The 127,309-nt window shown below is 42.5% G+C and overlaps 2 protein-coding genes across 3 annotated transcripts; one reads left to right on the forward strand and one right to left on the reverse strand.

Annotated features, from left to right (window-relative positions):
* Positions 1-5,195: 5,195 nt before the first annotated feature.
* ZBTB42 (zinc finger and BTB domain containing 42) lies at positions 5,196-6,629 on the reverse strand. The gene has a single exon (XM_053980805.1). It carries the CDS (start codon positions 6,621-6,623, stop codon positions 5,196-5,198), a length of 1,428 nt encoding a protein of 475 aa, XP_053836780.1. The 5' UTR covers positions 6,624-6,629.
* A 32,583-nt stretch (positions 6,630-39,212) lies between these two features.
* On the forward strand, positions 39,213-117,257 carry AKT1 (AKT serine/threonine kinase 1). 2 transcript variants are annotated; one of them, XM_053980477.1, is made up of 14 exons: positions 39,213-39,608; positions 46,118-46,293; positions 78,169-78,297; positions 84,953-85,064; positions 87,837-87,984; positions 94,423-94,554; positions 94,721-94,786; positions 96,624-96,692; positions 97,406-97,531; positions 98,819-98,947; positions 103,184-103,398; positions 110,731-110,818; positions 115,352-115,454; positions 115,909-117,257. In XM_053980477.1, the coding sequence occupies exons 2-14, from the start codon at positions 46,248-46,250 to the stop codon at positions 115,986-115,988; spliced, it is 1,443 nt and encodes a 480-aa protein (XP_053836452.1). In that variant the 5' UTR covers positions 39,213-39,608; positions 46,118-46,247; the 3' UTR covers positions 115,989-117,257. The 2 variants fall into 2 exon arrangements, with proteins under 2 accessions (XP_053836452.1, XP_053836453.1); XM_053980478.1 differs by lacking the exon at positions 39,213-39,608 and adding an exon at positions 39,888-39,906.
* Positions 117,258-127,309: the final 10,052 nt, after the last annotated feature.

The raw sequence follows: 127,309 nt of genomic DNA on the forward strand, positions 1-127,309 counted from the left end.
TTTAGCTGCACAGCAGCATTTGGTGACACGTGGCCAGATGCACCCGGATAGCCACAGCCACCTCTGTGCCTACCAGGCCACTTCCAAAAGGCACTTAAACTTCAAAACAAAAGCTAAAAATAAACAAGATCATTTCCCAACACTCATCCCAAGGAGAACCAGGCTTTGTAAGGGCGGCACGAACCCAAGTTGCTGGCATGGGCACAGCTGACCCCTGCCAATGTAAGGAGCTCATGACATGCTGTAATGACAGCCCTTGCAGCATGGGATTAGGAGAGCAGATGCTCCTGGGGCTCACCCCCTTTCCTGTAGGTCGCAGGTCCCAACGTGGCCAAGAGCTGGCAGGCAGGGAATCCTGTCCAGAGCAACCCCATTGCTTATTTGGTACGTACACAGCCTGCACACCCCCCCCCTTCCCAGTATCCGCTTAGTGGCCTGGTTTCTTCTCAAAGCTTTTTATATTTCACATTCCTAAGATTTAATTATGTTATCAGAACAACAGGCATCAGGATTTGGAGTGCCAGAATTCACATTAGCAATTGCTATCAACAAAGAAAATGGGCACAGCATGCCCATGCCAGAGGAGATGTGGGCTGCTCTCCTCAATCTACTCATGGTTATTTATAGCCTGTTTGCAAGCCATCCACCTCCCAGGTTTAGCTTCAAGCTTGCTTCTTTCTGAGCGCCCTCTCTCCCAAAGAAAAGCCTTTTGCCTCCTCCTTCCCCAGCACCACACTCAGATTTGGGCAAATTATTTAATTTTTGGGGGGGCAAGGGCAATATAAAACACCTTTGAAACCACAACAGCAGAAAAGACTGGAAACAGAGTGCCACAAATAAGCAGCTGCAGGGACACCTAACTCTCAGCAGCAGAAATTAAAAAATAAAACCTAAAAAAATATATGTATTTATAGTTTTTAACACTTCACCACATTGCAGCAGATCACCACGTATCTTCAGCAGCTTTCAGCCCTCCCCACAGATGGGGATGCAGGCACAGGATCTCTAAGGAAGGGACACATGCTTGAAGGCAAGAAATACCCACCTATTTTGAGATGATTGCGAAGAAACCGCTACATGGTAGCAGGAGGGGAGCGATAGCTGTGCCTCCCCACCAGCATTAACTATAACATGCCCTTCCTTCAACCAGCACCACTTTGAGGCAGTCCCACTCTGCCAGGATCTTTTGCTTCCAAATAATTAACACAAGACACAGTGCTCATGGTACATGTGCAAACCTCCCCACCAGCTTAGTGCCCTCCCCTGAGCAGCAGCCAGCACGGACAGCTCGTGCCTTCTTCCTCCCAGTCCCAGCTCCTGCTAAACTCAGCCCAAGGGCTGAGGCAGGGGTTGAGAGGAGTGGGTCAGAGCTCAGCTCCCCAAGGCTGGGAGAGATTCTGCACTTTAAGAGAACGCCCTCATGCCAGTTAGCCAGCACTGGATCAGCCCGAGGGTGCCAGGCTGTGCTAGCACACCACGTCACCCCCGTCCTCACAGCTTTCTCACCTGGCCACCACCAGCATCACCCAGGACAGGGCAGACCCACAGCTCCCCAGGGCATCCAGGGAGCGCTGAGCCCCTTCAAACAGCCCCAAAACCCCTGGTCAAAATGCAGAAGTGGTGCTGGGTTAGGTCCAGCCCAGTCATAAGGAAATGTTCTGTCAGACTCTGACTGAGACACGGCAGCTCCTTACATGCCTAAAATTCCAGATGGCCCTGAAAAACAAAGAAATTATTAGAGTACATAGTAATAAATTTTTTTAAAGTGGCAAATTATAAAATACTTGCAATTAAAGTAATCATTATTAATCCATCATAAAAAATGGTAAACACCACACCCCTTCTGCTAAAGGGGGGAGGAAGCTCAAGCTTACAATTCTAGCACGTTTTATTTCATGTAAATTTATAAAGACAACAATCCTAGTCACGATTGTCACATTGTACAGCACATACCAATACAGTTGCAAACAGAACTCCACACAAAACTAAGCGCTAACAGTAGCCTGAATCACTCTTCCTGCGATTGTCGTATCTAGACTAACAGTATTACACTAACACTGAAGGAAAAATAGTTCACTATAAAACAGTGATAGAACATTTTTATAAAATATATTCCATTCCAATAGCTTTTCTACATACTGTATACTATAAAACTCTCCCACAAAAATTAGTGTCTTTAAATATACATATTTAATCTGAACTGCACCAAGATTAAAAACAATTAAAAATATCAATGATTTTTTTTTACATTAACTTCACAGTATTTGTTTGTAGTAGAAGACAAATCCAGTGTTTAAAATGCAGAGCAGACTGTTCCCTATGGAGACAGCAACTGCCCCACAGAGAAATAGTTTATGAAGAGACAAGCGTTAAGTGTGCCATGTTTTAGTACTTCTCCATAGAGCCATGAACAATTTTGAAAACATGCTCCGAGCTATTGCAACTTAAAAATAAGAGACACACAGAGAAATAGCCAAAAAAAAAGTCACCTTAAGAACAAAAATAAGTGCAAACATTTCTTTACTTTAGAAGTTCAAGCTAAGAGGAGTGGGAACACAAATACCAGACTATGAGAACAGTGTGTTCATGATGTAGTCAAAGATGAGAAAGTCTTTTCTTATTTAAAAAAACCAAAACAAAAACAACTTTTGCCCCATATTCACTGCAGCACAGAGCATGCTCATAGCATCAGTTTAATGAATTATTTCTATACTAAGATCAGACATAAACTCGTTTCAACTTTTCCCTGCTCCATACGCTAATGATGTTCTTATGGCACATCCTATTTTATGATCTTCTAAAAAAAATAAAAACAAACAGTAATTGAAGACTGAAATGCAAACAAAAGTGTCACAAGAATGCAAAATTAAGATTACCAGCTTCAGTAATGCTGACTCTACATTAAACTCTTTACATGTTGCTCAACATGCAAAACCCATTGTTATAAAATTTAAAGTGTAAATTAACTAGTTTTGAAATAGATTAACAGTAATAATTCCACTTCAAAAACAAAACAAAAAAATCTAATAAATACTATATCAAGTATCTTCAGGAGAAAAAAATAACTTAATTTTAGTAGAAAGAAAAATAACTTAATTTTACTAGATTTTGTTCAGTGCTATTTCCAATCACAGCAAAAATAAAAAAAGGAAAAAAAAGAAAAAACTGATTAAGTAGAATAAGACCACAGTACCAAAGCCACTTATGTTCAAGATACAGTACTCTCCCACAACTTTCATATGTAACAGGTTCAGCAAAAATATTTTACAGTTGAGAAATTAAACTGAAAACAAACCCCAAAACTATAAATAAAAGCAAAATTTCACATTACATGTACATTCATAGTTTAAGAGATGAATAGTAAGAGGCTGTAACAAGTATATCCTGATTTTCCTTAAAGAAGAAGTACTTATTAAAAAAAAAAAAAAGTCAATCCCATATTATTTATGTAGGTAGTGCTCAGTTTTTGGACCAGAGGGGGAAAGGCATTGGGAAGTTTTTTCTTCATAAGATGCAATACAGTATTTTAAGCACAACTTTAAAAAATAATCTAAATCAGTGCTTCAAATTCATTTTAAAACACACACTTAAGTTTCGCCAAACAACTCCAGGAGTGTCAAGAAAGCTGGTGAAGCAATGCTACTGCAGCAGAAGGACATTCACACCCCTCAGATATTATTATTATATTTCAGTCCCCTATACATGTACCTTGAATGGGTCATTTGACTGGAAGGGAACAAAGAGATATCCACTGACATGCACAGACCAAATGATGATCTAATAGGCAATAAACTGAATCATCTGGAGTAAAACTGGCTATAGTTACAGGCAGCCTCAGTTTACAAACAAACTAAAAAAAAAAAAAAAAAACCCAAAAAAAAAACCCAAAACAAAACCCCCAACAACTTCTCCTGAAAAGGTGGGACTTGGGGAAAAAGTTAGGCCACGCTTTCCCTTCAGCAGTTCATCTTCATGCTGCCTCTTGGGAACACCAGCAATTGCACACGATTTGGCTCAGAGGGAATTGCCAACTTCATAAAAATAAAATAAAATATAATTTCATGCTGCCGGTTTTAGCATGGCAGCAAACTTTTCAGACAAGACAGCAGGGCATCTCCTAATGCACAAGGCATGAGTTACCTAGAACTATGAAACCCCAGAAACCTGGTAACAGGAGGGATATTTGGCCACTTTATAGCTGCTGTCCCCTCCAAGGGAGATGGGATCAGCCTCTGGATGTCGATATGGGAATGAAAATATTCACATATTATACAATTTTTTTCTGTGTCCTAGTGTGCATCCTTCAACATTTTGGGAGTGCATACACTGCAGACAGAAAGTGTTTTTCCATCCACATTTTATGCTCAAAAGCAGCTTTTCAGCAGGTCAGCCCAATGAGGAGGATGGGTGGGAAGGGAAAATTTAAGTCAACTCCCAAGGCAAAAACTTCTCATTTAGATTTTAGGACCAACTGCAGAGCAGTATTAATGGAATAAAGAGAATAAAAAATGACCAGTACCAAAGACACAGCCAGGAATCCTCAACCCCTTTAAAATTTGGGCCAATTCAATGTCTCATCTAACTCTATAAAATAAAAGTACATCTGCCCACTCTGCAATGTGTGGACAGGTTTCCCTACACCAAAATGTATTTAAATCATAGTTTATCTCTTCAGATGTTTCTCTGCAACACACAGAAGGCATTTGGGGAGCTTAATGGAAGCCAAATTTTTCTCCAGAATGTGCTGATAATCTTTTTTCAAAAAAAAAGGTTAAAAAAAAAGGAAAAGAAAACCCAAACCAACAAAACCCTGACCACAAAGCAAGTACTTCCAGTGTGAAAAGTGATGCTAAATCATTGCAGAATTACTTAAGATCATTTCACATTAATAATGTAACATGGGTGCACAAGAGAAGACCTAAAGGACTGTGCTAGGAAGGGAGGGTGGCAGGGGAAGGGGAGAGATGGAGAGGTGGAAGGATTGCATTAAAAGGCCTCTGGAGTGTATACCGCTGCATCTTTTAAAGATCATATACCTGAAGTGAATATCACCAAAACAAAATAAAGGGAGGAGAAAAACAAAATTAAAATTCAGATGCTGCCTTTTTTTTCCCCGTTTTTGTTTTAAAAAGGGATGAGGGGGGGTTGTAGATATTAAAAAAAACCAAAACAAAACAAAACAAAAGTCACACATCTCAAACAACCAAGGACTTTACAAGGCCACAATGAAATTTGCGGATGTGTCTGTACAGATCCCCGGACTGCGTGAAGCGTCTCTCGCACCACTTGCACCCGTGGGGTTTCTCCCTGGTGTGCACGACTGCGTGGCGGCTGAGGTTGTGGGAATACTGGAAGCTCTTCCCGCACTGGCCGCAGGTGTAGGGCTTCTCCCCCGAGTGAGTCCTCTCGTGCCTCTTTAGCGTGTACATGCAGGAAAAAGTCTTTCCGCAGAGGGTGCAAGTGGGGACCGACCCGTCGGGGGACAGGCGGGTCCGGGAGCCGTCCTTGTCACGGAAGTGAGAGCTCAGGTGCAGCTGAAGGATGTGTGGGCTCGGGAACACCTTGCTACAGAGGGGACAAATGCAGATATGCCCAGGAGGCACGAGGACGCCCGAGGAGATGTCCGATGAATCCATGTCGTCCTCGCTCTCGTCTCGCTCTTGATCTATATCCTCCTCTCGGGCATGAGAGCTGCCATTCCCCGCGAACATGTGTCCTAACCCTGTCACTAGGCTTTTGGCTGAATTCCCAAAATGCTGACTCTCTGGACTCCTGGCTTCGCTGTCCTCCTGATCTGACAGCAAGTCTTGTTCATCTTTAACAAGTGGCTCGGTACCCTGCTGCTGGCTGTCGGAAGCCAGCTGTCCAAAGACATAGGAGGGGTGTAAGGAATCTCTCCCCGACACGGGCTTGAAAGACAAATCCAGCGCGCAGTCCACATCACTCGAAGCCAGGGGATGGTTAACAGACCTTTGGGACAAAGGTCCTGTGGAACTATTGACATTAGCCTTTGTTTTTCCAGCTGCTGCGGCGCACGGTTCTGCCTCTGTCGGCACAGAGCTGACACTTATATGATCAGAGGACCAGGCGGGGTGACTGCTGACCTTTTCTTTGCCTGCTGCTCTCTCGTATTCTGCAACGCTGAATTTTTGTTTGTTTCCTGGGTCAAACTCGTGGACCAGGGGCACTCCGGCGTCTAGAAAATGCTCCGCTTTCTCCAAACTAGCCGCCTCATCATTAATCTTCTCTTCCGAACATAATTCTTTATCTTTCAACTTGCCCTTGCAGACTTTCACAATGTCATACATGTGAAGGTAGCTCGCCGCAGCCAGCACATCTTCCACTGGGAGACTGTTGAATTCCAGCTTTCCCTCGTACATGAATTCGAGCAGCAGGCTGAAGGCAGGGGCTGTGACAATGTCACTGTTCAGATGCACAATATCCCTTTTGTCTAACTGGTCCCTGTAGAAAAGATGGAAGTACATACTGCAAGAGGCAAGAACGGCTCTGTGAGCTCTGAATTGAGCTTCTCCAACTAAAACAGTACAGTCACACAGGAAGCCCTGGTGACGCTGCTGACTCAGACACTGCAGCAACTGGCGGCTATGGTCTGGAAACTCCATTCTTCCTTCATAACCTGTTCAAAACAGGAAAAACTTGAATGCTACTGTAAACTAAAGCCTCCTAGCAGCTGTAACAAACAGATCGGCTTTTTGGTAACCCAAGCCAAAGAAACAGCCTTGGAGATAACATTTACTGTTAATTGTCTGTAATAGTTTTATTAAGGGGGGGGGGAAGGAAAAAAAAAAAACCACCAACACAACATGTTTCTCATCCTTTCACACCTGCTCCGAACAGGAAAAACTTGATTGTAAGTAAACAAAAGCTAGTAAAGCAGCAGCCCCTCCAACCTTTGTTTCTCCCACTAAGTACTTTAATAAAATTATGCAGAGGAAAGCGCATACACACCCCCGAAAAGAAAAAAACGCATCAACTCCCAGGCTGTCTTCCCAGCAACGCTAACTTGGGGCATCTTTTAATAAAGCATATTCCCCGCGTCACGCACGCACACACACACACGCACATTTAAACTTTATCCTCAGTCGTTATGCACCGAATCACAACAAAACAGCAGCGGCTGGCGCTGGGGGAGCGGCGGCTCTGCGGGGAGGGGGGCGAGAGGCCCCGGACTCCGCACGCGAAAAGGGCGGGGGGGATAAAGAGGAGAGGAAAAAAAAAAAAAAAGTTTCCCTTGAAGTTATTAAAAGGCAAGGAGGAAAATAAGCGGCGGAAGGCCGGCGGGAGGGCAGGACTGAGGCTGCAGCCGGCTGCGTGCCGCGGCCAGGCGCTTACCTTCCGCGGGGTGCGGCGGGGCCGGCCGCGGGCGCGGAGCCGGGCGGGCAGGAGGGAGCGCGGTGCGAGTGCGACCGAGGCGCGGCGGGAGGGAGGGAGGGAGGGGGAGAGAGAGAGGCAGGCGGGAGGGAGGAGGAGGGAGGGAAGGAGGAGTGCTCGGTTTGCTAATTACACCGCAAGCTGGAGAGTCAGCTGCTCTGACTTCACTGCGATGGAAATGCTACCTCCAGCTGTGCGCCTTTTAATGCCATATGTTACTCCAAATCTCGCTACCAGCCAACCACAGCTTGCTGCCTTTTAAAGTTCCAGCAGCCCCATTTATAGCCCGCGATTAAATCCCACAAACTTGCCCCGAGCCCGCCCCCCACCTCCGACACTCTCGCCACCACCAGCCCCCAGCCCGGACCCCACCTCCCGCCGCAAAGTTGCTCCCCGCAGCCCGCCGCTGTGACCTTCGCCGGTGCCCGGCTCCGCGCAGCGCTGGGGGGGCCGGCAAGGGGAAGCACCGCGGAGCCGCTCCTGGGATCTCCCCTTTTCACAGCCGAGCTCCCCAACTTTGCGGGGAGGACTTTCCCCCGCCGGGGTGTGGCGTGGCGGCGAGTTCCCCCCGCGTTTCCCCGCTCCGCGGGTCTCCCCGCGTTACTCACCGGCGGGCGGCGGCGGCGCTCGGCGTCCGCATGTGCGCGGCGGCGGCGCGGGCGCTCCGCGGGCGCGGCGCGGGGCTGTGGCGGAGCAGGTTGTTCGCCGGCCGCTCTCGCGATACTTTCGCTGCTGCGAGCCGCGGGTGCGGGCGAGGGTGCGGTAGCGAGCGGCCGTGTCCCCGTCTGGAGCACACAATGGCCCCGCCGCCCCGGCCAGCCCCGCCGCCGCCGCCGGCCGGTGCGCGCTGCCGGCTGCGCCCTCCCCCTCGCCGCCTCCTCCTCCTCCTCCTCCTCCTGCTGCTGCTGCTGCTGCCGCCGCCGCTGCTGCTGCTGCCGCCCTCCCCTCCCGGCCGCTGCATTGGCAGCGCCGCCGTCCCGCTCCCAACTCCGCTGCGCCGCCGCGGACAGGGCGCGCCCGCCCGCCCGCTGCAGCCCGACGTGCCGCGGAGCGCGGGGCCGGGGCAGCGCGGCCGCGGGAGCTGCGCGGCGCCGGCCCCGCCGCGGGGCTGAGGCGAGGGGCGCGGCGCTGCTCCCCCCGACACACACACACGCACGCACACACACACACACACACCGGGTTTATCTGTAGTTGCGCGCCAGCTGATAAGCACCAAATGCCGACGGATTTTTCAAGATGACCTTTTCGATAGTTGATTTGAATTTTAAATTTTAATTAGCTGCAATCGCATCAAAAGTGAGCGCCCTGCGAGGAGCGGGGCGCGGGGTTCCCGCCGGGGTGCCCACCGCGGTCGGACCCGGCAGACGCGGCCGAAAGCCGCTGGGAAGCTGCGGCTGCCGGAGCCCCGGTGCCGCTCCCACCCCGCAGGGAGCTGCCCGGGATGTCGCGGCTCTGGCTTGTCCCACAGCCTCGGGGCTGCAGCAGCGCCGGGAGGGGAGGCAGGGGGCTGTGGATTGAGGCTCTGGGTCGAGGTGGATGTTGACGTTTTTGAGGGATGAATGTGAGAGTGCTGGTGGGTAAGGGAGAGTGGAGGGGTAGCGGAGCACCGGGGGCACTTCAGAGCTCCCTTGTGAACACTGTGCGTGGTGCCAGCTGAAGTCTCCAGACTGTGCTTTAGTCTCCAACAAGTACAGCAGGGAAACTCCTTTCCCTTTCCTTCCTCTAGGTTGCCTTGCCTAGATTGCGATATCTGCAAAAGAGCAACTTTTTTTTTTTTAATTAATCCATTTTGTTCCCACATTTTTTTTTACATTGGCACCTTAAAACATTAGGTTTAATTTGAGTTTAATCTAATTTAATTTGGATCTCTGATATATTAAGGCTCTTTGTCACAGGAGCTGGGGTCTGCATCACCAACACCACTTTTCTTCCACAAACCTCAACTGTTTAACTCCATTGGCAGTGAATGCCAGGATATTTGGAGGTCTTTGAGCATTAATGATTGTGTTGTCACAAAGCCCTTCTCAGAGTAACAGTATTTAGTAATATTGTCAGCTGTAGGGTTCAAATTGGAAAATTCCAGCTCAGAATGTGGAGGTGCCCAGCAAAAGAGTTAAAGGTCCTGAGGTTAAATCTGTCACCATTCAGTAAAGCTGAGAGCTTTATCTATTTGTCCACCACAGCAGACAGGACTGGGGAGTACTGTCCTTTTAAAGACGGTGTCATCCTGCAGTCACAGCCTGCACAGGCTCTACCAAAACTGGAGCAATTTCTTCCCCAAAATGCAAGTGCAATCTCCATGAAGTTACTCTGTGGATTTGCTAACTTGTGGAGTCTTGTCGTCTTTGTACATTGGAAATCTTAAGCAGAATTTTGTACTCGTATGAATCAGGCTTCTTGGCAGTTTTGTGTAACTAATAATTCATGTTACCCTCTCCCCTTTAATAAATAACTTGAGAAAAAACAAGATTACAAAAAGAACCAAGGTCTTAATTCCTCTTTGGGCGCTGTAAGCTAGGTATAATTGTCTACAATCTAGCAGTGTCTTATTTTTAGGAAGCCAATTACAATTTCACAGTAAGTCTGCGGTCATTATCAAGTTTGAAGTGTCAGAAAATACAACAGCATTCCCATTTCCTCTAAGTATCCATTTGGCATGTTGCTGGCTTGCTTTTTCAGGACTCAGAAATACTATACTCACCTTCACACCAAGGCAACTCTGGGTACAATACAGGTGTTGTACTGATTTAGCTACGGTTGTATAAAATACTGGTCGTACAACTCGCTAATGTAAACAAGCACAAAGTCATTACTGGAAGCAAGGCAACAGGAAGAACTGCCCCAGAAACTTTATTCTGAGAGCTCCTGCATTTCTGACAGCCCTCGTGAGAGCACGACAGGGTGAGCAAACTATCTGCTTTCCTCTCCCTGGCCCCTGAGCCCTTCTCAGGCTGAGGGCTCCCCTCCCACTGAGCCCAGAGAAGGCTCTGTTTTCAGTCCTTCCTCAATGGAGCAGAGCCAGGCAGAGCTGCTTGGCCAATACAGAGCTTTGTGACTGGTGCCTGTGCTCGGAGGAGATCACAGCCACCGTGCCACCAAACAGCAGGATGGCTGAATGTGGATGGGGACTGATGGAAGCTGTTGGGAGTGACTATGTTGGGCATCTTTGTGCAGCTGTGTGCACTCCTGGGTCTGGCTAAAACTCTCCTGGGCTCCAACAAGCCTTTTGCTGCCTATGGAGCTTTCCAGAGTTGAGCAAAATGCCCAGCTTTAGGGCAGAGAGAGTAAAAATCAGTGGTGCTGGCAGGGCTTCCACTTGCCAGGCAAGGCTAGCCCTGCTCCTGGTTGTTTTTGCTGCCTGGACATCAGCCAAAGCCCACAGAAATTAGTAGAAAAACCAACTGGATCAGGTCCATAAAGCCTGAGGACTCGCTTCCATTCTTACCCCTTTGATCCAACAAGAGTAGGTATTTACTGAGTGGGGCCTCTCTAGCCCTCTTTGTTGGCCAGATGCAGAAGTGGTAGCAACAGGTTTTTCATGTGATTTAATCGTTTTCTCTCTCACCACATTGGGCAGAAGTCTCTTTGTGTTTGTTTCTACATTATTTCAGTGCTTTTATGTTTTGGTTTTTGTTGTTTTTTTTTTTTTTTTAAATAGGACATCTTCTTTGTGATAGTCCAGTTGTATTTCAGAGGGAGAGTCAGGGCCTAAGAGTGTCTAATACTTGCAGGATTGAAGCTATTTTAAGTGCATTGGTCATAGTGAGGTTTATTTGCAGAAGTTCTTCCAAACTTTTTCAAAGGCTGTTTTATCCCTTGCAGACAGCAGCGAGCATTAGAAGGACTGAATGCTTCATTCCCTCCTGTGAAACAGGGAGGAATTTAACTCCAAAAGATGCAGAGATGCTGGTGGTAAGACAAGGAGCTGCCCTTGGCATCCACAGGACTTCCCCAGTTAGCAATCTCCTCCAGCACTTACCCTGCCGTCAAATCCAAGGTCAGCATTTGGGGGGTTGCTCAGTTTGCAGTCAAGTCATAAAAGTGGGCACGACTTTCCCAAAGATCTTTTCAAGCATGTCATCCAAGACTCCAGAAAGCATTAACTTGCACTGCTGCCATTCCAGACATTAATCAGAGCATATATTGCAGACAGTCTCCTCAGCAGTGCGCTTATGTGAGTCGTATTTGTTTTATGGCTGTCCTGCTGATTTCTCCCCGATAACGAGACCCTGCGTGTGCTGCAGTATTTGTGAATATATATTGGAGCAGCCAGGGCCATTGTCAAATCATCCTACCAAATGGAGAGGCTGGTGGCACTAAGCTGCATGTATAAATTACATATTGTTCTATTTGCCGTAACGTGGCTGTCAATAAGGCTGCATCAATCTAGGAACACACATTAAAATCAAAAAGGACTCTGCAGAGGTACCACTGGCACAGGTCACATTCTACTCTGCAGTGAGAGCTTGCAACATCCCTGTCCAAGCCAGCCAAGCATTTAATATCACACCTGTACCTTGTCTCCCCTGCCAGCATCTGGAGAAAGCTTTCACTCAGTTATTCATCTTCCATAGTTTCACTCACCCTTAGTTTCTGGTTGTGTAATGATTTTTTTTTACAGTTTGCTGTGTCCTGTTTTTCTAGAAATGGTAAATGAAGGTACCTTTTCAGCCTTTATAAAGCCATTGCTTTTTCAGTAAAGAGAGCATGCTTCTTGCTTTGCAATGGTGAAGGAAATTTGCATGGCATTGACAAGGCACACTCTTCTTTTAGAGTTTTTTTTTTTTCCTCTTTCACTCTGGCAACTGTATTTTCATCACCCTGGCAACCGTATTTTAACATTGCTTGGGTTTTCTTTGCCAAAATTAATTTAAAAATTCAAATAAAATTAAGCATGTTCCTTCCTTTTTAATATTTGTTTTATTTATTTATCAATGCCCAGGAAGGAACCTGAGAACCCACATTATAAAATAACAGGTGTATAGAAGTTTGCAGCAGGATATATAGAGAAGGATGGTGAAAGACCATAAACACCAGTGGACAGTAAGAGACAAAATTGGTGTCTGCTTTGGGACCAGACATAAAATTTATCAGACTCAGACAAAAGTCTTTTAATCAGAATCTGCTGTATCCTCAATAAGGGTCCAGTGTAGAGTTACTAATTTCTTATTAAAGGAGAGAATTTAATTGGCGTTGCTCTATTTGTAAGCTAATAATGCACTGTATTAACAATGCACTTTATTTTGGTAACTCCCAGAAGAGACCTTAATACTGCAGAAGTGTTTTGCTAGACTAGGACTGGGAAATCTCAGGATGAAAATACTTGCTAAGCAAAAAATATAACCTAGAATAAAGGGCTTTCGTTCTAAAGATGTTCTCATACCACTTTTGCAGCAGTTCCTCAGAAAACACTTCATCCCAGGACAAATCAATGTTAGCCACAACTACTGCCCTGAACTTTGTAAGGCAGAGATCTGGCATATTTATCCCACTATCTGCAAAAGGTCTCTTAAGCAGGATCCATTCCTCTCCTGGGACTTGTGGGGTTGGCAAAATGTGTTCTTAGAACAAGTGTTGGGTTCCTTATTAGATAAATCAGCAATCTCAGGGCATAAAAGACTCTGTCTTTCCACACATGTGGAGTATATAATATCAGTCTTCTCTTTTGCTTTTCCATGGGGTTTCCAAATCAACCTAGCCTGAGTACAAACAAACAAGTATCCCAGATGTCTGTTAAATAAGAAAATCCCAAACATCTTGCTTTTCTCCATTGCCCATACTAAAACCTCCCTGTGTTACACAGTTCAGACTGTCCTTGCTACAATCTCTTACTGTGATACCCACTCCTGCCCTCCCAAACACATCCCCATAGCTGCAGCAATCACGTCTACTATTCCTTTATCCTTTTATCAGGTACTGAATCAAAGCCAAGCTGCCTGTTCCCACTCCAAGACCCTCTGTAACTTGGAGTGCTCACACTGGTATCATCTTCTAACCTTATTCCTTACCCTCCTAGGATGTTTTCCTCTTCCCTCACCCTCATAACCTTTTTGTGCTGACCCTTTCAACAAAGGCAAGTCCTGCTCTTTGCTGTGCCTCAACCTTGCCTTGATGTTGCTCACAACGTAGTCAGAGGAGCTGGGATGAAGATTTTGGTGACACTGGATAGGAAGGATTTTGGGGTGACTCAGGAGCTGTGTGCAGAGAGAAGCTGGGCTCAGTGGGCTGTCTCTGCTTGACTCCTTTGGGAGCTTGAATTCCAAACCTGTGCCTCTGAGAGCAGCCCAGCTCCAGGTATGGAGAGAGAAATGGGAGGCTGGGCATGAGGAGAGCAAGACAGACCATTTTTCTAGTCAAAATGAGCCGCTTTTGTCTCAGAGCTGTACAGTAGCCATCACACTGGTTGCTCCACTTCCCTCTGATGTATTCCAGGTGGAGGGGAAGTCCAGAGAATGTCATGTAAGAAATGCAAATAAAAATGTCTTTCTAGACTTCCTTCTCTTACGTACTGTCTGCCAGAACCTTCGCTCCCCTCTTTTACTGTTTTGCCTATGGATGTATTTTATGTTTTTATGTTGCTCTTCTGGTAAAAGAAGAATTACTTGCTGTGAGTTTACATAACTTGCCTTTTACTGCTCTGGAAATGAATATGGGACTTCAGTCTTAATTAGGCTTTCAGTGTAAGTCCTGCTTTAATGAATCACTGAAAGATGTGAATAACATTAAGCTTCAGAATGTGGCTGCAGAGTTGGATACCTGAAGCTGATCACCCAGCTGGCTCTGTGGGAGGATGAGCACTTAGTACCAAGGTGAAGGTGCAGTGAGGGGGAATGACCTCCCTGAAACCTGAGTAAGTTTGAATTTACATGCAGGTAGACCCTTGCCTGTGGAAGAGTTTTGATTTCAGAGCGTGTACTTGTGTATTCAACACTTTGCTCCTGCATCGTGGCTTCACAACAAAGCAACAGACTTCACTGCATCAGGAAGTTCAGGCTGCAGTCTGAGATCCAGGCTATCACGTTACCGAGTTCCTCTTGCAACACAGCGACCAGCCTGAGCTCCACCTGCACCCAGGGAGAAGGATTTCAGTAGTTTGCTCCTGGAAATAAAGTGGGTTGGTAGAGATGTCAGAAAATGTACAAAGCCTTGGGAAAAAAATACCAGCTCATTAAGATATACTCCTGATGCTTTTGCAAAGTGTCTGTCTCATCTGGTGAACCTGGTGACACTTGCTAAAGAGCAAAAGACACTCAGCACCACACTTAACCTGGAGGCCAGCCCATAACAGTTAATAAGTGAAAGGAACAACCTGGAATGGTGATCACCTGCCAGGGACCTGCGGGTGTCGCTGGTAGGATGTCACCTGGTCACAGCAGAGTGGGATGAATGGGGCACTGCCGTGGAAATGGTGCTGGTGACCGTTTGTAGACAAAAAGGGGTTTTGTAGAAGCTGGCACGACAATGAAAGGCTCCTTTGCAGAAGACAAAGAAGGGGACAAACTAAAAGTAAAACTAAACAGACTGGGAGTGTTGCAGAAGTAGCAGTGGGCCAAAACCCACTGTGGTTTTTACATCTCCCTTTTTTGTCTGACCTTCATGACCCAGACTTGATGATGTGCCTAGGGGGTCCATTGGGCTGGGGTGAGTGTAGGACCCAAGGTTTTTGTAGCCAGCAGTGTACATGGTGTGATGTGCTGCTGCTCATGCCTGCCTTTAATTCCATAGTCCAAAAGGCTAAGTATTTATTTTCAGCTGAGTGAAGTAGAGATAGCCTCCAGCTCTAGTCCAGAGCAATGTTCAAACTACACCTTTGTAATCAGGATACTCTCAGGCTCTCTGCTGCATCTTAGTGATGAATATAGGAGAGAATTTGTGACTACATGCATTTAGACCTCAGACTACATGCATTTAGATTCCTAAGAAGGCAGGGACAGAAAAGGAAAGCAAAGGTCCTTTTAAGATCAGTTCTAACAAAAAATATAGTTAAAGAGGATTTTTTTTTTAATTTGGTTATTGAGAGTTACCCGAATCCCCCCAGCTCTTCCAGTACTGCATTTGATGTGGAGTCAATACTGAGAAGATCAGCTCTGATGCAGAAGCTGAAATCCAAACAATTTCTCTCTCCTAATTTGGAGATCAGATTGCCCATTTGATTCATGTATACAGGTAAGGTGGGCAAAAGTAGCAAAATTTATATAGAGCAGAGATGAGAAAGAAAGGAATTACAAGGTAAATAATGTTTGGAATCACAGGGAACTCTAGGGAAATAAGCAAACACCAAGGAACAGTGAAAGGATAAAAATGGCAAAAAAATACATTTTATTTACTGGAAAAATAAGATGGGTAAAGGCTAAATCCCACAATCCTTTACTCATGCAAGGATTCCTGTTGACTTCAATACTTGTGTAAAAGTATTTCTCTGGGTAAAGGATTTGTTGGACTGTGTCCAAAAGCGGGTTAAGGTTGATGTTTTCACAGAGGCGGCAGTCTTTCCTATGCCACCCTGGGTAGTAAATGACAATCATGGGACACCTCTTACAGGACACACCAAACAAATGAACAAACAACAACAAAAAAGCAACCTCTGCCGAAGTGCCTGGGGGGTTGAGGGTGGCGGGGGGCTGGCAGGAAGGTGACTCAGTGGCCTGGGAGGAAGGGTCGGTGGTGTCGGCTCGGTGCGGCGGCCGAGCGCGGACCCTCGGCCGGAGCGCACGGCTGCCAGCACAAACTCACACAAGTTGTTCTGGCGCCTGGCCTAGAACAACACGGGGCTGTTTTTTCCCTTCTGTGCTCAACTCTGTTGTGCTGGGACAATGTGAGATTTTTAATTTTATATGCAGAAGGAAGAAAGAATTCGACCTTTTCCTTTTTTTTTCTACTTTTCTGTTTCTCCACTGTACTTATCTTTATGTGTGGTGGTGTTACAAGGCCAGGTCAGCAAATACTTTATTCCAGTGACAAGTTTTTTGTGCAAAGGTCACAAGGGGTGGCCATGAGTGATCAGGGCACTTCTAATAGTCACAGACAGATGTGCTGCTCCCACCTTTAATTTTCTGCTTCTTCTGTGGGCTGCCAGGTCCAGCTGTTGCTTAAAGAGGGAGAGAACAATGAGTAGAGCACTAGAAGGGAGGCATTTGGTGCTTAAAGCCCGACAGACAAATGAGATAAAAAGTCCTGTCTCCCCTGTGCCCTGCTCTTGGCACCAGTGACTCAGGGAGCCACATTGCAAACCTTGCACTTGTCCAGGTGTGCCTCAATGGAGAGGCAAGAACTCTGGCCAGCCACAGCTCTTCCCACATCTTCAGCAGAGCCATCAGAGTGAGCCAGCATGTACCTGCCCAGCAGCACCAGGAAGGGCTCGACTCTGCCAACATGAGCCCAGCCTAAGGAAGAACTGCTCATCAGCCTTATCCTCCTCCAGGACTTTTGCAATAGGTGCCATGAACATGCACAGCCTGATGTCACTGAGGCTTAACTCTAGGCAGGTGCTCCCTGGATCAGGACCTAAATGGTTAATTTTCAAGTGGCTTCTTAGAGCAGATGTTCCCATGTGTATCCCCTCCTTCCTTCTTCTGACACATTTCCTACACAAACAGCAGATTGCATTGCTGCTGTCCTTTTGATCTGAAGGAGGGGGAGGAAAATCCCACACAAATTATATTAGTTCTCTTTTCAGGCAGGCTGGTGACGGTGGGTACGGGCATGTGCCTCCCTCCCACCTCTCCCTGCCCAGATGCTTTTTCTGGGACTTTCTTCTTTAGTCCCTGCCCGCTTCTGAAGCTGCTTTTAAGGTTGCTTACCTTAAAGTCTGGAAAGAAAGAGAAGGTAAGTGTGGGCAAATTGTGGAAAAATTGTTGTTGCAAAACACTGCTGTCTGTCTAAACATATCCAGAGGCTGGGGTACTGCCTGCTCTATCTGCTGCCATGCTGCTGGCTCTCATGCATGGCACTTGGGTACCTGCACTCTTTGTGGGCACTGATGAATTAAGCCACACTGCCTGGGTGAAGCTTAACTGCTTACCAGTCAGGAGAGTCTCTTTGAGCTTGTGTCTAGATCATTCCCAATCCCAAACTTACTGTCCAGACTAGTGGACATGGCCACGTAGTCTCAGGCTGGTTGCAGAGGGACAGCTCTTGCAGCCTCTGTGAGAGGTGACTCAGGGTGGGGTGGCAGGACACTGCAGGATCAGATCATTATGGGGGGTCAGACCTTCCCTCTTTCTTCCAGGATAAGAACCAAGAACAGCAGAAAACTCAGCAAGATTGTGGGTTCAGGATGAATTAAAGGTGATTCTTATGGGACTGTAGTTAAGGTGTGCATTTCCTTGATACAGCACCTCTAGGGCGTCAAGACTGCACAGGTTTGGAGGACCATGAGAAAATTTCATGGTTAATAAATTCATCAAAAGGTGTTAAATGCAATGCACAGATTTGGGCTTATAAAGCCACACAGTGCTGACAGCATGAAGAATACTCTGGGGTAGAATCACTGATTGCTTACCCTCTTCTTGCATTCATCTGACCACATCACTGCTGTTCTATTTTGGAGAGAAGACACTAGACTTGATGTACCTCTGGTCTGTCCCAGGATGGCCTTTTTACATTATTATCCTGAGACAGAGAAGAAAGCTTCCTGTCACTCTGCTACGAGTGGCAGTTGCAGAAGCCCTCTAGATGTGTGATGGAGATGATGGAGGTAAGGTGTGGTGGCCACTAATTTTTCTAGCATCACCCACCTGTAACTTGACTGGGGTGAAAAAAACAAATAGTTCTGCCTGAGCTCCTTCCTAAAAAGACCAGGCATCGCTGCCCAGGAAGAGTCTTTGGGATGTCTGGGAGGCTTAACACTGCCAGTGTCCCTGGCCTTGCCACAGCAGCAATGTGGGTGCACTGATCCAGGGCAGGATGCACATGTGAAGTAGCCTAGCACTGAGCTCGCTGCTGCTGAGACATCTAAACGTAGCCAGTGGAGTTTTGGAAATCAGATATTTTTCTTTATTTAATTTTGTCTTTTTTCCCTGCTTTAGCATCTTCCTCATTTCTAACCCTCAGCAGTGGGCTAATAGCATCAGTGCTCTCTCCTGTTGCCTTTGAAGGCTTCCATAACAAACACCTGATTATTATGAGGATGATATTTCTTGAGGCAGGGGATGAGAAGGCTCAAACGTGACACTGTGACCAGCCAAAGCAGCAAGGCAGGGAGTGACTGATTGAAATGCTCTAAATAACAAATTCTTTTAAACCAAAACCAATTCCAAAGAGACTCAGCATATTTGCAGATGTTATTCATATAGAAGGAGAATCAAATATCATCAAATAACCCACTAAGCCTGACTTGCTCACTGGCTTAGATGGGATAAGCTAAGCTTTGCGTGTTATTTCGCTCGATTTCTTGAGCTTGTAACCAGAACCAGGCAGTTTGCAGCAGTCAGCCGGCACGTTCAATTCAGCTCCTTCTTCTGCTGCTAAATTTATTAAAATTGCCCAAGAGTGTGCACTGGAGCCATCTCCATGTGGCTGTTAACCAGCATTTCTGCAGAGACATCAAGTTCACAAGGATCCTGGGCGGGTTGTGTGTGGGGGGGAGGGTGTGTGCAGCCGTGCGGGCTGGCCCGGGCACTGCCAGCACCTCTGCTTTCCCAGAACATCTGGGAAAGCGCCAGAACATCTGCCCCTGGCACAGGCCACCGGCGTCAAGCAGTGCTGCTCTTGCAATTGCTCTCACAGCAACAGGCAGCAGTGGGGAAAGGGAAGAACACTCCTGCAAGGAAAAGTGCAGGCTGATTTTCTTTCATGGTGTTTCACATGCAGTGGTTTTTACAGTTGTGTTTGGGATGTTTCCTAGATGGTGATTTATAGATATCTTTGGATTTCACAAAGATCTGATGTTTAGTGTTTCACCCTGTCTGCAGGGAAAAAAAAATAACCTGCCCAGTTCTTTGTTTTCCTCATTTACATTTTTTCATTACTCTTCCATTGCAACCCATCAAGTGAGCTCTCATTTCAAAAAGTATGGGGATAGAAAAGCTAGTTTGCTGTATTTTCATTTCCCTGAAACTTTTTTGAAGTTTATGAAGTGATGAGAACTTAGAGACTGCAAAGAAAAAGCAGCCAGAAAAAAATGGGGACAAGTGAATCCCTCCCACTCGTCACCCTGGCATCACCCCAACATCTTTCATTTAATTTTGTTCAGCAATAACAATAATAGGAAACAGACTTTTTTATCAAGTTATCAAGTGTCCTTTGTGAATACTCAAAAAGGTGATTTTTTTTTTTTTTTTAGTTTATTACCATAAGCATTGGGCTTCATTGCTCAACACTTGGAAATGGAAAAGTTAAAAAGAAAAGCAGGTTGTGGTAGGCACAGTCCCAGTCACTGGGAGCTTAGACTGAATCCTTGGGACACAAGGATTCCCCCACAAGCATCAGAACCCTGAGGTCTCCACAGACCATAAGGGTACACTTGCTCTTAGACACTCTGTCCATCAGACCATATTGGCTCTGCAATATCAGGAAAAGTTGAAAGCAATTTCTTCGTGCCTTTCCCAAAGTTGCCAGCATCCCTTGGTCCCACCCAGCATCTGTCACCAGGTACAAGCTCTCCTTCCCTGATGCTTTCACAAGTCATCCCAGCAGTGTTATCAGAGCTCTGGGCTTAGGTGGTTGCCCTTCACATCAGGAGACTGTATGATGCATTTCAGAACTTAAAAAGATAATCTTATCAGTTTCATTGCCTTGTGTGTAATACATGTTATGAAGAGTGTGTCCATACAATTTATACCACTAAATTTTCAACCCTCTGGCAGCCCTTAGTAACCTTAGATGCAGCAAGAATCAAATTCTTTCCCTTTAACATCAAATTGTTCGTTATTGTGTGATTTATTCAAAGGCTGCAGCGTGGAAAGTAAGAAATGCCAGTTGTTGCCAATAATATAATCACATGTGGGGCTTAATCCTGTAAACATGCACAAGGAAAGTTACTTACATTTCTAAGTCTTTGGTGCAAACAGCCATTTGAATAAACTCCTCAGCCTGAACATGCATCTGTACAGTATTTAACATGTAGGGTTTGAGCCAGCCTGGGGTCTTTGTGCTAAATATATAATAATTATTATAATGAGGGTATTAATGATTTGTTTGTGTGCTGTTCTTACATCTAGTGCCAAATATTATACAGAATGTGAATCTGGGAAGAATTTAGCCCTTCACATTTTATATCTGTAATAATCCATGACTGAATTGCTGGATTCCATCTCATTTGTATATGCCATATTTTTTTCCAGAACATCTGTTTAAACCCACACTGGACAGCTGCCAGATTAGTGGAAAGGATATGGTATAAAGAAGACTTTTGTTTCCTCCAAGCAAGGAGAAAAAATAAGTTACAAGTTGGTGCAGATTGCCGAAAAGAAGCAACTTTTTCTCTCCAGAAGCAGATGTCCTGTAGTGTTTGAAAATGAAATGTTTTTGTGTCTTGCAGGCAAAGGTTCTGTGCTTCAACAATATTGATTGTCAGTTAGTGCAGGCTGTCAGCCTGCCGTGGTTAACCTACCAGTTGTTGGAGAGACAATCACGAGCAATTAAGAATCACATTTCGCAGTTTCAAATGCATCCATATTGCCACTTCATTCAAAATCCTTTTTTTTCCATGTTGGAAAGTACATTGGTGAGAGAGAAGGAGTTTTCTTTTTTCCTCCTGCCAACCATATTTTCATTGCTGGCCAAATTAAGAAAGATATATAATGCTCATAAAGTTGCTGCAGTTTCTTGATTAAAATCTTACATCCAACATTCCTTTCAACATCAATCTATATTAATAAGGAGGGAGCACATTGCATTGCATGTCTCTGTGTTGTGCTTTAGACACAAAGCACCAGGGAAGCATCAAGGAAAGATTCAGCTGCAGAACAAGCAGTAGCACAAAGAGGAAAGGACTGTTCTTCATGAGGATGGACCTTTGTGATTTGAAACAGAAAAATGGATAGGAAGATTAAAACCAAGAAGAGCCAAGGGCTTAGCAGCAGTGCTGACTATGCAGCAGTTATGGGAATGGCTGATAGAGGCAAGGTAGCAAAGTGCTGATATCAACCTGATACACTGAGAAAAACAGCCCACGTGAGATGAAAATGGAGTACTACACATTCCCAAATTCAGCAGTGCCTGGAAAGCCTGTGGCTCTTGCCACCCCTCTGCCAACCATCCTTCAAGGCTTCGGTAGCTGGTGGCCCTTTAAAGAGAAATATCAGAGTCATTGGGTCTGGGCATTCTCCTACCATAACTCAATTTGTCACGAAGCCTGTGCCAGGCACTATGCACGTTGTGTTGTGGCAAACTGTGCATACTGTCACCTTAGTTGGTGGTTTCAGTCCAAACACCTGGGAACCATCTCAACATCATAAACCAGCGTGACTTAGAAGGACTTTAGGCAAAGACAAATCCTGCCTCCTTTTCCAGAACTTTTCCATACAAAATCATTCCCTAAAAGCAGCAAAACATCCATTAGTTCCTCCATGACAGCACACCACTCACAGCCTCAAAAGAGGTTTCCGACCACCAGATGACTCCCACCATGGGATTTTTCCACACCCCAAACCTCAGAAGCCCTTCCCGTGCCTCTGTAACCCACCTCCCATAAAATCCGTTTGTTGTCTGGGTCTATAATGCTTGGGGGAATGGGACTGGGAGCAGCACTTGCAGGTTTTGTTGGTGAGAATATGCCCCTTGCAGACACATGGGGTTCTGCCTTATACACAGACAGAGCAAGAAAATGTCAAGTCCTAAGCAAACCCATATACATTGTTCAGAGATTGTCAAGAGCAACCAGTAGAAAATGTCAGCATATGCTTCACAGCTCAGAGGATCAGAAAAACAAGTTGGCTGTGACCCTGTCCTTGGGAAGGGCTTTTTCCCCATCCTGCACTCCCTTCCAACAGCATTATAAGCCCCCCCAAACAGCATTCAAACACACTAAGCCAGCAATGGACTTGAGCTGAGTCCCACAGAGCTGCTGTGGCATTGCAGCATTGATGGATTAATACAGTGAAATCTTCATGATTTAGAATTTCAGCAGAAGTATTTCAGAAAGGATGGGCAGTTTGGGTCAGCAGTACTGGAAATGAAAGATGCTCAAACCGGGGAATCCAAAGAAAAAAGGGAAATTATGCAGCTGAATAATATTGAAAAACCATTTCCTACATTCAAATGTACACAGGTTCTGATACCAAGGTTGATATGAGTATAGAAATGAAGAGTTTCATCTTTAGTAAGACTTTGTCAATTCAAAACATAGATTAAAATTACTGCACAGTAATCTGTGCAGTAGCTCTCTGACCATCTTCACCTCTTCTCTGTACAAAACACAAGTTTGTGGTTTTACAATCACATTTTCCTATTTTTAAAGCATGTTTTCTCTGCTGTCTTGCTCTGTGAGAAAGACATTGAAACTGCAAGAGAAACTGTCTCAACAGAGGAAACTGAAATGGTTTTGTGCATGACATGTGAACAAGGGAACAAAGTAAACACCGACAAAAATAGAAAGCAGTGCTTTATTTTCTCTCTGATCTTTCATTTTTAGGGGATATTTGTGATTACAGAGAACTTCCAACATTTCAGGCAAATGGGAAATTTTTAAACAACTGATGTAATAGAGAGTTTAGGTGTTAGCATGCGATGAAACAATATCTTATTCTTACTGACAGCAGGATACAAAGATTGTTTGTGTTTAGGACTCTTCCTGAACGGAGCAAGAGCAATGGATAAATGGCTTCAAAAGGACTGCAGATCTTCGCAGCACACTCCGTAACTCTGATAGCTCTGTATCTTTGATTCATCTAGGGTTAAGCATTCAAGAAAACTAAACATGATTTTTCCCCCTTCTCCTACGTCTGTCTTTGAGCTGAAGAAGAGGTTTCTGTCAAGCGATTCAAGCTGTGGAGAAGTACCCTGAGCACATCACTGTTATTTATGATCCCCAAAATCTTGCTTCTGGTACCAGAGATGAGAAACTTGAGAAAATCACTTGGTCTTATGCTAATCTCGATCAAACTGTTGACACTGACATTAAGCAAACATACTGGGGTGTAATTACATTTCACACTGATCTATGAAATATTCATGTAATAATAACGAATACATACATGCAATCGTACAATATCATCCTCATAAACTGTGGTCAAATACGTATGGTATTTGCAATTCTTATACCTTGTTCATATAAATAAATATTAATTAGAACTGAAACTAATTACTGCATGGTTGATGACAGCTGAGAATATTAAGCACCACTACTGAATTATGCCTTCAAAGGCAATGAAATGACATTCATTTTTAAGTTGGGTCAGTTTATTTGTCCAGCTATGATAATATTTTTTTTCCAGTGGAAAGAATAATGTTTATACTAATTGTCATGAGAATGTCTAAGCATTTTCTGTGACTAGTAATCAAATGAGGGAGCTGCAAGTGTCTGTAACTACACCAATGTTAGTCTATTTTCATATTTAAAATTGGCCTTTCCCACAGCTCATTCAAGTTTATGTTCTAGCCACATGTCCCACAGATAAATAAACAGATGCTCTATATAAAGAGTTAGATCATATTCTGAATGAGTGAGGAACATATGTCATCATTAAGGGAAGCTTCAGTGCCAACACTGGCATTAAGGTAGAGGAAAGAAAACAAGGAGGAACTTGAAATAGAGCAACATAATCCCAAGGAAGTTGTCAAAACCAGAAGAGAGGTTATTTGTGCTAGAGTTGGCAAGAAAATGTTGTTCGGCAGTTTTTACTGAAAAACAAAAGAATAGCTAGAGGAAATTTTGATTTTTAATTAAAAAACATCCTCTGTTGTTGGTAGTTCTGGCCTGAAACCAAAGAGTATGTTTTTTACCTTAACATGCCAAATCCCCATGTTTTGTTTGCACTGAACTTTTTGTGCCGTGTTTGAGGTGCCCAGTGAAAACAAGAAAACAAAAAAAACTGAAATTTCCCAAGAATATTTCTCTTTGTTGGAAATCTAATTTTTTTTTCAAGTGAGAAATTTTCATGTAAGTTTTTTTTTACATGCTGCTGATGAAAGGAGGATATCCAGATATAGCTGATGATAGATCTTTGCTGTCTGAATGCAACCAGATGACATTGCTTTTATTGTTACTGTAGTGTTGTGTGCTTCATAAATAGAGACTGGAAAGACAGTTCATGCCCAAGAGATCATTGTAATCTAAATATAAGTCTAGAGGCTTTATTTATAAAATGTACAGAATCAGGGGTTTTTAATTGCATGCAGAAATATTGTTCAGAGAAAAGTACTATGCACACATAAAAAGAATTTTAGCTCTGAAGTTTTGAGAAAATCATAAATGAAAACTCATGCTATAAGTGACAATAAAAAAAAAGAAGAAGAAGAGAAAAGGTATTTGCAAATACCTTAAGGATTTAACTGCAATTCAATCATAGCAAATGAGCAGAGGACTGACACAGAAAACCTGGAAAAGACCAAAGATCTCCCTGAAAAACCAAAGGAGGGAGGTGAAGTCTGTGATGGGCAGAGATCACTGATGCAATCAGAGGGTTTATGCAGCCTATTGATCCAGGTGATGGTTGATTTCCCTAAATAACAATCTTTCTAAGATACATCCAAAAGTGTGGTGAATAACAATGCACAAGGTATTGGAAGGAGCAGCAGAGCTGCTGCTACTCCAATTTTTATTGCTAAATTCCCTAAAAAAGGGTTAATGTTTTTGGTTTCAGGGTATCCAAGGGTAGAAAGGGAAAGACTGTCTAGAGGAAAAGGAAAGACCCAGTTCACTGCTATCAGCATAGGGGGATGAGGATCAGGAAATTGGGGGCCAGGCTGGGGAGCCTCTGGCTGATGGTACATGGAGAGGAGGGAGGTTCTGCATCTGCACATCGTGCACCACCTCCGGAGGAGGCTGCTGGATTTAGCAGCCACTTTTGGCTGCCAGTTGCATCGGTCAGTGGCAGCGTGTAAAGGTTTGGCAGTACACAGCCGGATCTGTGTGAGACTTGGCTGCCTGCACCATCTTTTTATGTACTTGATTTGAGAAATGAGTACACGACAGAAATTTCTCATGGCCTGACGCGACAGAAAACATCCAGTGCTTTGTAAGCTGAAAACCTCCCTTAAAGCCCCAGATCCAGGAAACACCCGACTGGCACTCTGGATTTGGAAAAGAAACTTCACAGGAAAGTTGTTGAAAGGCTATTTGGAGCAGGATCATTTATACCAAGAAGCTTTATGCTATTTCTTGTCCATGGCTGTGCAACTGCCCTTCTGTCCAGGTGTCCAGCATTGCCATTAAATGAGTCTACACCAACCAGTCCCTGCCAACAGGTCCTGACCTCCTGAAAAGGGAGTGAGGGAAAGGGCAGCCTAGACCGGGGTAGCCACTGTAATTGTCTGCTCACAGTTGTTGTGGCCGCGACCATCTGCTCTGGGTCCCTTGGATGGGCCAGTCTTCTGAGGCTGACTGGAAGAAGAGCAGAGCCATAGGTTGCCAAACCCAGTCAGCAGGCACTGGCAGGCAGTTGGCAATCAGGTATGTTCCTACCTTGCTCTAATTATTTCATTTATGTGACCATTTGGGGGAAACATCTGGCACAACATCTGACTGACACATATCCAGCTACAGAAAACTGATAAAAACCAAAGCAGCCATCAGGGATAACAAAATGCATTTTTGTACATCTTAAGCCTCATTCTCTTCTCTCAGCCACCAGGAGTGAGCCAGGAGTAACTCAGTTGAGGTCAGTGAAGGACAGGCTAAAGATGGTATGAGTTTTGGTTAAAATGTTCCTGCCTGATGAGACATTCTCTTAACCAAGCCATCCAAATTTCCCCACTTGCACCATCACTGATTTTGTGTAGGACCTGGGATAGTAATTTTTCTTTCCCTCACCTCAGTTTCTCTCTCAAAATGAGGGAAACAAAAGGTTGCTTTGGTCACACAAGTTGATATCTGCCAGTGCATTCTAGAAGAGCTAAACATAATTACAGCCATTCTGCTCCATCGATGTAACTTTTGGTGAACATTTAACAACTAAAGATAAAACAAGATCAGGAGATGGAAAGTGAAGTACTTGCAGTTTAGCCTGACTGTAAAAAGCATGTTTTCAGGGCAAATGATGAACCACGGCAACCACAGCTTTCCAGCAACCATGGTGGATTCTCCGTGCAGATCATTTATAGGCTGCCTAGCTTTTTTCCTGACATTAGAGACAGAGGATCTAGAGGACTAGAAATGTGTTTTAACATTTAGCTTTCCTGTATGAAACAGCTGCTGTCCTCACTACTTTAATTTAAAAATAACAGTATGATGTGAGGGAAGCCTAGGTCCCCGTGGGGCTCAGATGCACAATCCAGCTACCGCGAGCGAACAAGCTACCTCATGTCAGGTGAGCTGTGGTAGCTCTGTGGGTGCTTGCTCCTACAAGCAAAACAATAGCTCCCTACAGCAGCTGTAGTGTGCTATCTCAGCCCTGCTTTCACCACAAGCAAGTGCCATTCTGCTGCCTTTACAGGAGGCAAAGCCCATGGTTACAGCAGTCACCCCGCTCAGCTGGGCTGACAGGCAGGAACTCGACTGAGACCTCTCCAGAGATGTGGTCATTCTTCAGACATCTTAGAAGTGGACTGTGGCTGTGCAGTGGCAAAGTTCAAATGGGAAGCCCACAATCTTCTCCCCAGGTCTACATGAAGTTCTACGGCGTCACAAGCAGTCACTGCTGCTGCTATCCAAAGTGAATGCTTAAAATACTTTCTGCTGTTGGAATACGCCAGAACAACCCTCCTCCCACATCCAGCCCCCATATGGAACGATCTAAATGCAAAAGAAATGACTAAAAGGGTGTTTTTGGAAATAATTAGGTCAATTAGAATGTAACAAGGAGAGTGGTCTAGACATAGAGAACATTTAAATTAGAAACAAACTACTCCATTTGGGTTCTTCAGTTCAATCAGCTATTTAATCATCAATTCATCTATGTGAATTCCTAGCAAATTAGGGAATTTGCTAATTTAATGTACCCTCAAGGTGGTGACTAAATTATGTATCAATGTCACTGATGCCTGCTCTGTCTAAAGCATGGAAACACAGTCAAGCTCTTCAGAGCGGGGCTTTGGTGTCACACACTCTCCAGGGATCCCACAAACAGATGTGTTTTAGAAAGGTCTGTAAGGTTAAAAATGAGACTTTGGTTCTGCATTAGCCAATCTGAATTTCGTTTCATGTTTCCTTGCCCAAACCTGAAGCCCAAGCACAAAACTGCTAATAAATGAGAGGGAACTGAAATGAATTTGTTTCTCAGCATGTCCTGTACTCTAAATTGGCAGGTGGCCATTTTTGAAGCCAAAGGTAATAAACAATAATCACTTTTATAACTGATACAGTATAAGCAGATGTAAAAGTGGAAGGTGATGTAGGAAACCATAGCATCCTCTTACACGATATGTTAAGAAACTAGTCCTGTGGCATGTACAGCATGTCTCCCAGGCAATATAAAATGCCATCAGTCTCTCCTAGTGGAGCTAACCCTCACCTGGATGAGCCTGGCCCCTGTGCAAAGCCGCACAAGAGTTATCCATCACTCAGGTCACTCCTCTAATTGTAACTGGCACATTAAAAAAATCTGTTCTGACTCTATAATTGATGCCCTGCCAGAAGCCAAAGTGTCTCTCCTCTGGGGCTCAGATGTGATCATCTCACATCCTTTAGGACTGACACAGACTTTGGTGAGACTGAAGTCAAGCTCTGAAGAAAACAAGTGTTTGGTGTGTCTCTGAAAGAGACCTTTGCAGAAAACATGGGTGGGGAGGAAATGGAAGATGAGAAAGTTGGGTAGAAAGGAAAACAAAACTGGAATTTTGGAAAAAATTTATTTTGTGCTGCACAACCTGCATGTTTTACCCTCTTTGCCATTTCATTCAGCCTCAGCAATTTGAGGAAGCCCCCACTGTGTAGTCAATAACAGGATTCAATCTTGGGTCCTGCCTAGAGCAAAATGAATGCTATTATTTGTCACACAGTAGCTCTGCTTAAACACCCCATAGAAAAGGGTGTGCTCCTGTGCGGTGAGAGCAGGCTGATAGCCCCAGAGATCCTTTCTGGATGAAGTGGTACCTCTACAGGTAAGAGGCAGCATCATTCCAGCAAGAGGTGCTCTTTGTCAGACACTGTCATCTGCAGGGGTTCCTGAGAGGTTACACAGTGACAGGAAAACAGGCTGAACGTCACAGAGTTCAGATGTTCCTTGAGTGGTATTCAAATGCCTGGAGATAGAGGGATGGGTGCAGCCTTGGCAAGATCTTAAAAGCAAGATAAGGAGCAAGGAATAATTAGGCATCTGACTGGAGCTGAAAATTCACATCTCTCGTCAGGATTGGTGAACAGCTTTGGCTAAAATAAGATGCAATTTGAATCTCTGCCAGTTGCCTGTATTAAACTGAACCCTGCTTTTCTTTTCTTTTTTATTTTTTTCTCCTTAAGATCAGAGATTGCTTTGTTCAATGTTGGAGCATGTCAGAAATTCTTCTGTGATCCTTGGAAGTCTAAGTGGGGGGGAGTGGAGAAGAAGGAGTTGCCATATTGCTGCATTTCACACCTGGTGCAACCAAGTGAATGCTGCCTCCAGGACTGGGTCTGGGATTCAGCAGGGATTTTTGAAATTACAGAAGCTGCATAGATACAGTTACCCACTTTGCTACCTCTCTGTGCCTGTTTTTAGGACATTTGTCTTGGTTAAATATAAACTCCTAAGAGAGGGACCCTCTGCTTATGCTGGGGCTGGCTGTTTTTAGAGAAATTTGCCCTTCAGCCCAGGACCTTGCACAGAGATCAGCTTCCTCCCATAGCAATTTGCTGGATTTAAAATGACTTGCACCCTTCCCACATGGGCCTGAGATGGCATAGAGCTGGCCTCCCCAGATCCTCAGGATTCTGAAAGCTTGCAGGCACCATTACTGAAGCCCAGAGCAGACCCAGGAGACGGGTTTCAAGAAAAATATCCTGTGACTTCACCAGAAAGTGAATGAATAAATGAATACACCAAGTACAGACTAATATGGTCAGATTTGAAATGAAAATAAAGACAATTTTAGCATTCCTTTACAGTGCCTGATTGAAGAATTTGGTCACATGGCAGGAAAGAAGGTCACTGAAGAGAGCTCTTTTAACAGAAGCTCGTTCGTATTTTAAACTGGTCACATGCCTTTTCATTTGTGTTTTCTCTGATGTGAGTCCCCTCTTCCTTCATCTTTATTTACACTAATCTGTTTTCATAATTTGCTTTGAATTGCAAGCAGACTTTTTTCTGTCAGCAAGTTTGAAGGGGCAGCAGAGGTATCCTCCTCAACTCCTACTTGCCTTGTGCCCAAGAGAAATCGTTTCTCCAAAGGAAAGATCATCATTGCAACTGCTTTGACATGATGCATTTCATGCTGACTGGTCAAGATCAATTTTAGAAATAAACTAGCACGCAAGTGTTGCTACACTTCCATTTGCCTCTGCAGTCAGGCTCACGTCAAACACATTCCACGTCACGTCACGGACCAGAAGAAAAGGTTTGCAGCTAGAACAGTTGGACTCACTGCCAACACTATCAGAAGTGTTCCATAGTGATGGCATTGTGGCAAAACACCAATTTCTATTGGAGAAACATAGATCATGCTCAGGAGGACAGCAGTGTTTGTAAAAGCGTGCAGTACATAATGAGGAGAATTTCACCACACACAGCAAGGAGATGTGTCGGCGGCTACAAAGCAATAGATTTAATTCATACCTGCAAATAATTTGATCTTCAATTTTCCTCCACGTTACTTTCTACACCCAAACAGCTTGTACAAGCTATCAACGGGCAGAAATTGTCAAGGAGTTATGGCTTTTTAAGATCTGACTTTCTCAGCAATTGCAAACACAAGAGCAGAATGCTGATTAGCCCTAAGATGACATATGCATAAAAAAAAGGACCCCAGGAATATAATAATTCAAGGCTACTTAAAATGAATTGTGTTTTTGTAAACACTACACAAATAGTGATTTGGGGAATTTGAGCCCCAAGCTGAAAGCCAGGCTGAATGCATTTCCAGGGAATATGCAGTTAGTACCTTGACTATGCTAAGATTACAATGAGCATTTTTGACTAACTATACATTTGAGCTGTGTGGGTCAGCGTGGTGACTCAGCAATCAAAGTTACTTCATCCTGCTGCAGAGGACTGCAGCTTGGTTTCCAGCACCACATTTAGGATTTCCAGGGGGAGCAGGAGATGAGTCAGGGAATTAGAGCAACCTTGCATTACTTAACTAGTGCTTGTGGCTTGATCAATGGCACTGGGAAGGCTCTGCTGTAGGGAACCCCTGCAACAGTGTCGCAGTGTGCTCACTGCTACAGAGCGCTGTGGAGGCTGCCACTGCCCTCAGAAACAGGGGGAAATAGAGAAGACAAAAAAGATACATACTGTGAGCAAATAATGTGAAAAATTACAGTAGCATCACATGGCAGGTACTATTTACCTTACTGTGTGTGAATTGATGCATACTGTATCCCATCTGTGATGCAGGCACACAAAAAACTTCATATTGCATGGCAAAAAAATACTGCTATTTTGTAGGTATAGCCAATCCCTGGTAAACTGGAATGTACACAAACCTCACAACATTCCTTCGAGCAGGAGTGTGTCCTCGCTGGTCAGCTGCAACATCGGGCAGGTAACTAACAAATGCCTGGATAAAACGAGCAAGGTCTTGTTTATCAATCAACATCCTATTAATTAGCTCACATGCCAATTTTAATTGAAGTGATTTGTATTAATAATGGTTGTCTGTGCAAGTTGTGTGGCTTACCTGCAAGAATCTGTCCTTGCTCCTGGGCTTAAATTTTGGCAAATATTCCAGCCTAGGAAATACCTTCACAATTTCAGAACACTGATTTTTTGAGAGCTAAATAGCTGTGTAACTGATAACTATTTAGTAATAGAACCTTTACATGGGAAACCGTCACCTGATAACTACATCTGAAATGAAAACAAAATAACAGTGTTATGTAAGGAACTCTCTAGCTGAGTCCATGTCATAAAAAGCTCCAATGACACACATAAGGGGGTAACATTATTTGCAAATTATAATAATGGCTTTCCACATCTGTTCTCATGAAGAGGGAAAGCTGTGTGGCTGCTGGTATTTTATTTAAGGTTTGAATCCATCCTATATCGCTTTACATTTTGCAAAAAAACCCCACGAAACTATTACTCTTCATTTTACCTTTTCTTATTTTGTTAAAGGCAGCGCTGTAGCTCAGGATACTCGGAGGTTGTCATAATCCCAAGATCAGGCCAAGCCTCTTCTGGAACTGAATTATCCCAGGTGTGCTTTCAATTAAAAATGACTCTGTGAGGACAAATATTAGGACAATCACAGCTGCTTCTGTGCTCTGCACGTGATTGTTATTTTATCATTTATAGACTTGCCAAAGCTCCCTGGTGCTGTGTGCTGTCCTCACACTTCACAAGAGGCAATGCCTGCCCCAAGGAACTTATAATCAAAAGCCGCAGAATGGGCTGGGAGAAGGGAATTAATCAATGATTGACTTTCTCAGCATTAAATACAGGAGTATCTGAGGCATGGAGATTTAATGACTTGGCTAGGTTATGCAAAGAGTCTATAGAAGAATTGGGAATTGAAAGTAGCCCTCTTCCATCTAAATCCAGACATGTTGAGTCATCAGTCAATAACAAGACTGATTTCCATGGCAGTGGTGTTTGGAGGCTTTAATCAGGTTTCATGTCCTATTATGCTGGGTACTGTGTAAATATAGAATAACAGATACTCTCTGCCAGCATGTCCTTAAACAGATCCCTGCTGATTTCAGTGGAACTCTACACATCCAGAAGGATACCCTGGGGTAGATCTGATTTTCTAAATAGGGATGAGGCACAGTAGGTGGGAGTAAAATCTTCAGGATTGATGGGTAACATACCATTATAGGTAATGGGTAGCAACTTTGATCCCTTGTTTTATTTTGAAAGAGGGTAAATGAATGAGGGAGAATCATAAACTTTTTCAGTGATAGTCTGGTACCTATATACTTCGAAGTATCTCAGTAGTGGTGTTTTACTGTATGTAAATGTAAATTTTTCTGCCCAAGAATAAATCAAAAACACTTAAAACAACTTTGGCAAAGCTCTTCACCAGTGTTGGACACAGTCTTTAGCAAAGAGTAACTTCTTTTCTAGCTGAAAAGGTGGGACTGTGAAAGGTAGATGTAAAATAAAGATGCTATAATGGGAGAACTGTGAGCACGTTTGGAGGACATCTGCTAAGATGTTATCGGTGGCAAAGAAGCCCTGCCTATTCGGTGACATCATTCCCTACAACTGCCAGCCTGTCCTGGCAGGCTCCGGGGCTGCAGCGGGAGCGCTGTGTGAGCGCCAGGCTGGATGCGGCAGAGGAGCACAGTGGGCTTGATTCCCTCTGGGCTGCCAGGCAATAAATGGCTGAGGAGCAGTCGCTCCTCCAGCTGAATGCAGATGACAAGGCTGAGGGCAGTGAAGACGGCAAGGCCAGTCAACAGATTGATTTCTTTCGTGGTTGCCTTTGTTATCTTAAAAGTCAGTATGTTAGATGAGCACCAAGAAGCTCCTGCAGAGATGGTGCTCAGCACTGAACGTGGACATGTGGAGAGGTGGGTTCTGTCCCACACAGCCCTGGGGGGATAGTCCTGTCCTGGCTTACACAGGCTCCTCTTGGACCCAGCTAATGCATGAACCCTTCTGTTCAAGGCTGGGGATGGGAAGCTCAGCAGACAGGAAATGTCCAAGAAAACCGATGCTACGTCCCAAGTATGCTGAGGGGTGGGGTGGGCAACCAAATAGTTACTTGTTACATCAGCATGTGTGCAGGGGTTTTGACTCTGAATTTTGCAGTGCATGTGTCTGATTCTTGCTCCTAATATCTTCTTAGACTTCTCCCTAATATCTACTTAACTTCTGGTTTCAATGCCTTACTCTCTACTAGCGTGCTTGAATCAGGACTGTGTTGTTGAGGCAGACCTCCAGATCACATTGATTTGTTGCAGTTAGGTTTGTATCACAGACCATTCTGGGAGTGCATGAACTGAATGCCCTTCCAGTGAACCTAAAGCAGTGTGATCCTCCAGAGCAGTTCACACGAACTCTGGCCATCACTGGGTATATAGTCCATGGGACCCCATTAAAGCTAGCCTGAAGCACCCCCACTTCCCTGAAACACCTTTGGTTTGGAGATGGGGTCCTCAACATCCACAGAATCACTCCAGAAAACCACTCCTCCAGGGTCACTGCTGCTCACTCACACCAAGTGCATTGCAGCTTGTTGCTCTCAGGGAACTTCAGGCTGAGGACAGAGAAAGAGGGTTTGGGCTTGGAGAGGAGCCCAGCCCCCTCAGAGCAGGATGGACATAACTCACTCTGGCCACAGAGTGCAGCAGCCACAAGCCTATCTGTAGGCACAGCTAACAAGACCAGTATGGAAGTAGCCAAAGGCTAGAAAAGCACTCAAAAGTTTTTTGACAATAAGACATCTTGCAGAAAAGGAGTACTCAGTGATTTCACTGAAGGCAAGTGGTAGCATAAGCTTAGACATCAAAGAAACACAGAAGAGAGATTCTCAAACAAACAAAAAAAATTTATAATTTCTAAATTATTTCTGCACATTTCCTTTCACAGGACTGCTTCTTGTATTACAAATAAAGTAGAATCTGTATATAAAGACATCAGTAAGCACAATTTTGTGGTTACAGTAGCCAGAGTGTCAGACCAGAATGATGATGAAACAGTCATTTCTCCCCTTAATTTTCCAAACTATATAATTTTGAGCAGGTGATTCAAAGCATAGCAGATTGTTGTGCGCATGAAGATGCCATTAAAAACACACTGAAGAAATTACAAGCAATCTCCTCTCTTCTAGCATAATTATGAAAATGATAAAAACACTTGCCAGTCCACTGGGTGAATGTCATGGTATATACAATTTAAAGGATATGGGAAGCCCCTGTCACCATAATGCTTAAAACCTTAAAAACTTGATTGCAACTCTTGCTCTTTAGGAAACTGCAAATGTCATGAGGAAGACTGAGCTGCTCTGTGCTGGCTGTCACCTGGAGAGCCATGTGGCCAGAACCAGTGCTCCAAGAACCCACTGCTGTGCCTGTGCCCTCATCCAGCAGAGTGGCTGCTGCTCCTTTCATAGAGATCTGTATGTGGGAATCTGCAGGGGTAATCAACCACTGAAGTAGCCCCCAGGTTAAGATGCCCACATTGTGCTTAGCTCTGTAATTTTAGGTGAAGAACATAATCAGCACTGAGTGCATGAGTGTTGGGAATGCAACAGGAACCTGAAAGTTTTTTTGCTTTTCTTTTAGTATGTGTCTATAATGTCAGTATTTCAGTCTCAGAGGATTTGCCTATCTGATTATAGTTAAGATCGTGATGTTCCCTCACACTGATCATTGGAGTTTAGTTTTTTTTTGGGTATCTTTCCTGATCTAAGAATTCAAAACAAGTCACTTTACAAGGAAGGGGGAAAAGCAGAGGTTTGAAGCAGACTTCAGTCCCTTCAGATCAAAGCCCAAGTCTTCTGATGTGCCTACAGCGCCTAACAGTGCCTAGTCCAGACTGAAGTGTGTGGTTATTGCAGCAGGGTATGGCACAGAACTGAATATTTGCTATTTTTGTATGTTTTATTTAGTGCATTTTCTATGCAAACCAATTGGGTTCCTATTTATGTATCAAACTCCCCACAGCATGTTTGCCCCTTGTCATGCCTATCATTACTCCTGGTGAACAGGACTGTACTGCTCTCACTTTAGAGTTAACAGCATTGACACCCCCCCATCCTAGGGCTGTCTAGCTTTAGCATCCCAGGAACAGAAGCAGGAAACCAAAGAAAGGTCTCCTGTCCAGCCTATTCCAGGACTTCCAGCAAGCCATGAGGAAGAGCAGCAAGGCCTCATTCAGTGCTGCTCTCCAGCAATGTTACCAGTTCAGATGATAGCAGTTTTGTAGGAAATTCATTGGAGAATTACAGACGAACTCATACATCTATTTAGTCTCAAGATGAATTTCTAAAAAGTAAATGCACAATGTTTCAGCATGACTATATTTATTATTTTTTTCCAGAGAGCCTGCTATTGTTTTGCTATTGAGAAATACACCTTCAAACATTGGATTAGTTGAGTTTTAGAAGCACAACTATGTTTATTATATTTGGCACTGTGAAAAGCACTTCTAATTTCTATTTATATTGAGCTAGATTCTTCTCTGAGACCAAAACTGAGTTGTTTGTTTAAAAGCTATTAATGCCCAGACTGAGATACCAGCTCTGTAAGTCTAATAAGATGTCATACAGTTTTTTCCTCTGAGCATGTCTGAGTACAGCCCACCTTTTAAAAAGGGAGGAACAAATTCACTGCTGGCCCACAGAGGTGCTGTCATTACTTGAATCATGGCATAGAGCTTGTTCTACTGGGGGTTAACTCAGTAATTCCACTTCATCTTACCATGCTAATCTTTCTTGTTATGGATAATTTTATCCAAAGCTTCATAATTTAAAAATTTAGAAATAATTTTTAAAAGTGATGCTGAATTAATTGTTACCTATATATGTGTTAAAAATGGATGGGAACAGGAGTGCCTGCTCTTTTGGCATGGTATCAATACACTGTCTGGAAATCATCCATTCTTTGCCACTAACTCCTACATTCAGTATTTTCAGGTAATGTAATACCAAGGCTCAGTTGATGCACCTTATCCTGAAGCACTTAATAAACTAGAGTTAACAGATGTGAAATCTGAGGAAGCGCTCAGGGAAATCTAGGGACTTCCCTGAAAATTAGGGTTTATAGACTATAATCCCACTGATGATAGCTGAGTGATAAAACCCACATTGTTTGTATTTATAACAATTCTTGAGTGATTTCATTGTTCTCAAAGAAAAAAAAAAGCTGCTTTTGTTCATTGTTGATACAAAGTCACTCTTGTTGTTGCAGACCAGGCACTTCCTACTTTACCTGGGTATTTTTATCCACAGTACTTTGCTGTGTTTGAGAGATAAGCCCTTACTCCAGACTCTGAATCACACTTCCCCCTCAGATTTGGGGAATGTCAGATCCAGATCGGGATCCAAACTTTCTAGTTTGGGCCTGTCTTTCATCATGGTAAATCAACAGTCGGCAAATCTAAACAATATGTTCATGTTGAAATCTGGAGGGGTTTTTTTAATTGTACTTCCTTTCTAGCAAACAACAGACGTTTATTTTCTTCTCTTCAGGACAGAAAACTGTTTACTCTGTGATCTTATTTTTTAAACTGCTGCTTCATTTGCAGGGGAAAATCCTAATGACCTTGCTCACCACGCAGCCTGGGAGCTTATCAGTCAGGAGAGGGTTTGTCAGGAAGGTGAGAAAGCTCTCCTGAAATCAGATCTATTACCAGAGATCCCCCTGCCCCCACTGTCTCACGGCCGGTGAACTCCAATACTTACATGCACTCTTTACTTCTGGATGTAACTACAGCCTGAAGGCTCAAAATTAGTTGATAAATTAATTTTGTCCTTGTTTTTGTTAAGTAAAATACACATCCTCTGAGCTGCCTGCAAGTTTTGCACGCTGATGATGAATTTAATTTTAAATACATCTTTAAGGACTACCTACATTTTAATACACACTAAGTATTTTGTAAGTAATGCAGGGTAGGTCAAAATGTGATCACAAACCCAAATTTTTCCTTTCCATTACCTTTACATCTTAGAGAGTTCCCACAGCCATTCAATTCTGCCCTGGGTAACTGGGCCAGCACAATGGGGCCTGCTTACTCTGCTAAAGTGCCTGAATGGTACATTTTTAAAATTGTGCTGAAATATGCCCCAGCAAACCTAAAGGTGACACACAGAAAATCCCACACTGGTGTAGCTGCTCTGCCAGCAGCAACTGCTCTGTACGTTGGTGGGAAAGGAGGCATTACTCTTTCTTCACCCTCCATGAAGAAAAGTGAAACATTTCTCTTCTGCTTCATCGCTGGCTCCTCTAGCACACCAGTGTACCCAAAATCCAGGAATCCATTTGACACTCAGGAACTCTGATGACAGAAATCTGATGATCAGTCAGACCTAGCTGACCAAAATGGAAGAAGAAAGTGAATTTCAGTAAACATTTACAATCGTCAAAATGATGTGGTAAAAAAGCCTCTTATATCCAGTAAGTTTGTAAAGGCAGAGCTGTATTCCTCAGCTTTACTGCTGTAAATGTGTTTTATGCACTTTTATATTGCTAACAGTGCAAAGCTGTGGGAAGATGTGCTGTTTCCTACATTCCAGCCAGCTTCCGATTGCAGAAATGTGATCATCAGTGATCGTATGTTTCTGAAGAAATCCAATCAGTTCTTACAACCCAGTTAACGTTTATGGCACTGTCAATTTGAGAATAAGCACGATCTCTTAATGACTGAAGAAGACAAATTTTGATAGTGGAAGGGCTAATCTGTCATAGGGGTTTCCACAGCATTGTTTTTTAGAGCAGAATGGCCCTCAAAAGCCTTACCAAAAATATTGTCATGCTGTAAGCAATAGCTGAAGCAATTTGTCATGTTTTGAGCCATTCCTACTGTGAAAGCAGGACGGCCTCGAGTGCAACATCCAGAATCATTACCCCAGCCCCTCCATGGGCAATTCCTAATGCAGCCTGTCCACTGTGGAAAGGGATATTGAGCATCCTCCAAGGTACCGTGGTACCTCGTTATTTAATCAGCTGGTATTTTACAGGTGTACTGTAAGGGAAGACTCTGAGGGCAGAGAAGCAGAGCTGACACCCCATGCTTTTGGGGAAGCTTGCTGGAAGCACCCCAAGAGGTTTAAAGGAGCCTGGCCCTTCCTAGAGAATGAAATGCTGGGACTGCCTGAGCCTCTCACCTGTGTGGGGCAGGATGCCTCATTTTTGGGGATGCCCTTTGTCCAGAGAAGGGCACTAATCTGGTGAAGGGTCTGGAGAACAAGTATTACAAGGAACAGCTGAAAGAGCTGAGGGTGTTTAGCCTGGAAAAAAGGAGGCTCAAAGAGGATCTTATCATTCTGCAGAACTCCTTGACAGGAGGGTGTAGCCAGGTGGAGCTCAGTCTCTCTTCCCAGACAATCAATGACAGGACCAGAAAACATTGTCTTATGCTGCACCGAGAAAGGTTTAGGCTGGACATTAGCAAGAAATTCTTCACAGGAAGGGTGTTTTGACATTGGAATGGGCCGCCTATTTCAGTGGGAAGTGATGGAGTCACTGTCCCTGGAGGTGTTTAAGGAACGACTGAAGTGGCACTTAGTGCCATGGTCTAGTTGACATGGGGTGTTCGGTCATAGGTTGGACTCGATGATCTGTCTTTTCAAACCTAATTGATTCTGCGATTCTGTGAAATTGTCCATGCTCCAGGCAGCCGGTTCATAGGCCGAGTCAGGAGAAGCCACATCCCTCCCCTCCCGGGGCACAGCGTCCCCACCGCTCTGTTCCAAGGCCGGGACGGTGCCAGGGGAAGGGGGAACACCGAGCCGCCCGGGGCCAGGAAACGCCGCCCCCGGGGCCTGGGGCCGGGCCGGCGGGTGGGCGGAGGGGGCCGGGCAGGCGGGCGCTGCTCCGCCGCGCTGTGGGAGCTTGGAGGGTGGCGAGGCCACGAATCCCGTCCGGGGAGCGGCGCGGAGCGGAGCGGGACGGCCCCTCGGCACGGGCGGGAAGCGGCGGCGGGACCCGGCGGCCGCTCCGCGGAGGGTGTGAGCGAGCGCCGCGGAGACGCGCGCGGGACGAGCCCGGCCCGGGCGGCGGGAGCGCGGCCCGGGGCTGCGGGGGGAGGCGGCGGCGGAGCGAGGCGAGGGGCGGCCTCGCAGGGCGGAGCGGCGGGGAAGGCGAGCCGGCAGCCGGAGCGGGCGTGCGAACCCCACGGGCCGAGCGCCTGCGAGAGGGGGAGGAGGAGCCGCCCCGCCGCCCGGGGATGGTGAGGAGGAGGCGGCGGCTGCCGGGAGCCCAGTGAGGCCTTCGCTCGGCGCCCGCCGCAGAGCCCGCCCGCCTCGCCGGCCGCCCCCTTCCCCCGCTCGCTCGCTCGCTGGCTCGCTCCCCCCCTTCCCTCCCCTTCCCCTGACTCCCTCCCCAGCTCCCTTCCCCTGCCGCCGCCGCCGCCTCCTCCCCGGGCTCCAGCCATGTAAGTGACCCGCTCTCCGGCTGGGAAGGGCTGGGGGAAGGAAGCGCCGGGGCCGGGGCCTGCTCGGCGCGGCCGCATTGTGCGGGGCCGGGAGGGAAGGGAAGGGCCGGGAAAGGGGGCGGCCTCTCTCCCTTCGCCTTCCCCGGGTGTGGGCTGCCCCTCCGGCCCCCGGGCACGGCCAGGCGGGGTGGGGGACGAGGAGGCCCGGGCTGCGGGCGGCCCCGGTCGGTCGGTCGGTCGGTCCGTCCTGCCGGCGGGCCCGGAGCGGACAGGAAGCTGTTGGCTCCCCGGGGATGCGGTGGGTGAGAGGGCGGCGGGGCGGGGGTCTCCTCTCGGGCCTGCCCCCGCCCCGGGCCCTGCGCGAGCATCCCCCGGGGAAACGGCGGTGGGGGCGGCTGGGGGGTGGTTTGTGACATTTGTGAAACAGCGGCGAGCAAAGTAGCCGAGGGCCCCCCATTTTCCCACCTCCCCCGCCCCCATTTTCTTCTCTTGTCTTCTGCGGCCGCGTTGTTCAGCCCAGCTCCGCTTTGCGGACCACTGAGTGTTTGCCGACGGGGGTGTGATTCCCTCCGTGGGCATTTGGCGTGTGTAGGTGGCCGTGTAGCGCTTGTGGACTTGATTTTTTTTTTCTCTTTTTTTAAATCTTTTTTTTTTTCTCTTTTTTCTTTTTTTATTTTTTTTTTGCAGTCGTGTTTTGCAGAGGTGTAGGGAGCTGTCTGCAAAATTCCTTCCCCGCCCCCCCCCCCCCCCCCGGCCCCCAGGTGAAGCAGTTGCCGAAATGTTCTTAGAGACTTGTAGGACTTGTGTCTGTTTCTTTGTAAAACACATAATCAAACATATAAACGTTGTGGTACTTTCAGTTTATTTTACTGACAGGACGCTAGTGATGCAGATACAGCGTGCACCTTATTGGTGGTGTGTGCCCCCCTCCCCGGCCACCCCTGTGAGAAATATTTAACTGTTTTGCTTTGTTTTCCTACCACCTCTATCATGTAAGAAGCAAATTCATGATTTGCGCTTGTTTGTTTTATTTATACCACAGGAGGGATGTACATTTCAAAATACAGTTATAAAAGGGAGTTACTAACACTTAATGCTGAAGAATATTTGTTTGCAGGTAAATAAATTTGACATACTGCATGACTAGTAATTACTTTCATGTAGTAGTTAGTTTCATGGTGACAGTCACAACATTTGTCTGAGTTAGCAGATTTAAAGACACTGTGGAACTACCTTTGATTTTTTTTTAAATAGTAGGTTTGTGTTGTGTGTGGTGTTTATAGAACTGTTTTTGGTGTGCAGCAGCGGTAAATCAAATATAAAAATTGATCCAGTGTCCACAAGTCACTTTCAGCTTCAGTATTCACTTTACAATCTTATAAAAATGTCCTGTAAGTGATTACATTAACAATTAAATAGTTACACAACTGCCTTGATTTCTTTGGGGACTGAACAAAACTTCAGTTACAAATCCTTCAAAATGGAATTTGATTAAATATATCTCAGGTTGGCAGCGAAATTCTGAGCAGCACAGTTCTTAAGTTATATGAGCATAAACTGTAAAAGGACTTGTTCTTGTTTGGGAACATAAAGAAGATTTTGTCTGGGCTGCAGAGGGGCTTATGAAGAAGTCACTTTTCTGCCATCACTCAGTTTTGAAATAGGTAGCTTAGTTTGTCCTATCCAACTATTGTGTTTGCAGCATGGACAGTTGGATGTCGTAACTATGGCCCCTCACCTGAACAGCATTAACCTCCTCTCTATTGATCAGCAGAGGCAGGAGAGCACAAATATTTCAAATTATGGTTTTGTAAACCTAGTTTAGGCTAATAGATTAAAAAAAAAAAAGGGGGGGGGGGGGAATGTGGCTGTAGAGATTTTTGTTTTCCAATTACCATTTTCCCCATAACTTAGTATCTGAGACTCCTTTGTGAACCTTGTGATCTGCTGCACTTGCTGCCATGAAATTCCAGTTTAGATGTGGTGTCATTGGACACACAGAGAGCATAGTAACAAATACTGGTGGCCACACCTAAGTCATGGCCCACAATGCCTTTTTGTAAGGGAAGCTAAGATGGTGGCACAACCTGGTCCTTCTAAGCTTCCTTGAAAGCTGTCTGCCCAGATTTGGTAACTGGGTCATGGTGCGAAGCTGCTGCAGGCTCAGAGGGCCTTGAGCACATTGGAATCACTGCTGCTCCCGTGAAACAGCCAGGGCAGGATTTGCGTAACGCAGGAGATGTACTTCACTGGTCAAAGCCTGGTGGGAACATCTATCTGTACGCTCCACTTGAAATGTTGGCTGGAGCCCAACTTTGTTGTGTCTGGGCTGTTTAGGTGCCGTTGGCTGTCAGCTGGGAGCACTGTGAAGAGAGAGTAGATTGCTCATGGCATCCCATGTAACGGGCCTGAACGTACCGCCCTGGCCCAGTCCAGTTCCCGTGTACCCCATCTGCTCTCATGAAGGTGTCATGTGGCCACAGTAGGCAAACTTGGGCAGCTGGATCCTGTTTTGCCTGGTCCTGCTGCTGTGCATTATGAGAACATATAAGGATGTGCAGCATGTTTGGGCTCAGAGTGTCCTGGGGGAATCACGAATGTGCCACACCAGGGCAGTGGGCATCAGTAACTGGTAGTGTGACAGGGCAATGTGTTAGCCCAGGGGAATGCTTTTTTGTAATCTGCTTTCTGATCTGGGCTAATGAGTGCAGCCCAGACACAGTCTGACGTGCCAGGACTGAGGCTGGTGGGTCCATCACCCTTTAGTCCCTTGCTTACTCTCCCTCATGAAGATGAGCTGATTACCATAGGTGCTCCTGCATCCCATAAGCTTAAGCTTCAGCTTAATGGAAGACTTCCTTTTCTTCCTGATCTGCTCTAGGGTATGAGTGGAAACAAATATAAAACTTTACATTGAAAAGAGGACAGGAAGTAGAGATTAATATTTCTACTTTCTTAGAGAAAAAAGAAGGTGAGGATAATGTATAGAAGAGAATGAGAGGAGCTCTAACACGATTCTCCCAAATATGGAAAAGGGGGTTCTGCTCCACCTTCGGTTGGATGGTTGGTTTGACTTACTCCTTAAAGCAGGTTTCATTGCTGCAGTGCCTACGGAAGTGAGTTATCTCATTATTTATGAAGAACTTAATAACCTTTAAGGAATTAATATGTACACAAAACTGGTGTCACCATGATACAATGCTGATGTCATACCATTCATGATTTACAGCACTTCAGCTGCGTAAGGACTATTGCAGTGTTAGAAAAAGTATTACAGAAATGCGTATTGAAAAACAAGCGAAGAGAAGACTAAGAGAAAGACCAAGTTGTTTAGCTTTTGACAGTATTCAGTCCTGTGCAGAGGCAGACTGGAGCAGCCAGGTCATACTTACCTCAGATGCCCTCTCTTCACTGGGAACCATTCCTAGATGGCCATAAATGAGGACTGTAATCATTCCTTTTCTTTTTTTTTTTTTTTTTTTTCTTTTTCCCCTCTAAGGATTTTATGGAAAAGGAACTTTTTCTGGTTTACACATCTTCAGTAGTACATTGACCTATAGTTAACTTGCTCTTCTACTCCAAGAAATTACTCTTGCTTGCTGCCACTGTCTTCAATAACGTCTCTTACTAAAATAGATGTATTAGGCACAGCTTGAATGTGTGTTTTAAAATACAGTAGATAGAGCAGTTTTGCTGCTGCTGGAGCTGTGCCTATGGACATCTTGTTAGACAGTGAGAAGGGATACCCAGCTCTTCACATTGCAAATTAAAAATAGCTTAAGTTTCTCCGTGTGAAGTAAGTGTTCTGACATGGCTGACTGAAGGACTGAGGTGGGACCCGTGATACAGGTTGGTGTCAGGAAGTGTTTAATGTTTTTCCACCTTGTTGTGCTATGGCTTCTTTACAAAACTCTCCACCCCTTCACCACCCCTCTCCCCTGAAAGGAGGAGGGCAGGTAAAGACACATCCCTGAGAGCACGGCTTCAGTAGCAAGTGGGAAATGTTTCTTGGGTAGAAATGGTAGGGAAAAGGCAGTCCAAGCTGCTTGGACACCTCAGAGAGTAGAAAAATTAGTCCCTCTGAACTTTGTATTTCTCAGTTGATCTGCTTTTTTTGGCTCTGTTGTCATTCAAATTTGGATTATTAAATGACAGTTTAGCTGATGACAAGCAGGAAGCTGCCAAGTTGTAATCCTGGCAAGTGTTAACGCAGGAAAACCTGGAGTAAGTTAGCTGCAGATTGGAGAATTCTGGTCCTTCATGCTTTTTCATGTTTTTAATAACAGTATTGCCCTTTCTACAGTCTAGTTTGTCTTGTAGCTTCCTTTTTTTTATGTATGGTTGTTGGAAAGGATACTGATTGCTCAGTGCCTCTAAATGGTTGAGTTCAGGATGCAGAGGTAGGATTGCACAGTCCCTGCACCCTGTATGACACAAAGTTAGAAGCGTTAATTTTCACACCTGGGTGTTGCATTTCCATACTCAAGCTGTGATAATCTTGGGGGTTTTGTTCAACACTTTGCAAATTGCTCAAGCCTCTAAGTGAGGTCTAGTCTTCTCTTGACATCAGCAAGCAAGTCTAGCTTGCATGGCTATTGTGCATTGTGCATGGCCATTTTGAAAGGAAGAAGCCTGCTGTGTTTGTCAGGTTCCATTCTAATTGCTCTGGAGCTCAAGGAGTTTGTTCCAAGGTATCTCTGGCAGCTGTGGATTACTAGTCTCTATTCTGCAGCATAAAGTGTTCTCATATTTATTTATGAAATTAGGAATTACTGCATGTCACTTGTTCCAATGTAATTTTTTGTGTATCTTCCCTCCCTCAGGCAAACATCTGTTTCATGGAGTTGATAATTCTAACTAGTGAGATCGGCAGATTTGTAATTTGGAAAAAAAACCCAAACTCACCTTGCTTTTGGGGAGAACTTCAACATAAACTGTTAACTGGAAAAGCTGAGGAACAGTAACAAACAGTGTAGGTTTGTAGGCAGAGTGTCAGGGACGTGACCTCCTTTCTCCATCCATTTCTGCTGGCAGTGATGGAGCTTGTTCAAATTCGAGCTTTGTGCTTTGAACGCTGCCTGTTTCACATCACTCGGATGTAGTACAAAGCCCTCTGCCCCTGCTGGGGTTTCAGTTCTAGGTTGGATTCATTTTGACCACCTGTTTTGTTCCATCCAGTGTTGTGTCTTAGTGAGATATGGGGAATTAGTTGCTTTTTAATCTAGTTTCTGATGGATGGCTATCACCTGCATGCTCAGAGATAATTGATGCACACGTGCCAAATGCATGCAGAGATGGTATATATTTGTTAGGTGGGAATGGGGTGTCTCTGTGGTAGGTGAGAGACTCCAGTAAAAGCCAGGTCTTTGGTGGCAGTTTACAAATGCTGCTGGGTTTTGTTTTATTAAACTTGTTGGTTACTGCTGGGAATTTGTCACCAATTAGGTTTTTTGATCACTCAAGTAATAGCAAATTGAATGGCAGCATGGACATTTGGAGAGCACAAAAGAATGAAAAAAAATAGGGAATATTTGTACCACAAGTAGAAAAATAATCAGATTCAATTTAGAAAAATAATAAAAGCTAATGCATTTGGGAAGAGATTACATTCAGTGAGGGAGAGAAATGCACAGAATGCTTCTGTGGTAGTCAGCCACGAGCAAGGCACATTTTCAATAAGAAATGGCAATCTTGAGCTATTTAGAGAGGGATTTTGTCTCATAAAGCAGAGGGGTAAAAATCCCAAGTTGTGCTTGGGTATATTTCATTGTGAGAAAGGCAGCAGCAATCTGCAGCTTGGTTAAGGAAGAGCAATAAAATTGATCAGGGTGCTGTAAGGGCTGATTTGGGATAACAGTAAGGTACGCGAGCTTATCTGTGCTTGTTTGTATACCTCTAGGAGAGGCAGAAGTTAGAACTATCAAAGGTAGAGAAGATACTTTTTGGGGAGTCAAGGAGATCTGAATGGGATTAAGGGGATGATGCTGAAGGTAGGAAAATCTGAAGCAGGATAGAAATATTTACTGTCAGAGGTTTATCTCTAAGACATGCTGTGTGCTGGTTAATAGACTACTATCAGGCTGTAAAGAAACCTTCCAGGAGATGTTCTGGAAGTCTTCCTTACCAGGAAACATTGAAAACTGGTTTTTGTGATATTTCAGAATTTTTATTGCGAAGAATGAGGTGGTGTTGCAGAGATAGAGGTCTACTAGGTAAGGTCTTCAATCCACCTGTAAGTCAAACAGCACCTGGTAGTATTGTGAGTCTGCCCATGATCAGCCTACTCAGTGAAGAAGCAGGACTTTAGCAAACCTGTATTTTGGCACCTCCACCCACCAAGATAAATTCTTGTGGAGAGCTAAGCCCTCATTTAAGATTTGTAATAATAATAGAACAGAAAAATCCCAAACCAACAATGCAGCAATGAAAACTACTCCCTGTTGTATATGTTGTTGTACACCTGTGACATGCTTTGAAATGATGGTGTACTCTTCTTTTGATCCGTTTAGAAATAGCTGGAAAGGAGGAAAACGGAGGAAAAACCCTCGTCCCTCTTGTGGAGCCTTCTGCTGGAGTTCAAGAATTTCAGCTGAGTGATCTTTTGCCATAAACTGGTTTTCAAGAGACATTCCTGCCATTATGAATGAAGTAGCGATAGTGAAGGAAGGCTGGCTTCACAAACGAGGTAAGTGACTCTTCCCTTCTGGACAGTAAAATTATTCCATCCCTCTCTAATCTGGTGTTTAGTAGCATGTCCTCAAGTAATCCATTATTTTCCTGTTCATCCTAGTGGGAAATAGCACATAGGTAGCATACCTTTTTTCCAAGCTTTAGAAAATGCATGTATAAGAGGTTTTCTTGTATGTGTGTGCATGTGTTCACCAAAAATTGGTGTCAAGTGCTTTGAAAATAATGATAAAGGTAGCAAGTGAAGGAGATTAAATTACTTAGAGTGCTAGAGGTTAAACAAAGAATTTTGGTTTGTATGTAGGTCTGTAGCTTTCCTTTTTGTATTAGAAGGGAGAATTAAGATTAATGTTTTTGAACAGTGAAAAATACGCATTTTGTGCAACTGTATTTTGTGAGCAGTGCTGTGCTCTTGCAGAGACTTGCTAGAAAATGTGCTATTCTGTGTGTGTCTGAACTGCTCTGGGTACCAGTGTCCTGGACAGGAAGAATAGCCTTGAGTTTCTGCACTCTGTGCATTTTGGTTGCACCATGAATGACATTTGATTTTTATAAAAAGTCTTTATTCTTGGAAGAGTGGCAAAACTGAAAAGACAGTCACATGTATGGTTAGGCTTTTTGCCTTCTTATATGTTTTCGTCCCAAAACAGTGGGTTTGGTTTTTTGGGGAGGTGTTCATTTTTGAGTACCACAGCATTGATTCTGTAGGGTATTACCTGTTCCTTTGTATTCTACTTTTGTTTCTTGGAAAGGAGAGAGCAGTATTAGGTACTTTCCATGATAGTGTCATTTTTTTGGACCAAAACCAGAATCTGTGTGCTCCAGCAGTAGGGAAGCTTACATGGTTCTGCAGACTCAGGATTTTTCTAGAAGGTTTGCAGCAACTTGCCTGAAGGTGCAAAGGTGTAGCATAATTATTTATGGAAGAAATTTGAAATGCATTATCATAACCTTGGTAAAGGCTGGTGGTTCTTCGGCAACGATAAGAAATATCTAGGAATTTAGAAAACATGTTGATAATGTGTATTTAAGAGGGTGGAAGTGTATACGTCTAACAATTGGATATGCAGTGTAGTTTAGCAGATTGATGCCTGATGTACAAATGTTTTGTTCAAGTTTTTTTAGGGGGATTTTTTTTTTTGTTCTGGTTTATTTCATTTGGAAACACATTTGCACTCGTTAGCTTAACTAGCTCATTCAGTAATTCTGGTGTACCCAGGCTGCTTTGTTCTGACAAAGTATTTGAGAACTATTCTGTGTTTGGATTAAATAGAAGAAAGAAACACAGAGTTACACTTCCCATTCTCATTTATGAATCAAGAAACTCTTCAAATCAGAGATATTTTTTTAGTTTTAAACAATGTTTTCAGGCTGAGTGTTTTTAACCATCTGTTGTTGCAATTCTTCCTACACTTACCTGTAATTAAAAAAAAATCTGTTATTTTGAGGAGCACTGCACAAAAATCTGAGGGAAAAACATTTATTTTAAACAATATGGAAAAGGCATTGTCAGGATGACTCAGAGGCACACGTATCTGAAACTTTTAAACAATCATGTTGTATTTCAGGTTTGTCTGTGTTTAGTTTTGGGAACTGAATTTTTGTTGTTTCTGAGATTACGATAAAGCTACTTTCAAGTAAGAAGACCTCTGAAAGAGGTCTTAGTAAAAGATACCCAGATCCCCTGATCTGATTTTTTTTGTTGTTTTAAAATTGCCTCAGAGAAACAGATTATTATCTCTGATGGATTGTTGATAATATTATGATGAGATTACGTGCTGAGCACATTCCCATTTTCAAAATGTTACTCTGCATGTTCCACATATTCGATGCTGCAAATTTGTGCCCAAACTCCTAAACTGTTAAACATACCTTGGCATTTTTTGGATGCCAGGTTTCCTAATATTTTTAACCTGTTTCCCGATGTCCTTTTGCCCTCTTGGTATGCGCAGTGACACCTATTTCATTCCACTCCATTGACTCTGCAACTGTTAATTCGGTGTTGTCCAAGTGAGGATGTTTTTAGAAAGCAATGCTCTATTTTCTCTTCAGCCTGCTGGTGTCAGCCCTGGGAATCTCTTGGTTTTTGTAGCTATTCAGGGATAGGTTGGCAAATTCAGTTCATTTGGCTCTGTCTTTGCTGGGGAGTAACTTATCCACTCTGTATATGTGTGTGTTTTGTTAAGCATCTTTTTTTTTTAAATACTCTACATTTATTACCAGACACTATCAGTTTGCTGGCTCTGCTAGCTCAAGTGCTTCAACCACAGGATGTTTCCAAAACTGATGTCTGATACAGTGAGCTTCTGAAGTCAAGGCATAAACAATAATTAGTGCAGGGAGGGACTGCTAAAGGGGGGATTTCAGATATAAGAAACATATATGTGTGTGTGTGTGTATGTATGTGTGTATATGTGTATATATAGAGAGAGAGAGTATTTTAGATCATTTATAAAACCAAAGGTTGCACTGCATGTGTTCTCTAAAGATCCTAGGACTTTCCACATGCAAGTATATTAGGTAGTGACTGGCCAAAATCCAGATTGGGCAATGATGTTCTCTCAACCTAACGTTCCCCATAGCTTTGGTTGGATTTGGTCTCTCTTATAGTTCCTGTCCTGAGCAGTCTGCATGCAGTTAAACAGTTGCCACATCTCACCCCAGCAGTGGCTTAATTTTGGTGGTTTTAATGATTTGTGTATGTATAAATCAAGCTGCAAAGTGCTCTGGAGCCCTTGTGGATGGCAGGTGTAAGTAAGCATAAAGCCATCATTAGCAGGAGCAGGTGTTTCAGCCTGGCAGGGAAGTAGCAGGGCTTTTTAGAACTATGCAGTTGTTTTCTTCTGTCAGCATGCTTTACATTTATGTTTTTGTTTCCAAGATTAAAAATACAAATGGAGAAATGAAATTAAACATTGCTGCCTGACAGAGAGCTCTTGGCAGTTCTCTAAGTCAGTCACTGAAGGAAGCTCCACTTCCAGTAGTGCAGATGTTTGTTTGTGCAGGGGCCAGTTGTGTCCATGACATGTCTAACCTCAGCCAGGCAGAAATAGAAGAATTCGTGGATGAACTTTCCCCTCCCCATCCCTTTCCCCATTGGCAGTGCTTGGTGCTGTTACTCAAATCCCAGCAAGGATACACTCTTGTGACCACTCTTTGAATACCTTCATGGCTGGACTGTTCCAGCACACAGGTGGGAGGTGTGAAGGAGCTCAGGCTTGGGGTTTGTGCATCCAGCCTGTGTGTGTACATCCAGGGTGTGCAGTCCCCGGTTGTGTGATGCTGAAGGTTTTGTTTAGTGGGAAAGGATGGGGGGAATGATTCGATGCAGAGGTGCTATAATTGTGATTGAATATGAGGGGAGAAGGAGAAAATTATCTGCCCAAATTGCTGCTTGTTGAGCTCGGAGATTATAGGTTTTCTGAATGTATGTATGTCATGAGGATCCTTAATTTTGGTTGTGTGTGGGGAACTTTTTGGAGAAGAGAGGTGTGCCCAAGTGTATTTTACTTGCTTTACTGATCCATTTTAAAGGTCTCATTGGATTTCTTGAATCTTTCTGCTCTGGTCCCTGTTTATAAAGGTCCTTCTATTGTTTTCAGTCTTCATCCTGTTTTTTTGTTTTTTTTTTTTAAAAGTCTTTCTGCATGGCTAACAAAGAGGGGATTGTGCATTTTGATACTCTGTCATCTCTGTCCTCCCTAGTATGTCCGGTTTTCTTATTAGGGCATAAACTTGTATGAAAAAAGGAGTCTTTTGGAGGCAGGGAAAGAGGAGGAGGGAAAAATATACACTGACATTTGAAAAAGGAAATTGAAAAATCTCCATTTCTCAGTCTGAGAAATCTGAAGCAATTATAAGGAGCTGGAGAGACCTGTGTATTCATCCATTAATATTTAGCAGGAAATGCAGAGCTATTTTGTTTTTAAATAGCATATTAACACCACATAGTAATTTTAACTATGAAAACCATAACATGTCCTCCAAATGCCAATTTTTATGGACTTCAGTCAGGTAAAACTATTTGACTGATGGAGTCTGTAGCTTAAAAAAGCTGATCCAAACTAACAGAGACCCTAAAATGAGAAATAATACATATGATACCTATTCCACTTCTGGATATAATACCTTTTTTTTTTCTTTTGGTTAAAGAATTATTTCTGTAATGAATGGAGTGATACAGACAACCTAATAAATAACAACTGGCCCATTGTGATTTTTCTTGCTCTAGCTTTACTGCATAAAGTGTATGCAAGATCCATATGTAAAATACAAACTAGGACTAAAATGCTGATTGCTGCTCTTTTTCTCTAGCAGAATAGCACAGATGGTGAACTTTACCTTTGTTATTTTGAGCACAGGTTCATACTTTGAGTATTCTGTTAGTGTGAATCAAAAGAGGATTTTACAGGGTATAACCAGATATATTAAGCCAGGGAGTCTTTGGTGTTGCTGTTTTTCTTCACCTCTTCTTTCTTCTCTGTTTTCTGTCCTCACCATGTTCCCTACCTCTTTTCTGTATGTGTGTGTGTGTGTTTTATTTTGGGGTGTTTTTTGTTCTTACCTTGGCTTCTGTCTGTCCCTGGGATGAAGTGATGAACTGTCTTGGTGACCTCTGTAGTCAGAACCTCAGGTTCAGATTAGTTCAAGGATCATCTGGCTTTCATTGTATTTCAAAGAATGGCTGTGGCACTTGATGCAAAGGATCCTAAGAGCCATCTGAACTTTGAAGATGCCAGCTTTAGAGGGCACAGCTGCTTCAGAGGAAAAGCTGGGGGGAATGGAAAGGTAAGAAACAAGATAGGGGCTGAACAAAGAATGGAGTGGGGCTGAACAAAGAATGGAGTGGGGAAGTTGTGACAGAGGGAGAGAAGCTGATTCTATTTCTCTCATGGTTCAGAGCTGAAGGGTTGAGTTTATAGGGAAATCTGTTGTGCTTCTTGTTGGAAACAAAAGATAAGCTGTGTCAGTTTGTGGTTTTCCTTGTGTGTCTCTTTTTCAACACAAGGGGCAATAGTTTTGCAATTCTAGCTCTTGGTTGCTTTCATTTTGCTTGTCCTGTTCTGGGAAAAGGGGACTGGGGAGGAACCAGGAAATTGTCAACTAATAAATCTGACCTTGGTGGTAGGCAAGATGCTAGAGACATTAAGAAAGGATGAGATCACAAAACATCTGGAGAAATACGAGCTGATAATGGCTAGTCAGCTAGACTTTTGGAGGGTAATCTCATCTGATGGAATTATTTGTGAAGAGATCATAGGAAACAGGCCGGATCCAGTGTACTGTAAAAAGTTTGCTCTGGATGACAGGAGAAGTCAGAAACTGAGAATCAGCTGGTGCAATGTAACTGTACTGTATTTCATCTTTGAAAGAGCTGGTGTAGCCTAGAAATGGCTCATCTTCCTTTCACAGAGCAGACTACTTGTCTTGGAGTGTTTCTGTTACTTTCCAGCAGCCTTTCAGAAAACTGTCTTCCAGAACATTTTTGCATGAAACCCATTCTACAGCTTCACATTTTTGAAGGGTGACATCCAAATGTTTCTTTCTTCAGTAAAAATTACTTCCAAAAAGTCTTTATTCTAACATTTTCACAAAACACTTTCAGTTCTTTAGAGAAGTGATGCTGGGTTAGATGTGTTTTTCATTGATTGTAAACTGACTGGAACTTACTTGGAAGTGAGACTGAGCACTCTCTCTTTGAATGGCAAAGAGGAAGAGCTGGGATGTTGATGCCCAGATTATTTATGTCAGTCCTGGAAGTTTACTTTCATATTCTGTTTTATTGCACATCAGAAGCGAAACAAACTAGGTCTCAATTTTATCTCTAAAAGTGGGGTAGCGTCATAGATTAATGTTACTTGTTATTAAAAGGGATTTGAGAATGAGGGATCTAGGACATTGCAAGCCCTGTAAAAGTGAGCCTTGATACAGTGGATCATGCAGAAAGTGCCTTATTTGCTTTGATTTTCTTTTTTATGGTTCCCTCCTTTTCAAAAAGGGAAAGGTAGGCCTCTGAAGAAAAAGAAAAAGCTCTCCATGTTTTCTGTTCTTTTTTTTTCTCAGTAGGCATAGTGAGAAGTCATCAGGTTTGGATGTAGGAAGAAAGAAGTACTGAGTGAGTATGCTATTTTGAGGTGAAGAGAGAGCAAGAGAATAAAGCTTGCTCTTTCTTGCAGGGGTGGTTTTAGGCAAGATGCTGTGCCATGCATTTAAAATTTGGCGCCTTGTCCTCACTTGGAAATGTCTTCCCCTGCAAGCCCCTGTGTGGATGCCAGAAGGTTCCTTCCCTTCCAGCTGGTGCTGCTGCCACTGTGTAAGCACCATCAGTTGCACTCCTTGTCTGTGCCTGTAGCTTCCCCTGCCCAAACTTGCTCCTGGTTATCCCTCGTAGCCTGAGATTTTGCCATCTGAAAAAGCTGGTGAGGACTTTGATGCTCTTAGAGCAGTACATGGTGATGTGTGGTGTCTCTCCTTTCATAAACTTTCTGTGTCACTAATAATTCTCTTAAAAATTGGGGTGGTGGTTGCTGTCAGATTAATTTGGGAAACAGACGTTGACATCTATTGCGGAAATAAAAAGGATTTGCTTAATAGTTCAACATTTAATTTTAATGTATTTTAAAAGAGAGAGCATGGTAAAAACCAAATACTTGTTAGCTGTATGGGGTTTTCCCCCTTTTACATATTGGAGTAGCTGATTTACAAAGAAAAAAATCAGTTAAGTCTTATTTAAAAGTCATCTCTCATGGGGGAAGACAGAGGAGGGATTATTATTTTCAGATGCATTATGTTGTAGGTACAATGTGCTTCTTAAAGGGGGAACAAAAACCAGGAAACTATGTGAGGAAAGAGGAAGAAAAATAATGGAGAAAGAAAAGCACCATATTAGGTGTGAAATAGTGTGTTTTTGTGAGAAATATTTACTGCAGCTGAAAGGGGGAAATAATGAAGACTGACTTTGAGTGCAGTTGGTAATGCTACAGACCTCTGGGATTATTCTCCCACCTCTTCAAGTTGAGCCAAAAATGTGAAAAAGATAGCTGGTCAAATAACGTTGTGAAACTTGTCAGTTTATTCAAAAGTGCATGGTCATATTTGAGGACAGCTGAGGTAAACAATCATCACAGACTGTGGGCAAGTCAGTTACTGTTTCCCCCGAGTCTCTTGGGTAAGTTGGGAGAGCATGTTTTGAAGTGCTGTCCAAAACCTAGGCCTTTGGTGAACTGCATGTAGAAATACACTTTGGAGTCAGTGGTTCTGTGCATGGTGCAGTGGTATTTCATGCTCATACTGAGAATGAGTGCAGCATCTGAGTCATTTATGGGGCTGTCAAATCAGTCTCCTCTGCCTGGGCTTTACTAATGGACTCCTAATGAGAACCACAGAGAACCAGAGAAGTGGCCTTTATGTTGGTGGTGAACCACAGCCTTCACAGGAGATACCTGTTTTGGGAGGGAGCTCCAGCCTTAGAGTGGTTGGGGTTGGAAGAGACCTTTAAGGATCATCCAGTCCAACCCCTGTTTCATAGGCAGGCACACCTTGCACTAACTAGACCATGTTGCTCAAAGCCTTATCCAACCTGGCCTTGGACAGTCCTAGGGGTGGGACATCCGCAACTTCACTGGGCCACCTGTGCCAGTGTCTTACCACCTTCAGAGTGAAGAATTTCTTTATTAAATATTATGTAGTCTAAACCTACTCTCCTATATTTTAAAACCATAACTTGTCACAATAGGCCCTGATAAAAAGCCTCTCCTAATCTTTCTTAAAAGCCCTCAGTATGTATAAAAAGTGAGCAGTAAGGTCTCTCCAGAGCATCCTCTTTTCAGGCTGAACAGCCCCAAACTCTCTTAACCTGTCTCCATAGAAGAGGTCTTCAAGACAAGCATTATTTGTTGATGGAGACTCAAGAGGTTGACACTGGTGTGCCTTGAAGTGAACTTCAGGTGCTGATGGAGGTCAGGCTGCTTCCAGCAATTGCTACTAATTCTCAAATTTTAAGTGCAGCCCTTATTTTTATGTTGGCTTTATAAATCAGTTCCCAGCTGTAAAAGTCACAAGATTTTGAAAGTTTTGCCTGTTTTTCTTCATGAAGCAGAGAAGCCTGCTAGTCCTTGTGACGTTGAGAAAAATTGGAGAAGATAACCCAAGTGCCTGCTTCATGGTTTAGACTAAGCAGAACAAAAAGGGGCTGTTTAATTACTTGTCAGAAAAAAAGCTCAAAAAATAGAGGATTTGAAATAATGTGTAGTGTGTTTTTGTTTTCTGGCCTCCTAGCCTTAGCAGTATTAGTACCCTGCTATTTCTGCAATTGTGTCAGAGGGTCTGGGGATCACAGAACGCATCCTGATTACACTTCAGAAAGCAGGCAATATGAAACATAAATTTCTGATTATCTGCAAGATGCTTGACAGATTATATTAATTGTTAATAGAAACATAGAAATTAAACTATATTTGAACTGCTTTTTTATTTATCAAATTCCTAAAATATTAAGATTTAAGAGAAAAAATACGTAGCTAAAATTTTGCCATGTCTTCTCATAAAAACCTTTGTATGTGCCATATTACAAATGACAACATACTGCTGCTTTGTGCAGAATGATGTAGTTAAACTGGTGTGGAAAATATTTGCACTGAGTAGGGTTTATGCCTACAAGACTGCACACAATTCTGTATACTTTTGGTTTTATGCCTACATTGGGGCTTCTCAGTTGGAGTATTAGTAAATAGTTACACTCTTGAACAACCTGTTAAGCAGCTCAAAATTCATTGCCAGGCCTCTGCAGAGTGGGAATACAGCCTTTTATTTACTGGTTGCTTTACAGGGGCTTCCAGGCATGTGTTCTTACACGTCATACATATCCCTGCGCCTGTCTATGGTCAATAAACCATCTATAAATAGCAATCATTTAACTAACTGAAAGTGTTTTCTTTGTAATGTAGATTTTTCTTTGTCTTGTTCTATTATTTTTAACTTTTGATCATGCAGTCTCTTTGCCTTTCTGTGCTCATTAAGGAGAATGAAAATTTGGGAACGCCAAGGAATAATTCAAGACTCAAATGTGTAGTTGCATAGATTTAGGTGTATTAAGTGTTTATTATTCTTCTGGAAGTTTATGCATGGAGCTGTCTGGAATCCAGTTGTGATTATCTGTGATGACAATTCTCGTTGTAGGATTTGGAAGTAGTTTTCTAGGTGGACTTCGATTTCTGGGCAGAGGATATGAGTCCTATGCCAGTATAAATTCACTGATGAAGTAATTTTATGGGAAGTGCTCTTCATGCTGCTGGGGCAATGTATGGAGAAGACCACACTTCAGTTCATCATGGATTTTTTTCCATAATTTTTTTTAAAAAGAAATCTTACCTTTTTACATAGTTGTTACTAAAAAAATGGTTTATCTGCTTTAATCATAGAATGGATTGAGATGGAATGGATCTTTAGAGATCATATAATTCAACCTCCCTGCCATGGACAGGGACACCTTCCCCTAGTTCAGGTTGCTCAAAGCCCCATCCAAACTGGTCTTGAACACTTCTAGGGATGGGATATTCACAGCTTCTCTGGGCAGCTCTTCCTAGCACCTCACTAGCCTCAGCCTAAGGAATTTCTAACCTCATCTAATCTAAATATTTACTCCTTGTTTGAAGCCATTCTCTGTTGTCCTGTCTGTCTGCCTGTGTGAGAAATGACTCTCTCTTTAATTGCTCTTAAACAATGAAATCAGTGACTTTATTACTGTTTTTGGTGTTATTTTTCAAACAGTGAAAGAGTAGTATACTATTTGACTTTTTCAATTTGAAGTTTTCTTTGCATCAGGGATAGCTGAAAATCTGGTCTTTTCTGATGTATAGGTGTATTTTTACTCCAGCAGGAACATTTGAAAGGTATATAACTGATGTATCTCCTGATGTAGAAGTCAAAGTTGCCTTATCACTTGCATGATAAGAAAAGCATTTATTGTAAATAAAAATTAGGTGAAAATTGCATTTTCATTTGTGGAAAACCGCTGCAAACCTGCTGGCAACAACCTCCAGCTGACTTGCAGTATCTCTGTAATGCCTATTGAACACTTGCGACAGCTTGTTTCTGTTGTTTCTGCTGAAGTTTAGCCTGTAAAGTCAAGATATCTTGATCCGAGAGATGGGAAGATGGTTAAATTACATCATCATGGAAGAATAGCGGCATACTTAGCTTTAAAGCCATTCACGACTACATTGGCACCCCTTTGTTATACAGTGTAGCTGAAAACGAACTGCAGCAATAATGAACCAATCCATCTAAATCACAGCAGCTGAACAACTGACTGTTCTATCTCAAAATGCAAATGCTTTGTGCAGAATGGATTTAATTGTAAATGTTTGCTTAGTAGGGAATATGAGCCTTTTAGTTTGTGACAATAATTGTGAATACAAAGACCCACAGAATTTTAGGGTTTACATAGCTTGTCCCTGCTCTCATAACAATATTTCAAAGTCACTTTTTTAAAATGTACCATTTGGCTTTTTTCTAGCCAGTGAATAGAACTCTAAATGCCCAATCTCCAAGTGGTGTTTTGGAAACTGAAGGATAAATTTAGCTCTATGTACTTAGATCAGGCAGAATTTTCTGTTATATTTCTTTCAATCTATGTTAGGGCTTTTTTGTAGCTTCAGATAATAAGAGGAAAAAAGTGCTGACTTTCAGAGCTTGAATTTGTTTTGCTGTGCAGAAATGCCAAGTGTAACTTAGAGTATTAAGCATTTTCTTTGAGATTCTAGTAAGGTGCCTCTCAAACAATTAAAAGGTTACTGTGAGGAATTTCTTTTGTAGTCAAACTAACAAGCAAACCCCTTCTGTATTAAAATCTTCATTCTTTGTTAAATTCCTGAAGCCTGACTGCTTGAGTGCGGCTTAAGAGGGTGAATCTCTCTCACTGATTTGAATGAATTAAAATTAAAGCAGTATTGTCATTTTGGGAAAGGAAAAAGCTCACTGAGCTTCATCAAAAAAGCAAGAAAGCAGGAATACCTGCCTCCAGGGTGTTTTTAGGTATCCGTGTAAGGAAAAACAGATATAACCTGGAAAACAGACACACACAAAATGTGTGTGTTTATGCTTCTATTGGCATTTTGTGTGTTCTTTAATAGCCTTCACATGTGGATTAGTCCTTCTGAAAAAAAAAGGCAACCAAGCCCCCTGAAGAATAGGCCTTTGTGACACTGGAGAAGTTTACTGTGCCAAAGTTATGGTAAGAATTTGTAAATTTTGGCTGCTGAAGTACTTCCTTCCCCTGCTATGTTTTTATGTTGGAAACTTGTAAGTGTGGAATAGAGGGTGTTTTTTGGTTTGGGTTGGTTGTTTTTTTTTTTTTTTTAATGACAATGCAAACATTCATTTCACAAACTAAACCGCCTGTTCACATGACACTGCTGCTGTATATAAACACCCTGTTGATCTTGTTCTGCAGAAGTGTTTGTTGGGCTTCCTGAGTCATACGGAAATGCTCCACTGCTCTTCTTGGTACTGTGCTGTGGATTTGGGCTGTATCTGCTCAGATTTAGTTTCCAAATTAATGTCCCTGAAAGACATGTTTTTACTTGGAACAGGGCCCTCTAAGTTGGGATGTTCTTCAAAGACTCATTTTGTCTCTGTGTTTAATATTTTACATTCTGCTCTCTCAGGAGTAGGTTTTGTCTTCGTTAAAGCTGAACCTATTGGGAAGATGTTTGGTGCTTCATAGCTGGGAACCTCTCTTCCTCTTATATGTGATACTTTTTCATACAGATCTTGGTTTGTGGCAGGCAATAGCTCAGGCTGAAAGAGCTGTGCAGAGCACACAGGCCCAAGAGGACGCTGGTGCCTGCACTGCCAGGTGAGCCTTCCCGGCAGCCTGGGATGCAGTGATGAGCTGTGCAACACAGTTGACTTCACAGGGGCTTTCTGGAGTAACCAAGGGCAGAATTAGAGTCCAGAGCTAGACTGTCATGGTGACAAAATATTTAGAAAACATTTTCTTGCTTGAAACAAAAGCTTGGATTGTGCAACACAAAGCACTGTCCCAGTGTAATAAACGATGCTGTGTATTTTTAAAGGGTTCTGTGTGTTCCCTGATTGTTAGTTCTTGCCAGCTTGAGCACATTCAGGTAAAATGAGGCATTTTTCCTCCAAACTGTTGCTTTTACAAGCTGGGTTAATTCTTACCCTTTATGCAGTGGGGTTGCAAAGATGTGGCAGCCAAATGTGACCTCAGATTTTTAACACAGTAGGACAGCCCTGTTAAAGACAGATGGAATGGAGCAGTGTCTTCCCTTCAGCCATGGTGGCACAGCTGCATTAAGAGCAGTTGGTTAAAACTTACACCTTGTAATTAGCATAGACTGATCTGATTTCTTGTGTGCTCTGTGCCTGGACTTGGTGATTGCTTTTATTGGGTTAGAATGTGCTGTTCTTGCTGCAGTAGGAACTTTTTGTTCTGTAGGTGTTTCATCCTTCCGTAATAACTCATGTAACTTTGCTTTTGTTAATGCCTGAGGTTTTGTGATGCCCCAGTCTTGCCAATATCTACACTCTGACTTGAACGGAAGCCACAGGTCTAAAGTAGATTGATTGGTCTGTAGAAGATTGTTCATTGGGAATAATATAAAATGATTTTAAGATAAGCAAACCTATGAGAACAGAATGAAGACTGCTAACCAGCCATGTTCAGTTCAGCACACTGCACCATTTGGAATTAATGCATATTTTTCCTAGTCTAGTCTGTGTTTCCTGGGTAATATCAGTTGTAATTTCAGAGAAAGCATGATTTTATATGTATCCTGCCTTCTCTGCTTAGAGCAGCAGGTGGCCAGATTTCTTTCTGAAAAATAGCATGTTGTCTCTGCTCTACAGCCGCTCTAAGCAGATCAGCTGCAGAGACTTTTTTAATCTCAAAGTTGATTTTTTCAAAGTTACTGTAGTTGTTGGACTAGACTGTTATTCTTGAAAATGGAAAACAAGCAAAACATGGAGGGAGGAAATATACTTTCCTAAGGTTTGCATCATCTTGCATCTTTGTATGCTTGGCATGTAACCGTGTCCCATTCAGAGTGCTCGTTCTTTAGACTGCTGCTTTGTCCCTACCACTAGTTTTTCTGTTGCATTGAGCTACAAAACCAGCTGCTTTTGCTTTTCATACCTATTTTTACCATCTCTAATTTGCTATTAAGATGTTAACTTCTGCCTCCTGTTAGCCTAGCATGTGTCTATACTGTGACTACGACGTAGAGGCAAGCAAGCAGTTTTACGTGCTTTCTCTTGTGCTACCCTTTCACACTTGGGAAATGGTCCCTGTAAACAGCTGCAGTGCTGCTTTATTATCCTCTTCAAAAGCTTTGGCTCCTTGTGTTGCTTATAAAAGGGCCCAATGAACTTGTAATGTGTGTGTACTGAGACTGCTGTTCCCAGCAATGCTCAGTATCGGTCCCCTTTTTGTGTGTGTCTGTGTCTGGCTTTCCATTGTCCCTGTCCTGTGACAGGCAACTCTGCAGAGCAGGGACTGTCTCATTGTTCCATGTGTACAGCAGGTGGCTCAGATCCAGATGTGTATCTGAAGTTGCTGTGTACTGCAGTAACACAAATCATTATGTTACAGAAAAGCTGCATCTAAAATAGGGGAAAAATTCAGACACGCTCTAGTAAGTTTTATGCACTTTTAAGGGTTGGATTTTAGGTTTGTTTTTTTATTAATCCTCTGACATGTTACTGGTAGGATTATGCAATAAATGGATATATATGAAGTTCCCTTCACATTTTAAGAAACTATATATATTTTCCTATAGCCAGAGGAAAGCTTTCTTCTTGGGAGCTGCTCCAGGCTACTAGGAATGGGCTACTTGACAACAGCTCTTGTTGGTTTCTTGGAGAAGTTTGTTTATTCCTGTGAATAGAGTGGGTGTGCTTTGGTGAAACCTCATGTTTCTGGAGACTTTCCTCTTTTCAGGCATTATTTTAGAAATGGAATGACACGCAACAGGATGTGTGGTTGTAGATACACGTTCACCCTTCAGGGGCCATGCATACCTTTGTGACCATGTACAATCCTGTGCTTTTTCTCTCATCATTCATGTGGTGAAATAAACCATGGGGGAACAGTGGATTCATTTCTCCTTTTTATGCCCAGAACACACAGAGAATGTATTGATACTCGTCTTTCTGTTGACTCTTAAAATGCTCAGACCAGTTACTGGAGGTAAGGAGATAAAAATGAGGGCACATGCCCATGCAGGCTTGAGATTTTATTCCTCAAATTTGATTTGAAAATTACAGTTTGATAAAACTGCATTTGTTCTATTTCTTGTGTTTGTATGTTTTTTAATTCTAAATTACCTTCATGCAGTATTAGTGTTAGGTGTTCTCTTACAGCATTCTGAGTGGCCCCACTTTGGGAAGGATGATCAGACCCGATCACCTCAAATAGCTCTTTTTGACATAAAGTATTCTGTGATTCTTGACCGGTTCAATATTGGGATATTGGGAATCTCATGCAAAGCCCACCTTGATTTTGAAGGAGAATAACAACTTCATATGTAGAGGTGTTTGGCTTTATTTCTCATATTCCTTATGATGACCATCAAAGAGAAAATAAATAGCAGTTCCTCAGTTGTCAACAGGCATTTTCATTTTTCTGTGTTGGCTGGTCTGTTCATATACAGAAGTTGGGATTTTTTAAGGGAAAGGTTCAAAACTTGGAATAAACAAACTGTGCTTATTTGCTACTTTTTGTAAGTGTTCTGGGTCTGAACCCAAACGTTTTTTGCTTTAAATGCTAGAACGTCTAGTTTACTAAAATTGCTGTGTAGCTGTGAAGCTGCTGGAAGTTTTGCTTTCATTTGTTTATTTCACTCTTGTTGATGTGCGGCTTGTTGTCAGAAAGTAGAAATGTTTATAACCTCATCCCAGCCTTTCTCCTTCTCTTTTTTACAGTCTTGGTATAAAAGAAAGGGTAGAAATTTGGGTGTAGCAGGATGTCTGGTAGAACTAGCTCTGTTCTTTCTGGTCACCTTCAAGGAGGGCTTCTATTTTGTCACTGACAGGAGTTAAATTAGGTGCCTGATGGTGCTGCCTTCAGAAGAAGCTGGTTGGCTACAGCTCCTTCAGACTCTGTGGCAGAGGAGGTGTGCTTTAGATGCAAGTTGTGTTGCTGGTGGCTGGAGTTTACAGCAACAGCCCGTTGTGAAAGTTGAGGCCTGGGCCATGAGGTCCAGCTTACAGAGAGAGAAGAGAGACAGAATAGTCCATGGATAGCAGAAGTGACCTGGAAGTTCATCTTGGCTGACCTGGTGTCCTCAGCCACCACCAACTCACAGATTTCTTCCTTTGACCAAATCAGTGGTCAAGGAAAGAAATTTGAATGACTGTGTCATTCATCAAGGCCTGTTTGTGATGGATTAGTAGCAGTCTTGTCATTTTTTTGGCCGTTGAGATGAGCAGTCACCTTTTGTAGTCAGATTCAATAAACCCAGTGATCCATAGTGTGATAGATCTCTGCTGTCTCTTCCAGGGTAGTTGACATTAAATGCTGCTTTATGAAAGCCCTTAAGTTGTAGATTATTTCATAGCAGGTTCTGTGGATGGTTGCAACTGGAGTCCCAAAGGACAGAGTAAGTTTTGGACCCAATGTGCTGTTTCACTTAAAAAAGAGAGCCTTTGAGGGCAGGATTGAAGCCTAGCTCAGCCGGGAATGGGAAATCTTGAGTAGTATGCAGTTTCTGGAATTTGTTTTATCTGACAGTATCTGACAGGAGACAGTATTGTGTGAAGTCTGGAGCCAAGGTCTTCATATGAAACTACATTAGGCCTGTGTTTGGATCTGTGTATGAAATGAGATAGCTGTAGTACCAAAGGGACTTTTTTAAAATATCTTATTGTTGTATAACCTAAACTCTCTAGAGCAGGGAGATTCTTGAAGGATGCATGTCTAATACCAGCTTCCTGTTAAACTTTCACTAATTATTTTAAAATTATACTTAGAATCTGCTGTGGATGTTTTTAATTTTCTGCTTTGAAAACTTGATATGTCTTCCTTCCTTTTCCCACAATACCAGGATAGTGGTGGTTATTTTGAAAATTGTTTTCCTTGTTCAGGTTTGGATTTTTGAATGAAAACAGCCCTTATGTCTGATACCCTCTTCCATTTTTCTTGGGCTGGAAATGCTGTTGCTAAAATGCATATCCATTACCCATTCCTTGTGGCCTGAGGGAGCTTGGTAGGTCAGTCAAATTGAAGGCAGAGCATCCAAGAGCTGAAGAGGTGTCTGATGCATGAGGGTACCATCCTGGAACTGAGAATTGAAGCCAGTTTTCCCCTGCTCTGCCACAAACTTCCTCCTTATACAATCACCTCGGACAGGGTTATTTTTCTCTCTCTGTGCCCCAGTTCCGTATCTGTAAAGTGGTGATAACAGCACTTCCTTACTTCACAGGGATGTTGTGAGGACAAATGCAGCTCAAGCTGTGGGGCTCTTGGATACTGTGGTAACTGGGAGCACAGATGGAAGAAGGGAAATGTTCCACATAAAAGCTTTCTGTTCTTTGAGCCCAGTGGTAGATTATGGCACTGATGTGAGTGTGGCTTCCACTGAAGTCATGGCTTGACTGGTGCCATGTCTTCCCTTCAAAGGTTTCCTTCCTTCCATGTGCTGACAGGGAAAGCCCTTAATGTCCTTCTGGATGTGGTTGTTTGGGTCCTTGGCTGCAGGCTCTGTGAGCCCAAGAGCCTGGGTGACTCTTGCTGTCTGTTTTCTAACCTGGCCTGCTCACAGTTACTGAATGGAGTGTGTGCTTCTGGCACCAGCCACCCAGGGTATTTCACAGACTAACTCACACCCTGGAAGGAGTTAAAAATACGTATGAATGGATTTTCACTTGCAAAATCCAAACTACGGTAGCAGTTACTCTGAGCAGGCCCTGGACTGCAGTGTGACCAGAAGAAAGCAATTGTCCCTAACATAACTGGTTAAATTTCATAGAAACCACATCCTTTGTGTTGCCACTGACAACATAACATTCCTTAATGTTTGATTTCAAGCAAAGCTTTATTACCCAGCTGTACAAGCAAGCATAATTCTAAAGAATTTCTGTCACCACAGAGTGAAGCTCTTTCATTTTAACGTGGACTTTATAGTCTTGTTTATTTATAGTACAAACAGGTAAGAGACAGGAAACCTATCTGCTTAATATGTACGTTGTGACATGTGTGAAGGGAAGGAGGCAGTGAGTTGAGTATTTGTTCTTGAATCTTGCTCATGCAAGTAAGTTTGGTTTTGGAAGCTTTTTGGGCCAGGAGGTAAAAGTATACTTCATTTATTCCTTGCTCCTTGGAACATGGGGCTCATGTCATCTTTCTTGTTCACCTGCCTTGATAAATTCTATATTTAGTTGTCTCTGCCCATCCACTTGAACAGGACAAAAATAACTTCAGTGTAATCCATCCTCTCTGTCCTTTCCTCTCCACCCCTTCCCTCCCCTTTCCTTTCCTGCTGCTAGGTTTAGGGCATTCAGTTGTTTGGGAAATGGTGTTTGTTTTGCTTTGTTTCCTTACAAGTAGGGTTGGAGGGCAGGAGAAAACATTTATACTCTGACATAAAGTTGTTGTGAAGAGTAGGCAAACTGTCAGAAGCACTTCCTTCTCTCTTACAACATTTGCTGAGGGGTCAGAGTGTGTGCAGAGTGTGTGGAGGGAGGTGGAGCAGAGAGGTTGGGAAATGACTTGCATGTGGCATACATCTGTCTGACAAAAAGCCAACCGTGCCAGGGGATAAATGGACAAACAAATAGTGTTTCAGTTCTGAACTCAGAGGTTCAGAACTTAAAGTTTGCACAGGAGCAACTCTTCAGATAAGTTTCCAATTGGACCTTGACTTGTGTTGTGCAAACATGTGGTAGCTAGCACAGAGGAATCTGTCCTCTAAAACCCTGCCTGGAAGAGGATCTGGGCGCAGGCTGTGCTTTACATGGCTTCTCCTGTGTACTGCAATGGGCATATATATATATATATATATATATATATATATATATGTGTGTGTGTGCACATATACATAGTCTAACACAGATCAACACTGGTCAAAACCCCCAGAAATATTTAAGACTTAACCCCTTGCCTTTAGCATGAATTAAGGTGAAGTCACATTTCTGTTAATCTGGCTGTGGACGTTGGCTATTTTCGGATTGGATAAAGAATGTCCACTGAATTTACCAAAATGCTTGCTGTCTATATTATCTGAAATATTATGGTCTTCTACTATTAAGCTGATAGGGATTTAAGGGAAACTATTGTTTTGGTGAAACTGCTTTGAAATACAGCCTGCCAAGTTCTTGTATTTTGAGCTGAGTCTTGGGTATGTTGTTCCTGACAGATATGTTGTCTGGAGATGTAGGGGGACTGCTTGTTCCAACAAAAAACATTGCTTTTTGTAACTCAAGCATTTTTGTATTAAAGGTGTTAAAGAGGTTGATGTGGAGCAGAAAGATTGAGGGAAAACCCTTTAATTGATGCCTAATATAATTCAAGTTATTTTTCATTAAATTTTTCATTTCAGTTATCTGCTTTTCAAAAGAAAGTGAGACATTTTCCTTTTTTTTTTTTCTTTTTTTGCTTATTTTTGCATTCATAGAATTGCTGCAGGACAGAAGGAAGAAAGAGTTGGTTTTGAAAATTGGTCACAATTTTAAAGATTAAAATTCTTTGTTCTTCCTCCTCTTTTGCCTGTGTGCCAATAAAAGCCTGAGCCATATGGCAGTGTCAGAGTAGCAGTGCAGCCCCATTTTGAGTTGCACCCTGAGTGATGCGGGTGTGAAGAATAACTAATTGGAGGACACTGATCATGTCGGGTCTTCTGTGGTGTGAGCTGTGTTGGGCAGTGCAGTGGAACCATTCACCCGACCTGGCTTGCACTCAGGAGCCAAAATCCTGGTTTGAATCTCCACACTGTGAATTTGTCACTACCAGAGCCCACCTCGCCTCTGTGCGGTGGTGTCCGATTGCCTTGGCCCCCTTGCTCAGCCCTGCTTTTAAAGCAAAGGGCACTTGAGTTTCTAGGAATGTTAATTCCTTACTTTGCAAGCACAAATACATGCTCTGAGTGTTTGGAAAGGAGCAGGCCCTGAATTTAGAGCTTGCACTCCCAGGCACGGGGTAATCCTGTTAGGAGTCTGGGCTGCTGCAATGGTCCCGGGCAGCCTGTGCTGCCTCCCAGGCATCTGCTTCTCTGCCGATTGAGTCAAGTCAATATCCTCAAAACTGTAATTTACACTGTAATGATGGATTACACTTGTCATGGTTTACAGAATTTTGTGTTGTGCGTTTAATAAAAGAAAACGCTTTCTTATTATGTCTGAAGTCCAACACGTCTGAACTAAAGCTCAGTGTATGCAAGGCAAACTATGCTTTAATTTTACAATTGTCTGATGGGACTTTGCGATTTATTTGTTGTTACTTCCTTAATGATGTTGCAGTCAGAGGCACTGTTTTGCTAAATGTTGTGTAAAAAGTAAATTGTAGCACAGCAGATGTTGGTATTTGGATGGATGTCGGTGCAATGGGGGGACAGCAACAGTCATCTCTGTCAGCTGTCTTCAGGCTCGGCAGGCCTGCTGCGTGGTTACTTTGGTGTGTAAAAACAGCTCGTTTTGCAACTGGGAAGTTTGGCATTACATTTGGCACTGAGCCATGTAGCTGGGTTAACACAAGTGTTTATCCAGTGATTTTCTCAAAATTGGTAACTTGGAGAGAGTGTTATTAAACTTCAGTACAAAGAAAGGGGGAATGTGGATGGATCTCTTTCTAAAAGGCATCGACGTTTATAATCCTAAATTCCACTTTAAAAAAAATTCCTTTTATTTCCCTTAGCCCTGTCTTTTTTGCTTTTTCATCATCATCCTTTTTCCAGCTTACTGTTTACAGTTTCCTTTTCAAGGATTCTGACATGTGGAACCATACCTAATGGTTCAAGGTATGGAACCATACCTAATGAAATGCCGTAACCACCTGTTTCTCCAACCTGTCCTGAATTAGGTGCAAAGAATAGAAGACTGCAAAAGAAGCTGTTTAATTGCCACCATCCAAAATTTGTTAGAAATTCCAACTGCAGCATGAAACGAGAACCTGCTCATATGATAAATTACTGTAAATTTTACCTTTGGGTTAAGTACAACAATCCTTGCAGGCCATCAAGAGTTTTTTGTAGAACTCCTGTTAATACTGGATATATTTCTTTATGGAAGTAGCAATTTAGACTGCATTTTCAGTAAGGACAGGCAGGAGCATGTGGTGGTTTTGCAGAGCAGCAGTTTCGATCAGATTTTATACCTGAAATTTGGAACCTGTTGATTTAATGTTCATTGGGAAACTTTATCATAAAGGATTAATTTTTCAAAGCCATTTTAATCTTGTATTGCATCTGTGATTAAATAACTAAATGTCTTCATTGCTTGGAAAGGCTTCCATTTCTTTTGCAATTGGGAAAATTATTAAACTAGGATATTTTGATTCTCTGATGAGGGGAAGAAAAGTGTATAGAAAAACATTTTCTCAAAGCAGTGATAGTTACCCAGTAGTGGACTTGTGCTTAGTTAATCTTGTAGTTGAGCTGCAATTTTACCACCAAATAAAATACTAGGACAGTAATTTTCATTTGGGTCCTTTATTCTCTCTCTTTTTTTTCTTTTTTCTCCTTTTTAAAGAAGAGGCTGTTACCTGTATTGTCCAATTTCTATAGCTAAATGTGTCTTCATTTAGAAAACTGTAATTTGCAGTAAGTCTGCCCACGACTAAGGTTCATTTAGTATGCTGTGGATAAATGAAAATTTTAAGTGTTCAGTGACTACTTTTTGGAAACATTTTTGTCTCTTAGTTTGATACTCAGGCTGTAATCCTGAAGTTAAAAAGATTTTCTCACAGGGGATGGGGACATAAATGTGCATAAGCATTAATAGGGGAATAACCTAAACCTTACAGCTTCCCCAGACCAGAGGGTGGTACAGTCTTTGTGGCCAGTGTGACACTGGAAGACTTTCCTGGGAGTGTTGGCTGTGCCTGTGAAGGAGCAGGGTCCCAGCCAGGCTCCACGTTAGCTCTGTGGAACATAGCTACGTGTCTGTGTGTATCTAAAGGATATAACTTTGAGGTTCCAGCTTGCTGGATTTGGCTGAGTGTCAGCAAGGAGGTGCTGAGTGGGAGCATACTCTCCACACAGACTGGGCACAACCTGCATTGGTGCTGGGGCAGGAGCAGGAGACGACTGGTGATGGCCACAGGCACAACTGGCATGGCCTGGGGTGGGGGTCAGGCTGCAGCCTCTCCCTGCCCTGCCTGCGCTCTCAGCCCAGTCAGCGCCTTCCCTTCTGCCCGTCAGAGACCTAGCTTGTCCCGTTGTCAACACTGCTCCGATGCAGCTATTTCAGCCAGAATTGGAGCCACATCTTAACTCATGTCTAGCAGAGTTCTCTGCCTCCCAAAGGTGCCTCTATCCCTCCCCTCCTTTTCTCCTCCTGCTCCCCTCCCACCTTACTGGCAGCAGCAGGGTTTGCAGGGTGGCCTTGCTTGGCTTGACCCCTGGAGTGGCAGAGGAGCCCCCAGCAGCTGCCACCTGAGCTGGAAGCATCAGCTCAGGGGCCAGTGGCAGGAAATGCTGTAAAACCGGGTGTACCTAAGCATGGAGCAGTGCTTGCATGCAGGCTTTTCTGCATGTGTGGCTGTACCCTTCCTTGCCAGAAGTCCCTGAGGCACAAGCGTAGCCCCAGATGGCCTTCAGGAATGTTACCCCAGGTGACCTGTAGGGCTTTCTTTCTCCTTTTTTAAAAAAAACCAAAACCTATAAACAAGAAAAAGCAAAAAGCTGTCATTTAAAAGTTTAAAGCTTTATTTATGGTTTTCTGGTGTTCTCAAAGTGTGGCAATCTGACTTTCCTGGAGAGCTTTTGTAATTGTTGCAAGTTCTACACCTGATGGATAGCTGTAATGAGGTTTGGCGGGGGATGTGTTTAGGCATTTGTTTTGCTTCTGTTCTTTGGGGACATCCTAGGGACAGTGGGAAAATGGAACTAGAGAGTGTGTTCAGTTATGGGATGGGGCTTTCAGGATTCGGGTGGATGAAGGAATGTGTGTGGTGAGGAGCAGTTGTGTGGTGTGCTGTGGATGGAAACCTCCAGGTGTGGAGGAAAGGTGGGGCTGATGAGGCAGTCCCTGACCTCAGAAGATCCAGTGAGGCAAGTGTCAGATTTGATTCCCACAGAAACTGGTGTGAGTTCAGGGCAGGGTGGGGGTGATGTTTATTTTAACACTGCTTATAGGAGCAGTTTGAATAGAAAAGATTTGAATTTTTGCCATGTCCTCCCAAAACAAAAAATAAGAGGCACTGCAGACTGGAAACTGTAATTCAGGCTCCCATCTTCTGTGTCCATCTGCTTCCCACTTCTCTGTGGGATATACTGTTCATTTCATACGCTATTTTTAAAATGAAAAGTGACTTTAGTGTAGCAAGATGCTGTTGGCAACAAGGAAATTAATTTATGGTAGCAGTGTTGAGGTAGGTGGGTCTTTATTATGTCTTTTTTCAGGTTGGTCTTTATTTCATTTGTCCTTATGTAAGAAACAGATCTTTGTGTGACTGACATGCATTCTCTCCTAGAGCTTGGAGCTGTTATAGAGAAGTATAATGAGCTTAATATAATAGATAACTTTGGGGTTAAAAAATAGTTGTGATTATATGTATGTGGTTTTAGTTGTATTTTAGACATGTTTCAATGTCACAGGGCTAAATTGTGGTACCACTGAAATCCAGCACGAATTTTGCTGTTTGATTATATTAAGACTCAACATTTTTACTGTCTATTATAAAAATAAAAATAAATAGTGTGACTGACTGAGCTTGTGACCCTGTTGAAGCAGCAGTGTGAACTGTGCTCTGCTTTACAGTGACAACACACCTTAGTTCAAGGCACAGAAATCCTTGGCAGTTTCTTATGCCTGTGTTACTTGGCTAAGCTTAGTACCAGAGCTACGGTGGCTGTTCTGCTCTTACACTACTCAGTGGTGAAGTTGCTTTAATAAATTCTCAGCATGCAATTAGGTTACTTTGCAAAATTCCTCTGAAGTGAGGCAGCACTCCTGTTATCTGGAGGAGATTTTCATTACTGAGTTTGGGGCAGTGACTCAGTAAAACTTATCTGTGGAATACTAAATTTGGAGGTGTAACCAGGAGGTTGCCATGATAACAAATATTAGGACTTGCTTTCTGGGAAGTGCTCCTAATTCTTCCATTGATGGCCATTAAATGCCTCAAGATAAATGAAACTTTTTATTAGAGCTAACTTGGTCTCCTTGTGCTCCTCCAGGCTTTTGTAGACTTGCTAGTGACAAAATGAAGAAAGGAAATCCAGATTAGCCCCAGCCCTATAAAGACACCACTGCTTTTTTAACGTTGTTTCTTATTTTTCCCATTGAAATGTTTGCTTAACTTAGCTTTCATTCATCTTTCTACAAAATATTTATCAGTTTGTATAAACGTTTTAAAATTCTACATTGATTTTGTTTTCTTGGCACTTTTAAGAAATTTCCTGATGCACAGCATGATCACACAATTACTGGTAGAGCTTTCATTATAAGTGACCGAAAACAACTCTGTGCATTTATGTTGAAAATTAGGACTCAAACCCAGAAGTTAAAGGATAACAATACAATGTGTTAATTTCTTACTCTCCATAAATTGCTTATTTATTAAAATCCATGTTCTGCAGCTTAGTTTTTACAAAGAGAGCTTTCCCCCCCCCCTTCAAACTGCCTCTGTAGTTGGTTCAGATCTATTTTAGAAATGCTGCTGTTTCCATAAATCTCCCCTAATGTACTTTAACCATTTTTCCCCTCCATTTCTTTACAATTCCCTGAGGTTTTGATTCACAATGTGAATGACACAATGATTTGGTAATGGGAGCCTAGGAGAGCAAGCCAGGGACTCAAGGAGTGGTGGAGGAAAACATCCTCAACGTGGATGTTTTCTGTTTTCTTCATGGCTGTGTCCTGCTTTTTCCCTCCCCTGCTCTTACTTTCCCATGGGCTCCCATCCCCCAAGCTACCAGGTCATCTCTCAGCCTCACCAACTTTGGGATTTTAATGAGGAACCTCTGCTGAGTACTTTCAGGTTTAATGTTAGTAAAACAAATCATAAAAATCACTCTTGCTCGAGTCTTAGTTTGTTCTAGAAGAACTTTGGTTTGTGCATGTTTTTTTGCTTTGTCCCCTCAGACACTCCGCCAGTCTCTAGGTAGGGTTTACTGAATAACAAAACTGGGTTTGTGATATTCAAATCAGGCATGTGTTCAGATAAGCACAAGTGTCATGCCTAAGGATTCTTAGGCAAAAAGGTAAAATCATTGAATCAACTTTCAGCGGCTGTCTAGAAAATCCCATCCTTGTTCAAATACACCAGGGTGTGGTGTGTTTGGTGTTTCTGGTTTAGTTTTTATTTTTCTTCATATTTGTAGTAGACATAAAATCTTTGGAGGACCAAGTCACACTGTTTGTATGTACATGAGGTGTATTTAAGGGCCTGATCTGCAGAAATACTGACCATATTCAGACTGAGCTTGAGGAATAGCTGTAGCTACCTCCTTCCTCTAAGGGAAGATATTTAAAAACTTGCAGAGGCTTATTAGCTTAAGTGCCTTGTTAGCTGCATGTGCTATTTTCCATCATAGTGTCAAGGTAAAAATTACTTGGGGAGAAATAATTGTTCTAAGTATGCTTAATTCAGTTCAGTGAATCTGACACCTCCTTTGTCATTTTTATTTATTTATAAAAATTGGGAGAGAGTTGAGCATCTGTCAAAAGCAGAGAAATACATTATGGCACTTTCTGCTACAGGAATGTTTTATTTTGTTAAAATCCTGTAGTTGCTTGCAAGTTTATTGCAGAAGATTTCTCTAATCGTGTTGGACACCTCATGGTAGTTTTAAGTCCTTTTGTTTGCACCATGAGGTAGTGAAGATGCAATTCACTCTGAGATTGTTTTCAGTATAGCTTAAGAAATCACTTTATATTTTCCTGTAATTTATGTAGCTATCCTTAAAACTGCTGTTTTTAATGAAATTTCATTTACATCTTCTCCCACTGGAGACAGCTGTAGGTTAGGACTAGCCTGACTAAGCTGTGCCAAAGGTAGGAGTAAGGAGTTTTTTACATGCTGATTAATTCTCTTTTGCTCCTTTGGGAATATCTGGTATTGCTTAAATTGATTGTTGTAAGCAATATGGCAACATTTTTGACCTTCTAAACTGAAATTCAGCAAAAAAAGAAAAATATAAACCTCCATGTTTCAGTTTTACATAACTATACAGTTGAAGTACAGTGGTAAAAAATACAGGGGTATCATCTTCTTGCAGTGGTGTTGTTGGCTGGTGATCTCAAACCCTTTGGTAGAGATGGAATCTGAGAACGTGGTAGTTGTTCATCCTCTGCACAGAGAAAGTATTGGGTGAGAATCTCTTTTTATTTCTCTGTAATCTGGCTTCTCATCTCTCCCATGGCCAGCTTTGTGAATCAGAGCACCCTGCTGCCTTCCTTAGGCGCTTCGCACCTGCACTGTTGTGTAACTACAGACAGGGGCAGCTTCCAGTACGTTTACTTTTCTACCATAGCTTTGTGGGAAGCCCGAAGCCAAGGCTATATGTGCTTTCTGAAGTTAATTTACAGATGTGGGGTGCCAGGTGACTAGGAGTTGTCCTCCCACTGCTCCCTTTGTCGCGAAGGCCAGACGGCTCATCCGTCACCCCCGCCCCACCTCCGGTGCCCACCTCCCTCCCTCCCTCCCTCCCTCCCTCCCTCCCCATATTCCCCCAAGATATGCTAATGAAGCAGGTGCCCTGGACTGCAGCTCTCCCTGAGCTTGAGAAGCGGCAGGAGGTTTAGAAAAGCTGAAACCAAGGAGGAGGAGGAGGTGGCACTTTTCCTGAACCTGTTGGCAGTCACGTCAGTCACGGCCATACACCCCACAGCCGTCCCACTGCCTGCGGGGGAAGAAAGTGAGGAACCGATTTGTCGCACCCCAGTCAGCCCACTGGGCCTGTGGGACCCCACGTTCGGGTGTTCAGGCCATGCCAGGCCGGAGGAGCTGGGCTGTGTTGTGTTGGCCTGGTGTGGCGGTGGTCGTGCACAGAGGAGCCGAGCTGTTCACACAGCCCTGGCCTGGCGCCGAGGCCGTGGGCTGGGGGTGACCTCCCCGCCGGGGAGCAGCCCCGTCGGCAGGCCCAGCCACCTCATTGAGATTCCAGGCACAGGGAGCGCCTCTGCAGCTGTACGCTGGAGGCGGTGGCCGAGGAGGCATCCAGAGAGGGGCCCCAAAAAATCATCAAAGAACCGGCCCCTTTGCTGCGCCTCTGAATAGGCAGACAAACCAGAGGTCCTCCTCTCTCTGCCAGCGTGTTGGGAAAGACATTAACATAACCTCTTTTTTTTTTCCTTTCTTTTTAATTTCCCCAAGCTACCGAAAATCTACTGTGTTTAAATAATCTTGTTCTGACAGTTTGCAACGGGGAGTGAAGAGTGGTGCACCAGCCTGGTGGGTGTCTGTGCAGCTATTTTTATAAAAAACGAAACATACTTGAGCTGAGAGTTTTCATTCAGGTCACCCTAGACTTAATTGTTTGGTGTCAGGTCGTTAAGATCCAGAATTAGCTCCCTGCACTTGGAAAGGGATTGCTTCCGAGTGCTTTAGAAATGCAAAGGCAAGTTTTCAAGCCCTGCTTTCTTTTTCCAGATCTGTTTTGATTTCAGCTGGTTTTGAAGCAAGTGGACACTTACTCGGTTTACTCAAGCAGTAAGAACTAACTATAAATCCCCATCCCACTCCTCAGCATGAGCGAGATGGCAGGTCCTGAAAGCTTCACATCTTTAAGGAAATTGGCATCTGTTTTCCGAGCCCTTATTAGGCCGACAGGATGCAGACCACTTCTCGTGGCCATTGAGGCTCAGAAATGAGTCACTGTGCCTTTGATGGGTGGCACATTAGCGCTTCGATTGGCATAACTTTAATGTTCCCTCGGACAGGAACTGGGGCTGTACAAGCAGGGAGTGCCCTACATCATCAGAGCGCGTGGGAATGTAGAGAAGGCTTGCATAACTCAAAAGCTCTAATTTTTTGAGTGTTATGCTTAAACGCAATTAAAGGTGCTACTTCTGATGCTCAGAGCAGAAAGTTTAATGCATTATTTATTGGTAGATTTGTGGTAGCCACTTGACTGCATTTCATATAACTGAGACTTCGTCAGTGCTCCTGGGCTTGTTACTTGGTTACTTTGGGCCATAAGAAAGTTAATAGTCGGTCGGGTGCTTTTGTAAATATCAAGGGTAGCATTGGATGCTGACTTGGTTAACCTAATGATTTTTTTTTTTTCCAAACCATTGGTATGTATGAGTTGATTAAAACAAAAGCAGAGGCTTCTTAAATATAGTCTGTTCTGAATTAAAGGGTGTGGTGTTGGCTTTGAATGAGCTTGATGCAGCAACAAGCATGCAGCAGTTGGTAAATAAAGATGGATTTTCTTTTGTTCTGCTGGTGCTTGCTGCTCATTATTCTCCACTTACCCCGTGAGCTTCCCAGGGAGTGGCAGCTGTTTCTGATGTTAGACACTCTATCAGTGGTAGACAGCTCCAGATTCTGTGAGATACTGTTGTGGGGAGGAGAGGAAAATAATCTAACCCTGCATTATTGTAAATCCTCAGTAGAATTAACTTTTCATGAGCCAAAGGAGTTTTGTGTTTAACTTTTTCTGCAATATTCAGGCATAAGTGTGCTTTGCAGTATGTGTTACAGCGAAAAAGCTTTTCTGGCATGAGATGGATTTACATTCTGAGTGTGTGTTAAGTATTTTAATGTGCAGTGTGTGGGGGCAGGCACAAGGCAATAAAGGGAAATCAGTCTGTAACAATCTTTGTGTATGTTTCCAGATATATACAGTTTGGGAATCTTTGCAATTTGGAAATTGCTCGGAGTAAACAGAATGATACATAAAGATTTTAAATAATAAAGCTAGCAAGCTACAGAGGAGTCTGTTTGGTTCCAGGATTTTATATGTAGGATTTATAACCCATGCTTTTGCTTTCCTGTCTCTGCAGTGTTAGCATTCTGTTACTGAAAACAAAGAAGGCTCTGCCAGGCCATTACACAAGCAATGAATCACAGAGGAAAAAATGTTTTGCTTTGTAAATTGTTCACTTTTCCATGGTGGATCGTTATTTTTTTTTTAGTGTTGTCTGATAGAATTTGCCACACATGCTTGCATTTACTGTACTCAGTACGATTCTTTCTAGTGTGACTACATAACTGCTTATATTAGTGACTTCAAGTAACTTCTTCTTGTGATTCTTAAAAACAAAACCACAACAGGAACAAAGAACACAGGGCAAAAATTGAAACAGCTCAGTTCACTCTTGAGGCATGACAGCTTGCTGAGTATATCGGAGGAAGGAAAAGGTGTTGATGTTTTTCAGACAGCTTTGTCCCAGCAGTTCCACATAATTATTTTTTTGTTTATATTGACAATCTTCTGCCTCCAGTACTCAGATTTGCTGTCACCTTTTGATGTGGTCCTCATGGATTGTAGGCCATTTATAGTCTTTTAGCTAGTCATAAAAATATAAACTTGTTTCTTAAGAATATGCACTTTGTACATTTTTTTGATGACTGTTGATGAATCTGTGTTTCCGAGCTCCTGCAGAGGAATGATAGCTTGCTCAGGCTTGAATGTAAAATTATACTTGGAGATCATCTCTTTGGGAAGTCACACACCAGGCAATGTCTTGCCACTTTTTTGCAGGATGCAGAAGTAAAACCTCAGTGTGTTATATAACAAAAACTTGTACCACAGATGCTGCACTGTGCCTTATATTCTCCTTGGCAAGAAGAATAATCGATAATATTTTGGATTGCCATATTACAGTATTCATTAAGCTCCAGATGTGGAAAAATTTTAAATAAAATCACATTACTTATTTACAAAATAAAAAGGTGGATCAGGAACCATAACCAGCTAAAGCAATGCTTAAAGGAAGATCCAAGTAGAATGATCCCTGCAGAAAGGCTGGTGGTAATGAAATCCTTGATTTTTCACACAGAAGCAGTGAGTGTGGAGGAGGATGCTATATATGTATGGAATGCACCATTTTAAAGACTGTGTGATTAATCCTGTTAGAGGATGTGTTTCTAACAGAGAACCAGATTGGTGGGATAAAGCTGTAAGAACGTATGAGCCAAACATAAGCATCTAATCTTAGAGAAAGTCTCCTATGACAGTACAGTCTAATTCCATTTAAAATGATGTATAGTTCACTGCAAATAACCAGATAATAATTTCAGAATCTGCAAAAAATTATTGTCCCTTCTGTAAATGCCAGTGGAGAAGATGTGTGCATAAATTAGGGAGTAAGGGAAGTAGAAACTCTCAGTCTTGTCCCTGTTCAGATATTATTTCTCCCATCCAATCTGGATTTAGTCCTAAGTGCGGATATGATAAGGGGTGTGAGGTGGTCATTAGGTCTCCTGGGTGTGCTTTATGCAAGAGAAGAACATGCCAATGAGTCGGGTATGTAACAGCATGTTCCAAAATCCTGATAGTCTGGGCAGCCACCTCCCCAACCTGCTTACCTGGCAAACCTCTAGTCAAGAGTTGGGCTGAGCATGCCATGTGTCTTCTTGTCACATCTGTGGTGTAATAGTAATGAGATTGGAGTAATCTCACTGATCTGGGCCGAGTTGGACTGATAATTTAAATGTGAAAGGCTTCATAATCTCCTGCTGATCCCAGAAAGTTTTCGGCATTTAATTAAGGTCAGAATTAAAAAGATGATGACAACAAAACCTTCTACATTTACCTCCTTGCCTATAAATGTTAAACCATGACAGGTGAGTTCTGAAATTCCTGGAGTGATGATGACACTTTTGTAAACGCCTTATAGGTTGGTGTAACACTTAGAGCAGTAGCAGCCATCTCTAAAAGAAACAATGAGAAGGTTTGTGCTCCTTTTCCTCTCCTCTTTCTTTCCCCATACCTCTTTCATCAGTTCAAACGGATGTTTTCTGCAGACTTGGCCACTGCAAAGGTGGCTCTTTGTGACTCTCTAACAGTTCAGTAGCTCTTCATTTTTTGGTTTAGATTAGGAAATTGAAAGCCCAGGGAGGACTAAAGAGGTGAAAGCAGGTGGTGGGGGCTGTGCTCACTTGTGTCTTTGTTGTGTGGGCATCGGGGTTGCTTCTGCTTCTGTGTGCAGGAGGGCGAAGGATGAGTGTGAATGGAGAAGTGGCACAGCTGCTGCCCAAAGCAGGTTGAAACTGCACCGCAGACAGAGAGGAGGTCTGTGGGGACAGGAAGGAGACAAAGCAGCTGCAAGGGAGTTCCTGGGGCAGGGTGCACTTCACTGGGAGAGAAATCACCAGTGGAGGAAAGCTGAGCAGCGGGAAAGTATGAGAGGAGCCTTGGAGAACAGGAGAGCAGCAGAAGGTTGCCAGAGCCAGTAAATCTGGTGAGCCTTCTCCTCTCACCATTCTTGCTTGTTTGAAGAGCTTGCCAGCAGGTGAACCTGTGGGCACTGGGCACCAGACACTGCAGGACAGCATTACAGGGTACACAGGCTGGAAAGGAGTTCAGCTCCTAGTGTGCTCCCTCATCTTCTCCCCAGTGTTAAGCAAACCAGTGAGAAACCATACAGAAGCAAGGAGGGTGTGGTTGATGCGCGGCTGTGGGTGCTTTGTAGTTGACCATTTGCTTTTAAAATTTTTAAATAGGTTGTCGGGGTGAGCAGAATTGGAAAAGTGTGGCCAGTGCTGTGTTTAGAATAACACCTTGAATGAAATTTTTGTGACTCAGTTGAGTAGAAACATCACCGCAGGACCTTTTAGGACCTAGAGGAGCAGCTTGGCACTGTGAGAAGCTATTTGAGGTTCTTGAGAGACTGCCTCAGAAAACAATGATCTGGTAAATAAGCAAAAAACTCAGACATACTGCCAGTCATCCAGAAGAGCCATCGATGGGATTTCTGTCTTCCTTCCCTGAAGATCTTAATAAATCCAGTAAATAACTGAGGCTTTGATTAGCTCTTTTCTTCTTATTCTACTGCTGAACGTTTTGAATGTGGCTGTAACACAGTCACACAAGTGTCACCTGTGCAGGTTACTCAGATGAGTAGTAGCATGGTGTGAGCAATGGGTGTTTCCTCAGACAAAAAAAGGTGGCGTATCTTTCAGAGTAGATATTTGTTTTCGACTTTGTGGTGGCTATCCATCATCCAGTGTTTTCCCCTTCATATTGTGATATATCATCTTGTGTTTTATGCTTGAGATGTTGTGAGAGAAGTGAGTGATGTTATGTAACATAAGAAGAGAATTATCTTCTTATGGTCTGAAAGTGACTGTTGGTTTGATAAAGCAGTTGACTAATTAGTAAATTACCCATTCTTGTTTAAAATACTTGCGCTGCAAAATGTAAATGAAAAAAATTTCTCCACTTGTCAGTATGAAAAATGACAATAGCAAAAATAATACATAGGACATCTGCTCTGATTTTTTTAAAATTTAAAATGCATTTAAGGCAGATGTTGCAGAATTTGAATGGAAATCGAAGTAGATGGAAGAACAAAACATAGCTGTTTACCTTTTATGAAGTCCCATTTTTATGGCTAACATCACTATCAGTATGTGACTCAGTGCTTGTATTTTTCCACTGTTTGTATCAGACTGAACTGAATGTTCTTAAAACTGCTGCTGTCAGGATGACATATAGTTCCAATATTAACAGAAATAATTGGTGTGTCAGTAATTTGGGGTGTTTTCTGATGTTGTTTCCCTTTGCCCATCCTCTCTTTCCAGGAGAATACATCAAAACATGGAGACCGCGGTATTTTCTGTTGAAGAATGATGGCACCTTCATTGGCTACAAGGAAAGGCCACAGGATGTGGACCAGCGGGAATCACCTTTAAATAACTTCTCAGTAGCTCGTAAGTGTTTTTAGCTGTTTCCTTGTCCAGTTTGGGTGTTGATGTCTTCTTGTAACAATAGCTGGTAAGCTGCATCAGTAACATTCAGATCTGCCCAGAGCGCTGTATCTAAGTGTGTTTATTTGAGCTGATAAATCCCACTGTATTTCTCAGGAATGATTGTAATGTTGGGGGTTTGCTCTGCTTATTTTTCTCGTTTTTTAAGTTTTCTAGTAATGTAGTGTTTCTGCTTATTGAATCAAATGGGCTTATTTGTTAATATTTTGTATGTATGTTAGTCAGCAAATTGCTTTAAAGTGAAAATTCACCCAGGTGCATGTACTTGGAGGGTAGGTACAGCAGAAGTATTTCTGCCACCAGATCTGGATTCCAGTGGCATTGACATTGGTCAGAGTTATTTAATTGTTAGCATAAGAGAATGCAGAGTGAGCACATGTTTTAATGAAGCACACTTGGATTGTCTTAATTTTGAACACAAACCCACGGTTCTTCTATCAAAGCCAACAAAAGGGTTTTGAAATAATAACATCTCCTAACCTCTGCGCTCTCTACTATGCAAACATTTCCGACTTTGCTCAGGTGCTGCAGCACAGGATGTGATAGAAGACTCTGAAGATAATTTCCTTTTCTTGCTCATGTTTTTAACTTCTCACTGTATACTTCCAGCTTTTATTTTCTCCTGTTCTTAATCTTTCCTGTCTTGTGATTTGCCTGTGTCTTGTTCCACCAGTTAAAAATAGATCATTGTGGCATCTGTTATTAACAATGATCTATTCCATGTTCCTGGTGACTACTGGAAGCAAAGCTCTGCAGAGGGAAGGGTAGGGGCTTTCCCTCTTTATTACAAGGTAGCTCATAATACAGGGGGTTCATCCTTGTAGCTGATCATTAAGCAGGTATTTATTTTGAAACACCCTGCTCCTGGAAGAGGGCTGGGCAGCAATAAGAATTAATGGGAATGTTCATTATTTTTTTTCCAGTAGAAGCATATACCTGTTCTGAGTGATGATGGGAGCACATAATGGACGTGCTGTTGACTGGTGCTTCTGTGCAGGATTCCAAGAGTGCTTTGGGGCTTTTTGTGTTGTTTGAGAGGCAGAATTCTCATAGTGTTTTCATTTCAGTAATGACATGGTACTTTCCTCTTCAGACTGGTATCTTCTTACAGATCAAGAAGGTAAAGCAAAGCAGAAGAAAGCCATTAATTCATAAATTAATTCAGTAATTGGTCTATAGCCAGAGGCTTTTAAAAAATGCACTTTCTGGAGGACACTTTCATCCTCTTGCTGCTGCTAACTGCATTACTTGGGCAGCTCAGTGCTAAGGAGTAAAAATGTGTCCATCACCTTTTCTTTGTCTAAGTTGCCTTTAAAATGGGTGAACTTAAATCAGTTTTCACAACAGGAATCTGGTGGGTTTTTGGCAGATTGAGCCCATCAGTCTCAGTGTTTATGAATAAACGGGTTTGTTACCATGGCATCAGAGCATTGTTGGAGAAGACACAGCACATGCCTACAGAGGAGTTGTAAGAGTTGCCTGTAAGAGGCATGGTGGGCTGGATGGTGGGTGGGAGGATGTTCCTAGCAGTGGCTCTTGCCTAGTGGCAGGTCAGGAAGGCCTTGAATATTGGAGTGGGGCTTCCTTGCTAGAAGTCATTATTGTGGATTTGGGGCCACAGAAGCAGCTATTTCCCCACCAGGATTTAATTTCTCATGTAAGCAGTAGCAGGCAGTGTTGCCAGCACTTCTGTCCCTTCTGGGTGCCCTCCATGCTTTCACAGATTGACAGAGTGCTCTGAGTTGGACAGGACCCACAGGATCATCAAATCCAACTCTTAAAGTAAATGGCCCATATGGGGACTGAACCCACAAACTTGGTGTTATTAGCACAAGGCTCTAAGCAGCTGAGCTCATCTCAGGGATCACTGTTTGGATGTATTTTGCACCACAGGTTTTCCCTTTGAACCTGCTTGCCTAATCCTTTCATTTAGGTTAACATGTTGCATTAGTGTGAATGAATTTGAGCTGTCTCTGGAGGAAGGCTCAGGCCAGAGCACAGCCCTGTAGAAGCCTCCTGCCAGTGAAAGGTAGGGGAAATAAATTATTTTGTTAAAAAAAGAAAAAATTAAATATTAAGATTAATATTTTGTAAAAATTAATCTTACTGTTTTCTTTTTGTCCAAGAGACCACAGTAGCCCCTGACTCTTTTTGTTAATTAGTGAACCAGATTTTTTTTTTAATGAGATGGCAGGCTGTCTTTGTCAGTCTGTTCTTTGGAAGTGGTCCCATGTTTCTGATTAAAATCTTTACCCTCTTCTGCTGTACAAAAATGTAGGCTGTTTTATCTTTGCAAGTAAAAGGAAGGTTTTTTTAATAGGGGAATTTTATTACTTATAGTGTAAAATTCATATTGAGTGATTTTGTTAGCACATGAGAAGTGGGAAGTAATTAATGAGAAAGCTATGACAGAAGATAACAACTAATGGTCACCTGTCTTTTCCTTTAATGGGTATGAAGAAAGTATTAGCAATAAATAGTGTGTGATTTCCATGTGCTTGACAGTCTCTTCTTTCTCCTACACTAGGCTTTTCCTTTTGGTCTGTGAGGGTTTTGATCGTACATTTTTGAAAACTTGTTTCTGAGCCTCTCTAGCTAAAGAGAGGCATACTGTCTATTTTAAATAACCTTTTCTCCATCTAATTTTCCTTTTAAAATAGCCATATACCAATGTTTGCTGTTTATTTTCTCTGGAATCAACCTATTAATGATTTATTAAAAAAAAAAAAACAACAGCAAACAAAAAAAAAAAAAACAAAAAAAAAACAAACAAAAAAAAAAAAAAACCAAACAAAAAACAAATACAGAAGAACCCAAAGTAACACTCGTGAAATATGGTTGCCTGAGTGTTTGAGTCTTATTTGTGTTTGTGTTCTGTACTTTACTACTAATAAAGTAGAAGGAATAAAAAAGTCTGTACCTAAAAGTTCTGCTCCAGAGCTTGTGCAGATGAATAACCAATAGAGGCTGAGTTGTAAATCTGTGAGATAAGTAGCCTTCATACCAATTGTAATCTGGGATTATCATGTATGTCTCCCTATTAGGTTATAAGCCTTTAAAACCATATAGCTGAGAAAAGCAGTATATTGTGAAAAACCACATGGAGAGAGAAGCTGTTCCTGTTAGAAAGGGATTATTGCTCCCGGCTGTCAAAAGGGAAGATGGACTGTGGTGGTTTTGTTGTACTGCTGAAAACATAATTGCTCAACAATACAAGAACTCCTTTTGGGACAGGACTGTGTGTCTGCAGTCAAGCATTTTTCAAAGGGCACAGGATGGCCAGATTAGTGGCTGGATTTTTGTCTGCTGTTACTAAGATCCACCTTTGTGCAGGTCTGTAACTTGGTGCTCCTGGCCCATCACTTCTGCCATCCTGAGCAGTTCAGAGTTGAATCTATCCAGTGTTGTTAGCTGAAAACAAACACTTCAACATAATCTTTGTGTTTTATTTCTTCATCACTCTATTTCCCTTATTTACCCTTTTTTTTTTCCTGTTTTCTTTTTTCTGTTTCTCCATACCTTTCCTTAAAGAAACCAAAGCACAAATAGGAAGGATTCTTCCTTGACATTATTGTTTTAAGTGTGATGTCATTATATAGGGAGCAGAGTTTGACACTTTCATCGAAAGTAATCTGCCTTTTAGTTTAAGTGCTGGGAAAGCAAATATTGTGACATTTTAGAAAGTCACTTGGATAATACTAAGTGTCTTTCAAATACAAAATGGTAATTTACATTTGAATGCCTTGGTGTCTATTCCTGTTAGGAACAATTTCTCTGTCCTACTTACTTTAAAAGACCAAACGCCAGGAAAGAGCCAAGAGGTTCTTTGGAGAAATTTAAATAATTTTTAACAGGCTGCTGTTTCTAGTACCTACTCTGTTGCAAATGGGGAATACTTACGTTGGCCTGTTTCACAGGAAAAACTTCCTTCAAAGTGGGTAAGCGACCGTCAGCTCCTATTTGTAATTGAATGTTTTTATAGTAGAATTCCCAAACATGCCATAAATCAGACCTAATACTGCACAGCATCTCTGTCTGTGCTCTGCTGGAGTGGTGCACATTGCAGTAATATATTGACGATTAGAGAAAGTGGATTTGGTGCTTCTCTAACTTCAACTACAGTGAAGAGCACACAGTTGGGTTTAAAAGTAAGAAAAGAATACTGTTCATTCATTTCATTGATAAAATCCATGTGATTATCATAGGTGGTGAGAAATAAGTGGTAGTTTCAAACTCCTAGAACCTATATGGTATAGCACTTTGGTAAAAGTAAAGCCTTCTATATTTCTTGATATGTGCTGTTATGATTGAGCAGGGTAATTAGACAGCATATTGTTCACTAAACAAAACAATTCTGGGTGACATTCCTGAATTATAGTGGTTATTAACTGACAAATCTCTATTATTCATCTTGCTCTACGCCTTAAAGATTGCTGGATCAGCAAATATCAATGGACAGTGCTGATTTAGAGGAAGAGTGACGTGTAACTGGTCCCTGTCTATGACAGAAAAAGCCTTCTGTGGTTTATTATGCTGAAATGAAATGGTTAAATCTAGAGTTCATGGCTAGTTTAAGTATCTATGCAGCTACTTCAGTATATGAATCTAAAGTGTTTTTAAAACTAAGCAAAACCTCTGTTTATTTCTGTATGATGTTATACTTTGGGATAAGTATGGGAGATCAGCTCTAGATTAGCACAAGGTTAGGAAATAGCCTGATGTTGTTCTTCCAGTCTTCAGCCAGATTCAGTGTCTTAGGGCTGCATTGTGCAGGTTCCTAGAGGACAACCCCAGTCTTCATCTAATCACATTAAGCAGATAAAAATGGGAGGCAGAACAAACAACAAAAAAAGAAGGGTAGCTAAACGGAGGTGGGAGGTCTGAAAGCAGGAGTGAGATCTTTTGAGTGGAATTTATCAGCACCAGGCTCACGGGGCTGCCAGCCCGGGTAGTTGTGTTTGGCTTTCACAGCCATTCTGTGAGAGGACAGTGGTGGCTGCAAGGCTGAACCCAGCGCGGCCGCATCGCTGCGTGGAAGTTGTTTAATCTGAATGAAGGAGTGCCGGTTATTGCACTAAAGCCTTGGCATGACTCATTAATAAACTTTCTCTTATCTAACTGGAGTGCTTTAGTAGGATGCAGTATAACCTCAGCATGCTATTAAAGAAAAATTATATTTTCTTGTAATGAAAAATGCAGAGTTACTAATTGAAAAGCTTATAATTCCAGCAGCAAATGAGGCATGAAATATAATGCCAAAAATACAGTGCTCAAAAACACTGGCAGTAAATATTTTATCTTTGTGCTAATTAAGAGCTTGAACTTAAAACTGAGCATTCTAAATTCACACAATAATGAAATTAACCTAATGGTACCAGTGTAGCCTTAGTAATGTGTACTGTTATTCTGGTGGATTCTGTCCTCCACTTGCACGTTCCTGATGGTGGAGGAAGTTCATAGCTCTAGCAGTAAACAGAAATTTCTTATCTTCATAGTGCCTTTTTATTTATTTAGAAGTCTATTTAGAAACTGAAGACCAAGTAACATCAAGCTTGCGGTTTCATTAACTGCAAGGAAAAGAGTTGAATGCAAGAAAAAACTCCCACTATTATATTTTTTTCCCCTGCTCACTTGGTTTCTTCACTTTCCTCTAGCAGGATCTGTTTAATTAACTAGCTTTTCTATTAATGTTTATCCAAAAAATTTGGTGGTTTGGCTCCTGTTGTTATTTCATTGATTTTCTTTTTGTTTTTCAGAGTTAAAGTGTACCCTTTATCCAGGAGCATTTTCTGGCCCAAATTTAAAGGATAAACACTTGTAACATCCTAAGAAGCTTAAAGTAGTAGTTTAAAAATTAAAAAGAATTACACTCAGCTCACAACAGAACATTTTGATGAAGGAAGTGGTGGCTTAGCATGTAGCTGTACTTCTGTAGCCTTTTTAGGCTGTGCTTAAACCCTGGCAGGGATGGCAGCTGCTCGCTGCGTGTCCGTGCAGCATCTGACTGCCGCAGCTCTCCTGAAGGCTTTTGGAACGGGGTCTTCTCAGGGGTGCCTTTGCAGTTTGATGTTCCCTCTAGTGTTTGAGGACTGGAAATGCTGAGTCTTATCTTCATCAGGTTGCTGCAAAATGATCAGATGTTCTTCTGCAGCTCCCTGGAACCCATGGACAGGGTTTTATGTGGGAAAGTCAATAGGAGGGAACCCCACTTGGGGGCTTGACTTTAGTTTCAGTGTATGTAATTGCTACATTATCAAATGGCTTTGGCCATGTGCTGTGCTCTGGATGACTTTTAGAGTATGAGACTTGAGTCTGAATGGCTTCTATGTTATCACATCACATTTCTGCTTACCTCTATGGGCAGACCAAATGTGGAGCCTTTCAAAGCAGAATTTGATTTCAGAGCTGCTTAGATGGCTATCTCCCAAGCTATTTATTGGTTTCATCAACACAGTAAATTGTCTCAAGTCTCCTAAAGAAGTACTTACAGAGATTTCTATGGCTGATTAATTGCAAAGGTTTGCTAGATAAGAATAAAGACAAATGATTATTTAAACCTGCTTATGTACCATGACTCTTTCTTCCTTGATTGTGGTAGAGTGCCAGCTGATGAAGACAGAACGACCTAAACCAAACACATTTATCATTAGATGCCTCCAGTGGACCACAGTAATTGAAAGAACATTTCATGTGGAGACTCCAGAGGAGCGGTATGTTTCATTCATATTTAATGCATAAACTCCTTGCAAAAGCAGATGCAAGTGTTCAGCATTAATAGTGAGTCCTCTGCTGAAGCTCTTATTTATCAGATGATGTACGTCTGGACTGAAAAGTGACAAATAATCTTTGAATGCCTTCAATTTTATTGTGTTTTCCAGTATAAAAGCAACCCTAAAGGGGAGGTTTCAGAGAGTGGATTTTGAGCAGTGTTTGTAAGTGAATTGTTGCTAGGTTGGGTATCCAAAACGGACGGGTGCAGGTGTGTACCAGCACACAGGTAGTTATTTCTGGAATGTAAGGTTCATTTCTCACTGGAAGTGTTGTGGTATGTAAAATGAAGGGTTTCTGACCTGGGAGTTTCTGGAAGGATGAGCACAAGTGAAATAGAAGAGATTCAGGCAGAATTGAGTTATATCAAAATAGTGACCTTTTAAAGTCTATTTAGACACCCTATTTCTAAAGGAAAAGTTAGTTGTATCATTGCTGATTGCTAATGTTTTATGCAAATTAGATAATAAAGGTGATAGTTATCTGCTGCAGGTGCAGATTTCTGTTTCATCTTTTAGGAAACAAAGCTAAGAGCAGAGCTACATCCTGTGCTCTCATCATTGGAGAGCTGATCTCTTACCTCCAGAGAGAAGAGTTTTCCAGCACAGCTATAATACAACTACAGGGTATTTAAATATTTACTTGCTCTTCAGAAACTGAACTTAAATTGTTCCAGTATCATTGCCCTAAGCGAGTGGGTATTTTAAAACCCTCGTCCTCCCTAGATATGATCCTAGCACATGTTTATTTTGAAGACCAATAAATCCTACTCAGTATTATTCACTTCTTTCATAGTCTTTGCATGCACTTCACATGCTCCTTATTATTGCTTTTGATTCTGTTACAATGATCAGAAGAAGGTTTAGTCAAATTAAAAGCAAAGAAAAAGAAACTGGTCCTTGTTTCTTTTAGGAACTTCGTGGTCAGTGACCCTAAAGGGAGTGAATAGCAGTTTCCACTTGGGGGAAGATTGTATTTCAGTCTTGTTTTGTTCCCTCCTAGCCAATTAAGTCAGCTTTGTGACACTTCAGGGCTCAGTGTTAGTCACCTCTGTTGTGTACTCTTGAGACATAAAAGCTGAGGGTGAAATTCTGTTCTCCCAGAAATCAAAGATACTCACTTCAGGAGGGCCGAGATCTCAACCAAGTCAGTAACAAAAGAGATATGAAGGTCAATATGCCTTTAGCTTTCTATATGCCTTTAAAACCAGTGTTTGCTTTTTTGAAAGAAATGGAGAGAGAAAAGTGCAGAAGTTCTTTTTGCAATAATTTTGAATATAAAAATATGACTAGTAAATAAGGGAATGTGTTAGTGATGGTGAATAGAGCAGTCTGTGCTGGGAGTACAGGGAGAATGTTCTGAATGTTTGACATTACCTTGCTGCCCCAGACAGGGCTGGATGAATTGTGCACAATTCAGGCAAAATCCAAAATAAAAATACACGAGGCAGGAAAGACCTTACGTGCTGCAATTTTTATTAAAATCTTGTGTTGGATACTTCTTCCCATGGACTTTGCTTCCTCTGGGGAATGATCTGCCTCTTGCATCCATTATAAATGGAAACTCACATGTTCAGATATAATCTTTAAAAAAAACCAACTTCATAGGGCTAGTGAAAAATTGGACATTGATAAGGATGGCACAGCTGCAGTGCAGATTGTGCACAGAGTTGGTCAGCATTGGCTGCTGCTGATCCTGCTGTAGTAGCAAAATATTTTATCTGGGATGTCCTTAGGAGAAGAATTTAACCAGTCCCTAGAAAACATCAATTAAATCACCACATCCTGTTCCCTGCATGTACAAAAGACAGTAAACATGTTAACTTCAGACAGTCCACTGGATGTGTCTTCAGCCCCTGTATGTGTCTTTAAAGCCTGTCCTGAGGCCCTGGAAGCCCTTCTGAGTTGTGTTCTTTGTTCAATAAATTTGCAGTGAAATCGAGTGAAGGCCAAGAACTTTCACTTCAGTAGCTTCCAAAGGTGTGAAATCTCCCAAAGGACACTGGAGTGGAAGTGGTCTCCATGGGAGTTGAAGAGGTCACTGTTAGAGCACTGGTTGCTGAAACAGCTGTGGAAACTTTATCGTAACCAAGATCTGTGTCTGAGATGAAATGTCACTGCTTTTGCTGACATTCTGCTAAAGTTTACACAGCAATTGCTGTACTAATGTCATCATCTTTACAACAGAAGAATAACCTAAGTGTCCTGAGCTTTAAGACCTTCTCCAAGAACATCTCTTGTCGCTACAGCCACTAAAATTTGGGATATGTGTGTGAAGAGGTGCCATAATGTCCCCAGGAGTTGGATGTGTGTTTCAGTGCACCACAGAAATGTAGAAACTGTCTTTAATTGCTTTGTGCATCCTGTAAACCTTTTGCTTTTTGGTTTTGGCAAGTCTGTTTCGGTTATGTAAATCTCTGTGTCACCAGGTCATATCCTGAACTGTTGACTGAATGCCCATTAGAAATTCTGTTATCCAAAAAGTCTTGTATTATGTCCAGACTGGGAAGACTTCAGTTGTCTCTTGTTTCTAGTATAATTAATAGAGATTTTAAAAATGCATTTTTACAGTGCTTGAAAATGTGCATAATTCATCATATCTTCCATTGATTCATGAGAGAGTGTTAGTGGCTCTGTATTCCTTGGTGATCCTTGCCATGGCAGATGGTAATCTAAAGCCACAAGTAATTAATGTCTTTGCCTATATTTTGCCAGGGAAGAATGGACAAAAGCCATCCAAACAGTAGCAGACAGCCTCAAGAAACAAGAGGAAGAGATGATGGATTTCAGATCTGGCTCTCCCAGTGATAATTCAGGTGCCGAAGAAATGGAAGTTTCTATGACAAAGCCAAAACACAAAGTGGTAAGTGGGTATAGCAGGAATGACTGTTTTTTAGGTCTTCTCAAATATAGACAAGAAACAGCCATCAAGCCATTTCTGCACCCCTGACAATTACAGGATTGGCTGTAGCTGCAGCTTCTGGAGGAAACAATTGTCTCAGCTGAGCAGAGCCTGTGTGGGTCTGCCAGAGTTCTGAGTTCACGTGTCCTTACTGGATGGCTTTCAAGGCCGGCTCAGGGCTGGGTTTGGTTTGCCTGTGGTACAGAGCCTGAAACCAAAGCTCCTGCCGGACCTTGTGACTCTGTAAACTCCTTGCAGGCTGGTGCAGAGGTATTCTGGTAGATTTGCAAGATTTAGGGTGGGTCCATGGATTTAATTGCTCTGGATTAAGGGTTTAGGTTAACTCCAGCCAGCCACTGCAGTGTTTGTCCGTAGTGCTCCTACAACTTGGGGTTTTGCATTAGGCACTACATAGTCTGAATGCAGAGGGCCAGCTAGGGAATGGCCTTCCATGACATGAGTATGTGCCAGAAGAGAGCCTGTTGAGCTTTTTTAGGTATCTGTCTTTAGCTTCTCTTTATTTCTTTCTATCCCATTGTTTGCTCTTCATATTTCTGTTTTCAAAAGTGTTCCCACCTGTTCCTGCAAGAGGGAATTGATGGAACCTTTCCCCATGCACATGCATTGTCTGTGGATTTTATGTGGGCACTCATCTCACCATTGTCATCCTCACCCACTTTCATAAATCTGTTTCAGTTTTGGGAAAGCCAATGAATTTTTTTATAGAAAAAGATATCCACTAGTGTCTTCACTGAGTCAGAGCTTGCCATTAGGCTTCTGGATCTTTTTGGCTGAACAGATCCTGCTTTTGCTGAGAAGTTCTCATAGAAATGCAAGAACCACCTCATTCATCAGATGGATACAGTCTTCTGAAACAGTGAATGTCTCTTCCTGGACATGTTAGTGAAGATAACCAAAATTATTACTGGGGTCCTGGCATCAACTGTATTGGGCAGTTTAACAGAAATTCTCACCCAGCTCTAGGGAATAATATGGAAAAGTTTGCTGTTGGGAGCATTTTAAATTTTTCCCCAAACAGAGGTTGCAGCAGCCTTTGGTTGTGTCAGTCCTATAGTTGCCATGTTGGCAATGGACACTGATCCAACAGTCTCTGCTCAGCCTCTGATTCCTCCAGTGTTTTACCTCATGGTGAAACAAATCAGAGCAAATGCCTGATCTATGAGGCAGTGTCAGAGACTGGAAAGATGTCTCAAGACATTTTGGGATGCATGTGGGGGGGGGGAAGGGGGCAATCAGGCCTTCCCCGGTGAGACAGTGAAGTGCCCCGCAACCCCCCAGAGCCTGTGTGCCAGCCTGGCAGAGCTGCCAGTCGCTGACACGCCAGAGGCAGTGCTCCATTCTCCCCTAACCCAGCTCCTGAGTGGCTAAATGACCACAAGTCCTACCTGGGGGAAGGGCCAATGAAGGCCAGAGGGGTATTTAGAGTCCAACACAAGGCCATCACCTTGTCTAGAGCCTACCTGTTCTTGGAGTTTCTATGTGGACACAGCTGGAACTCAGGAGTTGGTAGCTGTATGTGTGCTTTTCTAGATCTCTTCTGTCTTTTTCTCCTCATTCCCTCTTGTTGGAATATTTTGAGTAACTTAACCATCGAATGGATTTATAGTTTGCTAAGGTGAATGGTCCACGTTAATGCTGTGAGAAGTGTTTTATGTTGATTGGATGTTGTAGTAAACCTTTAGCCAAAGTTGCCTGATTTTCTAAAGTTTGCCAGTAAGTGTTGTTGTGTTGTTTTGCCCTCATGAGAATATCTGGTTGGTATTTCTCCCATGTGTCCAGCTCGGAAGAAGATGATAGTTTTTGGTCAAAACCAGTGTTTTCTGGCAAAAAGGTCATGGAATCCCGGGTATAGAAGCTTGATTTGATGCAGACATGTGGTCTGAGAAGAACTTGCAGAAAACGCAGGTGTATATATTGGAGCTTTGTCAAAAGAAGAGAAAAATTGCCTGGTAAGGGTTCCATTTGGGAGTCCTAAATGGCTGCCCAGAAAGATGAAGAAGCATGTGTTGGAAGGGGCAGAGAAAGAGCCCATGAAGTTGCAAATTGCCTTGGAGGCTGAAACAATAGCTCGCCTCAGGGTGGAGTGAGAATTAACAGCCCAAAAGCAACTAGCCCGAAACCTGAGAAACCTGTTAAACAACTTTGTGCTGAACCAAAGAGCTTTAGAGTTGCAAATTAACACCATTGAGGAAGCTGTGGAGGATGAACCAGGGTCTTCCAGCTTAGGGGAGGAGTTGTGCCTCCCTGAAAGTGATTTCAACCCTCTCAGCTCTTCGGAGTTTGATGCAACAAAACCAAACCTCTCCTCAAACCATAAACTCCGCCCATCGGTAAAAAATGGGGAGTTGGACTCCCTGAGCGTGATGTCACTGATGTCACCTCCCTCCACTCCTTGGAGGAGGGGTTTGACTCAGCAAAGCCAACCCTCACTGCCCCCTACCTCAAGCCCTGCTATTCAGAGGCAGAGCTGATGGTGATGATCTCATACTCTGCAACAGAATTGGTTAATTTGCAAGGGAAAATTAGCAATCGTCTTAAAGAAAATAAAACTGAGAATGTTTTGAAAATTTCACTCATGCAGAGTGAAATAAAGCTTTCTGAGGAGGGAGTGACCGATTGTGTGAAAAGTTTAAACCTGTTGGAGTGTATATTTGTTAGAGAGGGAAGAACTCATCCCTCTCCCCACTCCAACATGTGGTAAAATTACTGTGAGAGTATGGGAGGCAGTGGGCTTCCAGCCAGTGCATGGGAAACAGCCAGTGCCCTGTTGGCCTTCTCCAGTGTTATTGTTATTTATTGCAAAATTTAAGGATCAAGCCTGAGACAAAAAACTCTCTGTGCCACCTCCAAAAAGTGGGAGAGAGTGGTGAATTCAAAGACCCTCAAAGTTTCCCTGTGCTTGCAATGGAGCTTTCCAAACTCCTCCTGCACTGCCTCCTCCTGGAAGCAGTGGGTATTGAGCCTTGCCGAGCACTAGGGGCCAAAGGTGGAACTGCAGAATCCGTAGCCCCTTGGGGAAAAAATACTTTTGTCATTGTGCAAGTTTGTTGTTTTAGTCTTGGTAATAACTTTGCATGTTTAAGTATATCCTGACCAGGCAGAAGACTGGGTGTATGTCTGGAAGTGGAATAAAGAGCTGCTTAAGCAGAAGTGAAAAGGACTCTAACTATACACACAGCTGTGAGATCTGCAGCTGGAAATACCTAAATTACTTGAATAAAGTCAGCTCTGGACAAAGAGGAGCACAGAGGGGCTGTATTGGACAATATAGTAAACAGAAAATCCAGTAGGAGATAAAGCTGCAATGAAATCTGAAATCTAAAATGAAATATGTTAAATGGTTTATAATTTTGTATTTTCAGAACAGTGTCCCCAGTATGCCAGCACAGTTGTTTGCTCCTGGATTAGTCGACAATCCTAGCAGGACTTTGTACCTAACAATTGTAGTAGCAAGTATGGTTTCAAGGCAGTGAGCAAGAAAGAAAAGAGAGTGGTGTCCTTTTCCCTAAGGGCCACTCTAACATTACACACACAGAACAAATATATGTTATTGGTTGACTTTTGAACTGGAGTCCGAATTTGCAAAATTGGATGTAACAGAATATGTAGATCCAATGAAAACTGTTTTGTCTAAAGTGAAAAGGCCTCAAAAGGATGGCTGGCTACTCTAACTCAAGTTGGCCTACATGGCTAAGAATGTTCATCAGTATTGTTAAGGTACTACATAACTTAAGTTTCGTTAGTGATGGTTGCATATTTTATATGTTCTAAGGTTATTTTTACAGACTGTTAATTATTCAATGAAATTTTCTATAGCAGAGAACACAAAAGATTGCCAAGTAGATGCGTCCTCTTTTTGAAGTAGGTCTGAGTGGGACGAAGTTTTCTACTTCTAGAAGTGTTCCATGAGAGGCTGAAGTGGTGATAGGACAGAGGAGTTGCTGTCCTTTGCTGCATCAAGTGTTTACATGTTTTTATCTTGAAAGGTTTTAAGATATTTATGTTCATGTATGTTTATATGAGTTTGCTGTAATATTTTGAGATGTTCATATTTTCCCTCTGGTTGCCAGACTGTGTGGAAAGATTTCTCTCTCCAGTTTAGCTTTGGGAACTCACATGTAGGATTTCATATGATGATGGAAACAAGTTTGTGTACCTCTTCCTATCTTCTCAGTGCAGAGTATAAAATTACTGTATTGAGGGAAGCGTGTGTAGTAATAGTAAGCAATGTGTGAGGCACAATTGTACAGAAGAAAGGAATGTTGAACTGTTGGTGGTCCTGGAATGAAGGAGAAAAGGGGCTGACAATGGAACTGAAGCGGAGCTGGGAAGTTCCAGCTGTAGATGAACAAGACATAAGTGATTAAGAGAAAAAATATTTAGGGTTTGAGAACTGCTGAAGAGTCTGGTAAAATTGGAAAGTATTTGGTCCAAACTCAGGACCTTGACTAAAATTATGTGCTCAGGAGGTTGGAATGACTGTTGTTATATATTGGACCCCACCCCTGAGGCAATTCAGACAATTAGGTAGTAGAATTTTACTGAATGTTTTTTCCCATGGTGCCCACTGACCTCTTCCTCTTTCCCTGGGTACAGGTTCTGGTAACCCCCCTGAAGCCTGTTTGGTGGGAGGGATAACAGGGGCAATTTGGGACATGTATATTTGTTCAGGTGGTGCTGATACCTGGACCTATAAGATAATGGACTCCAAAAGGCAAAACAGCCTAACTATGATCCTTAAAGAATTTGACAAGGAGTGCAATGTATGGCACTATCAATAAGTCAAAGAGAATCCTAAATTGAACTCACCAAGCTATTTTGGAGCCCAGCTTACAGGTCCAGCAAGTACCAAAAATAATTGTATAAAATTGTATAAAACCTCACAGAAAAGGAGTGCTGTCTCAAGGAAGGCACAGGAAGTCACAGACCAAACTGCTGAACTCTTCAGGCACTGCAGCTGAAGGAATGGTTCATGAACTCTTCCCCCAGATCCTGATGTGCGTTGCACCTCACTTGCAGTTCTAGAGACTCAGGGAGTGGGGAGCGCTGAACTGCATAGGAGGATATTAACTAGACTTATGTTTTGGTTATTGGAATAGCAATTGCCCATTATATGAGTTTTAGTGTACTTTCCTCTTCTTTCTGCTCTGTTTGCTAGATTAGACCACAAGAAGAAAGGTACCATTACTGTGGTTCTGTCTTGCAGCATGGGGGGGTTCTCAGAGACTGGAAAGATGTGATGTCTCAAGACATTTTGGGATGCATGTTGGGGGGGGAAGGGGACAATCAGGCCTTCCCCCGGTGAGACAGTGAAGTGCCCCGCAACCCCCCAGAGCCTGTGTGCCAGCCTGGCAGAGCTGCCAGTCGCTGACACGCCAGAGGCAGTGCTCCATTCTCCCCTAACCCAGCTCCTGAGTGGCTAAATGACCACAAGTCCTACCTGGGGGAAGGGCCAATGAAGGCCAGAGGGGTATTTAGAGTCCAACACAAGGCCATCACCTTGTCTAGAGCCTACCTGTTCTTGGAGTTTCTATGTGGACACAGCTGGAACTCAGGAGTTGGTAGCTGCATGTGTGCTTTTCTAGATCTCTTCTGTCTTTTTCTCCTCATTCCCTCTTGTTGGAATATTTTGAGTAACTTAACCATCGAATGGATTTATAGTTTGCTAAGGTGAATGGTCCACGTTAATGCTGTGAGAAGTGTTTTATGTTGATTGGATGTTGTAGTAAACCTTTAGCCAAAGTTGCCTGATTTTCTAAAGTTTGCCAGTAAGTGTTGTTGTGTTGTTTTGCCCTCATGAGAATATCTGGTTGGTATTTCTCCCATGTGTCCAGCTCAGAGTGCATGAACCACTGGAAAGCCCTTCCAAAAGTCCCATTGAGCAAGTAGATAGAAGCCTTACAGGGAGTCAATTTGTCTCTGGTTTTTGGTACTGTTCCATGAAGCACAAGAAAACTGGTCTCCTAGAGAGGTGGGGAACATCAGAAAAAAGGTGTGGGTTTGATCCGTGGAATGAGAGCAGCATGTGCCTTTTAATGAACGTCGGCACTGGCTAAGAGGTCAGAATGGCTATGGATTAATATGTTCAGTGTTACTTGTACAGTTCAGTGTTGAGTCATGCAACAGAGCGCTCAGTTAATTGAAAGCTTATGGTTTTCTGTAGATAGTTTGATTGATTATCTTTGGGAGTGCACTGGCATTCATTTTTGTGGAAGAATCATTTCTGCTCCTGAATTCTACTAAACAAAAGCATTAAAAAACCCACACGTGTGACATAATGCGATGCATTCTCACATGAATGAGAAATTCTCGTCTGAGAATAATACACTTCTTGTTAGATCATGTAATTAATTTCTTCTTTATCTGTATCCTTAACAGACCATGAATGAGTTTGAATACCTTAAGCTACTGGGAAAAGGCACTTTTGGAAAGGTCATTTTAGTTAAAGAAAAAGCAACTGGACGGTATTACGCTATGAAAATTCTGAAGAAGGAAGTTATTGTAGCAAAGGTGAGTAGATGGGAAACGTTGGGATGTGGTTTACCCTTGATACTGCCTTTGACAAAGTCATGGGAAGGATTCTTGGGGTAATTGTAAATAATTGCTCTGTTAGTGTTTGAAATGGACGCCTGATCTGGGGAATCACTTTGCTGATTTCCTTCTGCTTGCGTTTCAGGATGAAGTAGCGCACACGCTGACAGAAAACCGGGTTTTACAGAACTCTCGGCACCCATTCCTAACAGTAAGCATTTCTGCCTCTGCACACTGTAACTTGATATCACCACCACCGAGGCTTTCCTTATTTTTTGTTTCTTACTTAATGCATCTGAGATCTGTGTTTACAGAGTGGCTTTGTAGTTTTGTAGCCTTCCATTTTAGGGGTGCATAATTGAAAGTACTTTTTCAAGTTTTCTGATTCTTGCAGGCAGGTCCTTAGCACCTCTTGAAGACAGTGTTTCAGGCTGTGGTTTGACGTAAGGGCTCACCCATTTAATGACTTGCTATCTCTGAGAGGAGTATCTGCTTTCCTTGCCCTTCAAATGTTTGGTCTCCCCTTTGTAGCAGAGGTCAGGGTGATTCTGTTCTGTGGCAAACAAATTCAGGAAGACATACTGGGGAGAAAAACCTTTGATTTTGTCTTTGTTGTTTTTCTAAGCTCCCAGATACGGCTCACCAGTGGAATCAGAGCACTGGTAATGCCAGCCAAAGTGGAATGGAAAGGAGAAGAGCAGGACTGTGCTTTATCTGCTGCTTTCCTTTTGAATTGTAAAGTCAATCCATACTCTAATTTTAGAGCTCCAGTGCCAGCAGTCTCTCTGGGCTGAGTTCAGATATCCAAGTTCCATCTCAAGATTTTATTTCTAATATTTATTACAAGTTGTCTCTGAATTGTTTACAACTGCTTAAAGCCTCTAAGAGACTGCGTAGGATCCTGGTTGTTTAATTTGGCCAGGTACAAGGGCTTAGCTGGAACTCAGACCTTTTAAGCATGACCTCTAGAAGTAAATATTGCCTGTATTGAGTAAAATCAATAATGTTGACATGTCTAAAACCTGGTCCTTCATTTTTCCGGAAAAAAATATGACTGGTTTAAAAGTGCCACCCTTTGTAATGAAGACAATAATATCATATGCAGTATTTTCTTTTTAATGCTTTTATAAACCCAAATATCCAAAACAAGGGCTGTCTTGAGATGTTAGCTACAAGACTGGGTTTAGCTTGGGTACTAGGAAAAAGTTCTTACCCAGAGAGTAGTTGGGCCCTGGAATAGGCTGCCCAGGGAAGTGGTCACAGCACCAGCTTGACAGAGTTCAAGAAGAATTTGGACAACACTCTGGGGCCCCTGGTGGAATTCTTGGGATGGTCCTGTGCAGGGCCAGGAGTTGGACTTGATGATCTTTTTGGGCCCCTTCCAGCTCAGCATATTCTGTGATGAAAGCCTTAATACTATGGCAAACAAGTTGATGTTACTCTTGCCACGGGAATACATGTGACAGGACTATACACAGGCACCTTGTGACTCTCCATCACAGCCTCCATCTGGTCTGTTTTTGTGAATTGCTCACAAAGTGGTATTGCCAGTGTTGGCCAATCCCCTGGCAGGCTGTCAGCAGGGAGCAGTTGCAGGCAGCACGGCAGAGGCCAGGGGGCTGGTGTGTGAAAATGCATATGTTTCATGTAAGAGGTCTTGTAGTCAGTGTGGTAAACCTTGTGCTCCAGGGTTTGGTTGTGGCCTCTTTTCTGTCAGTTGAACCTGTGGCCAGAGGAGGAAACTTCAGTTACTGTTGGTACACTTTGATTCCCTGCTAATGGGCCAGGACTTTGTTTCGCAGCATTTTAGGTGATGATGGCTTCTGCAAGGAATTTGTTTAATGGTTTATTAAATTCATTTAATGAAATAAGTTGGCAGTGAATCAGTCCTCAGCTGCAATAGGAAAATACAAGTATTATATAAGGTATAAGGACAAAAAGTTCACTAAAATAGAAAATTTCATGTCTCCTTCTGAAAATCTATTAAAAGTGCTTTTCTAACTGTCACTATGATCTGCCTTCTAAGTTTTGGTTTAACTCTGTTTCAGGCCTTAAAGTATTCCTTTCAGACACATGATCGCTTGTGTTTTGTTATGGAGTATGCTAATGGAGGGGAGGTAAGGGAAATACAGTAATGTTTAATACTTTAGGATTTTCCTGTTCTAGTACTAATTTTGCTGGATATTATTTAGCTAAGGTCCATTTTTGCAATTCTAATTAATCCAAATTGTCCCAATTAAACAGAGCTGTTCAAAGGTTTAATTAATATGAAGAAGTAAGACTTAATTTTTTCAACTCCATTTTTAGAACATAGAGATTTTGGGCAGAGGTTCATATTTTACATGACAGCAATATACTGTAATCTGACATTTAGAAGTTCAAGAAGGCAAGGTTGCTTTCTAGTTGCTCTAGTTGTCAGATAAGTTTTAATACTTAAATTAATATTGTGAGTATACTTGGAGGGAGAACTAGAAACTGCCGACTGCTATTACAGTCAGGAAGGAAAAGTTAGAATATTAACATTTCTCTAAATCATGCATTAGGCTGTAGTTTTTATATGTAATTGTAATTCAGTCAAAAATAGTTTTATAATTTTCTGAACCTGTAAAACTGTAGTACATGAACTGGTTATCAGTGTGCATCTGTGAATATGAGACATAATTATCTAATCATTTAATTTATGATGCTTTTTAACACATTTGGGAACACAGCTGGGTGAGGGTGGGAAGGGGTTTTCTCTTAGTTAATAGCACCTTCCAAGCAGCATGGCTTGTGAACTGCAAGACATAATTCAGAAACATTTAAAGTTAACAAATTACTGTTCTTGTAGTTGTTTTTCCATCTGTCAAGAGAGCGTGTCTTCTCTGAAGACCGAGCTCGGTTTTATGGGGCTGAGATTGTTTCAGCGTTGGATTACCTGCATTCAGAGAAGAATGTGGTTTATAGAGATTTGAAGGTACGTAGAAAAATCATTTTCAGGCTTTTGGTGTTTGGCTTTTTGTTTGTTGTTTAAAAAAAGCAAATTATCCTGAACCATTAGAAATCCTTTCCTGACTGAACTTTATCCAAGCTGTTGTTGCAGCTGTTGGGCTGGACTTTACAGGATGTCTAAACCCTTTGATAGTCCAAGAAACTGCATAAGGCATTTATTGCGGCTCTGGCAGCATTTCAGAGAACATGAAGGGTTACTGGGCTATAGGGGTTTCATTTTCACTTGCTCATGTTCTGAGAGGAGTTTTTCCGGTGCTTCTGCATGGTGGAGCATAATCCTGGTCTTAGCAGAGAGATGGGAGTTCACACTGCATGGATGTTGTGCTTCCTTGCAGTGTGCTCACATCATTTTCATAGTAGCTGCTTGCAGTTAGAAAACTGCCTATGCTTCAAGTTACTAATCTGTTTGGGGAGCACAGAAGAGGAAAAGAAACCCCAACCAAACAAGATATCTCAGGGCAAACAAACTTGAGAAATTCTCGAGGAAAATGCAACAATAGTATTTTCTTTCTTCCTGAGAAGAGTTTTCAGAACACGATGAAGGGATCCTGGTAGTTTATTTAGGGGCAGTCTAAAATGAAGCATGCTCTGTAATGTTCTCAGACTATGTCAGAGTAATTTTGGGATCTCTGCTGGGATTTTATCTTCCATATCACTGTGATTCCCCTGTAATGCACTTTATTGATACACTGAGGAAAGTGTCCTAATACCTGGTGACTTTCTCAAAAACCAGATGCTCAGGGTGTGATGAATACCATGTGCTGAGTAAACGTATATAGTGATTCTCATTTAAAGAGTCTCTTTGGAAATGGTTCCTTAACCTTGCATATGATTTCTGTTTTATTTATTTTATGCTATTACTTGTTGGTACAGATTATTTAATAAAGTCAGAGTAAAAGCAGACATGAAGTTGTGTGAGGGGGAATACTTAATATACTTTCTAAAGAACTGGTGTTCTATTGATGATGATATTGTAGAAGCATAAATACAATGTTCATGTTCTGCATTCTTTCTGTATATATGGTAGGTTACCCCAAGACTACAAATTAGTTACTTAATGTTCCCTAAAGGACTGAGGAAAATGTTACAAATGTATATTTACATTTTGCATGCTCTGGCAGCTGCTCTGGCTCTGACCCCAGTGAGGATGAGGTTCAAAACTGATCTGCAAAATTCATGTCTTTGATTATCCTGCTCAGGATCAGTGTATGTTACAGGTAATCATGTCTTTTAATTTGGCTTTTCTTCCCAGTTGGAGAATCTTATGCTGGATAAAGATGGACACATAAAAATAACAGACTTTGGACTATGTAAAGAAGGCATCAAGGATGGAGCAACAATGAAGACTTTCTGTGGCACTCCAGAGTATCTTGCACCAGAGGTATGTTTATGTTGACAGTTGTGTTAAATTGCCTTCTTACGTGCCTTCCATGGTAGCAGTAGGAGTACAGAATAATTCCTGTGCCATGATGTGCTCATGCACTAACTGCTGTTACATAATTACACATCCTGAGACTCCTTTATTCATAGTGATCTGGAACACATCTTTAGCATAATGATACATGGTAATTTTTTGGCAGGGTAGTTTCTTCCACTTGACGGAATATGTACATTTTACTGGAACAGTGCTTGTTTCTTGTATCAAGTACATAATTTAAAAAAAAATCCCTTTTAATCACTTCAAATATTTCATGCTAGATTACCTTTTTTGCAGCTTGCTATGTGTTGTCCTAGTTGAAAGGTTATCAGTAGGACTTCACTTAAGAAGTAGAAGTATTGTCCAATTCTTTTACTATTTTAGGACAGTAAAAGTTGACATGCTTTCAGAAACAGGACAGACCAAGATTTTTCTGTGTTATTTAACATGGCATGCATTAAAAATGCTGACTGTTTTATGACTATAAAAGCACAAGATATTTCTCAGTGTTGATTTGAGCACTCCAGTTTCAGAGGAAATAAATCCAGGCAGAGGATCTCAGTTCCCAAACAGTATGTTTCGGGGAATTTTTTTTATGCAAATTTTTTTTTTTTTTTTTTCCTTTTCAAGTGCAAAATGCAAATACGTGTTTGCAGGTTTGTTCCTGGAAGCACTGTGAGTTGTGCAACAGAGGTGGTGTTAGAACTCGGAGTGAGTTAGGGGCAGTTGAGAAGTGAGATCAGGTTGCAGGGGGATGTGCGTACGCTGGTGCTCCACAGGCACACACTGGTTTCTCTGCCCACACTCTGAGCTGTGTGGAAGTGAACTCCTGCACTCGTAGGGCACGAAGCCCGAGCCAAAGTGGTGTGCCTTGCACGAGGGCTGCTTCCCTTGCAGTGGGGCTTTGCTTCCCGTGGCATTTACATTTCCATCCTGCTCGGAGCACATGCAGAAGCGAGCCTTGGGCTGCCGGCAGGTTATGGATTGTTGGCACAGCTTTCCTTTGAGCTGGGAGACTTGAGCCTTGCAAACCTGCCTTGAACTGAACTGTGTAAAAGTAACAAAAATGGAAAACTGGCGTGGAGGAGGAATATTTCTGCTGTGAGCTGATGTCCTTGCTGATCAGCGCTTTTGTGCTCCCTGCTTTCATAGTGGTCGCAGCGTGCTCTTGGGTTTTGTTTGGTTTTTGTTGTTTTTTTTTTAAACTCCCAGCTGCTTTCAAGGGCCTCCAGTCCTTTGTAATAATGAAGAACGTGGGCACCTGTCGAAGTAGCTTGCAGCAAAGAGGTGGAGCCAGTCTCATGGTGACTGCCAGCTTTTCCATGGATCACCAGAAGTCTTCAGTGAATCTAAATTGGGGTCCATGCACTACAATTTGAGATTTACTGATGCAGAGAGTAATTAGCAGCATGACGGAGTGTTTATTATTCATAAACATGCGTTTTATTTTTGCTTCCCTCTTAAAATCAATTGCTGAACTTCAGTTTCTCATCAAGGATTTTATGAGGATGCTAAAAATATTTATTGTTTTTGTTTTTCCTAACTTGGAATGTGGGGATTCCCTGTGCAGGCAGTTGGGCTGTTCTTTCTGTTCTGTTAGTTGCTATTATTTTTTCTTTTTTAATATTTATAATGAGTTGGCTCATCCAAAAACCCTGAAGGACAAATCCTTTTGATTAACTCAGTTCTCTCCCTTACTTGCAAATCCCATCTGTGAGTTGGAGTGTTAAATTCTGGGGAGGCTTTTGTCATCTGGTTGATAGCATGCAAAAATCTGGAAATTGTGTGCAAGTGATCTTCTGTGCATTTAAGGTCATACATCCTTAAAAGCAGGGATGTCAATGCTCCTGTCTGCATTTGTAACTTGAGTCCAGCACAGCAGTGTGTCTGTACAGTTGCTGCATCGTTGTTTTTAGGTTCATACTGGAATCTCATGCATGGATGACAGTGACTGACCCATGTCAACTTTGATGTGTCAGATGCATCAATGGCTGTGATGTGTACAGCTGTTCTGCCTTCTCTTTCGAATTCCATCTCACAACAGTCTAGAGCTGCTTGTTAAGAAATTATGACCCCTTAATTTAAGTGAAATTACCTTGTTACTTTACTGCTCCCCAGCTATCCAGTGTCTTGCAAGAAATCATGGATGAGTGCAATATCTTTTTTTGTTACGGTGCATTTTTGGTACTCACTCCATTGTTCTCTTCTACACAATCACTAATATGATGATACAGTCATTGTGCTGAAGAACATTGAAGAAATAAGCATTTTATATTCTGTTTAAAATTAATGGAGGTGAAGGAAATAGTTGTAGTTAGTAATCTAGTTTATAGTACAGAGTATTAATACACTTTTTAAAGTAACATTTGAAGTGTTTACTGCATTTCAAAAGCACCTATAACATTAACTACGTGCACAACAAAGGCCTCTGTGGTTTTCTTTTTCTTTCAGTCTCTCCTATTGCATCTCTTGCAGCAGTTTAAAAAACAAAAATACAAATCAGAGGCCGTGTGAGTGTTTTATTTTAGGCAAGCCAAGTGTAGGGGAGTGTGAACAGGAAGCGCTGGTTGAGCGGGGTGACTCAGAGCGGGAACTGCATTGTCACACAATCCCCGTGAGCCGAGGGCTGCCGTGCCTCGGGAAGGACGGGGCCGGCTCCTGGAATCCCAGCCGGCGGCAGCTGTGCCGGCCGTGTACATGGAGGGGGCAGCTGCACAGCCAGCTGTCGTTTGGTGTGAATCATACGGCCGGGGATGCTGTAAATAGACCGACGTGGGGTAATCTAATACCTGGCAGCCTTTTGATTTTTACTGCAGGCCCTCTCCCTCGTTCAGATAATTAAGGGGAATAATTAGTGAATAAAGAGAGGCAGAGTGCAAACAGTTGTTACATGAAGTGCCTCGATGCTTCTTTTTTATGTGCAAAACCTTTATATCAAGATTTGTAAGACATTAAGATCTTGCTTTTGTTAAACTTGCACTAACTTAGGCTCTTTTACCTTTTTAATTTTGAATATTAAGTATTCTGAATCGCAGGAATGTAAAGCTCACACAGACACTGTCCAGTAGGAAAACAGGATAGTGGTGCAGTTGTGGTTTGTGCATTTAGCAAGAGTAAGCAGCTCAGTGCAGGACTATGCAAGGAGTAAAGATGATAACTAAAACCTGAGGACAGGGTCTGGAACATGAGATCATGGTGTCAGCTACGGACAACTGCATAGGAGACACAAAGTCTAGAGCAGCCCTTGTAACTTCCACTGCACAGGCCACAAAACACTCCCCACTCCTTTCAGCAACACACTGTGCAGAAGATCAGAAATGCACTGTGGCAGGGTTTCTCTGGAGCCAGGCAGGAGAGGTGGAGAGTGCTGCTGGGGTCCTGAGTCCCTGTACCAGCCACTGCTTTGCTAGGTAGAAGTACCCAGGGGAAAGGAAGAATGAACTGTGCAGGGCTCCTTTTGCTGTGAGACCTGGCAGAAATCCACCCCAGTGACTGATCCTGTGTTTGCAGCCCTCTGAGCAGAGGCAGGAGTGCCTTTGGAGCGGGGCAAAGGGTTGGAGGGAAAATGTTTCCAGACAATTTGGCTGCCATTTTACAGCCTTAGAGGCAGTCAAATGTTAGAAGTGTTGTTCTGGCTCTTAGTGTTTAATGTAGATTAGTCATTGAGTATTTCTGGGTGGTCTTTTAGGATGTGCAGAGCCACCCCTTTTGGGATGCAGGTTAATAAGAAGATGTTGGATATGTTTGGCTTTTTGCTTGTGAAGGAACAGGTTGATGGCCTTTTCTTCCTGTACTGTCTCCTTGGTGGGTTGGGGTTTTTCTAAAAACTTGGATCCCCTTTGGAACAGTTTGTGATGAATAAGTGAGCGTTTAACAGCTAGCTCTGTAATGTGAGAACAGTTCTTGGCCTTTGGACTTTCAAAGGTTGTGCTTATCATGCCCATAATGTGAGGGAGGATGGGAGAAGGAAGACAAGGAAGCTGCTGTAACATACCTGCTGCCTTCTTTTCCCCCTCTGCTCACCCAGGATGGTGAGCATGGATGCCAGTTCTTTTCACATGGTTCTTCTTCAAATACTCTGCTGATAGATTTGGCTGTGTTGTGAAAGATGGACTTGCTGGGGTAAATTCTGCTTCTTGAGTGCTGTGTTAATGCCTGGTTTGGGTGTATCTTCAGAAGCCTTTTTCTTACAATCTGCAGGTTCTGGAGGATAACGACTATGGCCGTGCAGTGGACTGGTGGGGTTTAGGAGTTGTGATGTATGAAATGATGTGTGGCCGGCTCCCTTTCTACAATCAGGACCATGAAAAGCTCTTTGAACTCATCCTTATGGAGGAGATCAGATTTCCACGCACATTGTCACCTGAAGCAAAATCCCTCCTGTCAGGTTTGCTGAAGAAAGATCCTAAGCAAAGGTGAGGCTGTTGCTTAATAGTTGCACTTTCTCTAAGGTCTTTGAGACAAAATTGTAATTTAATTTTTAATCCGTTCATATTGATTATCCAACAAGATGCAGAAAATGGGTGTACTAATTTATTTTTAACTTTTTATATGAGCTGACAGTGTAAATAGCAACATGAAGCAGCTTTGTTGCTGACAAGAGTTTGGTGGCTGCCATTAAAGCAAAACTATAGCCTGGGAGAAACAAAGTTAACCCTGCCTTTGGTTGTAATGAATCCAGTGGCTGCTGTGATGCTCTACACCAAATGCTTTTATCTTCTGTTGCAGTTGAGACTGCTGTCCCTTTCCTGAATTTTTGTCTAGATATGTGTCAGTGATTTAGCATCCTGCTTTGGACAGTAGGTGGTGGTGTTTGTACCATGTTTGTTGTGGAGTTTATACCATGCTCAATTGACTTTTCCTATATCGTCCTTTTGTTTTTGTTTTTCTTTTATTGCTGTATTTTTTTAAAAATAACCTCTGATTTAAAAAGAGAAAAAAAAAAACACAAAAAAAGCCCCTAATGGCTAACAAACAAAAAATGGAACAAGATCCAAAAAGGATGTTGTCCTTCACAGAGATAAACATCAGTTTAAAAACCTGCCATCTTGTCAACCCAGACATTTTTAAAACAAATAATGTTGTGATTCTGCCCCTGATCTCCTGTCCTGAACCCTCCACTGTTAATGGGCCCCAAATAGGAAACCTTTCATGTGAGGTGCAAGCAGAGAATTCCGGTTTACTTTCTGGTGTTTGTTTAGTCTCCGTGCATGTGTGTGAACACAGCAGGAAAATGGGATTGCCAGTACCTGGAGGATACTTGTAGCAAGGATTTCTGTCATCGCTGTAGGCTATTTCCTTCACTATTTTTTGATGGAAAATCCTGCTGGGAGGTCTTGTAATGCAAATCCACAGTTTTTAATGTTGGAGGATTGATCTTGGTGGTGCTGTGGGGAGCGGGGCACGGCTGCCCAGAACGTGGCCAGCCCTGTACAAGGTGGCAACAGCTGCAGCCCCTCCTGAACCCAGAGGGGACCTCACCTCCAGGAGAAGGTTGTGTAATTGATGAGCAGCCCCCAGGCTCTGTGCTCTATGAGCCTGGCTGCAGCCCCTGCCAGCAGCATTCCTGTCCAGTAAAGCACTGGGTTAAATGCAATTGTGACCCTTTCATAGCTTATTCAGGTGGGGCCTTTCAATCACTGGGAACACAGGCAGCATCTGCTGCAGTTTGTTCTTAAAGGAGCGTCTCTGATGAATCAAAATGCAATTTGTTTACAAACAAAGAATACCCACTCGTTTCTAATTACGAAATTTTCCCAATGCCAATAATTACTCCACAATATGCTCACTTTATACAAATAGCCACTTCTTCACATGTATCTTCTGCAGGCTTGGAAGCAGTGCTGCTCTGATCTAGTGGACAGATGATTTTCATGCTGCTGATAGAAATAACTGTTGACTAGACAAGCCTGCACACATGCCTTATTGTAATTATGCCTAATTACACTGGTGCTTCCCAAGCTTTTTTGCATCATGGACTTTTCTTAAATACTGGTTTCTCCCCAGTTAGTGTTCCCGTAACTTTAACTGAAGTTGTGGTTCAGCAAATCCCCTGCACTTTGGGACATTTCAGGCAGCATGGAGAACTGATCTGGAAGCACTGGAGGTAGAAGTCCTGCATCCTGCCCTTGTAGTGTTATGTTCCTTTTTTCTGGGTGGTCTGGGTGCTGGGGAGGGCGCCTGGCATACTTGGTAGTTGACTCACAGTGCGCTCATGGAGACATACGGACAAAAAACAGCCAGAGAGCTACTGAAATACATTCACCGAAAAGTTACGTAATAATATGATAGTCTGGGCTTTGGGGAGCCACTGTGTAATTCAACAGAAATGCCCTCTGGTGCCCAGTGGTGGACAGAAGTTGGTGTCATTGTAATGTTTGTGGCAGAAAGCATCAGAATTGGCAGCGTAACTTTGGATGAACTTTAGAGTGAGATGGAGGAGACAGCCAAAACCATGAGAAAAAGGAAACTGGGAGATGTTGTCACTTCCCCTAAAATCATCAGAAAAAAACAACCAACCCAACAATAAAGGTTGATATAATGAAGCTTAGTGCCAAGGATACTTTAGGTTAAATATCAGGGAGCTAGGTAATTGTGATCTGTATTAGTGAATTAAATCTTAAAAATGACCTGTTGTACCTGAGCTGGATATACTGAAGCAGTGTTAGCGCACTATGTTCAGTAATACCAGTTCAGTCTCAAACTCCCAGGCATATGGAGAAAATGCGAAGAACAATAAATTGTATTCTGCTTTTAATCATGGCTATTTCCTAAATTTGGTCATATGAAATCCATTTTGTAAGAGAAAAGGAATTTTGAAGTTTCTTTTGGGATTGATAGAAGTTTATTAATCTTGTAATGTGAGCCCTAATTTTCCTAAGAAGGAAAAAATCTATTCTGTAAATATTTCCTGTTAATGTGACCTGAAATTCCCCTTCACTGCTTTGTGACATGGATCAAATGAAAGAAGGTAATCAGAGCATTTTTTCATACATGAAACAACACATTTTTTGCCTTTTATTGTTCTTCCTCTGGCTGCAGAGACTGCAGCCTGTGAAAGTGGGCATGGATCAGAGCACCCCATGTAATTGGGCTAAGTTTAGATGTGTGGGTGGGTTTATAATCAGTGTCTTGCAAGCTCTGAATCTTGGCAGGTTTTTAACTTGATAGAACTTCAGGATGGTTTAATCTGAATTTTGATCATTGGATTTCACTACGTGCCTCAGTCCCTGTCATAGGCCAGGGTTGTTCAGCCTGGGGTTTGTCACAGGCTGCTTCACCTGCCTCTGTGGTGGTGCTGTTGGACATTGCCATTCCATTGCCATTCAGCAAGAACAAGAGGAAGATGATGCAGCCTTTCAAATATGCCTGTTCAAAGATCTGATGACTTGAAAGAGTTGCAGTTGTGGCTTTGAAGAGCTGAAAGTGCTCCCTGGGCCCTCGTGGTCAGTTTCTGCAGTGACATGGAGATCTGGTACTTCATTCTTCCCTAGCCATGATGGTTCTTTCCATATCCACATGAAAGTTTGGTCACAGATGTTCAGGAATGTGAGAGTTGATCAAGCCCTTACTGGTATGAAAATTGAACTCATTGGTTTTTTTCCCTAGTGAAAGGAGGAGATTTGTAGTTAAGCTGTGTGTCTGTGTCCTCTCTGCTGCTCTGCTACAGGAAGGTTAGGTGGCTCTTGAGCACCCTTGCTCTCAGGCACAGGGAGGTCTGCAGCCCTCACAGCCACTGCTGGTGTTGGAAGAGTTAGAAGTGACACTTGTGGGGACTTCAGGGACCTGGAGATGGTCCCAGCTGGCTGGTGGCCAGCAGATGGAGGTAACCTTGAGGAGCTGGTCCTCTTGGACAGCACATTTGGGTGCCTTGTGGACATGCAGAGTTTTGGAGCCACACATGACAGGTGACTTGTGTTTGCTCTGAAACGTGTGTACCTTAAGTAGGAAAGTGCTTCTGCCTCCAGACAGCTTCAGGGTCCTGTGTATCAGCTGAAGTGCAAAATGCTCATGTCTTCATGTTGCACCTGGTGCTTTGAGACAGGCTGAGATTTAGCTGTTGTGTATGATAATTTTAGTCTAAATCAGTTCTGTCCACAGCAATTTAGACACAATCAAACAGTTCTCCCACAGAGATCTAAACTGAAGCTGAGAAAAACATAAAAGGCAAGTTTAAAGATTTTTTTCTCCCAGCTTTCCAGAAATCACTATTTTAGAGACTTCCCAAGCTTCACCAACCTCAAACGTGACTCCTCTCGATTACTTGTGTTGCAAAGTGGGAGCTTTTTCAGTGCTTTTTGGATCTACCATGTTTGTGTCACATGCAGGTGGTTAATGAAGTGGGGAAGTAAAGCTCAGCAAAGAGCTGGGAGTTAGCTGCATTAGGCTTTCCAAATGTTTTAATCTCTGAGCAGGAAAACACCCAAAGACTCTGGGTACAGGGCTATGGGAAGAATTTGGCCTTTTCCTTCCAAATCTGGAGTATTCAAATCATGCTGTTCTCAAAGCCAAAGACAGCTTCTCTGTGCTGATAGTGCCAGTCACAGGAAACTGATGTGGATACAGCTCCCAAATCCTTCCTGTGGCTATTAGAAGCCTCTGAAGGTAAGGGCTGTAGTAAAATAAGCTACTGTTGTCCATCTTGACTGTATCAGAGAAGGAGAAATAAGAGTCTGTGTGCTTGGAGCTGGTGAACACCAGCAGTCTTTGCTGGGCTGTTGTTCTTGAGCCTGGTGGGGATGTTTGTGCCATTGTAGAATCAGGTTTGGGGGCAGGGCTGACTCAGAGAAATCATGTGAAGACAGGGCTGAAAACTAGAAGTGTGCAGGTTTCTTTTTAAAGTGCTGGGAATGGACCTGGGAGTTGAGCACTGGGTACTTCTACATGGGCAAATAGAGATACATTATTTTTCATGTGATCCACTAATTGCAATCTTCCTATGTGTTTACAGATTATATTTATATACATTGTTAAAAATACAGTACAGCAAATTTTTAAAATTATTTCTATATGATACATCTGTGGAATGATGGCTGATTGCCCTCAGTTTATGGAGCACAGGCATTTGTCGTTAAATGGTTAAAGGGACTTAAAAGCAATATGCAGTTTCATAAAAATTTAAAATGTGACAATCATTTCATTTTAATATTGATGTTGCACTTTTTTAATAATTTTCACTTTTGGATTTAACTAAAATAAGAAAGTCTCTCAAGTGTAGATAGAAGTTGAATGAATAACCAGATTTGTTTGCTGGTTAGGTTTTGAGGGATGTTTTCTCTTGTTTTTCTTTAAATTGCTTTTTGGCCTCTATATTTTCTGTTCTATTTATTTTTATACTGTAAATTTCTGTAGCTTTTGCTTTTCAAGTCCTATATATACTATTTTTGGTTCTGTCTGAGGACTTAAATGTGCAGAATTTAACTTCATTATCCAGGAATCTTTTCAGAGCTCTTATTTCTGCTGCATTTTACTTCATTTATTGCATGTCCATATGAAAGACAAACCTGCTGCTCTTTACATTCTCACTGGTGCTTAACCATGATTTTTGTACTAGTTGCCAATTTAATTGTGTTGTCCTTGAGACAGACCTTTCGTAATAATTCTGGAAAACAAAACTGTATTTTGGAATAAATCCATATCCAAAATACAAGGTTTCTGTTGTTTTGCCATTCACTTTGACTGGATTTGTGTAATTTTTAAAAGGTAAGTAAAACATCTGGAGTCTTTCTTGGCATTTCCCTGAATATGTGTTTGCCCTTCATGGAACACAGGCTCGTATTAGATAACATATTCTGCAAAGCACTTGTACATGGCTGCAGCCAGCCAGCCTTCCTGCCTGCTTCTGCAGAACACCATTCAGGTGCTTCTTAGCTCAGAGTCACTGCTGCACTCCTGTGCAGTCTGTTGGCATCTGTGGATAAAGAGGATTGACTCCACCCTCTTCATCAGCCATCATCATTGTGCTGTGGAAGCAACAAAGAGTCTGGCAGAGACTTGGCAAAGCCACTACACCTGGAGGGAGCCAGCAGAGAAATGATTACTCACAGAGTTTGTTTCTGTTCCCAGGCTGCCCTGAAGTTTGTCTCTGTTCCAGGCTGCTCTGCAGCTGTAGAAAGTGCTGCCAGGCAGATGGGAGAGTCCTTGTCCAGCTTGGTTTGGCCCGTGGGGCTCTAGGGTGGACTTGGGTTGGTCTTAGAGCTCACCTGGGGAGGAGAGAGAGTCACCCAGGTACTGGAAGGCTGGGGAGCTGTTCCACTGCACATTTCCTAAAGGATTATAAGGAGCAAACCCCTTAGGTCACTGTGGCACTGTAATGGAAGAGGGCAAGGAAGCAAGCAGAGCCCCTGGACTGTCAGGCACCTGTGCTGCAGGGTGTCTCTGGTACAGCTTGCCTTCTCTGCAGATGGTGCTCAGGCATGGCCGAGGGGTTGAATGCATCAGGATCAATTCCCAGTGAGCACTGAGAACAACGTGTTGCAGTATTTGACTTTTCCATGCTGAACTGTCATCCAGTGTTGTCCCAACAGCATTGTGCTTTCATGCTGCATTCCAGAGCATGCAGCCTCAAGCTGTAAAAATACCACTTCAATGGCTTTTAGCAAAGCCTCTGGTATTTTGAACCAAACCCCTCCCCTCTATCCCCAGATAATCATGAACTGGGGCATGGAGTTACCACAGGTGGCCCAGGGGACATTCAGGGCCAGATGTTGTACAGCAGTGGATGAGGCCTGGCCAGGTCTTGGCTTCAGGCCCAGAGAGTAGGCCTTGTCCCTGATGTCTATAACAGTGTAACTCTAGCCTGGGTCTTGTAGAGTCATTGCTTCCAGCTCTTGAAACGGGGTGAGGATCTCAGTTTGCCAGTGGCACCAAGCATGGGAGAACAGGCAGATCCTAGAGATCAGCCTAGGTGAACATGGTAACACCTGAGCGTTGTTTTAACCTTGTTACCTGAGTAATCCTGCTGATTACCCAGTATCTGTTTTGTTTTCTCAATGCCTGCTTTTGCTTGCAGATGTGGTTCAGTCTTCTAGAGAACATTTTAACCTCCACAGCAAAATTTAAGCATCAGTTAGCTCAACACTGCAGCTAAACTGATTGCATCTATAAGCTGTGTGGACAGTTTTATTTTGGAATAAAAGTGCTTTATCTTGATATACCTCAAGTCAATAAAACACCCTTTGTGCTTTCCTGAAGCCAAGGAAGAGGAAAGATTTGCATATGCTGTGATATTATCACTGCAGTTGTCAACTGTTTTCTTTAATGGAAATTTAAATCAGGTTGCATAAATCAGTTTGCCTTAAAAAGCCTTGTCTCTCTTTCACTTCAAATTTGGTTTTACTGCTGGCATCACTGTGCTGTCGAAGACTGTTAAGGGGTAGTTGCATGTTAATGTAGAGAGAAGGATCTGTGGCTCAGACCTTTTACCTTACAGGATCTGCTGTGGTACCCAGGACAGCATCATTCCTGAAGGGCAGGTCTTTTGAACTGTGGGTTGGTTTTTTTTTTTTCTTTGTCTAACAGAGACATTTTTTCTAATTCGGTTTGTTAGCCTGTTTTTAAATCTTTTAGAGGGATTGTGTTGAAGCCTAAAATAGGCCTTGCACAAAAAACCAAACACACAGCAAATGCTAGAACTGCTCCCAAATGCATTATATAAACTCAGAATTTCTTCAGTACACTGCAATAAAAATTATATTAGAAAAAATAACTGTACTCAAACATTTAATTACTTATTTTGCCTCCTACAGGTTAGGTGGCGGTCCTGATGATGCCAAGGAAATCATGCAGCACAAATTCTTTGCTGGCATTGTTTGGCAAGATGTATACGAGAAAAAGGTATTTATACAACTGTTCTCCCAAGGTGAATTGTAGCTGTGGATGTATCAAATGTTTCAGATTTTGTTGCTCTCTAAAGGTATACAGAAACCCTCCACAGAAAAGGTTTGTAGTTGTTTTTAGCAACAACTTAATATACTGTAATCAGATTACTTGTGGATTTTTATTTTGCAATGATAGGAGTATCTCTTAATGAGATACATGGTTTTATGGCTGAATAAATAGGATGTAATCAAAATAGCTTCCAAATTTAGAGAGTATATAAGCTTTTAAATGGCTTTTCCTATGAACTTTTGCTGCCATTTCTTGTGTTGACTGACACATCCCTTGCAAGCCCAGAGTTAATGCTGGTTCCTGAGCATCTGAAGCCAGACTTCCTAGAGGGAGTAGTAGAAGATGGGCTCTTCTTTCCCATTGCATTTTTCCTGCCTTTTCAATCTAATGTTGTCAGCATTCAAGACAAGTCCAGACAAGTGTGGACTCTTAGATCAATCCAAGCCTAATACTATTTTTTGTGTGTGGCAAAGGACTGATGTGAAGTGTCAGTCATGGTACTGACATACTTCATGGTATTTCTCATGGGTTTTCTTTGAGACCTGCTGGGTTTGTTGGCTTTTTGGTGGGAGCCACTGAAGTCAAAGAGCCCAGCCCTTCGTGTAAGAATGTGTTTCCTCAGTTGCCTGTGCCTCAGTGCCCCTTCCTTCTCAGATAACTATTTCACACCTCCAGGATGCCCTGCTTTGTGCTCTAAGGATGGTGTGCTGTTGTCCTCTCACGTTCAATTCTCAACAGCCACATTTTCATAGCACTCATGAAATGCAGCCAAACGTGGGTCTGCTGATTCAAGGCTCCCATCTACTGGTGCCACATGATCTCATTCAGTCCCAGAGTTTCCTGATTTCCCTCCTTCCCCCAGCAGTCCCTCATGGTATCAGATCTTACTTGATCTCTAAATACAGTTTGGTTGTCCCTCCAGTTGGTGGGAGCAGGTAAGAAACTTGGCAGATTCTGAGTTTCCATATTGTAGTGGGAGCATTGTCCAGTGCCTGTATACAGCTACAGAGAGGGCTCTGTTTCCTTCTCTTCTTTCACTTCCTCACAGATCTGTGTGGCTAAAAGAACTGAAAAATCATAAAACAAGGTTTTGTGCCTTGAAAGTGTGGATATGACATTAAGATCTCAGTCCTTTCAAAACATCCCTTGAGGGAGAGTATACAGTCATGAGAGCAGGAGAAAGTTCCATGAGTTTATTCAGTATAATGTGAAAAGTAGATCTGAATTCCTATTCTAAACAGGAAGTTGTCCCCATTTTCACCCAGTTGACAATCTGAATGCTTGAAGGTTTGCTGGTTTTATGCAGTTGAAGGTAAAAAGCTGACAGAGGGGCTCAAATATTTTGAGTAAAGCTATTTGTGATTTGGTAGTAGTCCCAGTTCCCTGAACAGAAGAGAAATCACACAAGCCAGAGGCAATGTTTTATTTTGCCATAGGACTCAAAAAGCCTTCATAAATTGTTCCATAGTGGTAATGATTCAGATTATTCTGAAAACTATCAGGAAATTCCTAATACTTGCATCTTTTAGAGCAATTGAGACTAATCCTGACCTTGGCCTATCCAAGGAGTCTAGATCCTGGCCTTTCTCGTGTCCCATTAGTGTTTGCATCTGAGGTAGGCATGCTGTGCAAATGGAGAGCCTGTGAATAGTTGCTGCCTATATTCTGGTGGTCCAAAGAGGGTCTTGCAGCATTTGCCTGAAGTGCAGTCCCATGGATTGAAGCTGCATTTTGTCAGCTGCCGTGAGGTGTTTGTGTGCTAAGCTTGGTTCCCCACCATCTCCAGTAATGCTGGGTTACGTGTATGAGTATGGGCCTGGGTAATCCAGAATGTTTCCTTTGTAATTAAACTTTTTGGAAGCATAGCTTTGCTTTAAATTATAAGGAGCTTTGAATAACTGAGGTTGTCTCCCAGATTTAAAATGTTTATTAGGCTCACTTGGAAGAGTGCTGTCTGTCTCTGGTGCAGAGAAGGTGCAGTTTAATTCGCTGTAATTTGCCCACCCACAAGCAAAACATATGCAAAGAGATTTTAATCACATGGGGGCTTTTTTCTGGTCCTTTTCCTCTCTTAAACCAGCATGAGCCTGTGGGTACCAATGCTGGTCTGCAGCCGTGGGAGGCTACAGGTGGCACCTCCCTGCCAGTTGAACTGCAGAGCTATTGCAGTGACAGCTTTTCAGTAAAGCGACATATTTGCTTGTTAAAGCCAGCGTTGGAGCTTTCTGCGGCTTCCCCTCTGTTTCCAGCTTAGCGCTCAGAATTTGACAGCTAGGGGGAAAAGATGTCTGGTGGGTGCATCATAATCTGTCTCAAATTGCTTTTAACAGATACTAAAATAAAAAGGAAAATGATACAGGCAGTGCTAGCCTGTTCCACATGTGTGCTGGCTTGGGATTGCTGCTCTGAGTCGCTCCAATGTGCTCAGTTCAGGTGGCTGCTGCAGTGCCCAAGTCCTAAATCACTCCGAGCTGTGCACAGCAAGCAGAGCAACTGGGGGCACTGTGAGTGCCAAAACCACCATTAGCTTAAAAGGACAGATAGAGCTACACACACATGCACAGCCTGTCAAACCCAGGGTTGCTTTGGGAAGTAGGCAGAAACTGCTGCAAGGAGAGAGAGGATAGAGTTACATGAGGAAGAATCTTCCTGCTCCACAGGGCTTTTATATGTAATATGTTGGTGTGATTTGATTGAGAAGTGTTATTAACATTATAATGTAAAGCATTCCCTCTTCAATAGCTTCAGGGGACTTCAAGGCTCAGAGTAACTCCTGACTTTGGGATATCCTATTTCCTTTTCCTTTTTGAATTCAGGACATAAATACCACTTCTAAGGACTTAATATTTTTTTGTAAGGGTAATGTACCCAGCTGCGTTAAGCCATTCTTGGGCACAGAGAATTGTGAGTGTAATTGGGAAAAAAAGATGATGAATATATACTATAATTGTGCTGTCTTATAATAAACAGAGTTTTTATGCTTTAAATTTTTAAAGATTGATTTTAAACAGTAAATGCTTCTTCACATATGGGAACACTGCCATATGTTTACATTACATTTCTTACAGTCTTTACATTGAAAATGAACACATTTTATTGGATTGCTGTTTATAAGACAGGACACTGTTAGGTGCTCTCAAAACAGATCAGAAAGACCATCCTGATGATAGGGAGCTTGAAAGTTGACAAACAAATGATTCTTCACATCCAAGCAGGAGGCAAAGTCAGGGGTGGGGAGGAGGCGTTTTGTGTATTCAGGATTTGCTGATGTTTTCCGGGTAGTGATTTCTGTCAGCGTAGTGTTGTTCTTGTTTGTAGAAATGCAGAAGTGCATGTCTTGGGGTCACTGCATAATTTCAGATGGAGCAATTTACCATCCACCTTGCTAAACTTCTCCCTGTAGTTTTGGATTGGAAGCTTGACACTTCCTCAGTCACGCTCCTAAATTGCTGCCCGGTGTGGCTGTGTGCTATTAAAAGATGGCCACGCGTAACCCCGGTGGTGGGCGAGTGGGATGCTGGCACTGTTCCTGTGCTCAGGAGGGCTCAGAGCCCTGCTCACATCCTGCCTCTGCCCCCCCGTGCAGGGGAAGGTGAGCAAGGTCTGAATCCCAGCTCTGGTGCCCTCCAGAGTTGTCCATGTTCCAAGTGTGTGCATCTGTATGCAGCCAGCTCCCCATCCCGCTTCCCAGGCGCGCTCCTCCTCCAGCCCCAGTCAGGCAGCTCTGCTCCATCTGGAGCTGCTCTTGCCAGAGCCTGCCTAGGTACACATGGATGATTTCCAGCCTGTCTGCCCAAGGGAGCCTCAGGAATAAACCCCAACGAGTGCAGCTCCTGGTGTAGCAAGAAGAGGATGTTCACTGCTGACTGGGCTCAGGTTTTTGTAAGCACTCCAGGTTCTTGAAGTTTAGAGTTGACATCAAACTGCTTTTGGGGACCAGGAGTGTTAATTAAAACTTAGTGTTGCTGCTGCCTTGGCCTAGATCCTGCTGGGTTGGTCAGACCTCCAGTCTGCATGGGCACAGTAGCACTGTAGCTGAAACTTTTGGGTGATGTTACCTTTGTGGTGATACATAGGGTTAGCTGATAAATTTCATATCACTTAGAATCTTTCTTACTCATTTTATCCTCCTTAAGCGTAAATCTGACTAGATGAGGTTGACAATTTCCATATAATTATGTGGGGAACTACTATGTGTTATTTTTAAACATTGGTCAGCATGTTATTACTTGAAGACATTTTAGGATTCTAAGTTTTCTTTTTGCAGTTAAATCCTAGGGAAAAATGCCTTAAATGCCCCATAAATAGTAAGTGCACACCTAAGTAAGTATTTTTTACTGTAGTGCTTCCTTCTTTGTGAACAGGTGTTTTTTAGACATTTTAGGAATGTAGAAAAAGGCACTGTAGTTTATGTCAAATTCTACTTACTTCAAGCAGCACTGCAAGAACCTGTAAATAGACACTTTGTTCTTTCCTTAGCTTGTACCTCCATTCAAGCCACAAGTTACATCTGAAACAGATACAAGGTATTTTGATGAAGAATTTACAGCACAGATGATAACAATCACTCCTCCTGACCAAGGTAAAGTTTTTCCAAATGTTTCCCACTGTGTTCTCCACACCACCAGAAATAATTTGCTATGATGGGTCTCTTCAGCCCATATGAAAAAGTACCAGTTTAAACTTGAGGGTTTTCCATATGTATTTGACCAAGAAGTTGGTAAATTGATGTGAAACTTTCCAAATCTGCACATTCCCACTGGAAATCAGTGATAATAATGTTTATAATAATAATAATTCATGTCCATGTCCACATGCACTGTGTATATGCAAGCAGTTGATTGAGCATGGACTAATGTCCCATCAAAATATTGTATTTTTGTGATAACTGAGCATGTTTGATGCTCTCAAATGGCAATTGCCAGAAGTTCAGAACAGCAAGTTCTTTACCATGCATTATCTTATTGTTGATTTGCTGAAAATAAAAATAAAGGTAGCAAATGTTACCTGATGTTCTTTTTTTTTTGCTCTTTCAGATGACAGCATGGATTGTGTAGATAACGAGAGAAGACCTCATTTTCCTCAGTTCTCCTACTCAGCCAGTGGAACCGCTTAATGTTTTGCCATTCAGAAACAAAACAGACTGCATTTTGGGGACCTTACTTCAATGGACACTAGAGAACTTTCTATATTATCAAGTTACAAACTGTGTTTGTATTACGACTTAGATGAATTTGTAGGAAGCCTCACAGATTCTGTATTTAAAACAATTCTTTGATGCATTTTTGAGAAGGAGAACAAATCCATTCTTTAAGTATTATGTCAAGGCTTTTATGCTGAATCACCATAGGTTTTTAAGAATATACACCAAAACTGTTTACTTTAGAAATAATTAAGGTATTCAACATATCAGCAACTCTTACCAGAAAATCCCCTTATTTTATTTATTTCATACAGTTCATTATCTAAATACAGAATCTGCACTCTGATCAATTAGATTTATATAGGAAGATATAAGACTTTAGTAGCTAGTGCAATAATATAAGCAACAAAGTGAACAAACTCTGGAGGGTTAAAGTTCAAACTCATTTTGGACAGCAGTAAAGTGTCATCCAACTCCAGAAAACCAACTATAGGAACAGCATTAATGGCCTCAGTGAGGTAAATCAAAAAGCAAAAGTTATTTTTGTTATAACATCTGCTACAAGACATTACATATCAAACTGAATCCGGTGGGATTGCCACGCCGTACAGATGAGTATTTCATTCTAGGCAGTACATTTAATTATTCCGTTTGCATAGAAGCTAGGAATACTTCATAGGATTGGCTTCTCAGAACCTAGAAAATGCTTGATTTACCAATCTAATATGAAAGGCAACAACACAAAATCACCCACTTCCACCACTGTACAGAAATGCCACACAGGTCTAAGAGAGAAATCATCCTCATGAGCGAGTCAGCCAGACACGAGTACATTTGGCACTGAAGTAATGACTTGTTGCCGCTTTTTTTTTTTTTACGAAAAGAGATATGAATATATATAAACACTTAATGAATTTTTGCATCATGCCAGATCATTTCTTCTTTCTTGAGTGTGCATTAAAGGTATCAATCAACAGTTCATGGTGCCTTCTCACTCTTGAAGATTCAGTTTAACAGTGTTTCCCATGTATAAAAAAAACTAGGTTGAAACTTCATATGTGTTTGAATAATAATGGTGTTCAAAAAGTGAACTCTTTTTTTGTTTTTCATTTTTAATCTTAGTGGGAAATTCCCCACACCCTATTTTTGTTGTATCATGTTTCTTTGTAATTTTCATAAAAGCAGTCTTATTCTGTCTCTGCTGCAAATAAAGTTATTCCATTGTAGGTTGCGTTCTTTAAATTGCGCTTGGTTTTTTTTTTTTATTCTCTTGACTGTATAAAAAATGATTACATGTATTCCAGTTAAGTAGCATTTAATATTTTTATTTGAAAGTAATTATATTATGAAAACCCTGTCTTCCCCTCTCCATCAGACACTGCTGTGCTTGCACAGAGTCCATCATCTTGACTTTTTTTTAACAACATTCAACTCCAGTATTTTTACTCATGATATGAAAGTTTCCCTCCAAATAGTTAAATAAAATTGATTTAATGAGTTAGGTTCTTATTTCTTGTGGTAGGAGCCTTCTGAATTTGTAGAGATGCAACAACTGCTCCAGTTTCTCAAGTTTGATGTGCACATCACTGAGGGATTCAGGTTGTTCTGTTCCTCCTCAGTTGTTTCATCTCTGTGCTGATCATTATGCAAAGATAATTTTGGAAAACGCTTGTTCAGAGAAAAGCAACCTGTGCCAGGAATAAATTGTCTTGAGGTGAATGACGACTGGCCTTGTTTTGCTGCCCTCCTGGTGCCAGCAAAAGGCCCTGATCTGCAAAGGTATTTCTGTTCCACCACTCGGGCCAGTCTGTGCTGCACAATCTCTAACACTCTCCAGGCACTAATGTTAATCACAGCTGGGAGGTGGTTACAGAACGCTGGAATGTCCTTTTTCAAACAAGAATACAAAGAACAAGATCTGAACATCCAAGAACAACTGCACTGTGCTTCAGAATAAGCAACAAGAGTTGCAACCATGGTAAGCCATTAAACATCCAGCCCCTGTTTTGTTCAAAGAATAAGCTGTAATTCCCAGTGCAATTTACTGCGTGTTTATGCAAGGAGGGAAGGGGAAGAAGAGGTCTGTGTCTCTGTAGAGACTGGTGCTGGACAGCCTGTCCCGTTCAGCAAGTCTGATCTAACTGCTCTCCTTCCTTTGCTTCCAAGTCTTCATCTACGTCTCCAGCCAGCCCAGGGACCAAGTCCAAGGAAACTCTTCTGCAAGTGTACAAGTCTTGACAAGTTCTGAACCAACACAACTTTGTGCATCCAAATATAGGCAACACTACTGAGCAAAGGTTACCATTATCTGCCCCAGGAAAATCTGCTCTGTCAAATGCAGGAGCAGGCATGGATCAGGTTGTTTTGTTGAGGCTGATTATGTCTCATTATTTTTCTGCCAGTTGTTGCTAATGGATTGTTTTAATTCCCTTATATAAAATGGAACTCAAAAAAACCTGCCAGAAATCTCTGACTCTTAGTATTGTTAGCAACTAAGAGCTGTGAGGGCCACACCTGAATGCTGGATCTTCCGGACATATTCCCTCATTTTGCCAGTGATCTAAACACCTTGTTGTCCATAATTGAATGATTATGGCTGTTACAACTGTATATCTGCAAACATAAAATGTGTTCTTTACATTTTGATGCAACACATAAAATGCTAGTACAAAAACCTGTGACCTGAGTGTCATTCACCTCAGATTCTTTTTATACCACATATGCTGAGACTGCTTAAATCTTGCATGTTTCTTTAGCTCTTTGATTTTAAACCTCAAAACTTTTCTAACAATGTCTATCGCCAAAACTTCCCTATTCTTCCTTCTGGCATTCAAAAATGTCACTTTGCTCTGGTGCTGCACATTGCAGCAAAGATGGTGCATCCCAGGTTCTGAACACCAGTAGTGTATCTGTGTTACAGCCCAGGAACTTCGTTGTAAGTTCGGACTTGGAGAAAAACAAGAAAAAAACCTCTTGGCAAGGGCACATAAGTAAGTTCTCTGTGTGCCTGTGACTGCAGTGTGGAATTGAGGTCAGCTGGGCAGTGGTTGAAACAGATACACTCCTCTGTGTTCTGCTTGGGGTTGAGACATGGGCTGGAGCCAGGTAATTCTGCAAATTCCAGTTTATATTCCCTGGTGTAACTAAAGCATCCAGTAGAATCCCATTAGGATATGACAGGCCGTCCTGCCTTTAAAGTGGATGAATATAACCCTGGTTCATAGCATTCCAAACTTTTGCACAAACTGTGTAAAGGTTCCAAAACTTTGCACAAACTGTGACCTCTACCCCACCCCACCCCCCCCAGTACAATAAGCAGCTTTTTCTTCATTTTTCGTTATGCACCTTCACTCCTCCAGCAGGTGATCTTCACCTGCTCTCCAGCTCTCATCCTTGCCTCGAGTCCTAGCTGTTTTTTGAATTTGTTTAGAGTTTTCCACCTGAGAAGCAAATAATGATAGTCTTTGGAGGTTTGAGGGCAAAAACTTGCCTGGATTGTTTGAATTGGATGGTCCTTGCTGTAACTAGTGGGAAATTCGTCTGCTGCTTTGGATTGTGCCCATGTGTTGAAGTGCTCAGTACACCAGCACTGTTTTCATACTCCTGAGTGTTTGTGGGGCCTTTTCAATCTTTGTCAGAGAAAATACCCTTTGCTTCTTAGAGAGCACATGCCAAAACAGATTTTTATCTCCAGTAGCTGGCTGTAGGATGGTGGTCTCAGATCAGAGGTCACAGCCCACAGTGGGAATGCAAACAAGGAGACAGAGGTGCAGAAGAGGAGCCCACACATGGAAAGTGCCTGTGCAAGTTGTACAGATCTGCCTGAGAAGTTTGGGAAATGATGATTTAGCAAGTCTGGTTTATTTCACTGTATCTAGAAGAGGTAAAAACAGTTGAAGAAACAGGCGAATGTAAAGGATCTTGTTTCTTCAGCACTGCAAATGAGTATTTGCCTTCCACTTTGAGCTCAATTTTTGTAAAAACAGGGAGGTTAATGCCACAAGGAGAAACACGCAAGGAACACACAGTGCCTGTAGCGAGTGCCTGTAGGGATTATTGTCCCCCTGCAGCTGAGTGTGCAGCCGTGTCCCCGCTGTCTGCTGCAGCACATGCTGCATTCTAATCAGGTGATGGCTGCTTGCTCTCTGCCCAAAATCATTTTAAACAAATGCAATTTGTTACAGTAGTTCCTGCTCGACACTTTTTAAAATTTCTCTAACTGATGGTCGCCACCCTGGTTTTGTGAGGGTGGTGGGTTCTTAAGGACCAAATCAAGGTATTCATGTGTAAAAACTCTACTTCCCTCTGTGGTTTTTCAGCCTGCACATAGCTCAGTTCTGTTTCCCGTTTGCTGAAGTGCTGCTTCACATGGGGTTTTTTTGCCTGTAACTGGGTTTTTTTGCCTCCCCCCAAAGATCAGCTTTGTGTTAAATGTAACCCTGTTTTCCACACTTTCTTCATGTCTTTTGTCAGGTTACTGTAACTGCTTGTAATGTTGAATTTCATCGGGGCTTTGAGTTTGTTTCAAGATAAATGGCAACACGGCATTTGCTGTATTTTCTGGATTCTGAAGGTCTCTCAAATTCTCCACATATTAATTCATTCACCCTGCAGAAGATACAATTATTTTTATGCTGGAGTGAAAAGTTTTCACAGAGGACACACAAACCCTTCCCCAGACACTGTGCTCTTTAGTTAAACTCACTGTATCTGTTCCTTTATGCTCCTGTGTCCTTACAGTACTGATGCTGTTACCCAGGAAGTTGCATAGTACTGAAGAAATTACATCAGAACAAAAAATAGTGATTGTGATCTTCAGCAGAGTGCCTGGGAGTTCATTGAAATTGGATTTAAATGAACATGAAATCCATTCTTAAACATGCTGGACTCGATGGTCCTTGTGGGTCCCTTCCAGCTTGGCTTATTCTGTGATTCTGTGATCCTGTGATCCTGCTCTGCATTAGGACTTGCTGCACTTTAGAAGCTCCTTACTCTGAAATTGGCTTTTTATTTTAATTTACTGGGGCACAGATCTGACTTCAGAAAACAATGCCAGCACCTTCTCCCACACACAGGGCTGGAGCTCATAGAGCATTTGAGTGATTTTTTTTTTTTCTAAATAGCTAATGAACTTTTCTCACATATTTGATAAATTGCTCCAGTGACTTTTACAGGCTTTATAGATATGCAGAAAGATCAAAACATTAGCCCTTCAATGAGCTTCCAAAAATTGAGTGATATTATTAGGATGGTTGCAGCACGCAGTAAGTTTTCCATATGATATGTTTAGCTGTTGTGATTGTTCCTCATTCTGATGATACTGGGAGAAATGAAACAGGAAGACAGGAATACCTGGTGCCCATCCAGTAATGAGTGTAGAATGAAACTGAGTAAAAAGCAGAGAGAACAAAGTCTCTTGGAGCAACTGCAGCTTGGAAAGTTGCAGAGGAAAGGAAGTGGAAGACAGCGGAACAAAATGTACTTATTTGCGCAGGTGAAGTCATAAATTTAATGTGTAGCTAAGATAAAGGAATTAAACTTAGTATCTCCCTTTATTTGATTGTTAAACTTAGAATCAGGTTACCTCTCCAAAGTTTTACTTTCTGTGGTGACTTGCTCAGCATGAAGGAAGCAGAGATCAAAGGTGGCTGCTTGGTATTTAAAATTATCTTTTTTTTTTTAATTCCCATAAGCAGCAAAGGGAACTGTAATGAGGGCAATGCTTCCTGGACTGCCCAGTGATTTTTCAGGTAACTTTGAGAAACCTCTCATAGCTGTGCCTTGTTTGAGGTAGGAGAGGCATCCCAGCAATGCAGGAAAGCACCGAGTTTGGCTGGAGGTCAGTGTGTGAGTGGCACAGAGCTGTCTGGGGTTCCCCTGTGCAGAACAGTTGTGTCAACTTTTTTTTCAGATCGCTGACAGTAACTCGGCTTTTATTAGCAATCTCTCTATAATCTCTCCTCACAAGAAAGGAGAAGTCAACAAGGACACCTCAAACAGGAAGAAAACCCTGGATACAAATCCATTTATTTTCCTAACGGGTTCAGCTGCAGTTTTCTCTGAGCAGCACTGGATCAGGCATGCAGGCTGGTGGAGCCCCAAGCACCCGAGGGCTGCTGCACAGGAAGGCTGGAGCAGCACAAAGAAGCTTCCAACTCCCCATCTGGAAAAAGCCCCCACAGGAGCACAGGCAATGGCAATGCCATCTGTCTTCTGCTGAGCAGATCTCCTCTCCTGGGAGCAGGAAAAAAGCTGGCACATGGAGGTGGGCTTTCAGTTCCCTGCTGCATGGAGGTTGGATGCAGATTGCTGGGTGGCACCTGTAGAGACCAGCCTGCACTACTGAGTTTCTTTTCCCTTTTTTTTTTTTTTTTTCTTCCCAGAATTCCAGTTCTCTTTTTTTGCCTTATGATCATCCTCATCATCATTCTCCCATTTTTCCCAGCAGACAAGGAACAATGGATTCCTTCTTCCTCTTCTCCCTCTCTTTCATTCTTTCTTTGTGCCTTACCCTGTCTCTTATTTTCTGCAGTCCCTTCTAGAGGGTGTGTTATCAACTGACAGAATACCTCTTTAAATAATTATTTTCCTCATGCTGGATGCTCCTTGGGTCACTGTGAAGACTTCATCTGACCCCAGTCCATAGGAACACTTAGAGTGTCTGTACAGATCCATGTCCTCAAGTTTCATGCAGACTCTTGACTGGTGTATTTTGGCATACTGGCCTAAACAAAGAAAAGAGCAAGGCTCCCATTGAGTTTTAAAGTGATTTCCTATTCCTATTGATATTTTTTATACCAATTCAGCTACAGATAAGAGGAGGAGATAAGTGCCCAGTGCCTTTTGTCACACACTGTTTCTCCTTTAGTAGAGTTAGAAGGGAATTGATTACTTTAAAAAATATTTGGTTACCCCTTTCTGTCTGGAATCCATTTCTGTTACAGGACATACCTAAATTTGTGTGAATTTCCACCTGATAAATATAAAAAACCTGGGGAAAACAAACCAGAAAATTTGTCTGCCCTTTATCTCACTTTACTTTGCTTTGTGGTATGAACTATCAAGTTTAACCTATCTAGAGTTCTCTAAAAATGTAGAGTTAAGTACCTGATAAGACACTAACTGAAAATTGCTGATGGAAAATATTTACATCTTCTCTTTAAAACTCTTACAAACACTTAAGAACTCTTTAAAATGTGGGAAACTAAACCCAAGCTACTTCACCATCCTCAAGTTCACTGCCTCAGTCTGCAGCCTGAACATCCTGAGACCAATTTACCCACTTTCCTAGGTGTGAAGGGCTTGCAGTCCAACTCAACAATATTGATAAAACTCTTGGAACTCAAGACTTAATCATGTCTTTTCCCATCCTACTGCAGAACCAGGGAAAGCTTCCCCTCTCTGGCACCCAGCCCACATTATCCCCTGGGTACCCACTGATCTCATCTTCTAAGAGGAACTGAGGGGGAATTCCTGCCAGGCAGCTCTGTGGAAGTTGCCCAAGAAGTTTTAACACCCTATTCCTGGATGATATTGTCCCATCCTATAGTTACCCTGCTTGGCTCCAGCTAGTCTGCAGATGCAGGTTCAAAATAAAATCAACCTCCATTCTGCTCCCTCCCCCCTTATTTGGGCAGCTAAGTGAAATCCAAACATATGGACTCCATAAATCCTTTGTAAATGGCCTCGTGTTAAACACTCAGCCAAAGCAATGGTTATCATTAAACAAATAATGACACCACTAGAGCAGAACACAAATTACACACGGGGGCAGATCCTCAGCTGTGCAGCCCAGTTTGCCCAGTGACACCAGGCTCATTGACACTGGTCCCTCGGTGTTGGTGCTGCCTGCTATGAAACCAACCTGGAATGCACACAATCCTCCTGCAAAGGGGTTTAAGGGGTGCCCTGGCAGGGCCAGACTCTGAATGAAAGGATGTTCTGCAGCGTTTGTGGAAGAGTAGGATGTGAGCACTGGGACAGGCTGCCCAGGGAATGGTGGAGTCACTCATCATCCTGGGGGTATTTAAAAGCTCTGCGGATGTGGCACCTGGGGACAGGGTTTAGTGCTGGCCTCGGCAGTGCTGGGTGAATTGGTTGGATTTGATGTTTTTTACAACTGAAATGAGTCTATGGTTCTGTGACAGCAAATTTTCAATAAACACAGATCATAATCAAGAATGCATCCACAGCTAGGCAAACCAGAGTAAAACAACTGAAATAAAATACTGCTGGAGACAGGTTTAAATATAGACTGACTCGAAAGCACATGAAGAGCTGTCCTACTGCTGGGGCAAACTGTCTCTCAGTAATATGAAATGCCACAGGGAATGTGTCAGAATAGTTTGCTACAACAAATAAACACACACACACCCCAGCCCACTGAATTTTTTCAGTAATTATAAACTCTTACATGCAATCTAGGTAGTCCCAGAACTTTCTGAACAGTAATGAAACTGTGGACCATGTTACATTAAAATATGTATCAAAATAATAATCTTAAATTTATTTTACACCTTCCAAGGAGCTCAGTTCATCACACTTTGCTTTTGTGGCATCTGACCAGATTGTCAAAACCCATTCTTACAGGGTACTGCAGGGTACTATAACTTAAGTGATTCATGCATGCAGCTGTTGGAACTGCTTGTTGGGTTGTGAAAAAGCTTGTGGTGCCAAGTGCTGATCTAGGAGAACTCAGATCTCCATCAGCCGCCTTGGCTCCGAGTTGTTACTGAACAACAGATGGTAGCAGGAGTTAAGCAAACTAAGAAAATATTCTAAGTTAAAGGCCTTACAAGAACTGAAATTCTTGAGAAAATACAGAGAACAAGTGTTAAGGTTGGAACTAGTTTTCATGTCCAAGTGATGTATGCCACTAAACTTTAAAGGGTACTCCCATTTCTGGCAGCACTCCTTATGGTGGCAGTCTTCATTTAACTTGGGCAGAAGCAACCACGTATAGAATTAATATCACAGACATTTCAGGTACAGCTCGGAGCCACGACTCCTGCACATGAAGCTGCACTTGCCACAATGTCTGGCACTAAGAAAAAGAAGAAAGAACCCCAAGTTGTGTTGTTTTGCAGTAGATTACAAGCAGCAGCAGCAGCAGCAATGAAGGGACAGCATCACGAGCACTGATGATTTCTCCAGCAGAACAAGGACAGCACTGCAGTTCACAAATGGGAAACTTGTTAGTGCTAAGGGGAACAGCAGTGCACAGGCTCTCACTGTGTCCTTATCAGCAGCAACAGCACAGAAGGGACAAAGCCTGTGCAAGATGTAAGAAAAACTCTTCTAGCAATGATCCCAAACATTACAGGGAGGGTATAGGAGAGTGCACAGAGTAAACAGAGTGAAGTCTTGTACCAGGGAAGAAAGGAAGTCCCTCTAACTTCATGTTCAATAACTTCTAGTTTTTGGTCTCACCAAGACAACGCACTCCAGTATGAAATAGGTGAGGAACAAAAGGTATTTTCAGGACTTATAGAAGTTTGTGTTCAGTAGTGCTGATCCAAAGTCACAGGAAAAAAGCAGTTTTATATAATACTTTTTACTCCATGCCCTGGCTGAACAAGAAAGATCCTGCATTTCTGTGACCCATCTAAGTACACAAATTTCTTCAAACCAGCTCTGTAAGCAGCAGTACAGGTGACTACACCCAACTGAGACCAAGTTCTCTCATTTTTAGAGAAGTGAGGACTTCCAGAACAACCTGGAGTGAAACCACTCAACAGAACAGAAAACAGTTTATGAAGGAAATATTCAAATGGGCTTTCTTAACATTTTTGGGAGGAGACCGTGAAAATCTGCACAGTGATTACATATTTTCAACCTTAAATTTTACTGTACTTTAACTCCTTATACTGGTTATCCCAACTGATCCCAGATTTCTAAGCTTATTTTTACCACATTTAAAAATACTTCAAAAATATTTTTGGGGCAGTAAATAATCTTGCTATCATGGAAAGCAAAATGAGAACAATCAGATTACTCATTTGGGGAGGTATTACTCAGTGCAAGAAAGCGTGGGAGAACCAAGCTCCAATGAATGAAATGAAACTCACTGGAATGAAATGCATAAAAGTGCATTAAATTCTATATGTAAACTACTTGGTTGAAAATTGAATCATTTCTTTAGGTTCAGAAATCAATATTCAGCGAAGTGCTGCACACTACAGCACATCCTACCAAAACACCTAAGGAGATGAGTAAGTTTGATATTATCAGTAGTTCTAGCAGAGTAAACAGGATGTGAGAGTGGACATACTCATAGCCTTTTAGCAGTTCCTCATTTCTGGCAGCAGCAATCAATGCTCAGGAGAACAGAAGAAGGCAGCAGATCTCAGAGTGCTGAAGAGTTTCAACAGTACTGTAAACTCCTAAATGTGTCCAAAAGCACCACACCTCAACATACAGCCTTGCAGTCCTCAGAAACTCATGAAATCCTTGTGCTTTGGTAGAAGAGCACAGATGTGCCCCATGTGTGACCTGGAAGTCGCCAGGCTTCTTGTTCCCCTCTGTGGTTTCTCTGCACTGCAGGGTCTCCAGGGCCACTAAAGCCTTGTGTGCAGCAGCAGCAGCAGCTCTGGATCTCTGGCACAGGGGGGTCTGTGCTGCTCCTGCTTCTGCAGCCCAACAAGGTTTGCCTTTCCCCTGGCAAGGACACCTTCATTTCTCTCCTCCAGTGCTCCTCATCTCATCTCATCTCATCTCATCAGAAAAGCCAGTGAGGTTGGTCACATGTAACAGGTCCTTGATGAATCTGTGTGACTGTTCCCAATTATGTTCCCACCCTTCCTGCGCTGGGCTGTGGAGCTGGACACAGCTTTTGTGAGAATTCACACTGTAACATTCCTGTGGACTGAGGTCACACTGACCAGCCCATCATTCCCCAAATTGTTCTCCTCAAAGACTGGCACAACTGTCACCTTTTTTTCCACCACCACCAGGACCATCCCTCAGGTGCCACTGCCAGTCAGCACCCCAATGCACATTTCCTGGTCCAGATTCACAGTCCTACTCTTGGCATGGACATCACTGTACTCTTTCACATCTTTATGAGAAGCAACTTGAGTAGGATGTTAATTCAATTCAAAGAATTGTGTAATGGGAATATTTGGTTTGGGTTTTTCTTTCTCTTTTTTTTTTTTTTTTTTTTTTTTAAGTGTGACATAACTTACATGTTGGCATATAATCACCCTTATTTGTCATACTGATACATTACAATTCAAAGAAACAAATGGAATCAATTTATGCTTTTGCATCTGATTTACATTTTGCTCTTGTCTTTG

Source organism: Vidua macroura, chromosome 6 (genome assembly GCF_024509145.1).
Source record: "Vidua macroura isolate BioBank_ID:100142 chromosome 6, ASM2450914v1, whole genome shotgun sequence".
NCBI lineage: Eukaryota > Metazoa > Chordata > Aves > Passeriformes > Viduidae > Vidua > Vidua macroura.

Coding starts and splice junctions, on each gene's coding strand:
- AKT1 (XM_053980477.1), top strand. CDS start 46,248: ATGAATGAAGTAGCGATAGTGAAGGAAGGCTGGCTTCACAAACGAG. Junction 87,985..94,422: donor CAAAGCCAAAACACAAAGTG/GTAAGTGGGTAT, acceptor TATCCTTAACAG/ACCATGAATGAGTTTGAATA. Junction 103,399..110,730: donor AAGAAAGATCCTAAGCAAAG/GTGAGGCTGTTG, acceptor TGCCTCCTACAG/GTTAGGTGGCGGTCCTGATG.
- ZBTB42 (XM_053980805.1), bottom strand. CDS start 6,623: ATGGAGTTTCCAGACCATAGCCGCCAGTTGCTGCAGTGTCTGAGTCAG.